This window comes from Trichoplusia ni, chromosome 7 (assembly GCF_003590095.1).
Source record: "Trichoplusia ni isolate ovarian cell line Hi5 chromosome 7, tn1, whole genome shotgun sequence".
Taxonomy (NCBI): domain Eukaryota; kingdom Metazoa; phylum Arthropoda; class Insecta; order Lepidoptera; family Noctuidae; genus Trichoplusia; species Trichoplusia ni.
The window spans coordinates 6,545,212-6,689,390 of NC_039484.1; the positions used below are offsets into that span (position 1 = coordinate 6,545,212).

The window sequence follows — 144,179 nt, forward strand, 5'->3', positions numbered from 1 at the left end:
TAAGCAAGTTTTGTTCCGTAATTCTTTACCAATTTCTTAATTTAATAATTTTGTAAGCAAATCGTTATAACTTTAGACTCTGTCTTCACGGGTGGCCGACTGGTTGAGGACACCACATACGCAATATGCGCGCGATTCGTGGGTTCGATCCTCACGTAAGAAAAATGTTTGAGTGGTTTACTAATGCTTGTCCCAAGTCTGGGTGTCTTTGTGCAAGTGACTTAAACGATTGTGAAACGCCGATAAATTAATTAAAATCCTTAGCTTGACACTACGAGGCTGTGTGTTTTACAATATTAAAACAAGCTGTATTCAGCAATGAAACCTACGTTTTAACTCCGTTATGCTTTGTTAGCGAACCATATAAAATATGATGTGTAAAACTCAACTGTCGCAATAAAATAAATAGTCGTGTTTTAGAATAACAAAGTTATTTTCCCTTTATTTTGTGTGAACAGATTTCAGTTATTGCAGTATCATTGATTTCAGTTTCAAAGTTTCAACCATACATGTAGTGAAAGTATTTCGCTTGACAACTGAAGTTTATTCATCATATCATCATTTATTATTTATCCCTGTTTTCTAGTGTTGTAAATACTGCAGTCATCTTAACTAAATGCTAATAGGAACATTGATTTACTATGTAAGCATTAGAAACAATAACAGCCCACTAATGGTTTGCTCGCACGCTAAGAAAACCACAAAAACAATTTGGGCATCGCGTCGTTAAAATCGAACAAAAATACTTCCAGTATCAGCTTAAATACATACTATAGGCTTGTTTGGTTCAGTACAGATCGTTATGGCTGAGTGAACTCAAACCTGCCTCATTTATTAAAGCTGTTATGTTTCGTGCTAACTCTGTCACATCCTACTACTATTATAAAGGCGAAAGTTTGTAAGTATGGATGTATGGATGTTTGTTACTCTTTCACGTAAAAACTACTGAATGGATTTGAATGAAACTTTACCACAATATAGCTTATACATCAGAATAACACATAGGGTACAATTTTTGAGGTTTCTAATGTGAGGTCGTAAAAAAACACATTTTTTGCGCTTACATTGCAAACGTTGACTGAATCCTACAATATAGATAGAAGGCAGATATAAATTATAACTTATATCTTCTAACCACGCGGACGAAGTCGCGGGCAACAGCTAGTCACGATATACAGCTGCGATAGATAGACATACAAACGTAAGTTTGCACTGTTATTAAACGAATTAATGCCATTAATTTGCGTATTCATTTCACAGCCAAAGTTGTCGCTTATTTTCATTGCGATAGTTAATTAATTAAGTAGATTTGATTTTTTTTCGCCTTGCTAGAGTTCAATACTTGAATGACTTAATTCACGTACTAAACAACATTATTTTAATAATGTTTGATGTTAAGATACGTTGGTATTAACGTAACGAGAGTACTAAGAATGCTTGGCTGTCGTCACCTTGTAGAGTCAATAGTTTCCTTATACGGACGCACAGGTGTCAGATTACCGGACACATTTATCATACAGCTAACACTAGTTTGAATTATTTACTGAGACACGGACCACCAACAATATAATGACACATGTACTTAATTAAGCGCTAGATTTGTAGTTTTAAATAGAGTTTTATGTGTGTTTACGCAACAAGATAAAGAATGGTAGGTCTAAAGTAGAAACAGCTTTAAATGCAAATTTACTCATCTGTGCCAAAAGTAGTAATTTCGATAAACCCAGCAAACAGTAAACAGCAACTTTGTTACACTAATTTATTCAAATGAAGTCCAGAGCTAATTTTTAGGCATACGTATTGTTTACTGAATACCAAGCGAAAAGGCAAGTGTTAAATAGTTTTGTTAAGTTTGCCGTCTGTTGGTAAGCAAACAAAATTTGGCATTGAATGCTAATTGCTATTATTTATTATAGGTTCGCGCGTTCGAAGATCATTAATATTAAACAAAACTTTGACCGAGTTATAAACGACAGCGGATTACAGTTCGCTAGATAAACCAAAGTTTGTCAGAACGATATCTAGCAGACACTTAACTCTTTCATAATTTAAAACTTGATAAACAGCACTTCTCACTGAAGTCTGAGTATCACAGTAGCGGTTTTTCTTATCTCATTCAGCCACAAAGGCAACGGAAAACTTCCCCTTTGTATATCGTACTTTCGTGTAATCCTGAGAACGATCAAACTCAACTTAGTTGAAAACAAATTCAAAGTTGTGCGGGGTCGGGCAATGATGCCGACACTGGTCTTTTACAGCAGTTTGACAAACTATCATATTGCAAACAGTACGCACGAAACCGGTGGCATTCTTTTGATGTTGGCTCTTATTACTGCCTCAACTTGAACTTACAAGTGCTTGGTTTGAACTTCGTTAGGATTACGTTATAGTATCGTATTGTTATTTAGAATATTAGTCATCACAGTATTGTGAAATGCACAAAGATAGTGGTAGCTGTATAATCATTGATACAACCAACCGAACAGGTTGCTCCTATTGGGGAAAGCGAAATGACGCAATCCGCGAAGTATGGGAGTATCTCGCTACCACTACGGCAAGTATCATAATTGAAGTGAACATAAAAGCGCTGATCTTTGATTGAAGATTTCCCATAAAATATCGGTTGGGTGACATATTTCCGCGCTATTTGTGAAAATTATCTATCTAGCTGTCTAGCTATCGGGAGACAGGTGGACGGACAGACAGTCTGTAGTAGGGATTCGTTTTTAAGGGGTACAGAATCAAAATAAGCAAGAATATTAAGAAATAAAAATGATGATATTTAGATTCATAGAAACGTTAAATAAAGAACATAAATCTACTACATCTTAATACAAAATCTACTACCAAGCACAAGTAAGTGTCAGAACTACAGAAGTTACCACATGTAACATAATTTGGCTTAACTAAGATGCGCTAACCGCAGAGATGATCTACGCAGCGACTGCGAAGCCACATGGAACCCCAAGCTAAGACACTAAACCTACCTAATCTGCTATATGCAAACCAGTAACCAACTTCCCTTCCGTGTCAAGCTACCAACAACTTGGGTGGAGATTATTGAAAAGCTTTGGCCTCTCGGTGAAAGGCAATTCTATTCAATGATTGTTGAAAAACAGTTTTAGAACGAAGTCTGGTCTAGCCGTTGATAGTCAATTCTTTTCTGGCGGATCTATGCAGTTAACCTGAGAGCATTTTTTGACTATGGCCGGAACACTTACGAATACGTTGATCCTATGGAACTAGAATTAGAAAAATACAACGAATAATATTAAAAAAGAAACTCAGACTCAGAACTAACATTTGCAGAATCCTATGTGAAGTCATCATCGTCAATTTATTTGTTTATTACACAACAGTACACAATAATACAAGCACAATTAGGTACAAATACGGAGTAATTGATTGTCCATTTTCTGAGATGTTTGTAGTTATCCGGTATCGTTGTGAATCAATACATTAATCACAAAGATGAGCTAACCCTCTGTAATAAATTTATTTTTATTGAGGAAACATCCTTAAGTCGCACATATTCCTCTTATTTTTTTACTTCTCATTGAATCAGAATCAGTTAACAAAGTTTCCTTCAGAAAAAATATAGTTGTTTTTATGTCGATAAAAGGGTTATGTTCTACAATGTAATTTTATTAACAAAAAAGTTAAGACCTATGAAAGTATTTTTCAATGATTATAGCGTTATATTAAAACCACAATACTGGTCTTAAAACGCAGTCCGTGATAAGTTGAAATCTGTCAATTGTGATTGCGGGTGTGACCGAACCGTTAACACTCCGTTAAATCGTTTTATATCGCCACGCGACCAAGTTTATTAAAAAAGGCTGGAAATATAAGAATTAAACTTAAATAATCGAGAAACATAAAGAGAAAATACGTATTACTTCATTAATGGGAAATTTTGCGTTAACCACTGTGTTTTCCATTTAAATAAACGATGCATCGGAATGATTTTTCTGCGTATTTTAAAGATTTATCAAACCGGTTAAAAGTGTATTTCATTATTTTTTAAATGGTGTAGAATTTCGGACACGTCAACTATTAATAAAATAAACGTCGAATAATATTTAAAAATTGCTTTTTTATTTTATTTCACGTAAGCAAAATACACACAATCTGTATATGTTTAAGATACTCAATTTTCACACTCAATCTATAACAGTCAATAAAGTAGAATTCGTTCAGAAGCTGCGATTAAACTTTGTTGCTGCCGTATAAATCTTTCTTTGTAAGAAATATGGGCTAATACACATTAAAACATACATTAAAGGCCTCTAATAGACCGACAAATTGGGTGTGGACCACCGACCAGGGTCGCCATTACGAATCTGACCTCACTGAATCAACAAGCACGCTGTTTGTTTATAGTTTTATATAGTATGTCTACGCTTTAGGTGTGTATTACGAGCGAATTTGATTTCTTAGATTTTTATTTATCTGATTTTTTATAGGAAAACATGTATTATAGGATTTTGTTTCATTTATTAAGTACTTTCTTGTCAAAAATGTTTAGGGACTTAAAACTATATTGGCTTCGACAAACTAATCTGTAGAAGAAATGTGATCACGTTTTGTTGAGAATAAATAAATATTGTTAACAAGATAACTGTATAACTAAACAAAAATATAAAGCACAGATTTCGTTGATGCTTTCGTTGGTGCAAAAAGCACTCGGTACTGAAATTCCGTGTGAGAATAAACTGAAATTAAATTAACAACACCTTAATGACACGGATGTTTAAAATTAAAATGTTTCCGTATTACATGTAAGTTTTGCTTTGTTAATGAGCCTTTATTATGCTATGTTAGCCGCTGAGCAAAGATGGTGACGTCACCATAAACTACAGAGAATTTAGAATACACAATACCACATTACAATTTAAAGCAATTTTGTATGACATTGCGTAGTTGAACGCTGAACGTCTCAACGAGACAATAGTTATACAATGTTTCGTGTGACGTCACAGAATCAATGATGCATAATATTTAGCCAAGAGAACGAGTCTTTCAGAGGTGATGTAAGTTTAAAACAAGCGATGGCCTTCTTAAAATGTAAAGGAGGACGTTTACAAGGTTGTAACGTTCAGACGCCAGGTATGCACGTACTCTCTGTATTTTATTGTTTTACTCTGTGGACCTGTCAGTAAGTCACGTGACTACGTCTTTTTTCTGTCGTTTCGCTTTTGTTCATTCATGTCATTTGCTTCGTTTATCAGCGCCGTCTTAAGTGCTTGGAAGGGGGTCATGATTTTTTGTAGCTTTCATTTGTCAGCAGACACATAAAAAAATACGTGAATGTTAACGGTTTGAACAAATAAACAATTAGTGTTGGAGCTATACTTGAGTTTTTTTAATAATAGCGACATACATACTCAAAGGTTATTAATGACTTTATTGAATTAGTATGTATAAGTGTCTTTTTTTAATTGCAGTTATATGTTAAAATGACCGCAAAAGAGTTGCCTAATGAAATCTTGGGTACGTGATTAAACAGAGTCCAAAAGATTCATAAATAACATTTTTAAAGTCACAAGAATGTTTTAATGGGTATAACAACACATTTAAATCATGATTACTGTGCATTATAATTATCTGACATACGAAATTGTTTTGACGGGACCTCCCGCGCTTTCATGTGAATTCAGATTAATGTTATATTTTTTATGCATATCTGAGTCGTATAATAAGCATGTTTATTATGTAATTACGTTTTTTGCAGATGAATAAGCGATACTTTATGTGAGATTAATTTGTTTTATCTGCATACTTGTTTTTTACATTGTTTTCTAATTAGACTATTAATACCTATTACGTATAGTAGTTCCTTAGTATCTGGGCTTGACTGCAGGCATAGCTAACTCTTAAAGGGCACCACGGCAAAGACAGCTGTGGGCCTAGTTCTGCAGTACAAGTGCTAATAAAAGCGTCAAGTATGAAATCAATAGACGTACAAATGCAACACAAACTACCAAACATCTGTAAACGTTTATATCCCTAACAAAAACCGTCTCACTAAATCAAATGACATTGATATGTCTGTGTCAACAACGCGGTAATTCTCACGTCTCCAAGACTACGAGACAAGATTATGATGACGAATTGCCGTCCGATTATAATCCGCAGATTGTCTATTAATTTATAGTGACAAATGTTCGCGTCTTCAGTTCATAATTTAGGTGGATACCTGAATTGTCTGTGTAGATATAGAAGGCGAAATTTGCGAGGAATTCGTAGATTGTTTCAGCTAAGATTTGTGTGGGACATTCGCTTTCGATTTTACTAACATTTTTTACTAATCCTTGTCGATTAAGTATGTGGCGCCTGTGAATATGACATCACTGTTTCGGAGCATAAAATTTTTGAATCTTATGAATTAAACTCAATCCAGTTTCTACCGACTAAAACTAATTTTGGTAAGTATTGTAGTATGACTAACATTATATACTTGGATATTAAACAAAGACAAAAGAAAAAAAGGTGCCGTCGGAATAAATGAGGTACAAGTTACAAGTCGTCTAGAATAATTAAAAGCGACATAGGACAGACACAGCCATTAACTGCCACTTTTTCGGTTTTGCTAAGCATTTATTTGTCTACGACCCTAATTAGACGAAAGTTGTTTAATTAGCTTGGTCTTAGGTGTTGTTTCTCTATCAAAACTTTTCTATTGCCTCGTCACTTAGCTAACTTTTTAAACGTTTTTTTAGAACCTACCTAACCTGTATTCTCCCTAGAGAGTAGAGTATTTGTTCACAAATAAAGTTCCAGGACGTTTTTATTGCTTGTAAAACTTTGGATATTTTTGTGAGACTATCTATTAGAAAGTAACTTATAATAAAAATTATTAGTTAATTACATGTACTTAACAATATTCCGAAATGATATTGAAATAATGTAGACATTAGCAAAAAATGCGCTGTTGACATAAGAAATATCTTCGTTATCAGTGTGCAGCCAAATGGACAATCTACATCTGCACTACTTAACCTAAAAACTCATATCTTTTACCATAAACTAACCTTTAACTTTAAACAGGTAACAGAAACTAAGTAACTTGTTAAACTTTTGTAATTAAATGATTCAAGTTATAAATACATTGTAATAAGTGCAATACAGCAGAAACGTCAAAATCTTCGGTTTCGTGACAGCTTGTCTCCAGGCCATAAAAATAAAAAGATGTTTAAACACTTATAACAAAATAAAATCAATTAAATACAACTCAAAACTGAGAAAAGATATAATTTACAAAAACTTTCATTAACGAAGACAGGAGATTATTTTTATCCACAAATAGGGCGATAACATGTGTTCGGTGTCGGGAACACCGCGTGGCTTCACTAAAAATACCGGTATCGTACTAACCGACACATCACTACGGTCACAACACTAGCAACACTCACCACATATCAACACCGGATTAATCTTAACTGACTATATATAAATAGAATGCCTTCCCGCCATTACGAAATAAATAAAAAACACACTCCATTCGGTTTTTGAATTTGACAAGACGTGTCAAATGGCCTTGATTCGTTTGCTTATAATTTTGTTAATGGCTATATATTCATTTCATTTTATTTTAATGATCCGTTATCGAACTTTTTAAATATAGGGATGAGTTACATTCGATTTTTAACTCGGTCGTCATCAAGATAAAAAAGGCAATTGGGATTCCCTTTTTTAAATTGATTTATGATATCTAATTACAGGAAATTGAAGAGGTGACAAATGACTCTGAATGATTGTCCCGTACTTTATATTAAATCCAATAATTGGTTACGATAAAACGATTACAGAACGAGGCGTCTTGTAATTAATTGTTATGTTGAGTTACGAGACTTGAAATGTCAGATATATAATACTCAGTATTTCATGCATTGGTAGATAATAATATAATTTCAAGTCATTTGACATTTACTAATGATATGTTAACTGTCTGTGTTATTTGATTTGTAGCCAGTGTTGCCATTATACCCTTTGCGTGTAGTAATTATGACAGGGAAAAATAATTCGCTGATATTGCAACAAGTTTTGCGAAGCAATATAATGAGTAATTACTGGATGGAACTATAAATTAAATCGGAGAACGCCTACAAGTTTTTCTTTACGTAAATTAAGTTTTTTTTATTTCCGCATGTGTCAAGTGTTGCAGTACATTAAACACGAACCCGTTGTCCCTGGACGTTGGTACAAGGGGAGGGTGAAGCTGTCTCATGGTGTCAGCTGGTTAAGGTCCTCACGGTGAATTAGGATCCCATCGGCTTAGTAAAAGCTCACAAACAAATTTTTCCGCATATCGGAAGACCAAAGTAAATGCGGTAAAAAAATAAAATATCCTTCTTGAACGTGAACATAGGTATACAATATGAACCATAGGTAAATATATTTTGAACGACATACAATTGAAATAACAAATTTTGAACTAGATGGAACTGCCTCACCAAGTCCCAAGTTAGTTACGTTCAACAAATGCTAGCAGCGAATTCAATAAAATATAAACTGCAGTTATAATTTAAACGATTGAATGGTCAGTTAAACAAATAGTTTGCTAGTTCCTCGTGTACGGTAAAAGTCAAGCGGTAATTGGGTCGAATAGGGGGTGAAGTTAATTTAGAACTACAGCCAACACATGTATAAGTTAGGAACCAAAGCGTTTGAAAGCATTTGCAAATTTTATGAATTGCTTCAAACATTATTAGTAGTTTATTTCAGTCTTGTTTCCATGTTTATTTACCTTGTTAGGTCAGTTTCGGTATTTCGGTGTAATTAAGAACTTGATTTTGATGAGTTTTATGCTGTTGACATTTGTATTTACGAACAATAACATAATTTGCAGCAGATGTAAAACATCGTGCAGATTTTAGACAGCAGTGTAAGTTTCAGTAGTAGCAGTACCTAGATAATCGAACGTCACGAGAACAACATAGTCAAACGCGAAATACAAATATTCTCGTTTTTTCAATGAAGGCCGTTTTATTGGATTCCTATATTGATACATGTTTTTGATTAAAATCTCAGATTTTGTTGGTATTGAAACTAAATGGAATACTTGTAAGCAAGGTCCACTTCAGTTACCAGGCTTGCTTATTGTTTATAAATAAAAGCAACATTTGCGTCTGACTTTTCTGAGTTATAACATACAATTACGTTAATACACATAATAATAAAGCAAACGTAACATTAAAATTCGGTAAACAATGTTGATACACATCGTAGGCTCGTCCCAAACAATCATCATATGTTTATCTTTATTTTTTGTTTCGTTTTGTCGGAATTTTACCCTCTTATGTTGTCATGGCAGTGCGGGCGAGCGTTTTTGTGTGGCCGTTGAAGTAGCCATAAAACACAGCAATTATCAAAAGTGCAGCGGCGTTCTGACACAAAAACAAATGAAAAAAGTTTTAGGACATTCAGGGACAAACAACCGTGTAGGTATAATATTGTACAAAGTATCCAACTGTGCTTAATGTTTATACTCCAGCTTGTATATGCGAATGAGAGTATCATTAACGTTTTTATTTCTTGATTTACGGCGCTGCTATAGAGATGCGCGTGCCAAGTACTTATTACGATGATTGAAACGCGGTAAATATCTAAGTTTATGTCGCAAGAACTGTAAGCCCGAGAATAACATAGCTTTTCTTAATTGCGTCATAAGTTTCTTGGTTATTTCGATGACAATAATATCTGGTCTAATTTATGGTGAATCGCTGAGCAGTTTATCACTGAGCACAGCTTTCGTCATGTGCTGATGTTCCCACGTAGACAGTTTCTCCCGCATCGTCGGCGTGACAGTTAATTAATAACAAGTTAGAATCTCCGCTCGGCAGACGCAATTCGCGCGTAACACTCTCATTCGTAATGTAAAGTCCCCTTACAGTTGCAGACTTTTGATTGGGACTCCGGGGACACTCGCCGGAATTCGCCGAAGAGGAAACTCGACTATTTGTCGACTGTTTAACGAACGAAATAATTTACTTATGCCTTAATGATAGCCGAGCGATCTGTCAGCGTGTTGAGTTATTGAGACATTTATTATGCTCGGTTGACATTTCAACGTGGCGGGAGAGAATGATATTAACGACGTGTGTACCATTGGACGCTTGTACCGTTTTCTAAACAATAAAACGTGGCCGTCGTCAGCTAATCGATCTCAACAGAGAGCATGAATTGACTGGAACTGACTCAGCGCTGTATAAAGTGGCGATAAATTTACCCGGAGTAACGAGTCTAGCCAGCGGTCCCGAAGTGACAAACGAGAGATTTGCCGGTGGTTTACTACACTAGCTTTAGAAGATTAGTTTACTATGGGTTACTGAGGTGATTTCAGGACGATTTAAATCCTAATTACGCTTAGATGGTAAGCAGTAAACGTGATTTGCGCTCGGCCGTGCCAGTTCAGTAAATGAAATGTGCTTTTGATTGGGAAGTTTTGATTGAGACTGATATTAGACTATTTTGAACTCTCTACACTAACTAAACGAAATACACTTTAGGAATTCACGGCAAGGTTTGTAGAGCTAAGAGAAAGGGTACATTTGTCATTATCTAAGTTTAGGTAGACCGTGCGTTCAACAATACTCTGTATTTACTTACGCAAATTTAGTGGTTGCTGATTAATATCTAGTGAGATAATCTTGAAACAGGGCGGGACAAGTTTGATCAACGACTTAACTTTCCCAATGACACCTCGTAAATTTTGTTAGAAACCTTGTGAATTAAAGTTAAAAGGCTTTATGGCCATGAATAAAACGTGTCGAGGGTACTATTAAGTTTTCCAGTTAACTTCTCATTATGCACAAGTGGGCCAGCATGAATTTTATATGCACCCGTTCTTCATAATTTTATCCCTCAATATTTTCTAGAGCAAATTTTGGTTTTATTAAATTTTTACCTCGAATAGTGCATGAGGTAATATCATTGTCTGATATGGCCTGAAAGGGCTTTTGTTTAACATTCATGTACTGGATATCATAGTATAATACAAATCAAACATATTACACATGACACTTGTTAATATAAGCTACAGATTTGAGATCTTCACTCAATTTCATGAACATACCTATTCACGGTTAGAGCAGAGGCTGTCAAAGCAAATTTCAGATTGCTAGTAACGGCGAGCGTAACATCTGATATTCGTATGAGAACTGGGGCAGATGGCTTAACGGCCACTCTACAGCACGTAAGTAACTTGTTACGTGGAACAGTTATTTATCCGAAACGTTCAACCCGTACTGCGTTCACAGTTTCACATAGCTTGGACGTTGACGCTAGAGCTATCTTTTAATCAAAAGGTCATGAATGTTGAAGCTCAGGTCGTTTCCTGGTAGCGGTCTACTCAATTGTGAATTAAGAAAAAAGTAGTCAGATTAGAGAGTATACATACGTCATCGCCACAAATCCACTGTAGCGACGTAACATGGATTCGACTCCCACGTAGAATAAGCAGCATTTGTGTGATCCACGGGTGCTATCCGAGAGTGAGTTTGGGTGTCTTGTGCGTGTACGAAAAGTAAGTGAACCCATCACGGCAGGATAAAATATCTTACAGCGGCGGTTCATTTTTAAACAAAAAACCTACATTTCGAGTTTTTATATAAATTTAAAAGTCATGTTAATATTTAGCCTACAGTTAAAATAAACGGTATCATTGTGAAGTATATTACAAATGTCATGAAAGAGAATTGTAAAAAAATATTTATCAACCGTTCGGTAGACCATACCGTACAATCAAGCGATTTTATCACAGAAAAATGAAACCCCATAAACCATTGAGTACGCTACACACGTAGTCGGTGCACCGACCGATATCAAATAGAAAGTTAAAGTATCAAAACAATAAAATAGCAGACTTGCTTTATTGTTTGGCGCGTGAATGTACTGAGTAAGCGCTCTCAACTTTTCTAATACTCTGTTCGAAGCGGAATCGAAAACCGAAACTTGACAGAGACAAAGTTTTTAACATCGCATACATCAATCGCAGAGTCCACAAATTTCTCCGCACGCTTCGGATTACACAGCAAACAAATACAAAACAAATAGATCGGGGGACATTCCGACAATCTATCCGATACCGGTGACGCGACGGGCCGGATTGATCCTCACCAATAATATTTTAACTAAAACGGACGAATTTTTGGTGCGGTATGTAAGTTGGCGCGTAATCCCCGACTACCGTTCAGTGACTTCGTAACAAAACTATTTGTGCGGCAAAGCCACTGTCGGTTAAACTACTGTCGGAATGGGAGACGGAATATTAAAGGCATGAACCTCGAGTACATTTAACTGCTGTTTGCGGCTGATTTCACCGAGCTTTGTTTTGGGAAGCGACGCTTTTGATCATCCAAATCTGTGCAAGTTTGGGCTCACCAAGTTGACCCGAAAACTTATTGAATCACGACAAACTTGAAGTTTTGGAATTGTTTGATGAATGTTGGTTATTACGACGAATTTTTACGATATACTTTTGTGTCTGAGACGGTATTAGTCTTTTCAGCAAAACCAAGTAATAAAAAAGGTCTGATGACCGTAATTAAGAAACTGGTAACAATGGTTGCTGTGGGTACTATTACCGTTCCAAGACTGTGGATGCTCCGTGGGGAGGTACGAACTACAAGGGAAATGGCTGTCGCGTGACTAGAACCGCCCGAGCGATAACACTTCTTTAAACTACAAACGTGCCAGTACATTTACCAACACTTCAAGTATTTGGGGGAACGAAATAAAAGTGTTGCGGCGCTTATCTTCCAGTAAGTTCTTAGTCATTTGGAGGAATGGATTGTTTTATTGCTTGGGGCGACGGCTCGCCAACCTAACACGATTTATGCGGTGAAAATGTTGTGTCTACAGAATCGCTTACGATGCCCACATTTAGATGTAAATTTATGTATTGCAATACACTTGCAGCATGTTTTATTTTCAATTTTAAGCAATGTCGGATGCATAAACTGAAAGATATCATATTTTGGATGATACGAAACTTTTTAGTTTCTCTATTTTTCCCATTGTATGTTTTGTTTAATATAATTGTGTTGTTTGTGATTTAAAATTACTTAAGGAAATTAGAATAAATAAAATCCAAACTTAATATTTCCACAATTTACATTAAGGTATTTAAACTGATTATTATTTAACATAATTGTTTTTAAACGTCTTTGAAAGAGATCATCTTAATTTTAATAAATGTAGCTAAAGAGATGTTATCTTAAAGACGATACTCCGAAGCAAATGAAGTGAGAAAATTTCGAAACTTTTGGTTTGAGATAAGATTCCAAAGAGAATTTTAAGTAAACGTTTTCATTGAAAACATTTCAACGAACATTTCTACTTAAACGAGTTGCTAACCCAAAATCCTGAGGATAAAAATAATTTGGATTGAATCGTTTTATTATAAGCTATCATAAACACATATTTTAAGGTCTCTACTAAATCCTTTTTCCGTATGATGTGTGTAAATAAATAATGTATCAATAGTGTTACACTAAAAGTTGAACCAATTTGCAACATCATGAGGTACAGACTTATTTTATTCATTTATTTAAAATTTCAAAATGCATAAATACGATAGCAGTTTCATGAAAAATAAATAATTACACGTGTCTATTGTAATGCCAGCTATTAGCATAAACAGACGGGAACAACACTCAATAGTGGTCAGTGAACATAAATAACAAGATTCGCACCGCAAACTTATAGGGTTGCCTCTCGACGAAAAAAATAATTCCAGCAAAAATATTCTGTTATTAAAAGTAAGTTTTCTCTAAGTCTGTATTGCTAAACCTATTGACTTAATAGCTTAAAGCAGTTTGATGAGACATTTTCGGTTAGAGTCCGTCGCCCGCAAGTCGGCGGACAAGCGCTACATAGTGACAAGAGCTGCCCTGGGAGGGAAGACACGTAGTTACCTCCCCTTCACCACCTCCTCAGCGCACTTCACGAAGTATAATGAGGTGACAGCCTACCACAGGCTGGCTTCCAACGAGGACCGCCGACGAGAGTTTACTGACCGACAATAACAACGAGGTTTTGGAGTAGATTGTCCCTGGTCTTGCTTGCAGTTTTTTAACATCTTTATTTAATAAAAGATTTTAATGGTTTACTAATCCATTTATTTTATTCCGACTATCATTAAATTCTATTCTATTTATATATAAGACTTTAGTAAACAAAAAATTTAAACAAGAGAAGGAGTCCTATAACCATGAATGGGACAAAATGTATGTGATACCTATGATAGTTAAATACTGCCTAAACAATAATATTAAAATGTGCTTCATGCCAGCCCTAACGCTTATTGCCTTTTGTTACCAACACGTGCGCGCTTTGTCTATTTTCTATACTTGGAGTCTTGTTCTTACTAAGATATTTCAAGATATGTTCGAAGATAATATTCTGTTTCGTACTGATCCAATAACGTTTCTGAGCACAACAATCTGGTTGTGTTTAATAGAAAGTTATTTCGTTCAATTTCTATCTAAGAGATGAATTAATCAAGCTTTTATTGTGTCATTATTAAAATTTGCAAGTAATTTTGAGACTGAGACGAGGACTGATTGCTTTTGTTAATCAGTTGATTTAGATCTGAGAATATTGAATAATGTCAATCACGTTGAAAGGTTAAACGGATTTGTGTCTTTAATCTAAACCTTTTTGGCGATGACTGAGACAGACTAAACAATATCTAAGTTTAAACTGTTCATTTTGGCCGGTTTTAAAAACGGATTTAAACAGAATTTCACATTCGTGCACCTTCAAATTGAATTTTAGTTCTAAAATATGTTTGTTTGTATTGATAATCAAGTTTCGAAAGATATTTCTGTCCATTACAAAACAGTTCCAGGAACGCGCGCTGATTGATATAATTATTATATTATATTATCGCCTATGAAACTCATGAATATTGCAATGCGATACTGCAGCTGGGTTGGTTCTCACAATGCTTGAAACTAAATAGATATTTAATCGAAGTTCAATTTTGGATAATATTTTGTAAGCTTATAGAAATGAGATCAAAATAATTTCGTTATAAGCAGCTTTAATGATGCAGGAAACAAGTAACATTAATGTTAAATAATGTTTACCTTACTTAGTCGACAATGCCTTAAAAACATGTCAAACGTAAGATAAATGACACGATGAAATGAAGGTTATTTAGAATTCGTCAGCATTCCTTTTGTACTCGTTGCCCCTAAATATATAAAGCTTTAATAGCTCTGAACCTTCCTTAATAAACGGCGAAAACCTCATGGAATCGGATTTGTGGTTTTAGAGAATTACACTGACAGACCCTTCCGTGTTTAATGATACACGTCCTTTAAGTACTACCAAATATTTGTTTTCGTAGCTTTCCGAGTTTACTTCCACATCGTTAAATTATGTTTATGTTAAACAAGAAACGAGACAAAATAATCTGCGTTAAGTTGTAGACAATGCAAACAGGTGCCACCTCTATTACATTAGGTGTCATGCCACCGCTGCGCTGCAAGAACTTACGTATGCCAGTAGTCACCGAGCAGCTATGTTAATTTAACTACGTACTAGCAAACTTGATGCCTTTATAACAGATAAAATTAGCTTTAATAACAGTTAATATCAATCAAGGCTGTAATAAAAACTTGTGCATAGCATCCAATAAACTTGCGATCGTTCACAAGCGCGCGATTTAAAAATATTTTAATGACGTTTTTATAGACAAGCCGGCAAGGTCCGCAGCAATTATCAAGGTAATACGAAATCATTTGCACGTAAAAGGAACATTGCCGGAGACTGCGCGAATCCTCATAAAGACAAACTTTCAGAATGAACTGCGAAACATCCAAACCTGTTTACAAATGAGATTGTAATTAATTAAATGTCTTTCGAGATGATTTAAATATCTTTCAACTTAAAATGCAGTTAAAAGTTAATTTCTTTCAATAAAAGAAACATGGAGCGCGATTATTTTGTTCGCTTTAATAAGCAAATAAAAGCCGGAGGGAGCAACGGTAGATCTGAGCGGATAATCCTTTTTAAAATAACACTTTTTAACTCGCATTACGGAGTTGAAATTGTTGAAAATAAGTCCTAGGAAGACTTGACTATGAATATTAATTGCTTTAACGATTGCTCTCGTCTTTATTTAGTTAGACTTTTAAGCGAGAAAGTGTTAAATTAAAAACTCATTTTGCATTCTTACCGAAGCTTTCTCTTAACCGTTTTCGTACAATTATTTAAGAACCGAATAGATATCTCAAATCGATTAGTTAAATGTCTTTGTATGTTTGATCATTCATTCTTCACTTTCTTTTATCTTTAAAATTACGAGAAGGGAGTTCAAATTCAATTTGCAAAAGTTTTTCAAATAAAAAAATGCCGAAGTAGAGTTCGCCAGATGGATTGATCCGAGTAAATTGGATAGTTCGCTTATTTCCTCCATGCACTGATTTTATGTTCGGCTTAAATCTTGTTTGTCTTTTATGTAAGAAGCCATGTCGGTCTAAATTCATTTCGTACATACCTATGTAACAGGTTGACCTGATTATGCAGCCGCATTGCAGTGGATCTCAGTGGATTTGGACAACCTCTTATAATATCAGTGTTGTACATAAACCGCCGTCTGTACTGATTGTACATTTTTAATTCTTGAGTTTATAGCACCCGCAGTAGAATCTCGTTTTGTTTTTAACGCGAGTACAGTATAAAAATTACTTTTTCTAGTGAAATTGTTCCTCTGGAGGAGCTAAATAAAAATATTACTTTGGGATATCATAGTAACTTTTGCTTGAGAATAATTACGACTTTACAATACTCAAATGCTGTAATCTCATCACATAATACATATCCGTACTTTAGAGACGAATCTTGATATACAATGGTACGAAGTAATTGCAGTAATCAGGATTGCGAGAGACCTCCATGTGTCAAAGGATAAAGGAGATTTAGTACACTCCCAAACAGATTAAAGGCCTCTATAAAATGTTCATTACTTCTAATTCATTTGAATTACAAATATTTTATCTATAGTCGTTAGTTAAGTTCACTAAATTTGAATAGGTATTGAATTCTCGATGGCAAGTCTATCAAATAAATCAAGCTTTGCGTAAGCGATTCCTTTTTATGGTCTTAAAATAAATGAAATTCTAAAATATGATGATAAATTGGGTTTGAGGTCTTGAGTCTTTTTATGGAACTTACAAAAACATTTTCCGCCTTTGATGCTTAATCTATTATCTATAATTGAATTAATTTAATTACACCGTCAGTGGGTGTATCATTTCAATATAAAGTATCATTTAAAACGTTTCTAAGAAAATATTTCATTTTTAATAAAAAAGCACGATCTCAATCTAGTTATTTGCCAAACCCACATGATACTTTACCTACTATTATGAATTTATGAATCTTGTGTATCGCAGTACCTACCTAGTAAAATAAAGAATTTATCTTTCTCCTAGGCACTTACTAAATCTCTCAGTCTGTGTTATGTTTCATAACATTATATATCCTGTCTTTTTTAATCTTTGAGGCAATAGGTTTTTGTTTTAAGAACCCTACCACAAAATCAAATTTAAAAAAATCAGCCTGGGTATTTTCTTCAACATCTATCGATCCGTCGAAATAACAATAAAAATAATTGTATTTTTTTAGGAATGTTTTCTGCTTGTTTTCATTTTAAATTTAAAACAAAATATTGTTTTAAGACAGAAGTAATTTATGAAAGGACATTCCGTTCGTTTTTTTTTATTAACGGGATAAATGTTTACATTAACTTTGAGCTCCCCTGTATTTAGACATATGGGGCTTCCCGTGGCGCTTTAAAGTCCTACTTAGATACGGAGCATATTAATGACGGATTGACGAAGTTTAAAAGAATAATAGAGCGTATACCTTTACTAAATACGAAATATTATGTTTGTCAATCACGGTAACAAAATAAAACCATACATGAATATAAAACAGGTCACATATTTGTTAACAACATAAAACAAATACCTCTGCCAAATAAAAAGTTATTTAAAGAAAACTGGGCCAATTACAGCTGAATAAAATCCCTATATTGTGGCTAGTAGAGTGGTCAGCTTTTAGTCCTAACAGCACTAATGAAAAGCGAATATGTAAACTAAAACGGGGACTAGAGGTTTTGTTGAAACAGCACCACAATATTCCATATATTGGGTAAATCACGAGTATTCGGAGTCTCGGCCTCACGTTCGAATGCACGGATAACAAAATAAATATTGAGAGAACGCTTTGTAACAATACACAAATATTCCTCGTACAACACTTCTGCCGAGCCGTATCATTCACGTTTTATGAATGAATTAACATTGTTATACATTAATTGACCAAAGCTATGTATTAATTAATGTCAGCTATTAATATTCATTATTTATTGCTACATTTTGAGTTACGGCACAATAAAATATGTTTTAAGATAATTTAATGAAAAATAATGTTAATTGGTCTGTGTTTTTATGAGAATCATTTTTGCTTTTTGATTTTGATTGTCGTTTGTACGTCTTTTATTATTCTTCATGATTTTTATTACAAATGCAATTTTTACTTGCTCGTTTATAAACATTTACTTATTTATGCAGAAATATTCATTATGTGGCACTTCACATAAAATCTAGCATCGTCCAAGGATTCACATTATCATTTTAAATGATAAATTGTATGTTTTGATTTATAGCTATTCTAACAGATTCAAGACGACAAGTACGGTTTAACAATAAACCTATTTACAGAAACTAACTAAACACACATAAAATACGTACAAAAAAAGCACCTAATCCACAAAACACGATCGTATTTTGTCTTCGTTAAATCCTAAGCTACATTTCTAGTTGAAAACGGACCTACAAAGCATTGAAAAGAAAGAGGAATGTTAAAGGAAACCTACGAGTTTGCATGATAAAATGCTTTGTCATAATATTACTGGGGCATCTTACACTGCGCTTGGAAATAGCTCGGGTACTTTACCGTAGAACAAAGGGTACGTAATATGTACTAGGTAATATGTTACTGGTGTGGTATAATACCGAATATATTCCAGGTAGTATTTTGTACTGGGCCCCGATTCTGCTATTTTACAATGGCCGATGAATTAATGACAATTGAATTGAATTTTAAATTATTCCTATTCTCTTAAGTATTTTGTCAATACAATAATTGGAACTTAATTGTATTGACCTTGAGTTTAGCGTCCCACTCTGAATTCCCAATTATTGTGTAGAAAAAACGAAAATTTTGACAATTGACAATTTAGGCCAAATTTCATTCATTCATCGGTCATTTTAAATAGCAGAATTGGGGCCCTGGTAATCGTTTAACGGATGTTTTTTTTTTAAGAACGGCACTGACAAAGATATCGATCTTAGGTATTTATGCCTTTGTCATTGTCAAATGAAAGAAAGAGACAAATTATATATTTTAGATTGTCATTTAGCGATGTATCGTTCTAACGTACGAGTTTTCTAAGCGATGGCTTTGGGGTGCTAATGAGCGTACCCTGTGCGTATTGCGTTTGTTGCTTCACAATAGAGTAAGTGCAAGGGGGGTAAGTTAGGGTTGGAATATACCGTAAAACACACTGTTGGTAAAATGCTTACGTCGTCTGTTTTAGCAATATTTTTTTTTAAATAAAGAAAATTATTTTTTCGTATCATTTTACTAATCTATGATATTATTAATAAAATGCTATTTCTTAATATTATAATGTTGCCAGTGACATGCAAATTAATATGGGAAACCCGTGTTGTTCATTATTTTTCAAATGTATCGATAATAAGTAATTAACGTACTTAATTAACGGTTCAGCGTAAAATGAAAACATAGTTGTGCAAAAAACCCAGAGTTATATCCTGGACAATACCCAGCAGTATTTTAAGTAATTGTTTTTCGTTTTGTATTACGCATTAATAACATTTAACAATTTTAAGTAACAGTAATATAAATCTGTAACATGAAATCCAAGTCAATATAAGTGCACTCGATAATGCATCATCATGTCAGAAAATTTAGAGATTAAAATAATCTTGCTTTAAGTAAATTAACAAGAACATAAACATTCTGTTTATCCGAATATCACAACATCATAAAAGATCATTCTATGATTCTTTGATCACATTTGAGTCCACACTCGTCGTACTGAAGCATCAATTAGTAAACACTTAAAAACGATTTGTGTTAAATTGAGATAAATGAATCTCTTTAAACTTCTTCCTTTTGAAGTTTTACCCTTCATTAGTGCATCACATCCATTACCTACATAACAAGAAATAGCACCTCATAATAAAGTTGTTCAACTTGTAAATTAAACAAACTCCTTAGTGTACTTTGAAAGCCTTTACAAGCCGCAGACTTCATAAATTACTAGAATAAGATTTGTTCTAACTCAATTTGCTGATGAATTAATGTTCTTCATAATTTGACATTATTTACGAGGGAGTTTTAGATAGAAATATATGCGTGAATCGTGAAGTTTTTGATAATGCTTGTAACGAAATTCGTGTTTTAATATTACATTGGAATATTAGAGAAATGCTTTTATTTAGTTTTTAGACTGTTTTCAGCAGTCACCTTTGTAGTCATTCATATGATTTGTCCACATAGCGGCTTATTACCACGCTTTTTAAAAATACGAAAGCCAAAATCTTATTTAGATAAATCGTATAGACATGTATTTAATAAAATCTAAAGCTACAAACTTCGTTAAAAAGTAATGATTTCAGTCCAATTAAGCACTTCTTCAGTCGTTAAAAAACCAAAACATATTTGATTATTCACACAAGCTTACTAAAAATGTTCGTATAAATATTGAAGTTAAAGCAAATGATATACATAGTTAATTACATATTACATTTAGTGTAATTAGTTGGTTCTTCAGAAGTTAATTAGTCTTCATAAACAAGAACGTTGAGTCGCAAATTAGCAGTGCTTCCTTCATATAAAAAATATGAGGTTTTTGTTCGTACATTAAGTATGTAAGTTCTTTAACATTTTTGTAAACTGGATGTATTTTTAAAGTCATCTTTCGCTTTTGAGATGTTCAAAAAATTCTGATAAAAGAGAAAGTATTTTTGATTTAGATTCGATCTATCAGTATTTGAGTTTAATTTGGTCGGAAATTATGTTTGGTTTTTAGGGATAAATAGTAATATTTCCGCTCAATATAATAAACTATAATAATTTTGATTTTGCTTTAAAGATTTATTTAAACAAAAAACACTAGCTTACAATAATAGTAACCGCCTATATTATATGCACATTTATTAATTAATACAGTAGTAATTAATTAACAAAAAACAATCCTGATTCCGTGAAACGTCAATCGGCTGTCAAAACCTGTTTAAAACAATTATTACAAATATATCACGAATTCACGATTGCATAGCAGTATTTTATTGAATGTTTCGCAATGTTGCCTCCAAAATCATTCCAGTTTTATTAAACCTAAACAATAGTTCTAACGATAAAACATTTAATTTAATGTTTTAGTCTAGTATGTATTTATTTTACTGTTTGTATTAAAATAATACGGTGGAAGAACGTGGGTGAAGCTAAGGTCGCCTTAAAATAATGACTGATGATAATGAAGACTGTTTTAGATATCCAAATATATATTTTAGGTCCTATCACAAAGGAGAACTTATCTTATTATGAAGTAGAGAAAGTCTAAGCCTGTGAGCGAATAAAAGGATTTTTACTACTTTAGTAACTAAAAATAGAGGATATCCTAATATAATAATAATGTGGGCACAGGAAACGAGTTCTTTTTCTTAAACCTGTAAATGAAACCTTTGAACCAGGTAAACGAATAATCTTACATAAGTTTGAAACATGCAGTCATCGTTGTACTATGACTTTAAGGCAAAAGTTTATACCAATATAACACGTTTTGTGATTCTGTTTTACCAGCCACCCTAAACTTCAAGTGCGAAGTAACACAAATCTCTCTGTAACATCGCTCGCTCCCTTAAGGGGAAAAGAGCAAGCGTGTAATGTAAAAGAACGTTTATATTGACAGATTAACGTAATAGGCAGTCAAGTGCTTTAAACAGCGTCGCCACTTTCGAATAAGTTGAAGATGGAGGGAAACGTACTTTCTTTAGTAATCAGTCGGGCCGTTACCGAGACGTGACTGCACTATGCTATGAATTAGCTATACCAACTTATAATTTATACACTTATAATTTATACAAACATTGAAGACGTTACTTAATAGTCATATTAAAAACTTAATTAAATTCAGCTATTATTTTTCCAATTTCGGCGATTACAAAAAAGAGAACCTTGACGAAAAAATTGAATATTGAAAAACGAATGTAAGTTAATAAATGAATGTAATTATACTTTTTGATACATTACATAACAAGCCAGAGTTTCCTATCGATTCCACGAAAGTTAAACATGAAAAATATTTTACCAATTTAGTTCAAAATCGTAACGCTTCATGAATTGTTTTGTTTGCGATTTTTTAATAAAAGCTTTGAAAATATCGTCGACCGATGATATTGTAATGAAAATTTTTTGTGATTCGATATCAAAAATTTGAACAACGAGGCTCCAGTTACGATGATTGGTGTCATTAAATCGTTTTCTTTGTTTCCTTGTTTTATTCTCGGAATTAATTGTTAACTGTGATGTTATTACGATTAACACTTTTTTATTACACCATTTGAATAAAATGATAACAACGATTATTTTACCCAGGATACAGCTTCTTCACAATAGTAAAGGATTAGTAAGTTCGGAACATTTCTTGGAAAACCAGACAATTGAAATGTAGCCTATAAAGTCAAAAGCGGAGCCGTTTCAATGAAATGTGTTGTTAATATTTTAAAATGTTGAGTAAGCCCTTTGAGAGCCGAGAGAAAAATATTTCATTGAAAGTTAGAAATTGAAAATTCATACGATTTGTTCGGGAGTCTCGAATACAGCGTGGAAATAAATTGGATATCTGATTTCACGAGTATGTGCAATTGATTTAAAGATTCCGTGATACGTACCAGATATTTACAGCCGACATAAACTCGAAGAAAATGTAATATGAGGAAATGATGAATGCCGATAAAGTCAAACCTTTGTCTATTTTCAAAAGATACGTAGCAAAGGTGTTTACGTTTGTGATTTATCACTGACAGTATCTGTCCACCTATCCCAAAGTAAATAAATTCCACCCCTTCACGGTATTTGCAAAGCAATTTTGTTTATTTAGCGCTCTCCAAAGGGTCAAACGCGTTGATCTCTATGAAAATTAAGTTCTGTTTTAGGATGTAATCATTAAACGGGCATTTTAACACAATTAGTCTTATATTAGACTTAAGAGATTGTTGTCAATGAGTTGTTATTATTGTAAGCTGTATTTTAGGTCCGTTAAGGAATGTGGGTGACCAAGAAGGTAGATAAGAACTAATTGAAAGCGGTTAAGTGTCCAAATCGAGTGCCCTTACAATAAATTCTATCATTTAAATGTCTCTAAGCCCAGTGCTCCTAAACATCTCTTTGTACTTACATGTAGAGGAGACATTACTAAAAGACGTAATAAAATTTAAGCGGACATTATTGTTATTATTTGCATAATTCGGCATTTCGCTTTGCATAACGAGTCGAGACCCATGAATAACGTAGTCATACTCGTACATTCGCGCTGGCTCACTCACCCTAACTTCACTGGAGTCATAATTGTGTACAATATTACAGTTTATTTATCTTAAGATTCCAATTGTAAACAGATTTTTTTATGCAATGATGCGTTGACGGCAGCCCTGATTTAATTTATAACGCTTATTCATCGTCATTTTACAGGATTACAACAAAAAACCAAGCCTTTTTGCAACCTGAACTCAAAGCAAATTCCAAAAAAGTTATTACCAGATGGTCCATGAATAATAAAATCCCATTTTCCACCGGATTGAGCACTGAACAGGACAAAAGATTCGCGGCAAATTGTCCACACGAAACCACGTGCGGCGCGGCCGGGTACCAAACGTCTAACTGCGCGCTCTGGCTGCGCGGTTACCCTTAACGTAGGTACCCTCTTATTAATAACCTACCCGACCTCCTAAACAAAGGAACTCAAATCAATTAGGGTCAAACCGGCAGCCTTACAATTAAGACCGAATCAAACCGTCGCACACAAAATGCACTCGTTCATCGACTACACTTTAGAAAACAATCCAAACTACGCTTGTGCTTCGACACTGGCATATGACGCGGCAAAAGAAGAAAAACGCGCAATATGCGTCGAAACGAGACAGAACTATACGTATTAGCTGCTCGTCAGAGTAAGACAGCATCAGACATTTTGTAAGCTGATAACCAGAGGCAGCGAACAGAGCGAGGGGAACCATATTCTCGCGCGACTCTGCATGAATGTAATGAATTAAAATTCAATGGTAGGTATACAAGCAAGACTTTGTGCGTGAGTGTGAATCGCTTTTAACATAAAAGCTTACTGTATTCGTAATATGTGTGTGATTTACATTCTTTGTGAAATGGCGGGTTTTATACCTTCAATCGGAAACTAATTGGAACATTGATATTTTAATTGGTGATAATGGTATTTTATAATAATGTATACAATTAACAATTCTAGTGTTTAGAATATAGTTCTTAAATCTTAACTGCACATTTCACAATGAACCATGGAGGAAAATATTTTGTAATCTAAGACCAAGTATTATTCAAGGTCTTACAAACCTCATTCAATGAGATAAGGAAACTATAAACCAGGAAAGCTCGTAGGTATATTACAATTTTAAGACTACGTTATACCTATCGATTCAAGGATACATCATCATTAAATACTGGATACTATAAAACATTCACTATACTGTTAAACAAAGCAATCGACTAAAAATATTTCGTTCATTGTGCACTGCTCAGTGTACACGGCGTAAGTAAATTGACCGAAATTTGCGGGTGATTTTACCTACACATCCATGGAAATGCAATCCATCATTGGATCCTCGCGTATCCACGACCGCCACACGCACACAGGGGCGCCAGCGCGCACACTCGCGCACCGCACCTCCTCACGCGAAGGGAAAATCTTCACACACGACACAGATAAACATGTCAACTGCTAGACATTGTTACCCTAAAGTCCTTTCACGTTTTTCACCACAAAATCACCATAATACACTTATAATAACACAAACAGCATAAATTAACACAGAAACACTGGATTATTTTGCAATATCACCCGCGTTCGAGTCACGAAGCCGACGGTTTCGACAAAAATACGAGTAGATATTGTAGTGTCGATTCGGCGACTGTTCTCCCCGCCCTGTTCCAGAGGCGAATGGCGCCGCCATATTGAATCTCGTTACATCGGAGCACACTAGAGCATCTAGCGGTGGATATTGGAACAATACTCACAACTCACGTAAGACTTGTTACTCAAAATTCATTGATTACATCAAACAAAAAATATTTTGCGATGATTGGATGACAGAAGATTAAGTTAACTAATATTTCGGACCTTGTTTGGTTGGTTAAACAAACTTTTAAAGTGTTTATTTGAGCGATAAGTGCGGTTAATCGGCCGCGCAATGCATTTTAGTTTCGTATTCGAGTTTATAGTATCACCTTAAGCCACTAGATAGCGCTGACAAGGTCAAAACAATACCCAATCACGTTTATAATAATATCAATATTCATGTTTATGTGTCAAGTTGGAACATTTTATGGCACGCGCTTTGTTATTCTGAAGGGTTTTATGTAATCGAGGTGCTGAGAGTATGTATTATTTTGTGTCAACATTATTTATTGATTAAATTTATGTAATCTGCGGGTTAAATGTATTAGATTTTGATACGTATTTAGAGCAATTTGGGTATTTAGTTTGTTTTATTGTTTTATCCAAAATCACTTTAGTAAATTGTATTACCATTTGACTGGTAACGACCTCAAATCTTGTAGTTGTTGGTTTAATACCTCATCAATATCAAGAAGGTATGTTAAATCATAGATCTTAGTTATTGTAGCATCGATTGCGGTTGAGCCTCATGCCCGGTATTACGCTCGCGGGTTCACGATGTCTTTTATGTTCCTGGAATGATAGAAGTAGGAATTCTAAGGCATTTAAGTCAAATAAGCTGGCAGAGTTTTTTAATGCATGTAAGAAAAATGTAGGTAGAAGAAACGCATAGATATAATAACAATTCAAGCAAAAGCAGCTAAATCGGTAATACCTAAATCTTACTTTTCATAGGTAAAATCGTATCTTTTAAGTTATTTCAACTTCTTTTTAAACAGAAAACATATTAAAAAGTCCATGTCAGTCATTTGTTAGAAGTTCCCAGAGAACAGAATGTTACGCATACCAACTTGGAACGAAATATATTAAATTGAGCTTAATGGGATTAAAGTTTGAAAACTAAAACTTTCTCTAAATTGCCAAATAGTTTTGCATGGCCACAAAAGTCTTCATTGGCAATAAGCCAGTGCTAATATACAAGTGATTGTGAGTTTAGTCATTAAGGACATGAGGTCGTTCCACCGTGCCTTCTGCGGGCTACTAAAACTTCAGGCTTTGAAACATGGCACTTTGGGCGGTCAGGGATTAGGGATTATAACAATTTATAAACCGCTTATTGACTCTGAGGTGGTTGTTTGTCAATGATTTATTTTTGTAGTCTAATGACGTAGCGGAAACACAAATTCACATTTTGTGTAAATTCTGTAGCTTCGTAACAGAATAAAGGGCGGACAACGGGGCAATAGAGGCTTGTAAATGTGGCTATTCAGCACTTTATGGGATCAGCAATAAGAAACTTAGTATTACTACTACTTATACCTCTTTTACTGCACCGTCCAGCTAAAGATAAACTTTAAAAAGATACATATCAAAAAGGTGTCGTAAACGAATCTCAAAGTTAAATCATTTTGATATAAAACTGTGCAAACGTCAAACGTTTTCACCGCTCAACGCAATAAACATCCCGTCGGTCATGCTTCAACAAAATGCTTTCAAAATATCACTTTTCACCGTAATGTTTACGTACACACTGCTTGTCTCACTCCACATATTGCTTAGACGACAGCCACTTAATCAAACCGACCGACTATGTAGTTTATTTAAACTGTTATTGGATTATGTTTTGCACCGAACTTCGCTTTCAATTTGTTTCAGAATGAACGCGGATTTATTTACTTTTTGTCTGAAAAAGAGTGCATACATAACTAGATTAAGATGATAGATCTGCTTAGCCTTTCTAGTAATAAACCGTCAAACAATTTAGCATTTAGGGAGGCAATAATAGTTTGAAAGAGTAAGTTGATAGTATATATTTTCTTAATGTAAATGAATTTAAAACTACTACAAAGCAATATAAAACTTATAAACCTATTATGTACGAACAACCACATGACTAACTTTTATTCATGAAGTATTTTCATCAAACATCACTTGTTGAGAACCCAAGTATAAACTGTATTAAGCTTGATTTAACCCTCAAACTTGTCCCGAGATTCTTCGATAATTTAAACTAGAAGTATCCGTGATAAAGGTAACAACAAAACTCCTTCCATACTTGATACTTTTTGCTAAGCAAGTACTAATTTATTCCGTGTGCTGTAGCGCCTGTAGCCAAGTTCAGCAACAAATTGTTCTAAGTTTAAACCCGAGCGTCTGGCACTTATCGCGATTTAAATTGTAACACATTTTATAAAACAGTCTTTTTAGGTCGCCGGTAATGGTTTGAATTTATTTTGTCACATCGAATTGTGGATATTTTTGTGGACGTTAATCTAAATATACTTGCTGAGTAATACTGACAACACATTTTTTTCCACGTAATTGTTATTTTCATAATTAAAGATTAGACACTATAATTATAAAGGAGACTGCTTGCGCTTAGTGGGTAGAGGGGACTTGATGATCATGATGACCAAAACATATTGACATTAGAAGAAAATATCAGAAATGAATAATCCTTCCTTCCTTGTCGTTACACTCTTGCCAGAGTGGTCGTGGTCGTCACGTCAGGGGTGGTGGCAAGCTTTACAATCCGGCGCCATTCCTCCCGCACTGCAGTTCGCCTGAAATGAATAATACGTGATTTTTAAAAACACATGGATGACTCATTTCAGAAAACACATAGGTAGGCCGGAATTAATTTATGTAATTAAAAAACATCGATTCACTATACAAATACTGAATTACAAACTGGATCTACTACTTTATTATACAGTAAGATATCTTATCTTCTATCGCTTCGCTTTTAATGCCGATTAAATGAACACTAAGTAAGTTCTCAAGTATTTTATATCTTATCTGCCTCTTCTTGGCGTTAAATTTTAGAAGAAATTGCAGTTGTATTGGAAACATCCGAATGGGAATAGAAACTGAAGGAGCTCATCATATTGTATGCGAATAAATTTGAAACAAGAACGTTTATTTAAATAAAATGTTGTAATATAGAAGTTCTATTACTTACGAAAATAAAAGTCATTCACTTACGAGATTTTTTGGAATATTTAGGTCCCGATTGGAACAGTTTGATTGGCAACTCACGATTAAGGACTCTACTTCCGAAACTAGTCGGGCGCTAACGCTAAATATCATAAATACGCCTGAGCAAAACGTCGTACCTATCCCTACTTCGATACTAATATTATAAATGCGAAAGTAACTCTGTCTGTCTGTTTGTCTATCTGTCTGTCTGTCTGTCTGTCTGTCTGTCTGTCTGTCTGTCTGTTACGCTTTCACTTCTAAACCACTGAACTGATTTTAATGAAATTTTGTACAAATATAGAGTTGACCTTGAGAAAGAACATAGGATGGTTTTTATCCCGGACTTTTGAAGAGTTCTCTTGGAAACGCGATATAACCCACCTCGACGCGGGCGAAGCCGCAGGCGAAAAGGTAGTCAGTAATATGTTTTCTGTCACCGAAACTAAGTGTAACTGTTACATTACAGAGCCAAGTCCCTTCTGGTACCAAAACTGGTACTTTAGTACCTTTGAGACGTAATAATAAGAAAAATTGCGTTACTCTTACTTAAGTGCCACATTTAACTGTTGCCTGATTGGTCATGGACGACCACACGATTCGTCACACTTGTGCGTAATATTATCATAATTAGGAACGAGTTTTATGTTTATTGTGCTTTGAAAAATGTTATATTTACTACCTAGTACCTACTAATTTCAGTCATTTTTATCAGCACGGTTTTCATGATATTTATTCCTCTACGAAAAATCTATTTTCATTTACTAAGATAAGGATAGAAGAATCATGTCTAATTTGAAATCATTTATCTAAATTTACGCTTAATCTTTTAATAAAATTTAAGTTTTTTTTTCTATTTGTTTATGAACGGATACCTCATACCGATATCTCTCTTGTATTCAACACCAAAAGAACTGGGGAATTGTGTTATACTTTTGAACGCTGGTTCAAAAGTATAACACAATAGAAGGTTTTGCATACAAGCATTTTCGAATGAACATTCCAAAGCAGCTGAGTTCGCGGTGTTTGCTTTGGTTATGCTCTATTTTATGTGCTGTTATGTTATTGGTGGCTGTTAGTTACGCACTATTGCCTCTGGAAACCGTATGCACTACATCAGTTAATCCATACCCATGTTGGAACTTTCTTATACTGTGACAATTTGTTTGCTGTTGTTGGCAAAATGAGAATATACGGCAAGAATGGGACATGAAATTACATTGAGAAATTGTTCGTTAGAAGAAAGGGAGAAAGCATTTCTTATTGCTGCGTATTCTAATATATTGGATTAGAAGATATAAGTTATGATTTATACCTGCCCTCTCTTTTCCACATTTTCTATTATATCTTCGCTCCTATTAGTCGCAGCGTGATGGTATATAGCCTAAAACCTTCCTCGATTAATGGTCTATTCAATTCAAAAAGATTTTTTCAATTTGAACCAGAGTAGTTCCTAAGATTAGCGCGTTCAAACAAATAAACTCTTCAGCTTTATATATTAGTATCTATAGACTAGTATAGATTAGTGTAATAAGAGTTTGTATTAATGTTCACATAAACCAAGAAAGTCAAATAAAAGCTACACAAACAATTGTTTTATTTATTATGATAGCCTGAATCACACATTCGGATGTGTAGACACGTGCCAGGGCAATCTCTATTCGCTTTTATCGTCTAAATATTTATCCTGTTCGTTTACGTCGAGTCGCGAGGAGACAATAAGGCTAACAAAACTGACAGCTCCATACCAGCAGTTAGGCGAACAGTTTGTTATTTGAAAGGGAACTCGATATCAATTAGTCGATCCTCTCGTGGCCTGCTAGTATTTGGCGGTACGAAACTCATCTGACTTTCGGCCTGTGTACGACCACTTAAATGGAGTGTAAGGGAATATTGCCATGATCAAAATGTTCCGAAAGCTTGTTCTGCGATGTATTGTTGCACAGATTGGTGCCGGGTCGGTTTGCTATGATATTTTGCTTTGTACCTTTTATAGGTAGGGACATGGCGAAACCGGGAAACATCTCTGTAAAGCTGCTATGGTTTTGGGAAATAAATATGGACCTTGTCATTTCGTAGTTGTCTTTGTAGGTAAAGATTCTAACGGAAGCTAAACCCCATATTAAAAAGGCTTTAAAAAAAAAAAAAACAGAAAGCAGTCATTTGAAATTAGGCAAAACTTAACAAGCCGAAAGTCCTTAGATATACAACGCCTTCATCACAAAGAGCCTCCATTTTATAATATTGATAAAATGATTGTATCTTATGATATTTAATTGATGGTTCATAACTAAATACTCATATTTCAGGACACACATAAGCGTGTGAAGATTAAAATACTTGAGAAGTGATGCAGATGTTCAAGTAAATAATCATAATAAAAAAAACAATGAATACAATAAGTCATAGAAATAAGAACAATACACAAATACTATTGTTCATTAATTCAGTATGTACTACTTTGCGATCTTGAATGAGTTATCATTCTAATATGATAAATGTGAAACTATGTGAGTGTGTTTGTACGTATGATATGATGTTTACCCTTTTGACGCCCAAAAAGATGGATCGATTTCGATAAAATTTACCATAGACACGTAGCTGACACCTTCTATTAGTACATAGGCTTTTATTCGACTTCGTTAAAGGAGTCCGAAATCCATGCAGGCAAAGTCGCTAGAAAAGCTAGTATGTTCCTGAATCCGAGATAAATTTTGATGTATTGCGAGTTCTACCTAAGATGTTAACCAGACCACAATGCTTCTCGTTACTTAAGCTTATTATAACTTAGTGTAACAACATTATTGAGTATAATTTCACTTCTGAAGTACTAGATTTTATGCGTTCAAATTCGTGTTATGTTTCTTTAGTACCTCATTTTGTTTGTGAGATTTAAAACCATATAATATGTAGATACCAATTATTACTGTTTTAAACTTAAGTAGAAGTTGTGATATCTGCCCTCTCTCTTTCCATTATCAATTTTGAGTTCAAATATGTTAGTCTGTAGCAATTTTTCTTTGATTTATTATTTTAATGAAAAACGATGTGTAACAAAGAGTAACAGGATCAAACCAATTTTTTTTTTAATATTTTATGTTATTATTATGTCCAGTATTTTAAAGTAGGTACTTATAAAGAAAAAATAGACCGATCAAGTACGGTTAAGTTGAACAAGCATGAATTCGACAAGCATGTCAAATGTTTGAAGTAACACGGGTCAGGTTGCCTATACCTAGGAACTTAGCAAAAAGTTTAAGAATGGCCTTTCGCCAGTCATAGCGGTGTAAAAACATTGAGGAAGGTTGGTTTGGAAAGCCGCTGCGCCCGCGTCGCCGCGCACACCCACTTCTCGTTGTTAGTTTTATGATAGGATCATGCTATATACTGAAACGATTTATTTGAAAAAAAAAGTAGGAGGAAATAAGTATAAATACAAACAAAACGCCACCTTTGTCTAAACAAGTATTTAAGACCCTTATTTCGAATTTTTTAAGACCTTAAGATAATTGGGCCTGCAATTAGTAGTCAATTCTACCAGTCCAGCGCTTTCATTTGGTACCCATAATAGAAGAGTATTTAGTTCATTTTGTGCCGGACCTACTCTTGGACCGATTTTTATCAGAAAAAAAAACTCCTGTCTAGAATTTCCTTTCAAAATCGGTTTGATTTTGCAGACGGAGAGATACACAGTCAGGGGTTAAAATCAATAACAAACCATTCACAAAAAGAAATACTTACTAAAAACAGTGGAAAACACTTTACTCCAGTTACTCCAGAAGGTCCACATGATTGTGAATATAATTTAAATATGAAGCCATTTTACAATACAGCAAACTTTGAACAACTTAATAATTTTTTAACACGCAATGTTTGTAAGTAACGGCAACCTCAAGTTAACATTAAACAACAAATATTTCCAGTTACATATATACCCACACCATTCATTTAAAAACCTACATCAAACAAGACTAATATCTCCCCTATACGGAACCACTTTCCATCCAAAGTACCCCACTTATTGCGGAATCTTGTACCTTGGGCCATCCATCATGATTCATGCTTCATTGGCCACATTATCGGCGGGCAATTTGCATGCTCGCCCGAGCCGCCGAAATTCGCCGGCTAAATTGGAATCACATCATATTTCATATCATTCGCTGGATCACTTGATAATCCACCTTCCATGTTTTTCGGTAATTGATATTAATCGTTTATTTGTATTTTGTTTTGCGGTTCTTTATTGAAGATTTTTTTCGCAATTTTTGTGAAATGTTTCGTTGGATTTCGTGTTACTTTCTTTGTTTTTGTTTAATGGTTATTTTTGTTGAAATATTCTATTATATTATGTAATATGATGTGCTTAGGGACAGTTGCAGGTTGATTTTAATAAACATATTATTCATATTTATCCAACCACCCACCATTTGCATAGAACTTACTAAAAGAGAAAATACTTCACGCTTTCTTCCAACAACTTACCATAGTATAAATAATATTAAGTTACGATATATGACGACTTTCTATTACGTATTAATATTGTAAAACTTCACTTACGAAGCTACTTAGCGTGTAACGTGTTGATATTAAACCTTAATCTATTTATAAACGTCTGTAATCAAGCGATTACTATTTGACAGATTAGTAACTAGCTTTTCGCCCGCGGCTTCGCCCGCGTCGAGATCGGTTATATGGCGTTTCCAATAGAACTCTTCAAAAGTCTGGGATAAAAACTATCCTATGTTCTTTCTCAAGGTCAACGCTATCTCTGTACCAAATTTCATTGAAATCGGTTCAGTGGTTTAGACGTAAAAGCGTAACAGACAGACAGAGGTATTTTAATAATATTCGTAGGGATTCATGTCACTTTCATTGACGTATGACGTAATTGAAACCGAGTTGTTTATTGTCTGTCATCTACTTGCAGGTGGATCTAAAGTGGTTATGGTCATAAATAAAATCGTGCTATTCCATTACACAATACAGTAATATAAATCAAACTACACGATTATGCCGCTCTAAATAAAATATTTGTTTTATTGCCCAACTTCTAAGTATGCGTGCATTCACCTAATTTAATTACGGAGTTTTGTTCCGAGATTCTCTAATTAATGTGTTATTAAAATACCTTAGACTGGCTATAAATGTTGGTTATAAAATAAGCTTTTAACCCATGATAAAGCATATGGTTCATTCATTTTTCATTTATTAAATATTTAAATAGATTTTTAAGAATCCCTTCTCTGAGACTAAATCTGCAAACAATTCGACTGCTATTTTAACAAAGAATTGTTGAACTTACAGAAGAATATATATATATGTATACATATGTTAATATGTATACATATATATGTTAACAAAAAATCTAAAAAGAATCAAGGCATACGTTGTCTAGATCTGGTTGCCAAATACATAAAAATACAAGGAAAAAAATGCAAACTAATGGTCAGTGATCACGGTAGCTTAGATGGGTAAATGGCTGGTGTACTAAGCCAGTGGTCACAGGTTCGAGTCCAACATGACATTAAAATTATTTACACTAAAAGACATCACTATCACAAATTAAAATCAATAAATCAGAATGCGTTACTAATACAGAAAATTGATTACACAGACTTCCTTATATGACGTTCGTGTGAAAACTAATATGTATTATGGTATGTATAATTTTCTATTTACTGTGAATATCGCGTATAAATCTTAGTCGAACATGCTAATGTCAGATCACGTAACAATGTAACTGGCATGTCTAATTATGTGTAATAATTAATAATGTTTTATTGACTGCATGTCTGTAAGATATATATTCATAAGCGCCGCATAAATCAATATACTGAACATCCTATATAGTATATTGGATACATCGATATAGACAATAATTATAACATTATTATGTGTTCTAATGGGCTATGTCTGTTTGATATGGAAAGAAAAAAGTTTTTGGTTAGATAGATGATAAAAAAATATTGAACTTTTAGTGCTAAAAAAAACAACCTTTATCGTGGGCAAATTGCTGGTACATAAGACTAGATGGGTACTGGGCAAGGACCTCTAATGAAATAAAATAAAACGAACTTTTTATAACCAGCTTGCTTATAACAGTTTCCGTTTGCGATCCACAATTTCATTTAATTTCATCATTATGTGGGTGTAAAAATAAAGTACTGATACCTTTACAATTTCAGCATATTAAAATCTAGCACTAAAACAGGTTTTATTCAGAATTTAAAGAAGAAGAATAGATTATACATACCTAAACACCTTTGAAACCCAAAGGACTCATAGCAATTATTCGATATTCATTGATACTAATTGCAAGATTGTATTTTCCAAGTGCCTCGGGACGTATTGACTGTAATTTCGAAATAATTCGAATCGTTTATCGTGAAACGCGGATGATGTTTTAAGAGGATAAAGCTTTCATTTTGGAAAATGCAATATAATTGTATAAATCCGATAAATGAGAAATAAAGTGTCGGTTGCATTGTGAAGGAGAACTTAATCTGATGAAAATAGTTTAACCGTTGACGCATTTCCTAATTATTTTGTGTATCGCACCAACTAGCCTTTATTTTGGCTGTATCAAGCTGAAAAAGATGGCTGAAGAAAATGTCTTCTGCTGGACACAGACCATCCTCGAAAAAAGAAAGAATATTACCCACACACCACATAAATACAGGATTGGAAATAAATAAATAGTTGCCTTGTACTAAGACCTTGATAAGCATAATGCCTCTTTGTTCGTCCACCGTATCACCTAAACCCAAAAAAAGCACAGTCGTTTAGCCGCGGCATCTCAACAGGAATGCGATAGGCAGCACAATTACTGTTACTGCATTTCTAATGTTGGTGTGAGTCATATTTTTTTAACATTAAAATACACAGCTTCTATTGGAAAATGCATTGCAGGGCGAGTTTTGCTCTTCCGGGACCGATGACCAAATAAAAGTTGATATGACTTCGCAATCTTTAATAATAGAAGTTCCGAAAACAGTTAAGCTCTGTAATTGACCATTTTCACTTTTCCGATAAATAAAATCAGTGTTTTAACACAAATAGTTTTACAACCTATTTTTTCTACAGGTTACTTAATACCGCTGAATAAAACATGCAAAACCTGCTTTGGCAAGTAAGAGGTACATGTATGTCTCAAGTAGAAGTTGCGTAACTTATGTCATTGACTACTTTAATGAGAGATATGTTAAAAAATACGACTGAATATAAATTGAAGAGTTTTTGTATTGCAATACCGCAGGTCTGCAGCCACTTACTGTTGAAATGTTATGATTGGATATTTGCATAACTCTATTATTGGACATAATTGCATTTAATGTTTTTCTTTATGGACAAAAATATAGGTATATTTAAAAAAAAAAAAATATTTATTTGACACAAGTAAACATAATCATAAAATCTTACAAGGAGACCTCCTTTTAAGTAAGTATTTACCTGTGCTAGGAGGCCTCGCTCTTCCTAATTACATCATAAACATTGTGTATCAAATTAATAGTAGATAAAAATTAAACATTACAAATTTAAAAAAAAAACAAAATTAAACTTAAGTCTTACTTATAAAACATTAATAAACAAATTGAGATCAATATGTGCGTGTTGTGTGTGTGTGCGTGTGCGTGTTAGTGTGTGTGTGTGTGTGTGTGTTTGTGCTAGCTCATATACTTGCTGCTTGCAGAAACAGTTCTATATCATCGTAACTTTTAGATTTCAGTAAACCAAAGATTTTTTGCAGTCTCGGGATGTCAAAGAGTATATCTTTAATAATTTATTTATTTTGTTGTATTTTTGTATTTCAAACTATAGATTATTATGTACCTAACGAAAAGCTTATTTTTTAATTTCTTAAATATCATCTAAGAGCTTTCAGTATTAGTGTTTTGTAAGACAAACGAAGCATCAAATACTTTTGCCTAGCATGGTATCGTACTGCCAAAAAATATCATCTTCCAAATGAATCCATAATTTCTTTTACCGGACCGTACAATTTACGTATTGCGTTTAATTTATCCCACACACCACCAGTTAGGAAAAGAAGCCTTGATGAAAAGCTCTATAAACTCTACAAGCTGTCAAGTCGAACGGAGAACAACACTAGACTTCCACAACCGCAATAGCATTTCTTCAACAGGCCGTATTTGGCTTCTTGGTTGTTAAAATAATTATTTACTTAACAATAGTTACAACTACCTAAACCGCACCCAAACCTGTATCATCAAGCGCTGTTTAATCCGCATCACCAATTAGTCCGTCCATTACATCACAGAATGTTGATTAGCGCAACATGCTTTGTATTTCACGCACACTCCGTTGCGTTGCTTACTACGTAATAACTGATGGATACACACGATATCGGCCTGTAATCCCCTGAAGACATGGACAGAATGCACTTTCGTGATATTAGATTGTCTGAACACATATTACGTAGCTATTACAATAGGGAAACGTTACTGCTATTGATGATATCTAGTGATGGGTTTAATGAAACTTGTTAATTTTGTATGAATTTGTGTATTTACTTAAAGTTTATTTATTTTAGATAGGCTACCAAACAGCTGCTCCTTTTTGAAAGAAAATGCCTACAAGCAGCCCCTCGTATTGCCTGCCCATTACCGCTTCCTAAGTGCTGTAGTTGTAAAGATGAAACTTTGCAGCACCCTCTCTACATCCTTAAGTTGGCGGAATTCGGGATCTTGATAATATTATTTTCTAATATATAATTACTCTCTGAAAATATAATACAGAAGCTATACGAACGTTACGGATAACGTATTCATAAATTAATTTACGATAAAATTACGATGCAAATTTCTAATTATGACCCTGTGATACAAATATTTTTGTCCGTAGGAGGAATTCTTGTTATGTATTTAGTTGACCTCAACACACTAGTCATAATTAAAATTGATCAAAAATGGCTACAACATTATTGTGACGTACAAGCGTTGACAATGTCAAACAACTGTCACTTTTCTTTTAACCCGCCATGATTGAGAGTGGGTACTAACGAGGCTTTTATGAACGAAGGCGGGGCTAGTTGCCTTTACCTTTCTGACCAAGTTAATTACGCATACGACTTAATTTCGTGACATTGAATAAAGCGGTTCTTTTATAACCGTGGCCGACATTCATATACATGTTCAGTTACATTTTCTTATGAAATAATAATATTGCTTTATGATTTGTCTTGTAACGGTGGGTGATTCTGTTAACATTTTATGGACGATTTTCTAGTGTAACTTGTAAGTATATTTTTTTAGTGTGTTGATTTATATCCGGGATGTTATATAAATATCTTTTTTTGTATATAAAATGGGAAACTTCTAGGCTCATCATGAAAGTCTGTCTGCTTGCTGCGCTTGATACGGTCGGCGGACTCCAACATATTTGGGAAAATTTTAGGCTTATGATGAAAAGTCTATCTGCCGTATATAACTCAAGGGTTCTGCGATTGGCCAGAAATATAGATTATTATATTCTTCTCTATCTTAATGTGAGTGTGTGTGGAAGAGATACAGCGCACTACGCCGTGTAGTGTGCTATCTCGCTCCACAATGATAACGGTCTTACCATAATGGCATAAAAAGTGTTTATAGGCCCTCAGAGCACTGAACTTACCATTTCACTTATCGAAATAAAAATCTTATCACTTTGTTACTATTTCATTATTACGTAAAGTATCTTATTTCTACCGTTTATGCAGTTGCGAAGTTCTCTTTCCTATACATATATTCATGAAAGTGATTTTCTATTCGAAGCACAGAAATTAAGTGAAAACGTATACTCAAGTTTTAAAGCAGTCACAGTTAAGCGTTACAAACAGGTTCTATATGAAAAGGTTGTTTAAGTATGTGCGGTTAGGTAAGTTTTCATTTTAGTCGGCGAATTCTTGACTTCAATGAAGTTCTCGTTTTACAACTATGAGTATAGTATAAATTGGTAGGAAATCGATTTGTAATCTCAAACATGTAGTCAATACTTTATTTGTTTTTATACAGTGTACATATATATAAATATTGTTCTATGTAGTTATATATATCAACTATTAAATAGTTAAAAACAATTGCGGACCGGTTCAAAAGGAAAGTTTTGTTGAACGTTAATACCTTAAAACTGTTTTTTTCGGTCTTTGTTTTTATTCAGTTCCAGCTAGTCTTTAAAACAGTTGTAGATATATGGACTAATCTCAAAACAGTTACATTAATTAGAAATGAACCCGATTTTTAGAATCATACATACGAGAATGAAATATAGAGAAGTAAACCGCTTGGCGCCAGTAGCTAACATAAATACCCTTTATCAATAACCTTTAATTAAGTATATACCTTTATTTCTTAAAATTACCTCATGCATAGAGAATGCGGTCTATATTTCCTTTGATGTTACATCACAACACCTTAGAGCGGCAAAAGTATTTAGATCATACATTCAACAATTAACTGTATTAGGAACAAATGTAAATACCATACGTTTTAGTTGGTAAGCAACGAGGTGTTTTATTTTAATTGCTACAAACATTTTTAATATTTTAATGGTTGTTTCTTCCAAACAATTATCTTCAAACCAAAAGAGATTAATGAATACCACACTTTCACGATTTTTGTTTAATAAATTCTAGATTTGTTTGGTAGACAATTAGCATTTACACCTACTTCCAATTTGATAATTTACGAGCACATAACCGGGGGAAAATGATGAAAGATGATATCTTTAAGAAAGTAAAACAGAATGCTAAGATGACGTGTTAACGGGTAGATAGAAGAAAAAAAACATGGATCTAGTACCAAATGATTGGTTACCAAATTAGGACTGATAGGAGGACACTGCTTTAATAAGATGCTGCAAGATTCTACACGCGGGAGAACAGCGGTTTTCTTCCACGACCTACGACTCTGCTGCTTAAAGTGAATACCCTTATTCAAATTCAACACTATTTAAGAAAGAATTTAAAATTGAATATGCATAATATGTGTTGCATATGAATAATTGCATACTCTTTAAATAAATCCCGTATGATGTCGGCATTCATATTCAAGCTTCTGATTGGATTGTTTTTGTTAGCTTCGTCGGAAAATTAAAAAGTTGTGCATTTCATTCACGTCGCTTTTCGTTAAATAGGTATGATTTTTATATTGAGTTTATCTTTTTTTGTCATAACAAAGTTGTGCATTTAATTAGAGACAATTAGGGAGATTGCGCAATCTAATTTTTATGATGATATTTTTTTTTCTTTACCTGTCATCAGTTTTCTGTAAGAAAATAAAGAATATATTTGAAAAAGTCATATTGTTTTTTTTTGCAGCAAATAATGACCTGCAACTTACTAATTATAAAAAAAAGTACGTGTATAAGTAAGTGCATATTATGCATGTTAAATAACAGATATAAAGTAACAACTATAAAGTATAAAAATTGATTGATTTCTTATCGTAAAACAGTTGTAACATAATTAATATAACGTAACTACCGCAATTAATAAGGTATCAATAACCGTAAACTGCAATTATCCAATAACTAATTACGAATGCACGAAAACCCCAATTGAGTACGTAATTATTGAGCTTGACGCCTTTGAAATCATAAAAATACGATTAACGATCACTGCACTGAAACGGAAAACGATTTTTCATAGATTACGTAATCGGTTTCCACGCAGTATTTTAATTTCAGTCGAGCAGAAAATTCTTTTAGCACCTGTACAGACTACGCGACATGAGGTGGCTATCTTTAATAAAAATTCAGTGATATATTTACTGTGCTTCGTTACTTATTTAATAGTTTATTTTCAGCTGAAACGTTCAGAATTTTCCGGGATTCGTTTAATTTTTAATACTAAAACCTTTTTCATATTTAAATGGTGTTGTTTTAACTTTTAAGTAAAATCCGATATTGAAAAGTAAAGTTTATTTTAATACGCTGCATGCGAAGCAAATATATTTGTATACTATTTATATTCCTTATTTTCTGGTTATTGAAATGTGCTATTTATAACATCACCCATTATTTGAATTTGTGAGATAAAGTTTATAGAAAAATGCAGAATTATTTTTACACATACTTCTAGCTATAGAGGCTTAGTAATAGTATTATACTAAGTTTGATCTTGTTAATAAGTTAAGTTAGAAGTTTTAGGACTAGTAGAAGTTGACTAAACACACTAATCAGGAAGTTTGGGATTATAACGAGAATAATAAACATGGGTAGATGGATCTACTTAAGGCATGGGTAAACGGCTCAACTATCAAATTATTACTTGGACGGGTTTCGTTTAACTAACTGTGTTTATTATGTTTTTATACATTTATATATAATAAAGAATCCCGCATTAACGACCTTAAACTTGGTGTCGCGATGGGTTTCACAAATATTTAATGCATGTACAAAGGCACAGGGTCAGTACAAGCACTTGTGGATCACATAAATGTTTGTTCTATGCGGGGTTATAGTTTGGTTTGGTTTGGCTTGGTGACTGACACCTTATACAATTATATATATAACTTTTATACAATTATATCCTTGACGACCTCCGTGGTCGAGTGGCGTACGCACCGGTTTCAAGGTGTCGCTAACTCTGAGGTCCCGGGTTCGATCCCCGGTCGGGTCAATGTAAAAAATCACATTTCTACATTGTCTCGGGTCTGGGTGTTTGTGGTACCTTCTTTGTATCTGAATTCCATAACACAAGTGCTTTGGCAACTTACTTTGGGTTCAGAACAATGAATGTGATGTTGTCCGCATTTAAAAAAAAAAAATCCTTCTATGATTCTTACAAATACTTCTTAGTGACATAACCAAGTGAAATTAGGAACCATTCAATGAGGAAACCTTTAGTAAGCTTGTATGTTATCTAATGGTCATTAAAAGTTTACAAGTCATTGTTGTTTTATGAGTCAGTTTATCATATGTTTGGATTATACAGGAAATTATGAAAGTGATTCTAAGTAACGTTATATCGAGATTCGATTTTTTTTAAACACAGAACTTGTATACTATATTATTTTTTAAGTCACTTGCTTTTTTGCTATAATCAATTGAGACCTTTCCTGGGCTTGAACTTGGGTTATCAAATGTAAAGTTGTATAGGTGTGAAGTTTTGAATAAAAAGTCATTGAAATCTTCCAAGACGTTAAATTTTTAGACATTTAAAGAAATAGCGAGATTTTCTACAAAACCTCAAAACAGCAAACCGTTGAGAATCCGTTAAAGGCTTTATTTTCTACACCCGACTTGATTTTCCGACTGCACAAAGTAGGTGTAATATAAACAAAGGGTTAACGATGAAGGCGCTAGCGGACTCCTACCATCACCGCTTAAAAAGAAACGCTTGCACTAGTGGGAACGAGACAGCCCTATTCGCTGTTTATAATGCCGTCTCACTTGTACAATTGCAACTGGACGTGGCATGCCAGCTGAGTCAGTACTCAAGTGGCACCTAGTTACGGAGCGGCCGGGTATCGCCGACACTACCGCATGCCAGAACTTGCCAGTCCTGTACCGATCAGGAAAAAATATCCCGCTATATCCCACCCTTATTTAGATACACTATTGGTATCCCGAGCTTTACACACAGTACACTTTGTACTTTGATTTTTCGCTTATAGGTTTTATTAGTTTTTTTTTTAATTAGATTTGGTTGGATGATTACAAGATTTAAATGTTGCTTTTAGTATTTTTTTTTATATTAAGAGGCTTACAATACAGAAGTGTAGGCTTAGATTTGAATTCCAATAGCCTAATTTATTTAATTGTGAATAGAGTTAGTTTAAGGTTAAGAAATATATTAGTAATTAGAGATATTATTGTAAATGTTATAAAGCGGTCCAGACAGTTGTTTTGGTAATGATTATGCTATTTTACAAGGCTTTATATTAAAATAAACGTTTATTTCTCTACATGGCTCCCACAAAACCATTTAATTTACATGTGCAATAGATAAAACGTTATATCGTGTAGATATTGTTATTACCTCCAGTGTCTTAATAGTACAATTATTTACATATAAACAACTGTGGTTTCAAATAATGGGCCGAAAAGAGGTCCATGCAATCAGGCCATAATTACAGCTACACAATTCATTTGACCATAAAAAGTTTAACTTTAGAAAGACATTAATAAGGTCGTCGTGTTCGTTATAGATGTAATGTTATGGCTGGAGGCAAATCAGTTTTTTTATTTAGCCATCGAGTTATCAAACATGTGAGGAAAATAGCCGACTTGCAGTACGGCATTCCTCGGCAGCCAAGAGCCAAGTCTCGGTCCGCGCTCGGACCGCCAGTCAGTTCGAAAGTAGACACACGGTCGTGTAGACGCCTCCGCGTAACAAACGCACACGCGCGCTTCGTAAAGGTGGAATTCTAAATTCAAATCTGACATACCGTTGTTTTAACTTTTTATTTCTAAAAAAGTGACCAGTGCTGTGTTTTGAATTTTATTAATTGGATTTAAATCGGCCTGTACATCGGACACCTGAATTGGATACCGATTGCTGTATCGATACTTCGGTACATATTGGATTGTTTATTGTGTAAGTACATTATATGATTATGAACGTTAATTGTTTTAAATTATAGTGCTAGATTTAATAACCGGAGTTTTAGATTTCCAAATATAGATTGTAATTTAGTTTCGAGGATATTTAGTTCGCACGCATCCGCTAGTTGTTCTCGTTTTAGAAGTTTTAGAAACTGAATAACTTTGTATTGAAATTATATTTTGTAAGTTGAAATAGATAAAGAATCGCAATATTTTTCTCTTACATCTTATACCTACCAAAATGACAATCAAAGTTGTAAACAGTAGTTATTTAATCACTGATTTCGACACCAGGTAACGTAACAACCAGGAATTGAAATAACAATACTTTTTAAGTTTATTTATTCTGCAGATTGTATTTTATGTAATACGAATCTTAAAAGTTTTATAATAAATTTCGTTTTTGAATTTTTCCCATTAACATTTTCATAAGATCACGGGGTCAAGAGGTTCAAAGATCGGGTTTCAAAAACATTTAACTAAATACAGAATAAAAAAGCTACGAATAATTTGAAAAACTTCAGCAGAACCTAATCTTAAAATTAAATAGTTGTACATTGACTACTAAAGCTAAAAGGGTTTTTTAGGCATAAGTTATTTTTCTGAAAATCTCACAAAGTATAGAATCTCTTCCTTAATACTTCCATCTTTCAATTAAATCCATGAAGTAATTTGATATCATTGTAAACAATAACAAGATCGATTACAAAATAACTGTTGCTACTACACAAATCGATTAGCAACACTCGTATTATTAACAAATCTTGTTCATCACACGCCCAATTTCACATTTGTTTCGGACGGCGGCCGCTCGTTCCGTGTTATATCATAAACATCTTCTAAAAGCAATAAATCCGTCATGCATTTGTTTTTAAGCTTCCTAAACAATCGGAAACGGATCATCCGTTGTTTCTGTATTACAAACTAAATGGGAAAATTAAACACAATCGTTTGAAGAAGCTAAACATTAAACATTTTGAAAGCGATCTTGTTCCTTGAGTTCACTTTGTACCTAATGTAATATATTTTAGAACTTTTACGCAACTCTACACTGATGAGCTACTTGCCCTTAAAGGACATCTGCATTAGTCCAAAAGATATGGTAGTACTAAGCAGGTTCTCAAATGCCTGCTAAAACATTTAAAAGACGAGAACGTGTTTTTGCGCTCACATCCATTTGCACTCAATCGTAAACAATTTCGCTAACATATTCCGAATCATATTAAAACAGCAGATGATTTCGATAATTCCTTAGATCGTAAAGATTTATTCAAACATCGTGTTAGATATTTTCACTCGATCCTCCGTCGATTTGCATCGGAATCGAATATATTTGCGGAGTCGATTTCACGCTGAGACTCCGGATGCCGGACGGCCTAGATGCGGTTTACATACGCAAGTGCGAAAATTTAAATGACACACGAAACGAATTTATGAGTACAGTGTAGTGATAATGTATTATGAGAGTAGACCGAGATAACGTTCGTCTTGACAGAAGATGTTGCTCGTTCTACCTTTATATTTTGTCAAGACGAACACCATCTCAGTCTGCCCGTGACCATGATTGCAAATGTGTCGAAACGTCTGGAACTAAAATCTAAAATAAACCACTATGAATACAAAAAATGTTTTTTATTGAACCATAATTATGACAACTTTAAGATTTGGACAACGTCAACTCAAACAAATGATGTTAGATAGTAAGTGATCTATTAATTCTTCGAATCTTAAATCATGGTTTACAGAGCTCTCACTATAGTTAAATGTTTAGATTTAAGTTACAAGATGAATAAAATGTCAATATCCTACATCAGACAATGGCACGTTAATAGGTATCGCATAGCAGTATCATCACACCCACCGCGTTTAAGCATCCGTTGTTTTAATACATCTCTCAATCATTACACAATGGATCCTCTAGTACAGAATAATAGGCTATGCAATAATCATCAGTTATTGCCAAAGAGGTAGGCATAGCAATTTGGACCTCCTACAGAGCGAAAATCACAAAGGATTGTGAAATCGTGTAGAATCGGATCTTAACGTATTTAAACAAACTAAATAGATGCATTTTATTTAGTAGTAAAGCATATAATAGAGGATTTGAACACGAAATCTAGTAGATACAGGGAAAACCTGTAATAGACCTAGACACCGGACATCAGAATAGGATAATCTGCATCTGCCACCATGATCTCATCCAAGCCTGATAATATAATCAACGCTTGTTCGTCTGTAATATTAAAGTCCAATAGCCGAACCTTGATATAGTAAGTCATTAGCTAGTTCCACTATAGTATATCCACTTTGTTACCACTACCGGAATTTACTTATTTCTTAGAATGGCTATTACAATCGTATCCATAAAGGGTTTGGATTTTAATACCTTATAAATTCCACAGTTTCACATTTTTAACATCAAACGACGAACGGAGCATGCCTTAAAACAAAATGTCGCCATAATGAAACCATCGACACGATTCCTATTGTTTTGATAATACCAGTCCGCTATCACAATGTATTAAGAAACAGTGATTTCTAAACGCAACATGGTTAAAAGTAAGAATAAAAATAAAAATAACAAAACGGAAGTAAAGCATGTTGCCTTTTCCTAATTTATGTCGAAGCCGGCGCTCAATATTTTCACTTTCCTTCTTGTATTCAACCCTCTTCAAAATTCCTGTGTATATTATGTCTTGAACTATCCAGCAGGAAACATTAAAAGAACAGCTAATCTACCTAAATAAAATTAATTGCAAGTAGTTTCACTTACTATAATTGAAAAATAGCTAAAATTATTTGCCCAATTTTAGAGTCAAAACCCAGCTACACTTCAAAAGTATTAAAAACTACTTAAAACCTTCAAATACCCTGATAATCTTGTACATTATAAAATCTGCCTTTGATAAAATAGAAATTCTTGGCTTAGACAATGTAAGGTAAGGAGAATGCTTTGCTGCCAAGACTTCCGGACATACAAGTAACTTCCTCCGATGTTAATGTTCTTGAGATTTATGTGTTTATGTGCATATTAATAATATAAGGTATAAAGAATGTCGTTCTTTTTAAGTACTCAATAAAAATAGAAAAACTTTTAAGTGAGTTATTGATATTCGTTCCAATACATATTTTGTAGAAAGATCCTTATTCGCCTTAGTGATAAAATAGTTCTTTCAAAGCTGTATAAAGAATTGGCTTTTGAACCCATAGATGTCTTACACAGAAACAATAATGTTTTCTCCAACATTTTATCTATACTAATATATAAAGCTGAAGAGTTTGTTTGTTTGTTTGAACGCGCTAATCTCAGGAACTACTGTTCCAAATTGAAAAATTATTTTTGTGTTGAATAGACCATTAATCGAAGAAGGCTTTAGGCTATAAACCATCACGCTGCGACTAATAGGAGCGGAGGTACAAAAGAAAATGTGAAAAAAAAATAGGGCAGGTATAAATCATAACTTATATCTTCTACCCACGGGGACGAAGTCGCGGGCAACAGCTAGTATATAAGATACTAGCTTAAGCTAAAGTTCAAATAAAATATAAATTAATTTATTGAGCCTTACTTAGGTACTGAGCAGCACTTTTCAAACTATTTGATTACATTGGACAGCAGCATACGCCCATTATACATCGTTTCTAAATTGCTTAGTAACAGTAATCTTCAAAAGCCAAGTAATCAACACCTAACTCTTTGTCAGTTTATAACAGCCATTAAAACTCCTGTTATAATATTTATAGAAGCTTCGAGTTGAGCTCTAACACTATTAATAACTAACTGTAATTAAAGAACTTCATAAACATTCATGATGTATTTAACGCATTCCGTAAAGCTGGCCCTGACGTGTTTAACACCTACATTTTATTCTTTGACACTGACTTATATATGAAACTTTATAATGACTTTACTTAGATATTATATTCTAATCTCTTCATAAACTTTAGGATGTATTTTGAGAATACTTTAAATAAAGAACTTCTTTCCAAAAGTGATATGTAGAATGGATCATGATACCTATCATATTATGACTGAACCGTAAACGCAAAAGAGAGGTGTGTAATAAGTTTAACACTATGTCTGTCTGTCCCACCGTGACTCCTAAACCGATACGGATGCGGTCTTTTTGCTTTGGTGGGCGGATTTTTTTAATTTTTAATCTTACCTGTATGTTCGTATTGTAAAAGAAAATGAAAGATTCTCATGAATTAACCGTCTTCTATTTTCCTTATAAAATATTAAGAGAGATCAAATCGCATTTAAAATTTAACTAAAACTCTGGGTCAAATGACAGTTACAAAATAATGAAATTTCAGAAGATATTTTTGTTACGTCACGACACCTCAAAGCAGTTTCAAGCTTGATTTAACATTTTCCTGCAAAGTCATTACGAAGCGGAATTTTGTAAAATGTTTCTTGTAAAAGTGACGAGTATTTATTTAGAAAGGTGTTTTGCATTGTTAAGAACATTTTCGTTACTGCATTCATTTAGTACTGTTTATGTTAATAGCATTTCAGAAGAATAAACAATATAATGTTGTTACCACTAGGTACTGTATGGGAAAGGCTGGATTCTCAGATAAAGGATTAGAGATAACCTTTTTATAGATTCCACACAAAAAACAACACATGCGCACTATACATAAGGCTCCAGCAGCAGAGCAAGTTCTGGGGTCAACCAAATCAAATTGCAATTTTCGCTCCCCGCGCTTCCCGTGCCTTACTCAAAACTTCGTGAACAAGCACAACAAGAAAATATTTCATGTGCTGAATCTATTACCGGTTTGTCTTTGATAACAGATAGACAATGATGTCCTTACGTGTCCAGCCTCTAGCTAGGTGGCATTTCTACAATCGTTAACCTTAACTGACGCTCTGACGAAATGTATGATATTTTGATAATTTTATTTCGTTTTGATAATTCACGAAGGCTTGTCATCTCCATAAATTCGATTTTCTGGTATGCTAGCATTCTCTGTAACTGCACTGATAATGAAAATATCAGGCCATAAGGTTAATATTCAATACTCAATGTCACAAGTCGCGGTGCAATGTGGCAACACGATTTATGACATTCTGATTGCCTTTAATAATATATTCTGCTTAACAATATTAATAAATCAGTGTGCTTCAGAAAACAGTACATAATAAATGAGTAAATGAATTATGAATAACTGAATATTGTTTCCATAAATATATTCAAGCTTAAATTGATTTATAGTAACAAGGTGGGATATATTTTCGAGTTGATTGCTATAATTAATGAATACCGTTTGATTTTAATTATAGTGGTAGCTCACATCTTCGTTTCGAAGGCGTTTCGGCCTGATTACTAAATCTTGATTTATATTGAAACATTCAAAAAGGTGGAGAGTAGTTTTTAAGAGCTCTTTCCAAATGCTGTTATGCGGTTGCATTTTTCATTTCATTTTCATACTTCGACGAAGCAGCCGCTAAATGTTTTAGCCAAGTTATAACTTCTCTCAATACAATTGTGTTATGTTTTAAATAAATTTGATCTCACATCCTATACGATATAGTTCAGTGGCTTACACAGCAAACGCTGACGTATGTTTTTCACATCGAATACGGCGAGCGAACTGTTTTACCCGCCAAATAAGTACAGATGATTACCTAGAAACTTCACGACTACTAGTTAAAGCACCTGACGTAGGCATAATGGCAGCTAATCTGCTGTGCTACATTTAAATAAAGTCGTTTATATTACGGTTCCAGTATAATCGCTGGCCGTAAGTTTTTGTGCGTGACTTTTTTAGCCGACGTGTTCCACCGCGAGTCAATTGTTTTAGATTCTTATCTTGTATATATCTAGTTTAATCGTTATATTTAATAGACTGTTCCACTAGTTGTCGTGTTCGCCGTTTTGAGATATTATACTCGTAGTTCAGTGTATGTTGCTTACTAGTTTATGACATTGTCTAATCAACAGCTTATTTGCCTATCTGACGAGGCAAGTGGTTTATTAGCTTACATTTTCTGTTTCACAATTTTATGTATGAATTCTATTTAAATTACAAAACTGTTAATTTTGATGTACTAATAAGCCGCTAATAATTTTAATTATTCCAACATCAACATAAACCGATATTAATATTGAATATTAAGCGCATAAACATATTAAACATCCGCAACCGAAATAATTAGTTTGTCAATTATCCGTGGTGTGCAAGTTTCAGTGGTATGCCGCAGTATGCTTCGCTAGGAGCAATTTCTAATTAAGTTATGCGGAACGACGGCTCGTGAACGTATGCGATATATCATGAAAACTGGAAGATTGTTCATACATTCTACCGTAACACACGAATATCGTTTTCTTTGACGTGTTAATAGATAAAACCAAATGTTAAGTGTCACGAATATTTGTGTGTATTGTGACTAATTCGAATCGACTGTCGATTTCAGTGAAGGATTTTTTTCCGTAGTTAAACCTTCGCTGAATATCGTGTGGAATTAAATTGATTTGAATATTTTCGGGATATCGTGCAGTTGCGTGCGTTTGTTTGAATCTTATTCCGTCACTTGTTTTGATCTGATTTCCGGATAGTAGAATTATTATTTGAAGCTTCCCTACTTGTGTTAAATTTAAATAATTTATGCTAGCTTTTGCTTGCTACTTCCTTAGCAGGTATTTCCGTTATTGGTGGAAAATGTAGTCTATCCTTTCTTGGAGTTTAAGAGTTTAACCAGACGAACCACTAAAGGTGTGATAAGAACTCTGTGTATGCTAACTTATACGAAGTACATTTCTAAAAAAAACACTGATATGGTGAATGAAACACGCGAAGCAGATAATGGCTTACACGTTTAGCAAGCTAGGCATGTGCGTAAGTACCTATAAATTACGTGTCTTATCTTAATAGACGAACTTTTATTGAGAAAGTATTCGCGATATGATAAGTCATGTTCACTGCTGCAATACTCTTTGTATACGAGATATTAGGAGTAAAAGTAGAAAATGTATCTACGACGAATGATGAGTCTTACACACATAAAAATGAGTAAGAAATTTTAATGCAATATCTTACGACGAATATATTGTATCCAGCTAAAAACTTCACACAATCCTTAAACATTTACCGAATCTGTTATTCATACTGGCTGAAAACAAAACCTATTAACGAAACATTTTACGTCAAACCTCTTTGACTTCCTATTTCATACAACCTATTAACTCTACATCTGTAAGTTTTCCGTACAATGCCTTTCAAACTCATTGGAAAGTTAACTTTATTTGATTTAACATAGAGGTTATAATAGCATGTTTGTCTGAAATTCAAATTGTGTCACAGTTTCGAGTGTTCGAAATACAAAAGCTTTTTGTTCGAAGTTTACGAGTGTTATGTTATGTTAAGAGCGTTACATTTAGCGTTCATTAACTTGGCATGTGGCTGAAAATGATGTCATCACATGGAACAGTGCAATGCAGTGTTCAAATAAAATGCCAGTTTTGTTACTTCATACTAATATTGTGAGAGTCTGGTGAGTTTTTATGAATGTTTAAAGATATTTGTTATTTTGTGGTATATTTATTACTTGTTTGCTTTTAAACTGCGAGTCAAAATTTGTTATTTTTTACATGAGGTTAGTTGACATCCAGATTTTTACCCCAGGGTGTGGAAAACATTTTCGCAGCCTGAAAAAAAAAAGTAAGTGTAGAATAAAGCTCGTTCGGTTGGTTAATAAGACATGTTTTGCCTAAACTAATTATTTGAAATCCATAGTCAGTTTTAGTACGCCTCTCTTTTTAAACGATCAAGCAAAAGTATCTAATGTCGGTTCCGCAAGAGCACTAATGTATTTTGACAGGGTCACGTTTTACTAACATTAAACTTACTTTCACAAAAGTCAAAAAGTTTCACCAAATTTTTAGCCCAAGACTATTGTAAAATATTTCTTCTCTTATCGTTTTCTTCTGGCGGGAAAATTCATTTACGTTCAGTTATCGAAATAAGCATGATTCAGAATTTGTAACATAAACATAATGTCGACATAAACTTGTTGCTTTTAATAGAAAAGCATATAACTTTGTTATAGTTGCCATGCATTACAACATCATTGAAAATAGTTGAAATTGTGAATTTTGCGTTACAATGGATATAGTGTGGGACTTTTTTTACGATAAAACTTTTTTGGTTTTCGACTTATAAATGCGTAATTTTTATTAACACGTAGTTATTCCTTACCTTAAATATCTTTTTGTTGTTACCTCATAGATACACCAAGAGCCCACTAACTTAAAATCTATTGCAGCTTCAAAAGCAAACCGCTGCTCTACACGGCGAAGAGCGATTGTACGAGATTGTTATAGTCCTTAGAAAATCAGTAAAAATAAACTTCGATATATTCAAATTAAAGTTAACATTGCATGCTATAAGAGATATTTAATGATTTCAAAATCAGGAAGTTTATAACTTTATACAGTACTCTGCGATCATTATACGAAGTATAAAAGAATGACACAGGAAGGAATGAGCGACGACCAAGATGCCTGATAAACTCGTCTCGTATATTTACTACGGATAGATTAAATCTGTAAAAAAACTGCATCTTTCTCTGTACCGTTAAGTAAGACGTCTTTGTACTAATCACAATGTTATGCGAAGAAATTAAAGTACAATATTCTACTCATTAAAATATTGGCATTCGCTCACAGATAATTCTATGTTTAACGTCAAGGTATATTCATTTTGACTAATGTCATTTAAAAGCTAAATAAACTTCACTCAATCCTAAATTATACAACGTACACTAAGATCAATAATCTGATTAACAATATCAGTGAGTCATATCTAAAAAATGGAGTCGTTGAACTTATAAACCAGCAAGCAGGGTTAGGCCGACGTTTAACATCGTTCAATGCATTTTATCGAGACCAGCTGTTTCTAATTAAAGGGCAATCTCTACTTACTTGTTATGCAATTTACAAAAACGCAGCCATTTTGAATTTCTTACTGTCAAAATATAACGACAGATTCGAATTTTAAAACAAATAAATTATAGTGCACATAAAATAAAATCGTTGCTCTTTTGTTCGAAATTGGAACACTTTCAAACTTGTTTTCATTCTTTATTGAAAAACAAACGGCCTACTATTCACGAGGTTCACAATAAAAGTTAGTCCAACTTTGTCCAACTGGCCTCTTTGGACGGTCACGAGTTACTTGTAGTTCTGGCACCTGTACAAGTTGTTTCCATTGAATGTGTTTGAATTAGTTTCAGATGAGTACCTTACGATATGAAAGTTTTTCTTGTCATGTTTAGGCGAAATTGTACAACTAATTATATAGAATTTTATGTGAAGTTTAAAATTGAAGTTTTTAAATTTAGTTTTACCAATAGAATATCTACTGTAAACTGACAACATACTGTTTTTTTTGCTTAATACTCAAAAATACATATTTTCATTTACTGAATAGAAAATATAGATTTGTGTCTTTTGCCCAAACAAGGCATGTATCAGACAAAATTCCTTGAGGTTTATCTAGGTTCAAATACTGGCTTGGCTTATCTTTTAGTTATGTACAACCAATACTTAAAATGTAGTGTACGTTACACAACCATGACACACCTCACAATCTCAAACACCAATATATACGCATACTTCGTAGTATTCGTACTAAGCTCTGCATTACAACCGCTAACGTGTCTTGGCGATTGAATGGACAATGTTCTTGGGTCGTTTTCGCCTCATTATACAATAGAAACGAACTGGGCGTTCACTTGACACAAGTCTGACACCGTTAAGGCATTAGTGTCAGGAAGTGCTAAAACGTACAAGTTGTTAACTGCAGCGGCACGCATTGAATATATTAAAACGCAGTAAGTGCAGGAACGAGTATAAAAATGTATTAATAGTACTAAGTTTAAGTTGTGTTTGACGTAACAAATGGGTGAGGAGAGGTGGGTCCAATTAATTCTTAATTTTTATTTTAAATTTTATTTATAATCAATTAGCCATTAAGCCTAAAATCCTTAAAACCTTACATAGATACATAAAAAAAAATGATTTTTTTTTATGTTTTTATAATTTTAATACCATGATTCACATTCAGAGACATGATCTGACTATGGACAATTTACTGTACTTAGTATTAATACACCAAACGTATAATAATAAAGTCGCTCGAACTTTCAACATTAAAATTATTACCATTTAGGAGCACAGCACAGTATAATAACAACAGGTGTTTCAGAAAACCGAATTATTACAATATGTATGCTGTGGACTTGTGGTAGTACGTTTTGCCTTTATTCGTACCGGTATCGGGCCTCTCAGGTGTATTTTTTGTTTGAGATATCCATTACAAGGTTTTTGTTTCATTGATTGCTTTTTAATGAATGTGTTTCTTTTGCCAGTTCCTTTGGTTGCCAGTTTCGTTTTTTTTAATAATCTTTTGCAACTTTAGCTTGGCAAGCAATGAAATTTGTGAATATTTATATTGTATTAAGTGGTAAAACTGTATTAACTGCAGTTTTTTACATAAATATTTATTTGTGACCTATCGCCGCCACACGAGTAAAGGAATTATCTACAAATTGGCTTGGTTGTTCTTATGTATTTGTTGAGTCAGTTACTATCTGCAGAAAACAGTCTTCTAGGTCAAACGCTACCAAAAAAGTTCACATGTCCACGAATAGCGTGCACTTCACATAAACTACTCATACGGTCGTAACAAGGTAGCATTTAAAGGCATTTATCAATTTATCCGTTGCATAACCGTTTCGCCTGTAACTTGCGCCGATCCGGTAAACCGCGTGTCGAATGTCGCCGGCCGACGATTTGTCGTGCATCGCTTGTCAATAAGCACACGTTAAGTCGATGCATTCGGGTGAGAACATAGTAGGAGTGGAAAGCGGAATCTGCTGCAGTTTTATTTCACGGCGATCAAAAGGCTTGTTTAAGGTTTATCTGCTTGAGGCAAAGATATAGAATTATACAAATTTTGAATTTTCTTTCTTGCTTTTTTAACTTCAATGAAGCTTTATACTATTTTTCAAGTGTTTTTTTAAACGGAACCTTCGTGTTTTAGTCCAACAGCTATCAATGTTTGAATGCAACATGATACAGTTCTAAACTACACTTAAATTAAACCAATTCAGTATTTTTCATAATAACACAGGAATGCTATTGAGATCGCTCCCGCTCGCCGCTCCGCTTATACAATGTCCTTACCCTTACAGCCTTGTCGTACTAACCGGAGACACTTTGATTTCACATTGCAAACGTTTTAATCCCTTAATCGTAGATTGAAGCGTTCTGCGGCGTTTGTGGCAGAGTCAATGGCCGCGTGCCTCGCATTCATTACGCGATAACTCGGCTCCAGCTTAATATCTATTAAGCCTTGTAACTTAGGCAAATTTAATCTATTAAATTGTTATCTATTACAGGCTTGAATATGCTTTTAACGAATAACTTGGTTTTGGAAATTTGCGTATAAACTAATTGTTATTGCAGAAAGCTAGCTGTCCTTGTAAACTCCAGTAGAAATATAATTTGTCTAAAAGAGGTCGATTTTGGCCATGGGCCTCTTCGTAACATGTTTTTTATTATTTTCTCCATCTCTCGAAAATACCGAATTGTGTTTACAAATGTTTCTTTCAATATCGCATATCTACCTTATGTCGTACTCACCTAAAGCAAACAAGCAGTAACAGTATCAATCGTGTTACATAAACTTCTCTTCCGTTGCAATTATCTTGCTAAAAAGATAAAACAAAAAATACGATAATAATAGGAAGTTGTTCATTATACTCTGACTACCTTTCAACAAATTCACCAACACCCGCCTCACATTATTTTACAATCAAAACGTTAGGAATAATTTATTCTTTAAAACTGTACACATTTCGAACAACTTTAAATAGGAGATTTGCTAATCATCACTTATTTTTGTGTTTCCTAGTTAAAAAGTTATTTTTTTTTAAAAAGGTTCTAAGTTTTTGTGCTTTCGGAGGCATATACCTAAAGTATATCGATCTCTGGTACAAATCAAAATTTAGCAAACTGTTGAAGAAAACAGTGAACAGAAATATCATCCAATTTGAACTTGAAGTTTTGAACTGACAGTAATTATACAATTTAATTTGTATATTATAATTATTTGATAACCTTGGGTAAATATAACAATGGGTAATAACGTAATAAACCATTTCGTCGTCTTTTCTTCACGTGGGTCAAAAGTTCAACTAAAACGTTCATGAAAATGTGAATGAACTAAGAGGCGATGCGCGTGCGCACCGACCGTCGTGCGAAAGAGATCATTCGCGAGATAACGACCAAGGTCAAATTACTTATTTCTCATAGTAAGTGTTTAAGATGAGATTTTTTAAAGATACTTTAGTATTAAATTTATTTAATTAATTGAATAGTTTAGCGGGAGGTGACAAAATACATTGGAGTCTATGCGAGAATAGGGGGGGGGAGGGGATTTGTAAAAAATTGTGAGCTGATTGTTAAAGAAAACGACATCATGAAATGAAAATAAATATTTAACAATAAATCAGTATTAGTTTAATAACACTTTGATAGGAATTTGCGGAAACAAATATTCAACCTACTTATTCATTTAAGGTAAAATGAATTAATATCATTCAATAGAAGCTTTACCGTAAAATGACTAAAGCGACCTCTATCGCTAAAGGAGTGAGAGGACCTGAGCTCTACATTCACTCCTTTCTTGGATTGACTAGTTTGGTACGTATCGTATTAGTAGTACCTAGTTAGACAAAATGCACAAAAAGAAAAGTATGTTGTCTAAATATTATGTTGTTATACTTGTTACGTTACAAAAAAAAAGTAAGTAGTAAGAGTTGAAAATTCGTAAATACCAATATAGAGTAAATGAGTTTGCCAATTGTGGAAATCAGGAGTTGTATTCAGGCCTAACACTTGCTGGTACTAAATTCCTCTACACTCTTTTTTTGGATGGAATGGATGGGTTGATCGAACCCACCCATGATTCTTCTTTTTTCCGTCGTGTAGCAGGGCTACGGTAATCCTTTCGGACAATCCCGCTAGAAACTTATCTATACTCCATAAGACACACTTAAATAAAGAACCAACAACTTCAATTCCTTACAAAAAAATCTTTGACCTTGTATAAACAAAACAAACAATTTAAGTCACATCAGCAACTTTCCTACAAAGTAACAACACAGATTTAAAAAGCGTCGAGTGTCCGATCAGAAAGCGGAAAGGTTCTATTCGCGTGTGGGTGTCGAACGTGAGGTTATTGCGTCTTCGTACGTGACTGCATGCGCCTGCGCCGGTCTGCTACACTATACGATACTCCCGAGAGAACCGCTATTTAGGTAACGAGGGCGTTATTTGTTTACAATGATGGTGTTATGAGTGTATTACGTAGGTACTTTTTTAAGTACGAATGTCATTTACATTAAAAACGTAATTAAAACTTATATTTCTAAACTTTTAGCGATCCAGTGTCGCGTTTCCGCAACCTTAACGGTCTTGATTTAGAGGCTTTTAATTTAGGGGGTCTACCACGCAAGCGAGATGTTGCTCTATGTCGTCAGTCTTGTCATGTACATCTTTAACAAACAGTGGTGGTATTTCATTTTACAGGCACTTATTTTCAACGTTTTGGCTCAGCTAAACAAAAACACAAGCCAAATATGTCATAGAAAACAAAATAAGACATGAGATGAAAAGCATGTGACACGATAAAGTTACAAGTATCAAGAATGCCGTCTTTTATCTTTAAAATTATGGCTTTTTGAAATGTAGGACGTGCTAAACTAATAACTAAATTGTTTTTGTCTTCACTTGTCACAGAGGTAAGGTTATCTTACTAAAAACGTGACATTTTACTGAGACCTATTTTGCTTTATTACCTCTTACGTATTTGTACCTAATAACATATACAAAGCTAAGTACACTGCCAAGTAACTTAGTAAGTGTTACAAAGTTATATCTGCTTTGTTGTAAATAAGAGCACAGTAAGAGCCCATTGTACAATATAAAAAAGTCCCGCTCTAAGAAATGGACTTTGCATGGGTTTCAGAGTTTTCAGACATTTAAGATATTTCAATGATAAATCAATGTTACGAAAATCCTACATTTTTAATAAAAACACATACATTATGAGTCATATTACGAACTATACTCAGTCTAATAAGGATCGATGACCGGAGCAGACGTGACTGCGTTTCAATAGCCGACACGAGTCGCAATTATCTGTAATCATGAGCTATCTTAATAACAGAGCATCAATCGATCACGATAGCTCACGGTTAACTCTATGTAGCGTAGATTCATCAAAACACCTAAGGGTTGGTGTTTTATTTTGTTTAAAGAAAACGACTCCCGCAGTAAGGAATTTAATCATTGTGTCACACAATCATCGTCGCGCATAGTAGTTTTTGAGTAGTAACCTGTACAACTCGGCTATCTGTGCAGTCAAATATCGTTGACATTCTACGTGTTGTATGGCAAAACATTAAATATTTGTCTTCCTGGAGCTCACTACTTTCTCGTCAAGTTTAACGCTGTTGCAGTTGAGGAAAAAAGACGCCGCTCTAGGCCATGTAATAATCTCGGAGTTCTGCAGCGCTAATACCATAACTTTAAAAGGTGCCGGTAGGCCCTTTCGTGGCGACGTCGTTGGTGGGTCCCTTGTTGCGTTATACGTTGGCTCGCAGCAGCTAAACGCGTGAGACGTAGCATCGCGTTTAGTTAGTAATTCTTTCACCGAGGAGTTGGGTTTCCATCAGGTTTCACCTGCCATACCAAGTAAGAAGGCTCTCTTGTGACTTACTTACACGCACTTTAAGGTTAAAAGTTAGTGATAATAATTTGAACAAAAATAGTCTTCATTAAGATAACATGTGCCACTTTCTTCATCACAATTGCATTTAAATTCAATAATGTTTTGTAAATTTAAACTGTTAACGATTGTCATCTATTAAGTGTGTTATTTAAACACACTTAAATATTATGTAAAGTTAAAAAGAAGGTCACTTATTGTTATCTGAAAAGAAGTTAAAAGTAATCAAATGAGAGTGGTTTTGTAATCTTTTTACCAACCATTGCATTGTATTATTTAAGCAGGTAATGTGTAAATGCATGGCTTGTAAAAATAATAAAGCTAAAAAATAACTACACAGTGTAAGTTATTTAGAATAAATATTATAACCAAAAAAAGCACATACTTACTAGTTACTTTCGCATAACGGAATATCAAATCACAAGCATAAATACCTGTTACTAAGAACAAGAAAAAAATATGTGTAAACCAGCGCCCGTTGTATGTACCGTATATTTATCTAAACATCTGTATAGCCCGAAGCATCTAACTAAAGCTATGTGCTAGGAAGCGTATAACAGTCTATTTACTTCGTCAAAACTAAGACGTAATCGTTTACTTTTAAAATCTTCGAACCGTTAAATAAATTCCGAATGGACAACCGGCTTAACATTCACTTTTTAATTATAAAAAAGGCCGTCAAATCTATCAACAGCCAATGAAATATAACTTAGGTTATTTAAAAACTGAGGAAATAATATCGAACGGTATTAGATAGATAGCGTGACATAAAATTCCTTACGTATTCGCTTATGTTCGCGTTTTATTGTCAAGGTTTCAACCTTGCAACCATTTAATTGTTACTAAAACTAGTAAACATTCGTTTGCAAAATTTTGGTTCTTGAAATTTACGAATTTGTTTGGAGTACAGTGTTTTATATACGAGGAGATTATAATTCGCCAAATATCCGATTCCGTGATTTAGTGACCTGTCTGGGTAATAGCTTATCATCATCATACTAGTCTTTTACCACGTATATTGCGGTAGGCTTCCAGTTTAATTGGATGCATCTTAGTACTATTGTTTTACATAAGCAACAAGATATCCCTTAGTTATACTGATTGTCACACTTTCTAGCATCTCACCCGTTACGACTTCCAAAGAAGATTATTCAAAAGTGCCTTCCGAAACACGGAGGAACTGGTTACGACACAGATGGTGACCCATCCTCGGACCGACCGTATCAAGCGTAACTTAACCTTTGATTGGTCCACTTGTGCTTCGCCACGAGCTCCTCCTCTCTAGATAATTATTTAAAATACACGTATATCTTCACAGCCAAAAGCAAAACCTCTGTTTAGCCAATGAATCCTCATTTTGCAAAGGCAACGTCATCGAGTTTAATTATAATAATTAATATCTCCAACCGATACCAGCGATTAAAAACCGTCACCATATACGGTCTTTGAATGATTTCCGTTGTCCATACCATAAGCTATTACTTTCCAAATACGGATAGCATTGCGCATGACAACCCAACAAAGACGTACTGTTTCCGATAGATTATCTACTAGTACCTAAGTATTAAAACTACTATTGAAGGATTGGACCCACCACTGACGCTCAAAATAATATTTAGAAAAGATTGATTCAGCAGAGACAGCTCATGTATGACAAAAATAACAAAAAGATAACAAAACGAAATGGAACATACCCGTATATTTTCAAATTAAACCAGATTCAATGCGACGTTGACGTTATACTTCATCACATGTTAAAAAGTATTCAAACGAACAGCACAAAATCAAACCATCGATGCCGAAGATATGTGTTCAAAATCCGCAATAGTTTCCGAAACCTAATCTCTCGAACTCGACGCTAGCAACTTCGATTAATGCCTCAACTAAATTCAATATGTCCGATATAGCTCCTCTGTCTATTCACGTCGCTATCAGCAAGGGGTTTGATCTCCCGGCATTTCCCCGACAGTAGCTGTTATTGTTAACGAGACGAGACGATCTTTGTAGTTATGTTTCAAATTCTACGTGGTTTTTGGAAATGTATGAAGGACCATCATTAGAATGTAAGTAAAGCAAAACTGATTGAATACAGTCAAACCCGAGTAAAATGTGCCGAAACTCAAAATTATAACAGTTTATTATGGAGCTTCAAACTACGAATGTATCAAAATCTTTTCAAACCAGCAGCTCTAGCAAAACCAAAAACTACTGTTTTGAGCCAAAAAAATATCATCTCGAGAAGGCGAATTACATAGACAAATGATGAAAACCCAATGATGAAACCTATGCTGCTGAATTAACGAGCTATAGTTAAAACGGCAAGACAAACATAACGGGCCAGTTAGTTTACACAATGGTAAATAAGCCATTACTTTTTACCGACGTTGCAGTGAATGACATAATAATTCGGTAACATCGAGTGATAGTGTCTGAAACAATATGTTGTTATATAAGTAAATTGCTTTAGAGGGTCTGGCCGGAGAGCTTAGTACTTATTCGTTAATGATCAATTTTGATCTGAGGGAGATAGTCGGCAACTTATAATCCAATTTAACTTCGGTAAGGCGTTGGAATTATTTATAACCATTTCATAATGTTTCTAAGCGATAATATGTTTTACAGAATACTGTCCACTGTGTCCCACTACTGGGCAAAGGCTTCCCAAAATTCTTTCCACGATACTCAGTCCTGGGCCAAATGGAACCGACCCATCTTTTATAGTCGGAAAGTTAAGATGGTTAATTATCTTTTAGTTTCTCATATGTTACTAACAGTAGTAATATCGTTTATTTATCAAGAAAGTTTGAAAACGGTATAGCTAGACTTTCTTGAAAACATTTATTCGATTAACGTTTATCAATAATCGAGCCACTTTCTGCTATGAGTAATCGAACACTTTCATATAAAATTCAAGTTTATTTTGATACAACATTAAAATAGACAAAACACAACCGCACTCACATTTACGTCAAAAATGTCCATATAAATGTGTCTTAGGGCAATAAAACTCATTATCACGTTTCAATCAAGATATTTCGTGCTGATACATAAGGCCTTGATACAATAAACAAAAACCAAGTTCTTATGATACGTGACCGTAATGAATAGAAGCCTACCTTCGTATTTTGATCTGTAAGAGCTGTTGTTCCGCTGTGGAAAAGGTACCTTATGATTCGATCTGTCTGGATTGAACATACAAATGATCCATGTCTATCTGTCAACAACAAGCTAATGCTGCCTTTGAAATATCTGTACCTGTGCGTTTTGAAAATGTGATTTCGTAAACCGCTATGAAACAAACAGCAGACTCGTTTCCAGTATAGCTACTGGAAACAGTTCTGCTTTAAGAGTTTGTACAGGAACTAGAGGTATAAAATCTATTTTGTAGCATTTCAAATATGGCCTTGACGTCTTTAAAAGAGTTTAATTTACCACTTTCAACACTTTCCCATGTACCTATAGTCAAACATCGATAGTGAATATGTCGTTTGCCAAATTCCCAGCTATAAAAAAAATTGTTTACATTAAACTAAAAAACTTCACAAAGCATACTCAAGTTTCACAAGTGAAGCCAAGCGTTGAATATAAAGTATAAAGTTATTTATATAGTCGTGTTTAGAGGCTTCCTCTTTCCCTTTCCGAGGTAACGCGGCGGCGAGTATTGCTTACTTAATCAGTTATGAACGCAATCATAATTTATGTCAGAGCTACTTAACAGTACATAAATATCTATGAATAATCGCCTTGACGTGCTCGGGAATGTGAATAGGATTTTGTAAGGATATATTTGAACTAAATTAAGGTACATTAATACTGAATGAGATATTTTGTGGATGAAATGAATATCTAAGCAGCGTTTCAGATTATTTTGTGAAGAATTAAATTTAGCACGTGAAATGTGAATCAAGAACAATAAATTAAGAAGATAAGATGATGCAAAGGAAATCAAATTCATACTGTCATCAAGTTTGGTACAGAGCCTGACTCTCAAATCAGAGGCTCACAATATTAGACGATTAAAAAATTAAAATCTCAATAAAAAGAAACTCGTAAAATAAGTAAAACAAACACCGCTACTAGTTTATTATCTAACAGAAAAACGAAACGCAACAATGCAATTTGAAATTAAGATTCAAATCTAGAGTCATTCACTGGCAATAAATAGATACAGTTACGTTAATATTTTGCAATCGTCAAAAATAAAAATAAACATTTAAATACCTTTTTATTTTGTTCAGGACATTGAAAGTGCGTTGATGGTGTGTCTAATGGAGCAATTTCTCTGCTCGTGTTCATTCATGCCCGATTTTCGATGCTTCGTTCAAGTTCCCTGTTACTATGACTAAGTGCCTCTGTGTGTTTGTGTGTTCAAGTAGATCTAGTTTGTCAGACAAATAAGTTAGGGGTAGCTATGTGTAGGTACAGTAAACATGTAGGCCGCCGACCGCCATTTTCAAACTGATGTTATCCTCGCAAAAAATCGCATAATAAATTTCGCGTGTCTGAATAGCATCAAAATTTTGCGGTTTCAAACAGCGCGATTCGTGAACGCGCATGTCATGTTTAAACTAGGGCTAAATGGCAACATGGTTGTACTGTCCACAGCAAAAGAAGATGATCAAAAGAAATTCAATTCTAATGAACGGGGTTCGAAACAAAACTATCGAAGAATAGAATGCAGGATAGATTTTTTAGAATGAAACGCCAAGGTTGTCGGCGGTGATGGCGGTATCATAAAAATGCTTTAGGTCATTGAGTGTGCAGTTGTGAGTATCAAACGTATGAGTACATTGCGACCTCGCTTCAATGTGAAGAACTGACATCGTCATTGATCATGAGTCTCTTAGGACCGAGTTTGATTGCAAAACTTATATATTATACTAAAATAATATCCTATCCGAGTACAAAGTTTTAAATACAATACTTTCTATTAGTTGTCGATTTTGATTTATATTTCAGCAACGGGTGTATAATCCGAGTAAAGATAATCATTATAATATTATATGTATGAGATGGTTCCCAACTGTTTTATATAACAACTAGCGGAATGTCCTGGTATTTAGCAACATCTAGAGAAAAGAGATAAGAAATATTAATACATTTTTTCAAAAAAAAATTAGCCTAAGTTACTCCTACCTTGCTATCTGCCAATAAAAGTCCCATCAAAATTGGTCCAGCCATTTCAGCTATAAGACGAAAAACCGATTAACCGAACGAACAAACGAAATGCTAGAAAAATTGGTACTGTACTGTATATATAATAATACAATCCAACTTTACATACATGACACGCGTATACGCGTAGAAGGGGTAATCTATGTCTTCAGGTAACACCGCGGGGCGCAATTAATCGAATATATTCACAGGTACCGTAATCGATTTACAAGATGTCTAATCGAGTACCGTGATCTCATCAGATGGCCTTGACTGTTACGATCAGGAGGTCGTGATGTAGTCTCGAGTAATTTGTAAACATAATGCTAAATACTGTTAGCAGGCAAGTTGTTCTCATTTGAGTTAACTTGCTCGTAATTGAATAGTTGGAATGCACCTTCCTTATTTGATTCGGGTACCTTTTGTTGTTCAACTGTTTTTTCTCTTAAGGTCTCTGGGTTTTTAATTGGTAAATTGTGTCAATGGTACGCTAAAGAGAATTCTCTCCAATGAGTTTTTTGTTGCTTACCTGTAAATTTTAATTAAGTGTTAATATGGTGGTGGAATTATTCATGTTTCTAATAACACATTTAATATCTTAAAGTAGATTTACAACAGTTACAGGGATAGGATAAGACGCAAAACTGTTTTATTTATTGTATTCGGCGATACAAATGATAATTTAGAACTGTTGATGATAATCATGATCTTTGTCTAAAATCTTAGAACACTAATTGTTTACATACACAGATTACTCACTACCATTTACTCTCAAGTACCTATAATTCCCAGTTGCTTGTCAATGCTTTGTAACTTCCTTTATTAGGTACCTAACTATAGTTTTGTTATTTCTGTGTGTGATCGAATATGGCAGACAATGGCATTGATACACGAAGCAATTTGTTACTGAGAAGTGTCCGCCCAAATCGCCTCGGTACTTATTTACTTTGTTCTTAAATAAATATGATTCATTCATTTGTTTTGTTGTCATTAGTCCCTGATTGCGAATACATTCATGTAACATTTGTTATTCAAAATTATTTTTGGAAGCGAGATTTACATGTAAATACTTGTTAAAAAAATATATAATATATGAAATTCGTTTATAAGTTCAGTAATTTACGATGTGTTTTAAGATGTAATTTTTTTTATAGATAAATATTATATCTCTGCGCAGGTTCAAAATAACTGAATGTTTCAATTACAACGACGAAAGTTGTTTTCTAATACGGCGGTTCAATTAAATTTAATACTAATCGACTCTCATTCGTATTGCCCTCATTATTTCAACTGCTAAAGGAAACAATTATCTAACAAATTCCTGAACAAACATAAACTTTTCTAAACAGTTAAACGTTTCCTACTGAATCATTCCAGCTATTTCCCCTTTTAATTAAGGCCTACAATTATACCGTATCTTTAGAATGAATTATTTACATTAATTTATTAATTAGGTATTCAACGGATGCGATTCAAATCTAATTGCTTGTATGATGTTCTGATTACGTAATGTTACACGCGGTCAGAAAACATGAAATAATGTGTAACATCATTTCGCAACGACCGAAAATCAACGGTTTAATTAACTAGTTCGAGCAGTCAATTGATCAACATGTTGAGAATGTTAGAGTTGTTATTATTATTGCATTGCGTTGCAAAAACATCTCTCGTGTTTTGTGTTGTGTTACTACTACCTTAATACTACATTGCAGAGATTTCTATGAGTTTCGCCAGTTTAAAACACGCTGTATTATGTGTTTCATTATAATTTATAGTATCTGTTTAGAATTTGAGTGTTCAGCTCAATTTGGAAGCGTGTTTAATTTGATTCAGTGAGGTATAAGCTAAGCTGATAAGCTGATTTGCTTAATATATTTTATTGATGTACGGTAGAAAAACTAATAGATACGTGTTTTAAAAATAAAGTATTAAGTAAAATTAAACAACAGATGATTTCTCTAAACTAAATATGTTCAGTTTTACAGCTATCCTCGACTTGTCTGTTATTTTACTGCATTATCTGTTTTCGATACCCATGTTACAACGATAGTGATTTCTTATGAACAATATCTCAAGAAACAATAACTTGTGTATTGAATAGCAAGATGATTGCTTCATGTCTTGTTGTATAAGAATACAAGAAAAAGCTTAGCGTTTGCTATCGTAATATAAACATATCTTTGACGAATGCTGAAAATTTTATCAGTTCTCAAATTGTTCTAAAGTTTATTTTACACATTTTAAAGGGTTTTCAGGTTATAGTTAAAGTGGTATAATTAGGCAGTTTTTTTTTGTTTGACTAGTAAATAAATACTTATGCAATTGTGCATGTTTAGAAATTAAATGCGCAGATCTGTGTTTAAAATACGATCAGTGGCCGTTTTAGGCACATAAAATAACGTTAATAATAACATCAAATTACAACTAGCTCAAATCGATTAGATTTCAACGAAATTAATTTTTAATCACTTGATTAACACCCAATTAACACGAAATTGAAGTTTTGCTTCATAATTGCACTTCAAGTTCCGTTTGTACTTAATATTGTAATTAATAATATTTGTTTTTGAAGCTTTTACTGTCTTAAACAATTACGATTATAACATTGTTATCGTTTTATATGTTGTAAAGGCATCCATCAAATAAGTTTCCCCTTGCACTTATGAATTTATAAGTAACGACCTTGTTGTCGGCATGAAGTCGGCCTCAAACACATTGAATAGTAATGTGTTTCGTACGAGTTTCCATTCCAATGGGCGATACGACAATTTTGCCACTTTCTACTTTATCATACTTAATTTTATGAGCGATATTTGCATATCTTAGTCAGGACTATTTGATAATGTTTCATTTTGCAGTAATGCATTTTAATGGAATGTTTTATTTGCTCTCACTTTACATACCTGCTGAGATTAATACAAATATAATATCTAATGATATTGCATAAGTATTTAATGCTAGGAATGTGGTTGGATTTAGAATCAGCAGTTTTTATAGTTACAATAATGACTAAAAAGTATTTAAGAAGAGTTCAGATAGCTGTGCGGCACATTTACTGTCTTAATATATCTTAGAACATTTAAACAGAAAACGTTTACTCAGTTGATTGAATAAGAAGCTCATACCTTACAAGTTAAACTGTTATTCAGTTGATCGTTAATTAAAATAACACTTGGTCGACATAGGAAGTAACATAAATGTATAAAATAACAGCAATTAAACCGCATAAAACTGGTTTCGATTGGAAGAGTAATGGAATTGCGTAAACTGTTTGTTTGTAAACATTGCGCGTCCGTCAAAGACAATTGACCTACTTTAATCGAACCTACTTTTGTGAATCACTTTACTGTATAGTATAACGATTTTGAACTCTGTTTGATTTGGAATAAGGAAGCTTAAGGAATGGCAGGTGTTACGAGAAGCTGGGGAAAGTCAATAAAAATAATAATTTGTTTATAGCGTAGATAATGTAAAAGCGAAATATTTTATATAATTCGTATGTAGAGGAAGAAAGAAGTCTTGGGTAGTCTTCGAATGCAAGTCCCTACTTATAAAATAAGAAATGCTTGTTTTAACATCATTTAAGACATTTGCGCACTTGTGACATTTTAATTCTATCAAACCTTGTGTTACATACGCGCAAACTTTCATTACTATTTATTATTAAATTATTTTTCACAGCATTCGAGCTGTTATTACTAAAAACAACTTAATATTATATTATTTAATAACGTTATGTATTATAATTATGTTGATATTGTTCTCTACACTTTTAAAGTTTCTTTAACTCATAATTTGAAAGAACTCGGAAACTTTTTTGTAGTAATTCAATCGGTATGACCTTATTCTATATTTATTAACGTACAAAAAGTAATTACATATACTGTATGTAGTAATAAACACATAGATAATGTTATTAAGTACGTGGTTTGGTGACCTTAGAGTGGCTGAGAGGTTTATGTTTTATGATCAAGTACTTATCTCAATGTGACGTGTTACACTTGATCAATGTTACTTGTGCATTCGTAGTCAGTAGCTTGATAAGTGAAAGGTTTGTTAAGAGTAATGAATTGTAATTGGGTATTGAACTAATATTCAATTGCAATGTTCATCTACAAGGTACGTACTTCTGAGCGTCTTTACAGCACAAATACCGCTCTGCGTATTTCTGACGTTCAATATAAATTTATTAAAATCAATGAACTTTCGTTTGAAATAATTTTAAAATCTTATACTAGCAAACAGGTATGTAATTACATTCAATTTAATTAACTCTAGGTACATTAATAATTTCGTAGATTTATAAACTGATTTTTCGGTAAATCTTTTACATTATTTGCCAAGGCGGGTTACACGTGTTGTTAACAGTTCTTTACAGCACAACTTGAATCCTATATTCAAATATCATAACTTTAACTATAAAAGCCGCAAGCTAAAATTCCACAGAAAAACAGACACTCCTATAAAAAATAACCTGTAAAACATTTGAGTGGTCGCAATCAGCATGTAGCATGAATATTAAACTTTTTGTCTCGCCGTCATCATAATTACTTAGGTACATGTTTCGTACTGATCGCGGCACCAATTAGTGGAACCTTGTGAGTTGGTGGCGTAACAGCAGTACCGAGAATGCGATCATTACTGAATAACTCCCGGCATTTGTTTTATGGATTACTAAATCACTGGTTTGTAAATTATTTGATTACACGGTGGTCGAGTGGTTAAGATCGCCAAAACAAAACCATCGAAAGCGATGTGTCGCAGGATCGATCCCCACAAGGACAAGCTTTTGTGTGTTCCACAACCGCTAGTTGGTCTGAGTGTCTTTGGGCATGTGACTTCAATGTTTGTGAAACCTCTGTAACATAAGGGTTGAATACTTTGATGTTTGTTTTGTAATTATGCTGTATTTTTTCAGAAATGTTTTTAATTCCTACTTAATATTATAAATGCGAAAGTAACTCTGTCTGTCTGTCTGCTACGCTTTCACGCTAAACCACTGAACTGATTTTAATGAAATTTGGTACAGAGATAGTGTCGACCTTGAGAAAGAACATGGGATAGTTTTTATCCCGGATTGAAGAGTTCTCTTGGAATCGCGATATAACTTGGAATTGCAAAAGCTAGTAACTGCCATAATTGTAGAATAATTGTTAGTTAATCGGTACAGATATTTTCAATTCGAAATATTTCTACATTCAAAATATGGATAGAGAATTTCCAGTATTATGCATGCATGCAACTGTATGTGTTTCATTATTCACGAGCTTACTTAACAATAAATCTCCATAATCGGTAACGCATAACAAGTAACAGTTTTCTTAATAATAAGCAGTATAACAGGAAGCCGCGGCTGCCAATACCGCACGCCATCACAACGAAGTATTTTACAAAGAAAACCAACATCTAACAAAACTATAAATGTCGTACATTTTGTGAGAAAAAAAAATCAAAGTAACGAAAATTTGGTTAGAGTTACATAGAGCTCCGCGCCTTAAAGATACTCAATACTCAATATTTTATTGCTTCCGTAATGTAGTTACAGGTGGTAATTTTGGTACAATGAACAATTTTGGAAACCGTAGGGCACCGTATTATGGTAGGACATAACTTGTACATTCGTAAATTTTCTGATACATAATTTTGTAATTAGCGCTAATTTGAATTATGTTCTTACTTAAAACCTGCTTTCAGCAGTTGATAAAATAAAAATAGAAAAATAAAAATGATACTCAGAAATCAACAAACATAATACACTCTTAAAGCTAATTTGACTAACCTAATCACAGAATACACATCAATAAACACCAGACTATCAGTATAAGTCAGTATATACAAATAAACGCCAAGCAAGCGATCCTTCTGAATTATTTATCGGTAGCTCCAACAATTTCCTAGCAAATTGAATGGTGACGTGAAGCGGGTGTCGCGTGACGACTCCGTAACGATGTTGACAAATGCTGTTCCACAACAATCATTGAATAGAGAAATTTATAGACAAATTACCGGCTATTTGGTAAAGTGTTTTACGTAGAAAGTATGGCGGAATTGTTTGTATGTATGTTGGTATCTTTCTTTACCTGTTTGAAGTTATTGGTTTTATAAAGGTATATTTATAATATGTATTAGGCTAAGCTTAAATTGCACAATCTTACTCTTACTCGTGATTAGTCTTGATACAGTCAACAAGACTTCAACATCGCTGAGAAAAGGGTACGCTGATGATGAGTGATTTGTTTATAAGAGGTCTTTTAAATTAATGTTAATGCTCATGTTTCGATACGCATTAAAAAAATGCGTCCAGGGAAGTAATTATACCTATATTTTAGAAAAGATATTCAATACAAAAAAAAACAAATTAAAACATTTTTTTGTGAGCAGCTTTGCAGTTGTATATTATAAGAGAATAAGAAAGCACGTGTAAATTGCAAAATGGAAAGTCACAATTCAATTGATACTCAAATTTATTTTCAAAGCGTCATCATTATTAAGGAACGACGTAATCAATGAAATGTATGGGCATAAGAAAAGTATTGACTGTCAATCTGTACAGTAATGTTCTCACCTACACAAAGCCGATAATTGACAAACTTTACAACACCCGATAGTGTACTAAAAAAGCCAATTCTATAAAACAATGTGGTGACCAAAAAAGTAGGCATTGTGCTCATTCGAAGCCATATTTGCAATCGCTAAGCCATATACGTTTGTCTTTAAGAAACAGAGGAAATGAAATAAATTGATAATCGTATGCATTTGGGATTTGTAATTGGCTGACTAAGGTTTCTTTGTATATTAGAATTATTTTGCCCTCCATGGACTCATTAAAAAAACATGGTACAAACAGTCTATGTTGCAAAAAAAGCCGTAATTTAAGTTAGTCCAATAGTCCTGTCTAACTATATCTGAAAAAGCCGAATTGATTTTTGAAAACATTCCCTCTCACTATCTATTGGATAACAAAGAATTTAATTAGGATGCGAACTCTTAACCGACGTATCTTCAGTACAGAGGGTGACTTTCGTCCTGGTTTAGTTTAAACTAACCTAAAATTCTGCATTCAGGCATTCTACCTTCAATAATCTCCAAACACGACTTTAAGTAATAAAATTATGATTGAGGAAGCGGTACAGCGCTACACAAGACTTAGCGGTCCTTTTTTTTGGTTAGGTTGGGGAATCATCATAAACACCCACTTCCTCGGGGGAGTAAAGCGGACTTCTAGCTCCAATTAAATCCAAAGTTCTACTTAATATAAATATGCTTGTGAGGCAAGACGATGGCATCACGTCACGACCTTGGCTCCATATTTATATCTGCACGTAACACTGTCCCACGAGGCTCACTGGTACGCTGATGGAATCTATGAACATTGATAACGTTTACTCACAACACCTTGGTGTTGGTCATATGTATTTGGTCATGTTATAATAACGGTGTTTTTAGATGTCTTGGTTAAATAGCTAGATTAAAGAGTTGAGTTTGTGTAACAGTTATTTGTAAGTGCTTTACAAACGTGTGGGCTGTTTTGTAATTGTATAGTTAATAATATTTGACGTAAGACGTTGTACTAAGAGAAGAAACGATATTATTTCTCGAAACGATTCTAATTTAATTGACGTTTTTAATTGTTTGTTTTGTCTCTACATTCTGCTTGACAAGGACATGATGACACTTAAAGGATGACATGATACTTTAAATGATTTACAAGACAATACACATTAATTTTATAATACTCATTGATATTCTTGGACGTAAATTAAGACATTGATTCTTTAGTAGGCAAAAGGTTGATCTTGAAAATATTAAATTCAAGTATAATCACATACAATTGCTAATCCAGTACCAATCATAATCATGGTAACCTTAACCTCGACGGATTAATATTCAAATCACATCATACTTCAAATAACTAGTTCTTTATGATTGGATATAAAGGAAAGTTAATAACAACAGTCCAACGTCAATCATTTCAAAATACTGAAGCAATTTCAGCCCAAACAAGTTCAACATAACCTTTGGCTAAATCAAAAGGTCGTATAGTTCACCACACAGTAAGAACAACAAGACTTACGAAAATAATCTTTATTGCTTGGAAATAAAGTTGTCGTGTATCGGTGATACTGCTGTGTGGATTGTACCAAACGGTATTTTCTATAGCCCCGTTATTATTTCCTTCGAAACAGCTTATTATGTATCTCTCGATTGCTATATCGTGTTCCATCCTCGGATGTCGTTTGTTTTTGTGTGTCCTATAACCTATTCGATGAAATATCGTAGTGTTTCAAGTATGGCGTGGGAAAACATTAATGACTGTTTGTAGTGTCGTTAATGGTATCTAAATTGTCTTGTCGGCAAATTTTATTAGTACATTTGTTTAGGATTGTTTCTTGTAAATGGCGGTGACTACTAAACAAATAATTATAATGAAATTTATCCATTTTAAACATTTTAGGTAAACTCAAATACAATAAAATAAGGTGAACAAATAAGAACCTAAAATATTCAACCAGTTTTTTGTCCTTAATTTGAAGAAGGTCACAATACTGAATACTTATTTATTCCGAGGTATTTAAAGGTGTGTCCAAAATAATACAGAACACAACCAGAAAATTTGCCATACCTACACTTAACCTCTTGTATCACCCATAGGGATTGCCATAATCGGAAACCGTTAAATTATGTGAAGTCCTATAAAGTAGGTCAATTGGACCGAACGTTCGGATCGATAGCCGGGCCCTATCCATTACTCAATTAATCATCCTCGTTTTAATCAGATTATTCGTGAAATTTGGTCGCCGATTGACACCTTTAGTTAACTGGGCCGTGATAATACAGTATCCATTTCATCCTAATGTAATTTGACTTTGTTCAGTGATCTGTGCATTTTGGAAGTGATTTTCCACTTCATCCGTTTGAATGAGTGGTTTCAGGTCGGGATCGTAATCTTTCGAATATGAACCGACTAAGAAGTCATTTACATTAATGGTATGAGTCTTGATAAGTTGTTCCGTTTACTTGTTTAACATCGGCTCAGAAAGGAGAGTCTTGTAATTTAAGGTAGGTTTATTTTGTCAGCGAAATGTGAATCAATTTCGCTTCTAATGTGATTAGGAGAAATTTTCATTCTCATAACGTCATAATGTTTATAATAGGCGTTTCAATGTATTTATTTAGCTCACTTAGTTGCAACTTAGACCACTTCATGTTATCTTTGCCACCCGCTATCAGCTAAGTTATGTTGATGCCGACAAAATATATGTTAAAAGCATGTTATTTATGCAAATAGCGAAGGATTTCATTCTAAAGATAGACATTTCGCAATCACTGATGTAGCCCGTTGTAACATAAATATGCATTACGTAAACTTGCTTATCCAACTGGTCTTTGCTTGTTTAGTGCTATTTTGTTTTATCCGTCTAATAAAACATAAATCAAAAGTTAATGTCTTGTAGAAAAGATTATATTAGAGACAAGGAATGCTGTGCTAATATTTGTACTTCATTAAATGTAGCCAAGAGTAACCAAGCAATCTGTGACAATCAACGATGTGTTTAGTTTCATAATAAACATGGAAATATAATACCAGCCACTACTGGGCATCTACCGACAAAGGGAAGGGAACATTGATCAACATGCTAGGTCACTGCGGATTCCAAAATTTATAAAAACCAGTTCTTCTCAAGAGATTTTCAAATTTGTTTTAATCCTAAATTTAGAAATCCGTATGATTCTGTACTTCATTTAGCATTGTACCAACCCATAGATTTATCCGTGCCATCCGTGCCTCTGTTAACGTTCAATATACAGCAAATGAGTTACATAATCAATCAAATAGCCCCCACAAACGTCTACAAACACACCGAAACACTAACGAACATCTCATATATAGGTCCCTTGCGAATGAACATCTTACCATATAAAGTTCAAGACCATAATTATCTGAGATCGACGCGCCTACATTCTTAGCCGACATACGTTGCCATTAAGGGCATGGGCATATTAAATCAGGCGAAGGCAACACTTAAAACTAATTACCACTCCGTTACTTAGTTAATCGTTGCGGTGTACTTGTGAAGGTATTGGTACCGTTTTACGCCATGGAAGTTACTTTATCGAGTTATATTAATCAAATTCTGTAGTGAAACTTTTGACGTTTCGATTTAAGGCGTTAGTGTTAAACAAGTGTTAGTAGTCAAACTAAATCTAAGTACCTACCTATAATGTATTGTAATTATCATTATTTTCTTAATCTCGATTTAAATTGTCCTCTACAAATCATAAGCAAAAGAAGGCTAAAGTTGCGCTAAACTTTAAATGGTATCTCTTCAGTTTAAGAATATTCAGAAAAAAGGCCACTTCTTATGACATAAAAAAACATTAAACAAAAAAAAAAGAAATCCTTCACCCATCCTTAATATCAACACAAGTTCTTTAATTTAAAACCGTTAACACTACAGCTTAGAGCTTACTTCAAGATTCAATGTTGCGTTAGCTTATCTTAACTTTGACATTAATATATCTGCCACCAAATGTTCAACAATATGTGTACATTCTTAGCGACTCGCTCCCATATTTCAATCATGCTAGTATGTGCGCCGTCGGAATGTATGGGAGTGCCGTACACTCACGGACAAATTATATTTACATATTGATGTTGCCATATTATTTACATGATTTGTATCTGGGACTGGCTATTTGATCTTATAGTAAAGTTAATTGCATAGTTTTTAACAAATTTCTCAGTTGTCGTACATTTTTAAGTACCAACTTCACTAGAAATAGGTAGTTGTTGTTTTCATGTGTTCTCTAACTTCAATAATGAGATCAACAAAATTCAAATGGAATTATCTTTTTAGTGTGTTATCCTCTCATATTAACCTATCGCTAATTATGATACCTTGTTCCATTCGATTTCCGTCTTTGATGACCATGCTCCAGAAGTTTTCCGTCAAAAAGAAAACGCTTTTTATTAATAACAACAAATACTTTCAACTCCAAAGATGATCAAGTACAAGAAATAATATTTGTCAACACTAATATGACCAAGATAGACACTAATACCCCATGAAACATAGTTTCGTGCTAGTATATCCATCTAGTAAACTTAGCAACAGAATTGTTTGTAAGTTACATCGTAACATGACAGTGTTGTCGACGACTGTACTGTGTACGGGCGCTAACAACCGCGCTAAGTGTTTACTCACGAACGACCACGATCTGTGTTCTACACGCGAATATGTATGTGAATTATTTGTAACTTAACGGGACAAATGACGTGAGGTAAATGGTTATATTTGGAATAATGAGACGCTATTACAAACATCTATCGAATAAATTCTATCTCATATTTATTTAAATTAGACCTTTCAGGCACTCTGAAAATGATACAGTAATGTGGCTAAGTGCTCAGTTACAAAATTTTATTCCTATGCACACGGCCAGAAAAGTAAGAAAATAGCGTACATTGCGTTTTTCAAAAGAATAAATACTCACAAAAAACTCAGGCTTAGTTATGGCTCACAGGACTCATTTATGTAACGGCAACTATTTGTCGAATATACATGAAAAATAACGACGTATAAAATTGTAAACAAATCAACTCTTCAATTGCTTTCTATTTACTTTTTCCAAATTGATTAATTCAAACCCATACGCGTAATAAATGTCTATTTGTTTCTAAACACAGTTCATTATGTATAATGTCTCAAGTTAGAGGCAGTCACGCGCTCACCGCATACCAATATTTCAAATGTCAAATTTGTTAGTAGTTGCAGAGACCGAAGACCCTGTGAACCTTGGAAGATACAACCTTTATTCGTGTGTAACTCGTTTCATAAAGTCTGTTAGAAGTTATTTTTGACATTAAATATGGTAAATACATATAGTATACTAGTTGTTGCTTGCGGCTTCGCCTGCTTGGATGTCGATTAGAGCTGCAAACACATCACTCTCCTTTTGAGGAAGTTGGATAGCAAATTTTAATTTGTTTATCCAACATTTCAGTGACAAATGTTACAACCCTACAAAATTGCATCGAAATCGATCAAACCGTTCGGGCGTGAAGAGGTAATAAACATATGAAATATAAGCGGGATAGTCTGATTTTAACATTCAAGGCACATCATGTAAAAAACGAACATTGTCACGGATCAATTTGAATCCCAAGGCATGACTAAAACTTGATACTTTCGAACACCAATCACTTTTTAGACCTAAACCATAGAAGCTTCTGATAGAAATTGATTAATTAACGTACTTTATTTGACCTATTTCTTGTCTATTGCAATAAATTATGAAATACTATTTGATTACCTGTTAATATATGTGTATGTTTTATAATTAAAAGTAATGATTCTTGTTACCGTAAACTATAACATATACTTGCATGTTGTTTATATCTCTACATCATTCACGCTTTCGACTTTAGTAATTGGCAAACCGTCTAACAAGAATACCCGTATCCGACACGTCGTATTAGTTTTATACTTCTTTATTATTTTGTAAATAAACTTATTATTATAACGAGCTGATAGATGCGTTTCTGTAAACGAATTTGAAGATACCGCTATCTATCGGATATAACTAATCACTTCTAATTTATTAACGAAATATATACGATCATCAAATAATTTAAATTTGTAAATTAATTGATATAATTGTACCGATCAGAATAGGCCGCTAATCGCAACAGCATTTTCGCTTCTAATTACAATTACAAATTAACGCAATGATAATTAAGTAGATTCAGTCAATTAAGCAGATAATCTAATTTTTAGGTCTTTGTCTAATGCCTAATCGCCTAACCAGTGTAACGATATGCCGTAGACAACTATGAAATTAATATTTTGGAAGCATTGTGATAGTTTTTTCCTATCATTAGCCGTTTGTAACTTTTATTAACTTACGTAGTTTCATACTTACCATAATAATGTACACCAAATTTTGTATTAAAAAAAGCATTTCTAGCTAGAACTACTAGCCAATTCTTTTCAAGTAGAGCGGAGCATTAAAAACATCTAAACTCTTAAACTAGACTATATTCAAGAGATTATTTTATATGAATACTTCAAAAGTATCTACCTACCTGAAAAACGCCAGCATAAAAAGAAATTGATTGATTAAAGTAGTGTTTACGGTGACGTTCAAGTTGTAGGCAGCCTGTCATTATAAGACTAAGCCTTAGTGCTTGTGTGCGGTCAGTCGAGTCCTCATTATACCTACACGACCAGCGATTACACGCCGTTTAAAGCTGCTAACCGTCGCAAGCGCTTTTCTTTTTCACGACAAAAGAGCGGCTTTAGTTGTTGTCCAATTAGTAATATTAATTTATATACAGGGAAGTGGTTTGTCAAACGTTTATGTATTATGTAAGACGATAAAGTAGACATAATATTGTATGTATGTAATGAGCTGTCTTTTAGTAGTATGAGTAATTAAGTCAAACGTAAGGAACGACAAATAGTCTATCTTGTACAAAATTTATGATGTGTGGTTTTTCGGTACTTTTTTATAAGCCTCGAGTATATAGAAAATTTTATGCGGATTTTTAAGCATTTTTTTCTGTAGTTAGGTAATATTATTTAAGTTAAATTAATAAACGAAATTTAATGCACTTACTTCAATGTAACTTTTTCTCAACTTTTATTTTACTTAAAGCAATTGCTTGATAAAGATCGATTCAATGTTTTGGATCCAAGTTAACGATAAGTGCAAAATTGCATAAGAAACACAAATAGGTACTGTTATGTATATTATATGAAGTTATTAAGTAAAATGTGGATATGTGTGCTGTCTTACATAATCTTAAATCACAGAAGTCGGAACATAGCGTCGAAACTAGAGCATATCCATTATGCATTAATAGATTGGAACGCTTTAATACATTTTTTGCTGAAATTAACTTTAAGATTGGATTGCTTCACTTGTTTCGTTTCCGTATAATATTGACTAAGGAGATTACCTAGACTTGTCTTTCATTTATGATAGAAGATAAAATTAATGATCATCGGTTAGTTCTAACGGTATAGATCTCATTAAGTAGGAATTGTAGATAATAAGTGTAGCAATTTTATACTGAAGCGGTTTAAAAGAATGCCAAATGACAACTCTGACTTTTTTGAATCAACCAATATAATAACATTGCAAAGGGCTTGGTCGGCTCCACCCGTGATCAATAGGTCTGTTTTTTCGCAAATAATAAGTCACGTTTCCCGATAAAACACGGATCAAGGTGTTGTTTTTTGTAAATAACATGTAAGTTTTATGTATATAGTATCTTATATAGTGTTTTTTAGCTAGCCCACTGTGTCAAAGCTGGGCAAAGCCCTCTCCCAAATCCTTCCACGATTCTCTGTTATATAGTTTTAAAATGTAAATATTCGTTAAATAGTTAACATTAAACCATTTAATTCTAAAAAAATATATAAAAAATACCTCAAGATTATTAAATCATTTCTTCGTTGGCACGTGGGTTTGTGTTCAGTTAGTTTCCGCTCCGGTGGTGGCTGTTACTCGTCAACATGATCCCATTGTATGGATGTTGCGAGTAGGCGGGTTGGCATTAGAAGGGCCATCTTCCATTAAATAACTGAATGAGTGTCATGTTTTATGTAAGGTTTGGAGTAAATTATGTGATGTTATGTAATTTTGGAGAATTACTGTGTTTTGCGATCCATACCCAAAAGGGTATAACAAAACCTTATTATTGAGAGACCGCTGTGTGTGTCTATCCATCTATTCTTTTTTGTTACCGACAAAATGAAAATAAAGATCAAGGTTTAGCAACGATTGTTACGAAAAATTTGATGAATGACCATTTTTTTGTAATGTTTGTACGAAGCTCTCCGAGTCTAGTGCGCCTCGCACTCGGCCGAGCTTTTTCATTCATGGAGCCATAAAAAAGACCATATGATTGATTTGTGCATATACGGAAGTTATCATAAACGGCATATTCTATCTGTTGATCTAAAAATAGTTGAACCATAAAATATCCTGAAGCATACATCAAAGTAAAGTTTATAGTATTCGGAGTTGGAGCTTTACGATAGCGATTGTAATAAAACTGAGTTATCATAAACTGATATTCTTTAACATACATAATCTGGCCTCTTGGCCTAGTGGCCATGAGCGCGCTATTTTTTGAGCAAAAAAATAAAATAAAATTATAGTGATATGGGCGTTTTAATTTCTAAAAGAATTATTATTTTCTAACATACAACAGAGAGGGCCCTTTGCCATTATGTTAAAGCAAAAACTAAATTAACGTCAACCAATTAACAGTTTTAAATATTAACTTCTAAGTAAATATAATCAGTCAACATAGCGGCAATCGAATTTCAAATTTAATTGCAGTGCAAATAAATATTTCTATAGTGATTATGGGCATGTAAACATGACCCCAGCCTTACGAAAAATGCTTGAAGTAGTCGCTTGATTAAAACCTTTACCTTAATTGTTCTTAGTTTTTTTTATATATTCAACCTATTAGCTTAAATAAGACCTGAATTCTTGTCCCAAAATTAAACAAATAGGTACATTATTCGTCAAATCCTGTAGAATCTATAGAAATTCTTTCCGCCAAACAAGTCGTGTCCAAACTTTATTATGGATTGACTTCACAACAGTTTTGTCCAGCCGTATCCGTCCATTGTGTGTATAATACCTAAATAATATACTTAGTCGGTAAGTTGGTACACGGTTCATTTCCTCCGATTCTTCCTAACTCCACCCACTCTTGGGAGGACGATTACCTCTCTAAAGGTCGTTGATCTTGGCTCTAGAAAGGACGGATACACATAGTTAGGGCCCGTTTACACGGATATCAGTCCGGTTTATTTTCAGTACGTGTTTTGACGTATTTGTTCCTGGTTAACGCATACTTAGAGCGTTAATTACTCTGTTTTAACGGCGGAATAGACTAACTTTTAGGTCGTTTTATAGTTTAACTGATGATTTTTACTACAAAGAAAGTGTGTAGTGCAATTGTGGCGAAATTTTAAAATTTCTTTATAATTTTTGCCACTTTAGGCAAACATAAATTAAAAAAAAAAATATTGAAACATTATCCAAAATTGTTTCCAGTTCACAAAAACTGAAAATAATCATGTTTTTCCTACAGCATGCATCGAAATCGTCTTTAAAAGCCCTAGTTTGTCCAATTCACTTAAAGTTCAAATCGAATAAGTTCTAATAGAATACCATTCACAGCAACGTCAACCATTGTAAAGTATCTATTACAGTCAAATGCGTGATGCCCAGCGCGACTATTTCTGCCACATGTTTTTGCAGCTAAGAATCTGATTATTTTTAATAGCAGAAATAGCCCGTGTAACTTTATTATGGCCTGTCATTGTTGTGATATTGAAACTTTTTTGTGATATCATTTTCATTTTTATTATTTACCTTTCATGAATTTCATGCTGTCTTTGAGAGAAATCGTAGCTTGATAAAAGTTTAATAAATAAATATTATTCTTGAGTTATTGGTAATAGATACTGATTACTTTTAAAATATCTAATAAATAATTGCATAATTAGATATGAGCAACAAATTGCAGTTTTTCTGTAGGTCGGGTAAAACCGCTCCACATACAGTATTTGTTTGACGTTTTTTCGATATTTACATTTATAGCATCATATAATATGCTAATGTTTATACAAGCAATACAATATTCGGGTCAACACTACCGAATATAGTACTCGGACGTGCATTATGCATTTTTGTATAACTTTCTAATGAATCGTGTGTCATCAATCCCATTCCGAGTGTTTGGTGAAAGCGGCCGCGTTGCGTCACAGCACAGTAAACAACAGCTGACTCGACTTGATCGTGTTTTGTTGACGTTACTGCTACATCACTTGATGACGTGGTAGAACTACCACTTATAGTCTGTCCGTTCTCAGAACAATCTTCTGACATTCATAAAATTGTTTTTGCAACGGCCAGCCAAAGTGCTCGTCACTTTTTAGTCAATTTGATGACCTGTCAAAAGTTTCTTCTTAAAACGGACGGAGTATAAACTACTTATCGACGGTTAATTATACGAAAATAACCTTCGCATTTTGCAGACTCTTTCGAAGCTGATATACTGTCATTTGTTTCATTAATGATTCAAGAAGTAATTGGAGATATCTCGATAAATTGACTGTTTGTTAAAATCTGAAAGAAAGTATCGATATTACAACGAAAGATAAACGTTAACAAGAGTACATCAATCTTTACGATCGTTAACTTCGTGTTATTTATACGGCTTTATTTAAAGACGGTATAACTATAATAATTGCACTTACTAGCGTTTCTTATTCGATCAATCATTTGTAACGTAAGTAATAAAGATTTATGCGTTTGTACAGATAGAAAAGTCGCGGGTCCTCCACTTTCAACTTTCTCTGATGCGTCGTGGACCGCGGCCACTCCTATCGTTGCCGGTGAATAGGTACAAACAATGGCCTACGATACTTTACCTATGAACAAGGAATACTTACACTACAAGTCAATTATCTATAATTATCCTTTTGCAGAGTTCAGGGGGTCTAGAGATGCCGCTCTACCCTGTGTATTGTTCTCTCACTCTTTCACAACTATGATAACATTTAAGACGTGGTGATAAACCCAGTGTCGTATTATCGGGCCCACTTTGACCAGGGTCCCAGCACTCAACACAACTGTGGCCAAAGTAGGCATCCTCGAGGCCTCGGGGCCCCTAGATCCGGCCCTGGATAAACCCCCTTTGGAACCTACGTTTGCAGCTGTAAAAGCGTGACATAGCATTACTGCATAAGTTATTTTAATAAACAATAATATCGTTTGGTGTAAGATTAAAACTACATATTAAAAACTTGTTTTGTTGTGCTACTTAAACACTAATAAGAAACTAGTCAGTAGCTCCCAGTTGAGAAAAGGCTAATGTCCTTGTCTCCGTCAATAGAGATCAAATAGATCTCTGTAAACGAAAATTATCATGTCAACTTCACCAACACCGATAGCTGAAAGTGACTTAATAATGTAGTATAAAATACGGCCAACATTTCACTGAACACGTTGACAAGTAACATCCGCTGACAAAGAGCTTTTAAATTAATTTTATACAAATAATCGCTCCATCTGAGTACTTATGATGATTTCATTTTAATTAAAACCTTACGTAATTCATAAATGATTTATTTTTATCGCTGACCCTAATACACCAGTCTTTTATAGACAGTAATTGGCCTTAACTACAAATAAATCTTTAACCAGACAATCATGCATTACACAGATCACCTTAAATGGAAATAGGAGTGTTACATTGCGTTATTTATAAACTAATCACCACACCATCAAATATTCATCCATCAATCACCACCATCAATTGTTTCACCATCTAATAAATCAAAACGAAAACATCTGCATGTATAAATTAAAAAGTAATTTATACAGTTGGTTATACAATGAGATGTTATCTCCTCATGATTATGAAAACAATGGATTTTTGAAATTGTTTATAATTGAAATATTGTCCGTCGTGCGATATGATCAACATTTTTCTTTGAAGTATGTTATAAGCAAGAAGTTGCAATAAGTGAGGATGTGTATTTGGACCAAGGTCTGAAGTAATATCTAATAAATGATATGCTTAGCTGCGGAGTGCTAAGTTATTGCACTAAGATACTAGATTATTTTATGATTTGATGTTTCTATACGATAGGTTTTTTAATGCATCGTTAATATATATTAAAGGAAATTTAATAATTAACTTAATAATAGCCTTATAGGACTAGAAGGGGAAGAAAACAGTATTTTTTTGGCCGTCCACCTTAAAGAGTGAGAGAAAAAGCACTATACGTATACTCAACAGTTCCTTAAAATTGTACTTTTGCTAGCTTATACTTTGTGTGAAAGAATTACCAATGTTCTTAAATCTTAATCAGTAAAAGAAGTGAATGATTCCTTTCTAGTATGAAAGTTGCGAATCAGATATCACTAGGTATGACAGTATAATATGTATCATCAGATTTCGCGTTCACCTTCAATTTCAAGCTGTCAGGTGCCTTGCTTGTTTGCCTTATATTATTGTTGACAGACACACACATTTCCATATTCACATATTTTTTCTCGTAAATATACTGAGGACCTATTTTGGACGACAATTAAGTAACTAATTGTAGGTCTCGACTTAACTTGAAGTAACAACAAATACCGGTCGGTTGGCGTTAAAAAACACCTCATTATCTGTTCCATATTAGCGCTCTTACTTAAGTTATGTGCCAACCGCTCAACGTAGGCAATTAAAGCGATAATTGAGTAACACCTACTTATACCGAACACATTTAATGCTTTCGCCGTAATTTCACTTTTTCTATCCATTTTTACATACGAATTTTAAAGTAATTAGACAGTGTAGAGTAATTTTAAGTTTACACAGTCACGGTCAGTGACCCGCATATGTTTGCTCACACATTAGATAATTGAATAATTGTACGTAAATCTCGTGGGCAGCTAAAACGGCGCTTCCCAACATGAGTTTACAAACTAGTCCCGAACACCGTTATCGAGGTGACCACTTGACCCAGAACATGTAACCTCATTGCTTACCCTGTATTTGTCCTCACAGTACCTTGTCATTAGCAAACGCCTATGATTACCTGTACATCAATTTTCATTAGCTTTGCGATTTCTAATAGTCAGGCGAACTGCGTTAGCGGATCCTCGCTGTAAAGAAACGTGTAATAAACGCGTTTCCAATAACTTAATTGGCGTAGCACACTTGAAACACTTTCGTCAATCTGCACTAAGTAACTATGTACTTAGTCCGCTCCCTCATAAAACTTAAACACCAAACTAACCTGCTTATAAATAAAGAGCCTTTGACTTCAATCTTCAAGAATACTACTTAATTCTTTTATAGATTCTCCTTAGAATTATCAACATATCTCTAAAAAAATACGCGATACACAAAAATGCAATAAAAAAACAGCAGCATATTAAAACTCTTCAGTTACTCAACGTCTGTTAGATGCGCTCGGACTGATCCAATGTTTCGGTCGAAAGTGAAACTGACAGCACAGTGGTTCGCAGCTACAGTCATGTGCGACGTGATCAAAAAAACTTATAATATCTGACGCATTAGGTAAGTGACCAGTCTGGTCAGACGTTTATGCAAGTGTTTGTTTATATTATCTAATATGAACACTTTCAATTGGTTGTTTAAGTAAAGCTTCTTTTAGGTTACGATTTATTTGTGATCCAAGGAACAAAGCGCGAAATAATTCTGTACAATCAAAACAAAAATACTTTTATAAAATTTATGAGTGCTAGATTTTTACGCGGTTATTACACGATAGCATCTTTTAAGTTATCAATAAAACATATATCCCATCGCTACCGTTTAACGGTTTAGTCTTTGTACGGACGGTCTGAAGCCCAACTCTCTATTATGAACAATAGAGAGGGCTTCAGCATGGCAGGGCCCAAGATCCCTGAAAGGAAGTAAAGAAGTATTTAATTTCTCAACATATATAAAATACATTAATTAGTACTGCATCACGCACAAGAATTAAAACAATTAAGAAATAATTCTAACAACTGACACCAACGCCCAATACAGGTGCCGAAATATCGCAAAGGAATCCCCTGAGGCATGACAATTGATAGTGTTGTGAAACTGCGACACTTAACACAAGGGTATCAGTGCAATGCGTGGGCAATAGTGGGCATCTGTCACCCAATGCATATCAATAACTGTCAAGGGTACTTATACGGGCAATCAGCTGTGGTCTAAGTTGTAACTGTATGCCGATTTATTAATTAGTAGAATTTATTGGAGGTTCAAAATGAATTTAAATGGATGGAGGTGTAGTGGTGGTACTTAACTGAAAGGTGTGGATTGCAAATGATAATATAACTGATAATTTAATAATCTGTTTTCTATTTTAAGCTGTTTCTAAGCATCGTTTTTATCACTTAAATCTGTTATATAGCAACAGTTTAATAGTATTTTAATGTTCGGATGCATGATGTTGTCACGTCTTTACCCATAGACAACCAACAGAAAAATCATGAACGCTACAGACAAGGCCTTTTTTTCAACAAACTTCTAGCCAGACAAAATTTTGTTGTCCTCGACTCTGTTCAAAATAATCTTATTGTTTATTCAATTTTGAATACCCGCTTCGTCTTATAACTTCAACAACAGCCGTATTAGGCAACAGTAACACTACGTGCGTATATCGAAACGGTCCGCAACGCTTGGCCGGCATTACATCGCACCGACGTGTAATTACTCATTTACCGTACTTAAACATCATTTGCATCCTAACTTCTAGTCTTTCGAGTCCAGTTTGTAACAAGTTGCAACAACTATGAGCTAGGCTAGGTTATTGCGGGTCTGTGTGCACTTAGCTGTAAATATAATCAAGATAATCTTGTAAGTTGCTTAGTATATTTATGTAAGTTGTGTTTTCTCGAACTATATTATTTATACATAGCACACATGGATAAACTAATTTACAATTTGTACATATAAATAATGTTTTATTTTCTTTAAATAAAAATCTTTACGACACGAAACGTTATAAATCAGTTTGAAGTTAATAAAACAGAGCCTTTCTTTTTTTTCCAAGATAAAGATATGTTTATTTCTACAAACATGGTTAGAAGAATAATATTTGTTTCGTGTAATAAGATAAATTTGTTTTATTATAGAAACGAATACCTATGAACAAAGGTTGAAATACTTTAAAACACATTTTATCGATGTCAATGATTTCAATGCAACATCACTATTTAATGCATTCAATACAGAGATCATTCAAAATAATCTCAGACATTTTCATTGATGATTGTCTATTGTAACAGTCAATGGATAAATATTTGATAACAATACTTGATTTGAAATAATAAACATTCAGATTCATTGTCTTATTCACGCCGGTCGATGAGGCTGTGCTTATGTTATGAGTAGTAAAGTGGTTGTAACTACAAACATGCCGGTAGTAAACGCAGACAATTAACATTGTCTACAAATTCCACCTGGATATTTTCTTTAATGATCTATAAGTGTGTAGTGAAAAATCAAGAGCATCGCAAACATTTTTGTTATTACACTGAAAGGATTTTCTTAAAGCTTGCTTTAATTTTCTATCAGTCATTTAGACTAGAATCCTAGAAGTATAACAAGCAGTAAACTGTTGCAGTTAGGGAAAAAGGACACGGCTCTACGCGTTTTTCTTCCAACACTTTCAGTAATAAAATTGCCTTTGTCTTATAGAATGCATATAGAATGCCAGCCCAATGAATGCCTAGTATGCCTTTGAACATTGTATAAAAAAAAACACGATAAATAATTGGAAAGTATTGTGTCATTCTGAACCAGTTATTCACAACACAGGCAGTGGTAAAAACAATTAATTACAAATAAATAAAATAGAAAATACAGAGAAAATGTACATATGTAGATAATTGAGGAAATACTTAAGGAAGTTCCTTAGGTGAAATCTCTACGTAAGAAAATCACTTACCTATGCCTAATGGCAGCCATGATTGTACATGACATTTTAAATGTAGAATGTCATTCGAACACTTATATATTCTCGTAATATGCTTCTTCTATTTAATTCTAAATTCAAATGTCAACGATTGCGGAAAAGGTTTTCTGGAAATACAAAAAAGTATATACCTAAGAAGAAAAAGTAAAAATCTTAATAATTTTCTTTGCTATCGACAAACCTAAGGACATTGACACTCGATTTGAATGTTTCAAGATTCAAAAGCAGGAAAGCAAGGAATGAGGATATTTACGTAACTCTTAGTACTAAGAGGTAATACACTCGTCATAACAACGTAAATCTATTGCAAATCGGGTTCTTAGAATCATATAAATGTTCAATCGTATTTTATTGCGAAATTAACAAGATGGGTTGAGTATGCGCGACAGGTTCACCTACCACCACGTCTTAAAGTAATATTATTGCCTTTGGGGAAGGGAGAGGCCTCTATACCGTGTAGTGCTCTGTCTCGCTTCCACAAATGGTCCTTTCTTACTTGCAGAAGTGGCAGCTCCTCAGGATATGCTAATTTTAGCGCGCCATCCATACTGAGATCTTGCTTTTAGTTTTATTGGCAAGAGCCACTTAAGAGCCGGTTCAACATTGCTTTGATATTCGCAATACTTTAACAGGTCTTGTTATGGTTTTAGGTTATTTAAGAACAACGTCAAAATTTAATAGATTTTTTTTCTTTAGATTTTATTCTCTCGAAATATGATAATTAACTGCAGCGTTGACTTTAGATGTCATTGCTACGACGTCCGACATAACCTTTGCTTACAAATGACTTTATCTTATTAGTTTAATCTTAAGATTCATCTAAAGGTTCCATTGTTTTGAAAAGATCCTATCTGGTGGAATGGTACTCATTTTGATTTATTTTTATTCATCGGACAAATATATCAGATCCAAGTCATCTAGGATTTAAGTTTTGTAAAACGAGAGGTATCTAATTAACAAATTACGACAAGTAGGATGTATGTTAAGACAAGCTTTCAGATTTGTACTCTTCATGTACATCCGTGAGATTCTCGTTATACGTATTACCCACCTTAACCAAATCTTACCCGTTTAGCTTGCCCTTAAGTTGTCCCTCCATTTGTTCCTGTCTGTAGGCACCTATCTGTAACCGACCACTGCCAACCAGTAGTCTTACTTGTCTCATTTCAGCTTCGAAGCAATGCAACTGTTACGCATTAACCAAAGACCTGAACTCATATTTTAGCTATTGAGAAAGGGACAGCATTACACGGCGTTAAGTAGCGTCTCTTTTCCACAAAGGAAGGAGGGAGATTATCTGTTACGCATTGAAGTTCACGTATTATACTCGACGGCCATAAAATTAGAAAGATACAAATAAAGACTACAGTTTATGGAACTTACACTAAAATAGCATTTAAGTGCGTAGAAATTTATTAGACACGACTGGCTTGCAAGCGCAGTAAGTTTTGTGTCCAGCCATTATTATATGAATGTCATGTTAAAATTAGAACACTGTAGATAACTTAAAACTAGAATAGTCCGTGCTGTATTTACGTAGCTATTATCACTAACTTTTCACTTTCGCTATGGCTGTTGTTAATATTTACCTTTCTCTTATTGAGACTCTGACTCTGAGGTCTCTAATCGACGAGTGACAGTAACTTAATAAGGTAAATTAAAGAGTGGGTAATAGCTTTACAATAGCAAGAAGTCCAAAAATGGACGGATACTCTTAATTTTGATATGTATTTAAATCTTTTATTTACATTTCACAAAGACTAATGTAGGTTACCGTAAAATTGCATATTACAAAACGTTTCATATTTGTGTCACGCTGTCATTTCCACATGAGACATGCATCCTATTTAGAGTGTAATTAATTATTTGCACACAAATGAATACGACATAACAGAGAAACAGTCATAATGAAACAAAATCGTTTCTGGATTGTAACACTCAAAGAGAGAAAGATTTTTAGGTTGTATCTAAGCGGTTATCTCTATTTTGAATTTGAAAATTAAATTATCTTAAAATTACACTATTATTATTAGCGATGTTATTAGTGACAGTGATAGGATATGAATTACAACGAAAAATGCCGCCCAAGGAAATGGACACGGGCCAGCTACTTAAAAAAATAAACCAAAGAAAATTTTAGAACCGAATCATTGTATCAGTCAGTATTAATTCCACGAACACCACAAAGGTGTTAAACTCATACACTTCGGCCTTGATCTTGGTTAAAGTCATACAAAAACAATACACAATGTTACTCCCACGTTTTTGTTAGTCCGTTGTTGGATGTTGGATCATATCGCGTAATGATAAACATCCTCAGAGCTATAGTCTCATCCAATTGATAGCATTTTGTTCATAATTCTAAACCTCTTTGTGTAAGTAATACCTTCACAGTCTATTGTTTTTTTTTAGCTTATGTGCAAATTTGCAATTATCATCATCATCATCAGCCTATCGCAGTCCACTGCTGGACATAGGCCTCTCCAAGTGCACAGTAAGTGCAATTTGCAATTATATTCGGCTACAATTGATATTTTCAATGGTTCTATGGGTAGGACAGTATTCAATTTGATGTAGATAATCTAATGAGTGGAATTTCCTAACTCCAATTCCACCACTGCTGGACATAAGCCTCCCCATTTGCACGCCATCGAGATCTATCTTCGGCTGCTAGAATTCAGCTCCTGCTAGCGATCTTGCGCAGATCATCACTTCACCATGCCTGAGGATGTCCTAACTCTCTTCTCCCTAATTAAACACAATACAATTTTGTTGGCAGAAGAATCACTTTACTTTACTGTTTATTGCATGTTGGCAATAAACACTTACGAATTAAAATAAAAACTAAGTAAAAATGCAATCACACCCCAATAAATGAATCAGAAAATGTTTTATTGGCTAATTCGCTCTCATGCGGAACCGACTTCGCCGAGAAAAGGACTTTCATCTAATAATAGCCCCCATTACGAGAGAAACCGCACCAAGCGATCGTAATGACCACATCGATACCGTTTATTTTATTCGAATAGACATCAAAATCGAATGGTTTTAAATCGATCGCTGATCATTCGATATAATAGTTACGCAGACTCTTATATATTGCTCAAACACAACCAATTTGTGACGAAATGTTGTAATTCTATGCGTAATGTACCAGTAAATCAATTTAAATGAATATTTAATGTAGTAGAAACAATAATAACAATAAAATTGGTCAATTACAACATTAACAACGTTAGATAGAGATTTAAGCCTTTTGAATATGGTCATTACAATGCAAATATGTTAAGTGAATGTGCTAACTTTATACCACTATTGTGTTAACATTATTGTGCTATTAAAGATGTATAAACAATGATGGAAACTCATATGCGATGGGTTTTATTAGAAAAATAATGTTTCCTTTGTAATTTGAAATGAAGTCAAGGTTTAGGAATTTAATTATTTGTTCAATAATGTACTGAGTCCTCTGCGTTATTTCTTAAACTTTAGCTTAGATTTCAATAGACTTTGATGGAAAAAAAAATATATCCTAGTCCCTCATGCAGCTAAAAAATGTCACACTAAACTCAAAAAATAGCCCGTAACAGAGAATAGATTGTTCACACGTTAAGCAAAATAATATATTTCGTCTAATCCTATAATATAAATGAAAATGTCTTGCAAGATATACTAAATCAAATTGAATGCATTTACTACGGGCCCAAAGCTTGGGAACGTCATTGTCTTACAAGCAAGGTGTCCACAATATCTGTTTACTGAACGCCGAGCACAATTCTTGCTAACGACAAACAAAAACACATTAATACTGATATTTCTAAGTATTTACGTTTGCTGCGTTATTGAGTATCCGAAATAACTGACAGTTCAAATAGTTGTACGGATGGAGGTTTTCTATGAAATCCTCTCGTCTTCGCTATTAGCACGAACTTTATCGTCAAAGTATTAATGGCGTTGACTAACACAGTTCTATCTCTCAACTATTTTAAATGATTAGAATTATCAGATTTTCAAAACACAAGTTTTTAGATGTAAGATGCTGATTGCTACTATTAATAATATTGCTGACATAAATTTAGCCCTCTTATTGCATACTGGATGCGTATAGGTTGTAATTAAAGTACAAGTGTTTATCTAGAAAGTTTAAGAACTTCACAATAGCAAGTATTAAGTCGGAAATTAATTAATAGGCTCCTGATCTCCTCTCTCCTCTCCTCTTTTTCATTTCCTCTATGTTGTAGCTGTACACTCCCTAAAGAGTCTTATAAGACTTACAAAATATACAATCAAGGTCCATCATTATCGGATCAAATATTTCAAGTACTGTTACACAATAATCAACCCATTACAGAATTAGATTCTAATCAATTATTCACAGCCTAAATACACGGTAATTCAATAAGTACTTATAAGCAGTACTTCGGTTCATCAGAAATGCGATTTAACGTAACGATCCATGACTAGGTTGTCAAGTTACTTGAGCGACGTGAATTGGCAATTTGAGGTCTATATAAAGCTGTAACGTCTAGAAGATTGCTTTTAGTTCCCACGTCAAGTAAAAAAGTAATTTAATATGACCTAAGTTGATAACTAAGGTGATGCGTTTAACTTTAATTAGAAATGATGTAATGTAATACCAAATTATTTTGTCATCACACAAGTTGGACCAGTGATATCACTTATAATCTTAAAACAATTAAATCCAAAAAGTGAGATATAATTATACAATCAAGTAATCAAAGTCCATCTCTTGTTACAGATTAAGTAGAGAATAATGTTTGCGTACTGAACCGGCAATGGATGCGCTAACGTGGTTATCACTCGGCCTTCAATTCGCGGCGCTATGCTCCATAGTGGGGGCTCTGCTGCTGTACCTGTTGAGGAAGGTCAGGGTCGCTGAGGTGCTGCCCATCGAGAGCGCCAAGACCGTACTCGTCACGTCTGTAGATACGGCGCTCGGATTACAAGTAAGTAACTGTCGTTTTCCTATAATCGTCTCCTGCGGTCCCAAGTAAGCGATACCAGCCTCTATATGTCACAGCCCGGCACAGGCCTCTTCCTTAATTAATTAAAGATACCGCTAACCAACGGTGACGGACAACATAGTGAGCAAACCTGCGTTCTGAATGTTGGAATCTCAAATTGCCAACCTGCAGTGAACTAGTGTAGTGATTAGTGATCGATTCTTAAATCTTGCCTTAAACACTCAAACCATTCCTTATAGGAAGAAATTGACAAACCTGTGGTCAAGATAGAGGCGATGGGCGATAGGGCTAAAGGGGATTAATTATTAGGGTGGTATTATTAGACGGTAGAATAAGGAGAGTCAGAGTCACTAGATTCCACTTGACATAACAGCATGACACCTATGATCATTATCATCTAGTCTGCAATATCCCACAGCTTTGCAAATGCAATGTCGACTCCAGCAAGCACGAAAATATAGGTGTATGAAAGTGATCAATTGATGATATATCCTACTTACAGAACAAATGATTTAATTCAATTGCAAGGGAAGCTATAACTCAAGTGAAAATCTCTTACAATGCAATAGTGGGAGGTTATTGCCAACAGCAATACTTAACAGCTGATTTGTGATTCTAGTAAAATGTTACTGCCAGTTTACAAGCGAGTCGACGCCACCCCACGACTCAAACAAGTAACGATTTTTTTTTTAGTTTAATGACATTAGATACAATTTTTATCCGTATATCTCCCTTTATCAACTTTCAAAGCAGTAACATTAGATAACATAATCTTATCTAAAATCTGAATCATTCAAAATTGAGTAAGTATGAAAGATTGACATTAATTTACGTGTTTTCTCAATAAGTGAGTTAGTAAGTCCTCTGCAAAAGCCACATAGTGTTTACCAGTTTCTACGAAGCACTGCCGCGAATCACCCTAATTTTTGTTATCGATAAGGTGCTGAGCAGACGACAGACTTTTTGTGCGATCGACTCTGTGGCGCTCAAAAACTCTGCATGGCGCGCGTATGCGCGTGTGCATAGGTTCTATTTTCACAGACTAGAAAGTGCGTTAAGAATATTCTGTTGTCTGCGTTGCACCTAATGGTTATCCAAAGGGTCCAAAATAAGACCCTAGTTACGCCTTCATATATAATGTTGTTCCTCAGGTCGCCACGTACTTAAGCAGTCGCGGCTGGCGGGTCATCGCAGGGTGCAGGACGGGAGGCCTCGGCGCCAGGCTGGCAGACTCCTGGCTGCAGGCCCACATCGCCACCACGCCCGAAGACCAGCCTAAACCAAGGCTCGTCACCCTCGAGCTGGACGTGGCTAGAGAAGACTTACTGGAGGAAGCTGCTAGGGCTACAGCACAGCATTTGCCCGCAGGAGAACATGGTATAAACGAAAACAACAATTTAATGCTACTTAATCAATTATGGGGTTTCACATGTCCTAAAGGAATAAGTTATAAGAAAAAATCAAATGATGAAAATGCATTTTATTAGCCAAAAAACTTTTACTCTCTTAAATTAAATTTCACTACGCTTTCCTTACCGGTCCAAAAGACTTTTTAAAAGAAATGCACTGCCCGGGAATCGAACCCGGGTCGCAAGAATGGGAATCTTGCATGATACCACTACACCAGCAGTGCTTATCGAACCTAAGCTAAATACAAGTGGTATATCTAAAAGCACGTGATGTTTTATAATAAGATTTTGAGTTAATTTTCAACGAATTTTTTAGTGAAATACATTAATTTTTAACAAATAGATTTCCGTCGTTTATTGTGATAATGTCTCTGCCTTGTAGCGCCATCTGTTGAAGGAAGAAACAAGTTTGTACTCACATTTCAAAGCATGCCACCGTGTAACGTGATACTCGATTGATGATACTATTTCGCAACTCAGCATATAGATGGCGCTCTTACTAGTGTTGTGACGTCAAGTTCTCAGAACTAAGTTACGGATTTTGTTCTTTGAGTATTCGTCAGGATGCCGCTGTTATTTAATGCTGGATATTTTTTAACATTAGTTCACATCCGTTTAAAGGTTCTTGGTTTTATAATCTAGACAGGCGGTAGCGTAACAAGTTCAATGTGTTCATGGCCAGGACATTTCCCTAATTAATTAATTATATTAGAGAATTACTTTTTTGCGATTTGATTTTTATCTAGGTAACCTACCTGCACTATGTTATATTCAAAAGCTATTTGTGCAAGATCGACGCTTAAAAATATGCTATATTATGTCCGATCTTATACTTTAACGTAAATTACAATCCCAATAAATATTGAATGTCGTTCTTGCTCGCGGGTGTTTCAATTGAATAGAAGTGTCTATTACTGATTATAAAACGATATGTTTGTGTCAGGCATCTGGGCAGTGATCAACACAGCGGGCAGCAGCGGGCGCGGCGGCTCCACCTGCTGGGAGAGCGCGCTGCGTGGCAACGTGCTGGGCGCGCTACGAGTCGCGCGCACCTTCTCACCGCTGCTCGCTGCAGCAGCCGCCGACCATCCACATGCGGGCAGACTGTTTTATATCGGTTAGTTCGATCGATAGTCTCAACCTTTCGCGGTCTACTACCGGTCATGGTCCTATCGATTAAGTATAATAATGTAGTATCTAAGTAGTTATAATGATCTAACTTACCTATGATACAGGAGGTTCCTACTAGATCAGTGATTGTGCATTTCAGCTAAGAGATCTTTCCTTAGTGTATCGGCGGATATTTTTTGATTTGGCGTAATTATTATGTCATTAGAGGGGTGTCACAATTTTCTTATTCGAACTCCGATAGCAATATTATCTTATTGATGTTACAGGATTAACGTCAGACACAGCTTGCGAAAGTCTAGCGCGTTTAGAAGCTGGTGACACGGGTGAGAACAGCGCGGGCGCAGCGGCAGCGCGGTGGGGGGTGTGGGGCGCGGCGCGGGCCCTGCGCGCCGGCCTGCGCGCGCGCCGCCTGCACGTCGTGCTGCTGCACGCGCCAGACCTCGCCGCCGCTGAAATATACGCACCACCCGCACTCTTACAACCGCCCAGCCAACCAGCAAGGTAAACCACCTTTTAACTTGCACTTTTCACTTTTTGTTTTTCCTGATTTCGTTGCTTGCAGGAATTGCATCCTCCCTACGAGTATGTTGCTTCATAACTTACCCAAATTTAGTTTACCACGCTCTGCTTATAGCGAATACTTAATGATACCAATCTACGTATCGACTAGGTAGTAATTAACTGGGAAATGTAAAAGTGTAATCTATAAGAATAACGATTACAATAAATTCACATTTGCTTACTCTTGGGTTTGCTTCAGTTCAAGTGACATGTTAGTTTTGATTTAAACCTTTCATCTTCTTTCCAACAGTCGTCCAGAAACCCCGAGTTCGGAGGTAAGCGCGGCCACCGCGAGCTGCGCAGTCACGATGCCGGGTGAGGCCGCCGAGTACAGCGCCAAGATCTTACCCACCAGCGCACTCAAAGTCTTGGAGGACGCCCTCACAACGCCCTCGCCGAAAGACGCCTACTACTTGAAGGTCAAGCAGGACTCCTGGTTTACCAGAATGCCCTCTTTAAGAGTCGCGCACTGAAGAGACAGTGCCTCACATTTTGTACGCTGCCTAAAGTATGTCACAACCAAGTTATATTCTGATAATCCGCACAGAATGTTTGAACGTTTGCTTAACTAAAGAATATTTTTGAGATAAGATTAAAAGTTGTTTGTGTGTGCTTGTTAAAGTAATAGTTAAGCCTTCGTTATTTTGTTAAGGATACAATCTATGTATTGATGTCAGAGAATATTTCTTGTCTTGATTTTACACGTTCTCACCACGCGGTGAAGGGTCCAAATCTTTGTCACATCGAATAACTAATTTCTAATATTGTTATTTTTATGCTTTAATTGAGTCAGTTTATAATTTTATATTTTATAACGTTAATGAGTCGGCTGATTTAATCACAATTTTATTCATTGGTCTGTAAACGTTTACCTAAGTATATAATCGTAGATATCTTCTAAGTTTCGACCCGTTAATCCCAGATATATCGAGTTGTGGGATGGCGGACGATGGCGCTACTGCGGTGCTTTACATAACGATATTTCTAAGAGTAATATTCCATGTTTTATTTTGGGATAGTGCCTTACCTACACGGTGACTGAAAATCTTTGATTGGCAATGCAATCTATCAAGGATTGTTTGGTTTCTGGGATTTGTACATAAGTTTCAAGCTCACGTGCCAATTTGGAAACTTTCGTGTTATTGAAAGTGAAAACTGTATATTATACACTAATCGTATAGATCGTTGAAACCAGTGTTATAAGGGAACTGGTTTCATATATTTCTCTAGTGTTTGTACGATTTTCTGAATCGTTTGTTTTTATGTCGTCACTTGCGTGTTAAGCGATATGAGTTATAATCATGTAAATAATGTTTGTGTTGTATAATAAACATTTTGTCTATAAAAATGTATTTTTAATTATTCCCCTTTTAAATAGTTTTACTTTTCTAACCTGCAGGTCAGTGTAGGTAGGTACTTTGTCACTGTGGTGAAGTAGTCAACAGCCTCGGACACCACGGCCTATCATGCAGCCGTAGTGCAGGTCGCATGGCTCGTCACGCGAATATTCATGACATTATCCGTCGAGCTCTTGTTGCCGTCGGCGTACCTCAGTACCTGCTGTATTAGAACCTAATGGTTTATTACGCGATGACGGCAAGAGATCGGACGGTATGTCTTTGTTCCCTTGGAAGATGGGTAGGCCTTTAGTGTGGGCCGCCACTTGTGTCGATACTCTTGCGCCATCTCACCTTCCCGGCTCTTCGAGCTGCGCTGGCTCTGCTGCCGCAGCTGCTGAAAACCTTAAACGGCGCAAATATGGTAATCTAGTTGGTAGTTACTTCTTTGAGCCGTTTGGGGTTGAAACTTTTGGGCCGTGGGGGCCGAGTGCCAAAACGCTTTTTAAAGACCTAGCAAAGCGTCTCGTTGACACTTCTCGTGACCCAAAAGCTGGCTTTTACCTCGCTCAGAGGATTAGCATTGCCATTCAACGTGGCAATGCTGCCAGCCTTTTGGGCACACTCCCAGCCGGCAGCGATGCCGATGAATTTTTTGATGCATTGATTTAATTATTGTTTATGTTTTTTTTTGTATATAGCCAATGATTGTACTGTAAATATTTAACTCTGTAAAATTGAAAATATTTGCTCTTATATATATAGATAATAATAAAAGGTACTTTGTTAAACTCTTAAATACTGTATGATTCTAAAGAGAATCTTGACTAGTCATAAAAGGGTAAAAAAAAGTGGAAAACGGTGCTGATTTCATTAAAATAAAGAGACATTTCCGTAATATACTGACATCTATATTTAACTTCAAATCGAATCAGTAACGGGTTTTATGACATACCAGCATTAAAAGGTTATTAGCATGGGCAGGATATACATTGACAATATATTTATTGCACAATAAATCCACAATCAGGTTCTTTCACTTTTAAATTATCAAACGTCAGCCAAACGTTATAATTATTTACACAAGCAATAATTCCTCCTTTAGCAGTCAACGGTTGGTTTTCAATGTTGCCGGTGCACGTCCAGTATTGAGGCTTTCTGTTGCCAGTTCTCTGCCATCTGGCAGCTGTGCTTACTGCAAAGCCCATGCTGTCCGTCTTATTGTTTATGTAGTACACTTGCTCAGGATATTTTATTGATATAGAGTTGATGTTACGTAGGCTAAAAAGGTAAAATATCATTAAGACATCGACAAATTGTCTTGGCTTTGTTAGTAATTTGTCCCTACCCTGTATAACTATTTTGCTGTGACAGTGCTACACCGGTGTTGAACGGGGGTTACTAGTTGTGATATTAAGGTCCCTAATTCCCTAACTCAAAAAAGAATTAGAAGGTTCGAGAACAATGAAAGTCTGGTTCCGGTTTTGGAGTTTATTTACTCCAAAATCTGCCTTGGTAACCGTCTTGGTAACCGATGAGTTAAGACGTATCTCTCGTTTAGGCTGCATAGAAATATTTTCATATATCCTATGACCTTTTTTTCCGGATAGCAAATCATCAAATTACTCCTTCCGCTTTGGGTTGAACGAAAGGGAGGGTCAGACTTCTACTGACTAAAACCAACCCACGTTCGTTACTCTGCCGTTTGTGTACCGGGGCCGCGGTAACTCTTTCGGAAAATCCCGCTGCCCCGGCAGGATTTTTCAATGATCTAAGACTATAAAGTTTAACAGACCTGTATTTTTTATCACATATAATATTCGTATGTTCAGCATGACCGTACACGTCCATCACAATGTGCTTAGTTTTGGCGAAGCTCTTGTAGAGGCAGCGCGAGTCGCCGGGACTGCGAGCCAACATCAATCCCCGTAATGATTTGCCTCTAGTCACAAAGTGCAGCAGTTTGGCTTTCTTCCTGCAAAAGAATAAATGGAATTTGGTAAGTTTTGTTTCGTTTTGTTTTCTGTTTTGCTTTTTCCGTAAGTCTTGTGCGGAATAAGTACCGTGGTATAACTAACAGGAGTTTAACACAGTTGTCAAAGAGAGTGAAGTACTCAATAAAGTACGCTGTGAGGCTTCCACAACTGCAAGGGTATCACTTACTACGCCCCCAGGCCGACAGAGAGTGAAAGATTGCTCCGTTTCAAAAATACTTACACAGTAGTCTTTGACATCTTGCTAGGGTCACTTCCAGGGCCTACCAGATTCTCCCACTCGGGGAGGTAATTCTTCATCTTCTCCGGAATAAACATTCTCTTGATGGCCGGCTCTGTCTGCTTGATAGCTATCGCCATATTATTCAGGGTTATCAGGTCCATCGATAAACACATGAGAATGTGACCGTTTTTAATTTCTGTCGAAGGAAACGTTGGGCCGGCCTCTTGAAAGAAGATTGTTAGGTTTAGAGATGATGTGTCACAGGTATGTAGATGAAGTTATAATGTAGCTTAAAAGGGGAAAAACAACAGAAAACCATTCAACTGAGTTTTCTCTCTGAATCGTATTTCTAAATGTTTCTTTTCGATAGCTTAAATTGACGAATAATTTCCTGACCTTTACAGGATTTCAGAAAGTCTGTTATTGAATGCAAGTGGCAAGAAATACAAACTTGTTAAGTCCGGAAAGCCGGGCACGGTGTGTCCTACCCATACGCCTCCCATCTCGTTTGCCATCATGATGCCCAGCGAAGCCGAGCCTTTGAACTCCCCGGAGGCTTGCTGTTCATTGTAAACCAATAGCGCCATGTACTGGGTGTAGTCTGACTGTAACATGAAGAAAATACGTTAAGTTGCGTTATGAGATTATCGCGTGATGACTAATTCACGGTGATGAGATAGAGATTCATGGCTGGTGAAGGGATTTGCCCAGTATTGGGATATTAGGAAAAAATAAATACTGATCATTCAGCTAATGCTGGAAATGTTAGTTTTGGAAGTGGAGAGTTAGCACGAGACGGTATCGACGGTACGAGACCTTATCGATTACTTTGACAAGTAATTGACTGCTGTACGGGCCAGAGAGACCATCACTCTCTGTTAACAGACGTATGTGGGTGAGAAATGTCTAGGTTACGTTGAGGGACGAAAAACCAAATGAAACCATTTATCTTAACAAACAAGGAGCGAATATAACATATTCCTTTAAATTCTACGGGCATTTAAAGTGAAATCATTTAAGACTTACATTATACATAGGCATCAGTGTGTGTCGTAGCATGGAGTTTGAAAAGATGTGCTTCTTGGAGGGCGTCCATCGTCCAGCGACCTCTGGCGTGATGTATGAGAAGTTTATCCCGGAATCCAACTTTGGGCCCACATTACTTGGCGGTTTGTACATATACCACCTAAGTGTCAAAATCGTTTACTCTTTAGTGGGTAATTTTATAAGAAGTCATCATAAAAATACCTATCAAGTGCGACTTCCATTTGCAATGACTCGGCAATCATTGCAAATGACCCTCTATACTGACCCTCAGCGTCGGCATTCCGTACAAAAAAAAGAAAAAGCATAAATTTTTACAAAAAAAGGTCTGCCATAAAATTACCCTCGATTGTAATATTGAGTATTTGTTGTCATGGCGAACAAAACCAACCATCAGCGGCAACAGAAATACAACAACTATTTTTTAACTGTCTAGCTCATCACCTGGTACAGCCTGGAGACAGAAGAATACAGCCAGCATAGCTAGCTAGCGTAGCAGCATAGTAATAGGTTTCTGTTTTTTCACTTTTCGAACAGAACTCTTCGACTAACCTTGAGGCGAATAAGGCATCCAGTACTTACTTATCCAAGTTCCAATTTTTTACACTAAGCTTTTGTTCGGTAACTCTGGGGGTCCCAAGAAGTACGATCAAGTCTTTCAGCTACTCTTCCAACACTACTCGAAAACTACGAGACACCGAGGAACAATACTACTTAGGAAGTATGAAAGACTACTTAAGAAATCTTCTTTTATCTTTACGAAAAAGTTTAATGAAATGCATTAAACATAGTTGGTTAAAAAGATAGCCATGCGTAATAATAGTATTTAAATAAAAATGGTTCACCAGTCCACAGGATCATTTGAGTTGTCTCTGCAGTGTATATTTAGATATTCCCATCCTTTCGCCAGTAGCAAACCATATAAGCAGTGTGGTACCGTCAGTAAAAATACAAATAACAACATTATTTCACTCTAAAATAACAAATATGGGAACTTGTACTACATTTTTATCGATTCATTTTAAATTGAAATATTTATTGGGCAGTAAACGTAATTTGAAGTTAAGGTGCAAAGCGTAAATGGAAAATAAATAAAAGGCACCGTTCTTAGTCTTGTTTTATTACAAAATACTACTAACTTATTATTCAGCCATAAACTTTACGAAAAAAAGAATGAGGTTTTTGACAAATATTCACAAAATGAAGAAGGAAAAGTTCTAAAGAACAACTTTGATTTTTTCAACAAGCTTTCTTAATATTACATTGATCATAATTATAAATTACAATAATATGTTTTTTTTTTTATAAATAAATCCTATTCTAACTCATAAAAAACAGCGTGTTTAAACAGTCTCTGATAATATTAAAAGACAGCTTTAGAACAAAGAAACGAAAACATTGAAAAAAATAGTTTATCACACAATATACGACCTTCGCTGACCAAATTTCGTTTTTGAATTTCAAATGGTACAAATACTGTATTAAGAACATGATCCAAGCCAGTCTAAACACGCTGTTTAATGATTCATTATAGTTATCTATATCTATCATAACACAATCGTATCCTATGATCACAGATCATAACACACACCTTTTGTACTAAAACTATAATTTATTAGCCGTTTCTATTACAAAACAAGTTTTATGCAAGATTTGTAGAAATGCAAAAATATAGTTAGCTTGGTCCAAACTCTTGCCACTTTTAATGATAAACCTAATTTATTTTTAATATTAAATAACCAGAAAATTAGTACGATAACGATTATTCGATTCATTCGCCGACTAAGCATTCATACATCTTATTGGACCATTAATAAATCAATTTCGTCAGACTATCTAAGATTTATTTGGGTTACATAGAGGTATTTTGCACAGCCTATCAAAATTAAATGTTGAATAATCTCCTGTTACGACATTAAATTAGTTAAGAGCATATCCACCAAAGCTAAAAAGTCCCAGATCTAAAACTAAAATTACTTACACTAAATGTGTCCTTAAAATATTTTTATGCCCATTACCCCTTAAAGCAGGAGTGTGGCCGGTGTGAGAGAGAGACTCAGTCACTCGCTTCGACAACAGCAATAGTGCTGCTCAAAAGGAATAGCAAGAACCTCTTATTTATAGGTAAAAATCCCTTTGACATAAATAATAATTTATCTGTTATCACTACTGTTAATTGTTATTTTTTGAGTATGGCAATCCTACAATTACAGTTACCAGCCAATAAATTGAACCAGTCGATGCAATTAGTCTTATGTAGGTATTTTGATACCAGTCGATATTTTGTATCATTTAGACATGCTATTATTCTTTGAAGACTTACTTCATTGAATTACCAAGTGATGAAGGCATGTAACAAGCACATATTTAACGAGGATTAGGTTAGTTACACGTCTGTACTGATTCTATAAGATGAGCGAAGTTTCCCCAAAGTATAGGTCCTGAAGTACACACTGTGCCACCACCGCGCGACTCTTGAGGTAACTGAAACGAAGCAAAATTCAATATTATTGATTTTTTCTTTCAAATAAGTTACAGTGCTAGGTAGTTTTAAAATGGTAGAGCCTATCCAGTTTGCTGTTTAGATAATTTTTGCTTTGGGACATCAAGAAAAGCGCAAATTCCTTTAATTAATTGGCCATTGTAAATAGCAGGTTCGGGGCCCAGGCGTAAAACGACACGTTATTAATATTGGCCATCACAGCAGTAGAGAAAATGGGTTCATCAGTTTAGTAGTGTTGAGTTTGTAAATGTTGTGTGTCAACTTACCGCTCTATTAATATCTCCGACGCAAACCCAGTAGTCCGCGACTTTCGTATCCTGACTATTGTGCATCTTGTGTGCAACGGCCACAGCCCATTTCGAATGATCGTTGTGTGACGTAAACGACATCTTTGCTATAGGAAACTTAAGCCGCTCTATATTTCTTACTCTGAAAGAAAAATGTCATTTTAGAACTTGTCCTAAAATTCCGCTAATAAAAATAAAGCGGAAGTATAGGTTGGATACGTAGATCAATTATTGAATGATGCAAAGGTTTACTACTTCGATAAATACGACTCGCGATTCCGCTGCCGCGACAGCTCATGATTAAGGACCCGGTTATCTGAAACTAGTGCGGCAAACCCTTGATAATTACTTCACGATAGTCATTATTAAAATACACATAGATCAAGTTACGACGATTGTAGGTCAGGCTTTCAGATATGGAAACTTATTGGATTGAATATCAAATATTCCAGGATAAAAGGACATTCTCAAATAATCAGTCAAAGATTTGAGTAACGAACAAGCAACCGGAAACATAGCTTCAATAATAGCTATGAAGTACTTTAAAAGTGTTTATCAAAGCAGTCATCGTTAGTTTATTTAGACAGGTTTTCCGTCTTAACAGGAAGGGGAGAAAAACACAATAAACATGCCTTACTAAGACTTCTGTCTTCCGAGTTAAATAGAAAACAACCGGAATTTCGTTTCGTTTCAATGACGCATAGGTATTGTTATCAAAAGAATTCGAACATTTGCAGTGCTTGTCTAAAAATGGTATGATATGATATGATATAATCTTCACATCACAGTTTGGGTGTAAACAGAGAAAACAGCATAAAATTGTATTAGCAACAGCAATATTTGAAAAGGGAAATTAAAAAAGTTTTAATTGCCAGAATCTAATAAAATTAGGTCACCCTAAAATAATTACTTCTTATTAGCTAGATGCCTATATTTTGGTTAGTAAAGTCATGAGAAATAGAAGCGTTTTTCTGAACATAAATTCTCCAAACCCCCTTACAATTTGATAAAATTAAAAGTTAAACTTACTGGAAGTTTCTACTGCACTCTGAATCCAATGTTCCTGGACCATTAGTCCATGATTCCACAAGGAGGTCTGATTGTAACACTTCAGCTACCAGGCCACTGTACAAATCATCATTGAACATGGCACTCTTCGCGAACGAAAGGAACTTGCGGCCGACCAATGTTTCGAAACTCTCTATGTGGTACCTGAAATTCAAAAGGAAATTCTTGTTACAATTCGCCTTTACATCATCTATCATCACAGTTCTATTTTCGGGCAGAGCCTGCGTGAGCCTACTGTTACTCTAGCTTAAACAGAAGAAAGGGCAAAGTGGCTAGGGATGTTTTTGTCGGTGGCAGTCCGACATATACGCCGAGCTCTCGACTTAGGTTGAAGCACAGTAGATATATAGCCGTTGAAATCATTAGTGTTTCTCTCACAGTACTAGATTAAAGATAAAATTAAACCCAGGCACATTAGGATGGCATTGCTTTATTGCAGTTGAGTTGCACCTCTCGTTGCAGTATTAGATCAGCTCAAAAATTGATCGTTGTTATTAAACATACATGCATTTGCATTAAACTGGCAAGTTAAATACAAACAAAGTTCCTAACGCTTTATGTAAGCCTATTGTGTGTACCAACGTTGAATAATGCGTTAAGCCTTAAAGGGCTCTTTAAAAACAATTGAATACTTTGAATATCTATAAACAATGGCGTTACTCCTACAAACAATCTTAGATATTTGAATGATCATGGTAAGCAATTTGGAAATGTTTTGTTTATTATTGAAGACTTTTTGCGGTATTTCTCTATACTTAATAGCTTCATTGTTTTAAGATATTTGTTTACGAGTTACTTATTCCTACTTCTAAGCCTATTGTTATTTATACAACATGCCACTACATACTCGTAATTTTTTCTGTATCTTTTTAGGGGTTTGAAACTGAATTTTCAGCTTTAAAAGTGTTTTCAAAAATTTATTAATATATTTTTTTAAATATTATTTTCGATCATCCCCATCAGTTTTTGTATCTCAAAGACACACAGTCGAACATTAACCTTTTTTTCTAAATACCACATGATTTTTTTCTGGTTTTTTATATCAAATATTGAATAACTTATTAAAACTTGAAAACGTTACACTTTTCCTCACGTGTCACGATTTATTATTTATAAACAAATGAAATCGGTTTAAAACATTTCATCGTTATTCATAATACGATTATGATATCAGTATGCAAAAGACTTTGTTTATAATTGTTCTTAAATTAAGAATTGTCCTGACTCAGTTGTGAGGCAATGTTTGTAAACTACTCTTTAAGTTGCGTTATATGATATGATGGAAATGCTATAATAGGATCTTGGCATCCCATGTTTATTGATGTCATGTCATCGATGCCTTTACTGGATTCTTAGATAGGCATCCCATCAAATTTGTTTCATTTTTATATATGTAAAACCTAGCTAAAACGTCAGATTTCATTTACACAAACAATCAATCAATCCCACTACAGGGCAATGTCTACTTCTTTCTTTCACTTCTCTCCCTCTATCACTATTTTGGGCCTATTTCTACCCAAAAACATCACATCCTCACTGCCAATTTTTCTTAACTCCATCGGGAGGAATCTTTTATTTACCGGTACCCAATTTTTTCATTCATATCTAGTTATTGGTAAGAACTCACCAGGGTGAAGCATCAATCGTCTTATTCCGGACAACATCGACTAAGTTCGGCAGTTCATTGTCAAACTCCTGAGGTATATGCGAGTAGACCAGTAGTGGCTCGTTGTACTTCAGCTGTGTAGCTATCTGATTTAAGGTGGATGTCTGAACTGAGACGCAGAGGAATGACTGGCCATACTTCATGCCAGTTGAGGGGTAGTCGTATCCACTGACGTTTAAGCCGTTCATCACTGAAAAAGAAGAGTTGGTATGTTTTATTTAAAGTCCAAAAACGGTAATCAGGGGAATAAAGCTGGAGTCAGGCAGAGCATGCACAAACTATGTCGCGACTACAGGTAAAACGGGAATTGTACGTGATTGGTATTATTCGGTTCAATACCATTTATTTCCACATCATTTACCGATAGCATGATGTGAATACTCACTTTCGTTAACCTTGAATTCAATGCTAAGGCTAAAAATCAAACAATCGGGCAGGATGTCTTTTAAAAAATATTATTCAGTTGTTTGGAATTAGCTTTCGAAAACAAGGAATAGACTATTGGGAAATTGTCTTAGGCTTGTGTAGGATAAACAAAAATATTTTTCATATGTGATTCATATTGAATTTAATGAGTACTGTTTTTTATGAGATTATTGTTTAGCAGATCAGAAATACTGTTATTTTAAGAAGCGAATTCCGAGAAAGTGAAGAACACTATTTTGATTGCTAAATTATTGAACGATCTTTGCATTTTAAAGGAAATGTCTAAGGAAATCGTATTATATTTCATGTCAGTTTTAGAGGCGGGATGCTTTCATACATTTGTCATAACAGGGATACATACAAAATCAAAATAAAATGTGCTGTAAAGTGCTTTTATATCCAGGGATAAATACAAAATCAAAATGTGCTGTAAATGACTTTTGTAAGCCAGGGCCAAAGTATAATGTTCACTTACGATCTGGTATAGGCGGGAACCGTGGTACAGAATGCACCAACCACAGAGAGGTGAACTTGTCTCCCAATATAACGCCCTTCGTATGTCCGCTCTCGACGCGAGTCTTCATAAACTTGGAGTGCATCTTACACATCTCAGCGAGATCGTAGTCGTCATAGTACTTGTCTCCAAGCTTGAACTTCTTGTATTTTTTAATACCCGCCTGCTTCATCTGACCTGGAATTTAATTTCAGCATGTATCCAAGACAGAATATTATATAAATTTCTGGTAGGGGCTCATATTGCCTACTGATTCGAAATAATGTGTCTAATTAAAATATCTGATCTTTTGACGTTATGATTATGAGCGCGAGGCAGCTAGACACGAAGTTAGGGCAACTTCTTTCTTCTTCAATAAGAGCTTACTTTAAGAGGTGGAGACAAAAGGAGACGTTCCTCAGTAAACCATAAGGGCAAAAATAATTTCCATACCTCTTTTACTTTTGGAGTACATATCAGCGACATTTTGAAGGATGTCCGGCTGGTGCTCCGTGGCTGGAGGTTGATCATTGTAGATCAAAGAAATTATGTTTCTATCCTGAAAGATACGTTATCACTATTACACTTTGGCTTGCGGCAAACTTAGAAGCTCCTGATGGAGCAAAAGTATTTGTCTAACTGTTACGCTTTTGCCGCTTAACTATTTATCCGATTTTATATGTTTTTGTATGGTTAAAGCTTGAATTCCAAGAAAAACCATAAGCTTATTTTCCTTCAAGGCTTTTACTTCAATTTAATTTACAAGCCACAAGAGATATTTGGAGAAAGATGAACATAAAAAAGTGTATTTTAATAGGCTTACCTGATACAACGGTGATAACGTCTTCCCAACCATTGACCGTGGATCGCTGATAGCCAGGTCTGACATTATCCATCCTCCCCTTAGCTTAGATGGAGTTAGATGCATGTATGCAACCCCTCGACGAACCAGTGGATTCAAATGATTTTTCTCCCGAGGTAATTTGTATACGTAAAACCTGCAATTTGGGAAGTTCCATTTTCATTCTCATTAATTTCTTCGATGAACTCTAAATTGTCACTATTTTTTTTAATATCATATATATAAAATGTCAACTACGTATGTTATTTTCCCTGAAACAACCCCACGACCACAACACAACACAGTTGTTATCTTAATCAACTAGGCCACTAATGACGTCAAAAATGTACCAAAATAGCAAATCAATGTACACAATTTAAGGTCGAGAAAGAAAACCTTATCTTTAAAATATACCAGAACTTTTGTAAACCTTACATTTTATACTTATACCTAAAATTATTTTCCAATCCCTCAGAAGGAATTAATGAATACAGCAATAAACCATGGATAAGCAAATCCAACAGCTTATTAAATAACGATTTATAAATCAATTTAAATCTAATAGTTTTAAAATTAATCTTTAACTGGGTAACTATTACTAGTGATAAATAACTAGGAGTAAGTTATCACTAGTATAGTGTTAGTGTACTTATGAGTTTATCACCATTACTTTTCTCTATTTTCCTAATGATAGTAGTTTATTTCACGCTTTGTTTCATTATGAGTAAGCACAATGTTTCAACTAAACATCGGAGGCTTCAGCTTTAATTTCTGCCCTCGACCTACTTAGAGCTATTTAACTACGTTGCCCTATAAGTATGGCATTTGATCTAGGTATCAACTGCGTTCTTTATCAACACCTTTTGTGAATGAACAGATTTTTAAACACGATAAACGTGTTTGATGACATAACCAAAACATGTATTTTAGACAGACAGACAAGACAGAGTCAAACTTAATCTCGCAATAGTGTTTTCCAATTATTCTACCTTTTTATTGTACTAAGTTAAAACTTACAGTTGAAAATTAACATCTAAAAGCGTTATAATCTAAAAAGTGAAGAGGTTTTAAGTTATTGGTAAACAAATTTCACATAATAAATCATAGCATATTCGTATCCTAGTATATTAATCTTAGCAAATATTTGTTTAAACAAAAATCTATAAGACAAATTACTGTTGTTTAGTATATCTCTTTTGTAAGTAACTTAGATTAGACAATAAGCAACTGTGTTAAATATAATATTAACGCTAATGTAGACAGAAAAAAAGGTTTTTGACTATCACAATCAAACTTTACAAAACACTTTAAAAACTGTCTATCTTGGCTATGGCTAATTATAAGAAAAAACTAAATCGTGTCTCGAAAAATATTCCAACATTTAAGCACGGTGGGAACTCAATGTACACACCTGTGAGACCCGTGCCCAACTATGGGAAATCTATAGACTATTATTTTTTTAACATTCCAATCTACACCAGAATTCCAAAAAAAAATTGTGTGTTTAGCATGAATCACATCATCAAAGGGCGAAGTAGTATTTGTATTAGTTTAAGCGTTGGGTTGCAGATACGGTCATAATCCCATATTTATTCCAAATATTTCCTTATTATGTATTTTAAAATAACTATAACGAGCTCTTCATATCAAGTTAAAGCAGGAAATACTAAACCACAAACAAACAAAGGACCGCAAGACAAAAACATTAGTATAACTAGTATTTAAATATAAATACTAACCAGTCCACGGGCTCGCCCTTCTCATTCCTACATTGCGGAGTCAAGCCCGTACAGTCAGTCACAAAAATGGAAAACACCACAAAAATAATATAATAACACATCGCGACGCGTGTTTGTACCGCGGTTACTGAAAACGAAGTAACAGGAGACCCAGGAAGTTAGCGTTGCTGGTGTGTTTATGATGTCATTCAACACGATAGCATCACTACCGGTTATGTATCAAACAATAGTTCTATTTACACAACATTCCAATATAGTTCCCTTCGAATATTACGCACGGTTGTCGCAACACGAATGATTTCATACAATTACATGCAGCTGTCTAACCCTTACAACACAAAGGAATGAAGGTACAATTTAATCGTGTAATCCATATTATGCAGTATGACCCTTATTACAAAACGCGTAAGAGTCATAACAGCGAGAACAAACTGCACTTGAAGACAACCAATTGGGTGATCTCACTGACGATTGGTCCTGTTTACATCATAAGCGCACGCGCAATATCAAAACGCGGTTCATTCAAAACGTAACGGTTTAATAAAATAAAATTAACAAATTTTTATAAAATGTTATATTTTTGTGATTTTGATAACAATATAAAAATAAATACCTCTCTTAAATATGTATATGGAAGACTTATTGATAATTGCATAGATTTGACATTATAAAAATAAATGCGTTGACATTCGCTTACGTCTATAAAAGTATAAAAATAACAAGTTTTATTACATTTACTGTTGTGTGGGCATGGATACGGCGGCCTTTGTGTGTGATACGTCACTCTGTCTCCAGAAAGACACAACGGTTTTCAGTTCAGTGAAGAAGTCAATTCCTTGTTTGCCGCAGAAGTGGTTGGTGCCGAGGAAACTGCCTCGGGAGCCGGTGAACGAGAACATGGACAAGGGAACAGGGATGGGCACGTTCACACCGACTTGACCGACATCGATTTCGTTGGCGAACTTGCGGGCTGTAGCCCCGTTAGTCGTGAAGATGGCGGTTCCGTTACCGTAGGGGTTGGAGTTGATCATTTTGATGGCATCGTCTAATGTGTCGACGAAGAGGCAGATAAGTACGGGTCCAAAGATTTCCTCCTTGTAGCACTCCATATTGGTACTGACGTCAGTAAGGATGGTGGGGCCGACGAAGTTGCCCTTCTCAAAGCCAGGGACCTTGACGCCGCGACCGTCGAGAACCAATTTGGCGCCTTCCTTAACACCTAAGAAATAAATACGAAATTAGTTTTTGTTTAGAAAAAAAAAAACAACAAAAAAGATTGGGTGATTGCCCATTTTTGTTACTTGTAAAGGCTTTAACAACAATAAGTTTTTACCTGATTCAACGAGCCTCAAGATCCTTTCTTTGGCCTTGATGGAGATAACGGGTCCTACATCGGTGGCGGGGATGTGACCAGCATTAACCTTCAACGCTTGCGCACGGGCAACTAAGTCTGGGATCCATTCCTTAGCTTCGCCTATGAAACAGAACGAAATATAATTAGCATAATATTATCATATTTTATACATTGATATTAAATTTTACAAGCTATGTACATGTGAGTATTCATGATAAATGTCAGTAAAATTTACGAAAGAACTCTTCATTACATAGATGGTCACCAATCTGGGGACCGACCGCGTCAAACGTAGCTGAACCGGCGATCATCTTAATAAATTAAAAAATAATTATGTGTGGTTATTAAAATTAAAATTAAAACATTACAATCATTTTTTTTAAGTCAGTTAACGTATAACGTTTATAGCTATAAACGTTATAAATGAATCCTTACCAACAAACACAGCAGTACTGAGCGCCATGCAGCGCTGGCCGGCGGCCCCGAAGGCGGCGCCCGCGAGCTGGTTGAGGGTGTGCTCCTTGTTGGCGTCCGGCATTATCACGCCGTGGTTCTTAGCGCCCATGTTGCTCTGGACTCGCTTACCTGATGTACAAATTATTATTAAATTAGGGGTTTATAAAGTAGTTTAAAATCAAAATCATTTATCAAGATGGTAGTAGAGTATTTTAATAAATGATTTTCATTTTAAAGTGGCTTTTCTTGGGGGACTAACTTATATCAAACCGTTTCGCTTTCATTGCTCATAATATGTACAAGTCTTGAATTGAATGATTATATTATATTTGCATATCTTGTGTTTTTGTTCGTTTATTTTTGTTTTAAATGATGCATAGACGCATCAAGCTCTAACATTACAACTTTTCCATCAGTTATAACCAAATTTTGAAGTTTTTGTTGACGAGATATTTTGTAAATCATACTCAAAAACAGTACTTAAAATATAGGCGGCAGTCTATTTAAACATGTCATGTATATCTAAAACATTATATAAAACTGCAATTTAACTTTATACTGGTTGTTTATCTTGTCTTCTATTATCTATGATTAAATATTTTTCTGCAGTGAGTTCCCTGTCATTACACCACATAAAATGACAAAGCTAGTTTTTTTTATCATGTATCATCATTTTTGGCAGTTTAGTGAAAAAAACAGATGCACACAAAAAGATTGGCACAAATTTGACATGAATGATATCGTAGCTACATGCGGTACAATTGAAGGTAGACTTAGCTTGACTTTGATTCAAATTTTACCAAGTTATTGAAAAATGAAAAATCTTTTATTGCTAGAAATTTTTACATTATTGTTTATGTCTTAGATCCTACACTAGGATTCCCTGTGTTGTAGGACCTAGGCTCTGCAATCCGTTCACAAAAACTTAATTCTAGAATTTAAAACCTAAAACTAGAACAATCAACATAATTTGAGTGTATGTGTGTGTGCGTGTGCGTGTGTGTGTGCGTGTGCGTGTGTGTGTGTGTGTGTGTGAGTGTGTGTGTGTGTGTGATGTGGAGTGTGTGCTGTTGTTGAGTCTTTATGTGTGTGTATGCATGCGTGTCTGCTGCATCACCTACTCTAGAATTTTAACAAATTCTTCCGTATGTATGTCTAATATATATTTGTGTACATACCAGCGGCTGAGGCCCTAGTGTAGATGTGTTTCCCGGCGGCGTCCCCGCCCACAAACGAGACCGCCTTGATGTCGGGCTCGTCGCACAGGAAGTTCACCGCGTCGTGGGTTCCGTGGATCACCTGAATGTACATCAATATTAACATGCTGGTTATCGTTTGTGAACAATCAACAAGAAGTCAGCCATATCTGCACCAAATCTACTCACGCCGAATGATGATCCCTATGACAGTTCGTAAGCGCTTAACATTGTACCTTTAGAGATCCATTAAAAATTCAAAAAAATCATAATTGTGTACATTTGTAAATTATAAAAATGAATATTAAGAAATTATTGCGTATTGTTCGGAAATAATGGAAAAAACTCAATTCAAATATAAATTGGACGTTCTGCAAAAGTTACGTCGTCAAGCTGTTATCAACTAAGAAGGGACACATCGATAAACAAAATATCGATAATTGCTTGGAAATTTTTAAGAAATGCTTTGAGTTTGTATTTTATTTATTTAATATAATTTTTTTTCCATGAAACTGGCAATTATGAATTGTTTAAAATTCAATTCAAAAAGAATTATAAACTCTTTAAATTATGCAATTTGAATAAAAAATTAAGTATAGTAAAATAAAATATAATAAGGCTGTTACTTTTTTTATCTAGTGTTTTATGTCCTTCAATGCGCGTAATCGTTTTTTCAAAATAAATATTTCTTATTATGTTAAATGACCTGGCTGAATGACTTGACATTTGCCCAAAAAAATAGTACTTTATCGAAATTGTTTGATGATTATTATATCTGCATGCCAACTAGGCAGAATGTACACCGTTTATTTATTTGCTTTATTATTATGTTATTTCGATCCTATTGGTATGCACCTACATTCATAACAAATAAAGTTCTATTCTATTCTATTTTACAACCAGCTAAAACGAATACTACTCACATTGACGATGCCAGGGGGCGCTCCAGCTTCGTTAAGGAGTTCCATCATCATGACGGTCGCGCCGGGGTCCTGTTCCGAAGGCTTGATGATGGCTGTGTTGCCTGTAGCTATCGCAGTGGGGAACATCCACAGAGGAATCATCACGGGGAAGTTGAAGGCGGCCACTCCTGCGACAATGAAATACAATTTCGTTTTTTAATGAATTGAAGATTTTTTTGTATTTTTAGGATGTTATAGTTTCGTCGTACGGCCTGGATGAGGCTAGCACAGGACCGTAGACATTGGCCCGAGAAAGGGATGGCCTATGCCCAGCAGTTGCCTCCCACTTCCTTTATACTCATAAAGGCTGTGGATGATGATAGTTTCGTAACTATCGTCATCCTCATATGTGGGTAATGTGTGTGTCCCTCGTAACCATTTCGTAAGTGCTCCGATTGTGGACACTGACAGTATTATTCTTTTCGCCAGCCATCTGTGACCCACTGCTGGGCAAATACCTTCCCTAAAATCCTTCCAAAATTCTAGTGGGCCACTTGGAAATAGCCAACGCGTTATGCGTTTAGATCATTTCGTCTAGGGGAAACGACATAAAACTAAGTATTGTATTTAAGTTGTGCGTTCTTTGTTGCAGCTAAGAATGCCAATAATGAGAAGTCCAACATCTAAACTTCTTCCATGTAACTTTTTTGGGACACATTTGAAACTTTACAGGATTCACATTTTTCTATGGATTAAATTAATGGGGGTGTCAATTCGACAATTAGTAAAAATACTTTAATCATTATGTACCTCATATCACTGATATACAACAAAATGGAAATTAGATATCACATTATCAGATATAAAATAACAGATTTTTGTCAGAACTTTTAAAATGAAACAAACAACTGTTACTAAAATGACAAGTTTCTAACAAATACGTTATAAAATAATAATAATAACAAATATGACGTGAAAATATCTTCAAAACAAATTTAAGGCAACAGGTCATTTTGATTAAGCACTATAGATAATTGCTCGAATGTGGTCTCATAACGACCTTGATAGAAGCACCTTAAAGTCATAGCAATAAGGTTCAATTTTCAATAACAGCGTACAGTTCACAATGCAATCATACCATACATTACACAATTGTTTATCTCGTAAATGATATTGATAATATTTATTGTTGACTTGTATTCCCTGCTCATTTATAATCATCCTACGTGATTACATTTTAATCTTGAATTAATTATATCACGTTATTAAAAATAGGTGGGTTTGGCGATTTCTATATCGCAACTGCTTTAAAATGAGCCCATAGCATTTATATGATTGAATGACTGATTCCGTCCGTGGATATCGATAATTGTGGCAAATGATCATTTTTAACTTTGTAATCGATAATTGATCTTGCTTTGACGGCGTAACTGATGATGAACTAACTATTCTTGATGCTGTCACGGCATTATCCTGACAGTCGTGTCTCGAGATATATCCTCGCGTAGGTCAAGCATGTGTGATCGACGAATGGTTATTCTAAGCTTGGGAGTCTTTGTGAGTGTGTCTCGAATGTGAGAGGAACACCCGCGACACAAGGCTCAAATTCCTGACTTGACCTGACGAGAGTTGACTGGCATTTAATGGGTTCAAAAACCAGTACTAAACGACTAACCTCCTACAACACCCAAGGGCACTTTGTAGCTGTGTGTGTCCATGTCCTTGGCTATGTTCTGGATGCAGTCTCCTAGCTGGAGGGTTGTTATGCTGCAACTGTTCTCTACGGACTCTGGAATAAAAGAACAAGAATTTGTATAATTTAAAAGCTAAGTTACTATTCTACTCTCTACTTCTAAACGTAACTCAATATACTTGAGTATCTCATAAATAGAATGGGGATAAAAAATCGAAAATAGGTCTATTTCTCATCCTTTTTGCGTCATCCAATGGTTACTGGCAGAGAATGCCTTTTACATTTAAATCCGCTATTTATTATTATAAGTAACATGAAAAAGTAAATCGAACTTTAAACATATCATTATACAAGACTTTTTCTTTTACGTCTTTCAATGTCATTTAGTATGAGATATACTTACGGATGCCTCTAAGAACGTCGCCTTCAGCATCAGCCAGGGTCTTGCCCTGCTCCTCCGTGATCTTGGCGGCCAGTTTGCTCTGGTTGTCTCTTAGTAGACGGGCGAACCTAGAACATTAATTCAGACATGAGCTTACGAACTGCCATCGAAGGAAGGGGCAAAAAAAAATCTCAAAATCCATTACGGATAAAAAATATGTCTAGTACGAGAAGTTTAAGCTTAATCTTTGGATGATTTTCTGACAGTTGAATTTTATAACTGCTTACAAACAAGTTACTGTCTTGAGCTTCCAAAACTTCTTCATAAGCTAACATTTCACCTTTGGATACTAAGTTTTTATTCACGCCTTACCTGAACAACAGTTGTTGTCTGGTCATGATGGTGCTTTGGCTCCATGATTTGTAAGCGTTCTTCGCTGACTCCAAGGCGGCATTTAACTCATCCTTTGTGGCTTCTGGTACTCTACAAAAGGAACGATAACGAATTAGAAGGACTATAATATTTTGGAAAATACTTCTTTGAAAAGTTAGCAGCAGTTGTTCATGTTATTTCGTTTTCTTCTTGGTTTGAAGACAAAGCACACTATAATTGACCGCTGTTAATCGAATTTTTACGGTTTTGGCAACGTCACAATTTGTGTACAGATAGGGATGTTAAAGTACATACACTCAGAGTATGGAGGCGATTCCATTTGACTTTTATATGTGGTAGAAAAATGGTACCGTAATAACTAATTTGGAAGTCAATCAAAGCCCAAATCACAGAAATAAGTTTGGGTCATTACAAAAACAATCATCATCCAGTTACGGCTTTGAACTTGTTATATAACAACCAACGCAATATAACTCAATAATATTAATATCTACGTAACTGGCCCGCGAAGGCAAAGACAAGAGATTACAACGAAAAAAAACTGTGTTATCAGTAATTATGTATTTGACCAGATTTAGCGAACGTGATAATGACATTAAAGTAGGTACGATTTGATTTGAGGTGTGTCGCTATGTCGCGATAGGAAAACCTACGATTCGCAAGCCTATCTACGTTTTAATACATATCTACTCAGAATTAAAAAAAACCTTTGATTCGTTTTTTAAAGGGCTGAACTTAGAAATGTAAATACGTTTTGTTCCCGTTTCTAACTAATAATCTTATTTAGAAACAGCAACATACATGGCAAGCATATTTGGCAATGGGGGCTCGCTTTGTCACTACAGTTTTTATCTTCATATTTTAAATATTGTTATTTTGAAAATATAAAAGTACTTATAAGTACTTTCATTATATATCTGTTGGATTATATATCTGTTGGAATTAATGCTTAATTTACAGTCAGTCAACATCCCTTTAATAAACAGTAAAACTATTTTATTAAATTTTACTAGAATTTAGAACTGCAATAAGGCTCATTTCTTTAGAAAATGATATCAGAAATATGAATAGATCAAGGTTCAATTTGCAGGTACAAACAAGTGTTTATTTGTCTTGCATTATGATAAGCAATAACTTGCTTATTGCCAATGCCATCTTTTCTGAAACAACAGTATTGTATTGCCAGATATGAACCGTGTCACTTTATTCATTGTTTTATACTTACCACTTTCTTCGGTAGCAAGAAATATAAAAAAAAAACTGTTAGTTGGTTGTGTTTTTATGTTTTATACATATTTTTGGAGGACTTTACCCTACTTTATTGCTATACTTGTCATATTTAAGCTAACACAATAAATTATTTAGATAATAATTACAATGTTTGTTAAACCATTAAGATTTAAACACAAACAACAGACTTTAAAGTAGTGTAAAGATTTAAATAGATATACGCGTTCATTAAAACACAACTTAACTTAAAACAATCTAACAACGACATCTGTCGCAGTTTTATGTTAAAAATTCAACGACGTGACAAAATAGTATAAGTCATCTTAATCAATTCAATGATTTAAAATTGATTTACATTTCAGTACTTGGCCGTGAGCTAGATATACCAGTGCTTCTTGATTTTATTGCTTACCATACCAATTACTGCGCGCGACAGTTGCAATTTTGAAGCCCGCATAGCAGAATCATTTGAGATAGTCACACATATGCGTGTTCCAAATTTTTGTGACAAGAATTTTGAATGAAGGGTTATATTCTTTACCGTAAGAAAAAAATAGAGCTTTAACTGATTGTCCTCTTTCATAGAAAAAATATGAAATAGTCGGTTTTCCTCCAAAGTCATATTAAATGAATAAAACACTTTACCTGCCAATAACTTCGTTTGTAGCAGGGTTTGTGAGCTCAATCCAGTTGTTGGTTTTGGACTCCACATACTGTCCATCAATGAACAGCTTCGTTGTGGGGGCTGCGCTGCTATATCTCCTACGGAGAACCAGCTGTGACTATAACAAAAAAAAAATATATTAGACTAAGGGGCAAAGGTCTTTAAACATAATTTTTTCAGAATAATTCTTATTTCATTCTATAATCTAGATGACTTGAGTGAGTAGTAAAAAATAAGCTATCACATTTATAATGTGCATATGAGTGTGATTCGGCAATTACTTCTATACAAATAATACATTGCAAGATAACTGAGTTTGACACGATTAACTAACTGATATTTGAACAATCAACTAAACAACAACTAAAATAGACTTTATCAAAAGTGAATGTAGAACTGTGCAGTTGATATTTTACATGCAGTGGGTAGTAAAAATACTGCAAATTAAATTGTAAAGTCTGTTACATGAAATATGTGTTCAATTTATCTACTAGCTGATCCGGAACTTTATCCTGCCTGGTTGATGTGTGAATCAAAACTATCCAAGGCCAACAAAAATCATTCAAATCAGACCAACCATTTTCTAAAAGTTTAGTGACACACATAGAATTATATTTATAATGATGACAATTAAGCTATTAAATAATGAACCACAGTGTCATTAATATGATGGTGGTCTTATCATTTTTAATTCATAGGGGAGACATGTTTCTTTCCGATATGTTTGTGCTTATGGTTGGTGCATGGTGTGATAATATTAATATGATACACTTTGGTGCACTTTACACTTTTCTATGGATCTTGAGCTTACCAATTCTATTTTAAAGGAGATTTACGTCAATCTATTTTGTATAGGCAATTCAAGAAATGACTTGGTCTTCTTGTACTGTTAACTGTAATGAAGAAATAAAAAAACAGCTTTTTACTTTTCATACTTCTGTAAGAAGCTTGTATTAAAAACCTATCTGTGGGTAGTTGTTCAAACTGGAAGACATTTTAACAAACACTTTTTTATGCTACCTACATACACAACTCAATTCATGCAATATTTATAAAATTTAACATAACAATATATAAATATTACAAACAAATCTTCACCAGATCTACATGACTACAAGGGTGTTGCGTAAACTCAATGAATTTTTAAATTTTAATAGTGAATAAAAGAAACAGAACATCAACATTCAACTGCGCAACTGCCTATCGGTATCACTTATAAATAATGTAGCAAGTTTAAATACCAAATTACATGAATGTATAAACCTTCTTTGTTTGTCTATAAAACAGCTACTATACTGCCAGTAAAAAGAAAAATCTTTTTTTTTTAATTTTGGTGTCAGATTCTTATATGAGATTTGTTTATTTTTAAAGATTTCTAAAAAGAAAGCCTGTGCACATTAGACTACTTGACCTGCCCACTTCATCTTTCAACAATTTATTCCAAATGTTTGAAAGAGATTATAAACATCTTTATGATTGAAATAGAAACTCATATAAGTATTATAAATATACTTATTATTTGGCATATACTACTTGATTAAATATTTATACAGTTCATCAAATACATATAACAAATATCCAATATGATAACATGGGTTTTAATATTGCATGAAATTAATCCATAAAATCATGAACTTTATATAAATAGTGACCATAAACTGCAACAACATTTTTATCGAATACTGGGGCTGTAATGCCTTTCCCATAATTTATTAACCAGTTCGAGTGGTTTTCGTTAAATATTTATAAGCTCATAGCGTGACTACGCACAACGTGCGGCATGTAGCTTACATATTGAATTAAAAATAGCCCTTAATAACGACAAAATAATCTAGATTTTGCAAAAATCGAAAAATTACTTACTTCTGTTTTAATTAATTTCAGCATTGAAGAAGCCATGGTGAATATTGTAATGAGTCTTTAAGTAAATCAGCCAGATCCGTGAACGTCCCTCTGGCGTGAAGAGGGCAACGCCGACTGATTAAAATACATATATCTAACCTTGAGTGCGTTGATAAACTTGAATTAAATTTGTCGTCATGCAAAGTAGTTTTGTTTTGTTTTCGGCTTTCTTATATTGACAGTGACAGTGACGTTCTTGACTTAAGTTTTACTTTCCTTTTCACTTGGATTTTAAAGTTAAAAAATATCATTAACCATAGCCAAAACCTTTTTAACTGATTGTTTCTAAACATCGTCAAAAATATTATGAACTAAAATAGATGTACATTTTGTTTCATTTTATCTTAAATGGTTTTTCTACTGTGGCGACATTTTATTTCACTGCTTTAATGTTGGTTAACATAGTAATTAACAGAGGGCGTTACAAGGTACATTATTTTAAAATAGTGTCTTCAAATATTATATTTTCGAAAATATTGCGATTAAGACAAAAAATATTTTGGTATATTCTAGGTTCATAATTATTAATTATACTTACACACATAGATATTTTAACGATTATCGTACACACAAGAGGAAAAAACCTATCTATAATAATATTATTCTAACAGAGATCGTGACATGTTAAGACATGTTACACTATTTTTGTTATATTACCGCTCGTTTTGCATCCGGTGGGGTTGTCAGGGTTTTACAAAGACCCCGTTGATTGCTGGTTTGAGCACAGCGAACCACTGTGTTGATAAGCCAGCACTTGATCAAACAGAGACATAGTAACTCTACTGTATGAGGTATTTATGATATTAAGTATATTTTCCATGTAAAATAGGTACTTAAGCAATTAACACAAGAACACATTGAATAGGTAAGTAAATTATAAGAAGCTATTATGTTTTTATACAAACATGTAGGTTATGCTGTTATAATTGTTAATGTTTTAAAGAAGTCCACCCATATACAATGTTAAACTACCGGCACCTAAGGTCAACCCCAAGTTCATCAAACAATATTACATTATATTTATTTATTTAACAATTCATGTACATGGAAAATTCACATAAATATGGGATATGACAATACATGTACAAAGGTACTGCTTATTTCTATAAGAAATCGCTTCCCAGACCTGCGAAAGTAGGTCATACTCGGATACTACATACAAGGTGGAGGGTTATACTTGGTCTGACGTAGCTGCCAAACTCTACTACTAAAGAAGTGCTGTTCCAGATTACTTATTTTATTTATCCTCTAGGTTTTGGCAAAAATTCCTTCCAATCCAACTTGTCCCTCGCTCCTTACCTTCAATTACAAAGATAGGCTGTCCAGTTGTGCTGCCACGGCGTCCGGGGAGTCAACACTAAGCGCTTAAATGAAATTAAAATATTGGCGCTTTACTAAGTACTTCTAAGTAGAGATCCAGGGGTTCATAAATCTACAGACTTGTCGTCAGTTACTCCTTTATCATCCCATTCGGTGTCAAACATCAAGAATCTTTGTCTAAACTTCTTCTTGAACGAACTTTGATCAACATGTGTACTGATATTTCCAAAAAAGAGTTTGTGGACTTTAGTAGATAACCATATAGATATAAATCTGTTTAAATATTTCTGTCGCATCATTAAATTTGATTCCAAGTATGGATATCGCAAATAAAATCGGTCAGACACTATTTAATGAATTTCAGTTATCTTGAATTTTGTTTTCATTTATTATGTTGAAAAAACAGAAGCTTATCAATACGGAACATGTACCTAAATACTTATAAATGTTGTATGACAAACCTACATTTTGATTGCAGGGGGTGTAGAAGAGTAAACTGCTCCTTTTAAAATAATGCTTTTTGCAGGTTTAAAAGTATGCTATGCAAGATAAGGTACTTAACATATGCAAAGTAATAGTAAAACCACCTTTCTAATTAAACCTTCGTCCTAGCACCCCTACCTGTTTACTTACTAAACGTTCTGAAGTTGGAAATTGTATGTGAAGATAATAGGAAAGAAACTTCTACTGAAATATGAGGAAGGAATTCTTATTATGAAAATAAGTTTATATCTGCCTGCCTAGGTAGAGGCTAAAAGATCATTGAGTGCAACACGGAGGCGCACGTAGGTAGCCTGATAAGAGGGTCATTGACCGGCCTATCGGTCATACACACAACGACTCACCGTAGCGAATGAGTCTACACACACAAATGTACACCGCATGTGAAATGACTGATTGAAATGCGGATGAAAATTTAATATCGTAAAACAGTTTCCATTCTTAGCTTATGGCCGTGATAAAATAACAACGACGTCCTCGGATTCCGAATAAAAACTCATTAGAAACGTATGGAGCTGCGTAGCGTGTATGATTCACTTTTAACAACGCACAAAAGAGACAAAGAAATTACATTTTTAACACAAAAGGGTAACAGACTTTATGAATAGAATGGACGTTTTAGACTCTTTTTGTCTTACCTATCATTTAAAATAGAAAATGAATATACTTTCGTGAAGCAGACCTATTTTAAGGCAAACAACAATACAGCATTACGTTAAACCAAAGCTTGCCTCAGAACGAATTAAACAAACCTTTTGGGCAACCCTTCTTTTGAACTCTGGGTATTAGCGCTGACTGACAAACGAACAATCGGATGATAGTTTAAACAAAAACGAGATCTTTTAAAACGTTCCAATACTTCCACAACTAGAGACGTATTGCATACGATTTGATCTTAAATTTCTGTAACATGGGCTAATGTACGTACATTGTACGTACGTGTGTAAATCTAACAATCAGCGGTGCTGTTGCGCCGCATTTGTAACGCTACTTCAACTGAACATAAACTATTTTACTCATTTTATTATTTCACGGATGTAAATCAATTTAGACGCAAGACATATTAAAAATGTTTACGAGCACTGCCTATATGGCTGTTCTGATGGTTTACTTGCTCACTTTGTCGTATGTAGCTAAGCCTCATACATCATTTTTCTATTGTATTCAATACGAACTAATCAGCAACATCTGTTACATGTACCTAATGGTAATAAACAATTATGCTGTACAGTTTTAAAAAAGGAAGTCCAAATAAACATCCTTACATATTTTCTTATTAAATCTATTGTCAAAGACGTCAAACTTCTACAATTAAAAAAAAAACCCTATTTCGTGAATACCAATACTTATTCGTAAATGAGCTAATCACGTGGTTTTAAATAGGTGTGACTTATTATTATTAGAACAACAGAAACACAAGCGTGTTAGTGCGGTCGGGAAACCCGTACGATATCAACTATTTGTTCAATTAAAATATATTTTCATTAAGTTCATGACGGTAAACTTAGTTCGTATTCTACGTATGTGTTGTAAATAGAAGTTACAGCTATGCACATATTTCTCGATAAGGGAATCAATGCTTTAATTACTTTATGCGCTTATATTGCGCAAGTACTGTAATTGCGATAAACAACACACAATACTCAATAAATATGACAATGTTTATGAATTATCACATAAACATGTACCTACGTTGTTCATAGAGTTGTCTGCTGTGATAGATGTATAGTCTCTAAATATTACGCCGAACACGACTTGTGCAATACTATTTACACATGAACATTCCATACAAAAAGTATTCCTGTTAATATTTCGCTTAAATATGGCAACATCGTTTGTACAGTAATTTCGGATATATAGCACTTTGAAATATCATTGAACAACGTAGTAAAAGAGGTTAGTCAAATTTAAGTTATTTCCACAAATCATTGAATAATAAACACTTAGCAAAAAAATACATCTATTCTCAGCTACAATAAGTGGCCATTAAACATCAGTAGACAGAACGTAGCCAACATAGTTTCAAACTTGTTACGTTCGTCACAACAAGAAACTAAAACAATTATTTGTTGCCATATTAAAATAATGATTTGCTCGACGACATTGTTCACGCCGTCTCCTGTAGGATGAAGCTGGGTCACGGAGATAACCCCGCGACTTGTCTGGAATAACGTACTTACGTATGCAGACTCGCGATTGATCGCGATTATCATGCAAATATTTCGCGGTACACACTTAGTGTTGTAAATAAGATAACACGTCGAATGTATGTATCACCATACTTGTTTTGATGTTAAAAGTTTATTTTTAAGTATAACGTCAGTATCTTTAATGTTTTCGCGCGTTTTTGTGCTGCATAATGTTTGGTTTTGCGTTTAATTGGTTTTATGCTGTTTTGAGTTGAGGCAAAATCCTTATAAACGCTGAAAACTTACACTAGACTGATTTAACTAAAGGTAAAAAGCAACTTGACATTTTGATTTATGGATTATAAACGTATGTTTTTTATTTGAATTTATTTACATTTTACTTGTCAATTTGACATACCTGCTTAATTATGTGCTTATATTTAGGTACAGTCTTCATATTGTATCCACAGTTACCTACGTCGGAATCTGCTGTTATTATCACTGAGTCTGCCATTTGACCCCGAGCAAAACTGGGACTCGCACCGTCATCCTTTTGTTCTGCCCGTTGAAAGACTAAGCATGGATATCGTTGTAAATATGTAGTGTGTCGAGGCACCAATGCATAGTACTCAAACGGTTATCTACCCGTTGTATAAGCTTGCTATTAATTATAACCAAAATAGGTAAGTAGCTATTAAATGCAACATTTACCTTTCACAATACGGTAGAATAACCGACCTATTTTTTTAAACAGTTCGTTCAAAGTTCAGTACATGACGTATTTACGTATTGAACGTATTTTAATTGTCATCAATTTTGTAATTTTATACAAGGTTGACTGTTCGCGACCGAAATGTTTAGGGATCAATGAGATTATTTCCTTTCCCTTTGTCTATTTTTACTCGACAAGAAAGTAGTTTAATCTTTTTGGGGTTCATCGTTATATCTTTGTACGTTTCTTTGTTTCACGATAACTCCTTAATTCCTTACTCCTTTTCTATCTATGGACTACGTATCAATGGAGATAATATGCTTAGAAGCTAACTGGTAAATTCTGTACCTCAGAGGTAAACAATAGTAACTCCATTTACCTTTAATGTCACATAATATTGTATGCCTCTGAGGTACAGAATTGAAAATGAGCAAAGCTGATTTCTTTTGCAGGAAATTATTTCTTACCTGTTTCAGTCCAAAGTTTCATTAACAAGAAAATATTATTTTCTTCTAAATTTATCTCTTTCTTCAGTTATTTAAAATAACTGAAAACAAAGGGATGAATGACCTTTAAAACAGTCAAGGCAACTCGCTTTGTTATTTATGTTGTTATTATGTTAAATATAGCGTCAAAACAAAAGATTATTTTACGCAATTTACTGTCATTAATTAAATTGCAAAAAGACGTATTGGGAGAGAAATTGGAAAACATGAATATAATTTCTAAAATGACGTAAAACACGAAATCTTTATCCTAGTTATAATGAGGTATTGTTTATAATTCGCGCTTGTTTTGTATCTATAGAAATGGTGGTCTTATGATAACGTATCGTCTTATTACTTGACTGATACGAGGAGCGTGTTTTAGACAGGTGTTATCAATGTTGACAACGAAATATGCGTTAAATGAAACATTAAAAGTACGAGTAGATGTGTTGCTTTATGCGTTTATAGTCTTTGGATCTCAATCTAATGTTTTTATCATATTTTTATTTTCATATTTTTCATAGTATTATCTTTTTAGGGTTCTGTACCGAAAGGGTAAAAACGGAACTGCCTTATTAAGGCTTCCGCTGTCGGTCCGTCTGTCTGTCTGTTCGTCCGTTTGTCACTAGACTCTTCAGCTCATAAATCGTGATAGCTAAGTAGTAGAAAATTTTAATGATGTTGATTGTTGACGCTATAACATCAAAATGAAATACTAAAAATAAAGATTGAGATGCAGCAAAGGTTGTTACAGTCGGAACAACGAAAAGTTTCTAATTAATTGCATTTCATCGTAATTTGTAGTTAGTAATATCAATATTTTGCCACTCGAAACTTCTGTGAGTTTATAAACATGTTTATAGGTAGGTAGTTTACACAACTGTCTATTTTTCATACTGTTGTCCATGATAAAAAGAACTGTGAAATAATTTGGTATGTGTTACGTCGGAAAATTTTATTTGTAGTCTTCGTTTTCGAGTTTTCCATGGATTTGCACTTTTAGATCTTATTCATGTGATGCCTGTAATTCATTTACTAGAAATCTAGAAGAGTTATTTTAATAGATTGTGATGAAAGATCATAATCTTTTTACATAGTTCTACTGTGCGTGTGTATGTCACTGAACTCCTGAACGGCTCGACGGATACGAATGTAATTTTTTAAAGCGTTTGGTAAATCAGCCCCGCAGAATGAAATTTGCCAGATCAGCTTACAATATTATAAGTCCAAGGTTCGTAAGTATTTTAGCAACGCTCATATGTCAAAGTTTGGTGTAGAAGACGTGGCTAAACCCTTTTCTAACACTACTTTATACAGCGATAACCAAACTGCGATCAGGCAAAGCAGCAAAAAAGACTAGTATTTTATGACCACTTTTTTATCTGTTTTATTAAATTTTTATCTTGCTTAACGACTTTTAGAGACAGTATATTATTTCTTGAGGAAAAGTTCGTCAAAAATGCAAAAGTTGATCAAAAGATGGTGTTGCCCTATTAAAACTACTTGACATTCTTTATCATAACTACTATGTAATTAATAGCATTTAATAATTAAATATCCTTTTATAATAGACAATAACTCGGAAGGAATAAACTTTGTAAAGAATAATATTTTCCGTAATCTTATTTATTGTTTGGCAATCAGCTGTTATAATAAGTACTTACAAATGGCTCTATTTAAAAATATTATTATCAAAAGATTCAATGAACTCTGATAAGGTTTATTCACTTTGAGATACCTGGCGGGTTTTAGTGTATTTTAAATATATCATAAATACCTTTTATGTTAAATAAATTATGACTACGACGAAAAAATATATGCAATTAATTATGACTCGACAAGTAACTGCAAGGTGCCAGTATCATTAATTAGCTGAAACGTTTAAAACGATTCCATTTTCAATTTCCAAAAGCACGCAAATATGTTTGTTATTTGGTAGATGTAGAGTTTATCAATCGTGCATAGTAGATAGTAAGAGTATAACAATAATAACTATAATATAAACCTGAAGCTTTATTAGGTAAGGGGCACTTAAAAAGTAATCACGTACCAGCTTCCCAAAAAATATCTAAATACTTTTAATGATAGTATGTATGTAATATGGAAAATCACTCAGTAAAATGCGGAATAGCTCATCCAGTCGGCTTCTAATACTTCCGTATGATAGCAACATTAAATTAACATGGAAACGTCACAATATACAGAAGTTATCCCACAAAGCGATCTCGTAATTGGCGTGCGCAAACGCATATCGGCGCACAATCTAAACGCAATAGCGTTCTCTATTTGAGAGCTAGGTCAACGGACGGCGTATCGCTCATTTAGCTATAAACAAAGTTTATCGAACGCACACGCATAACACAATGGCAGAGTACGACATTAAATTCACCTACAGTAACCACACAAGGTAGTTTCAGCGCTTAGACCTACCTCACTCACTCCATGTTTTTAACTAATAAAGTATTTACTTAAAGATTTTATAACACTTTTTTTCTTAATTAAACCTCCCCCTGTACGCACCAAACGTCTGTCTTTTGCTAAATTCAGCCACGTGCACTCCCATTGAAGCTTAGTTTATCATAAATTCTAATAAAAAAAACTGCTAGATTTGGGAATAATTTTTGTGCCGGTTGCTCAAAAGCAAGATGGCCGCCAAACCTGAAATTTGACAGATGATGTAAAAAAAGCAAAAACAATTTATTTACAAATCTTGTTTGAATAATAATTGATTTTTATATAGGTAGCGATGTTTCCACTGTTTTAGGAGATAATAAACAAAGATTACGACACCATTCCCCTTTCTCTCGCGTCCCGGCGACTCGTGTAAGATAAGCTACTGTAGCATCCGGCACCAACAAGCAAGTATCAACAAACTAACCTCACTCAACCTTTTATCTCCAAAACTTTTTAAATAACAAAGTTGTTTATTACTAGACATTTTAAAAGTTTGTAAGTTTGGCAGTGGGACGTATATAGGCATATATGATATTAGTATCAAAAGCAATTTGGAATTCTGAAAGCTGATTGGAAGGAGGAAGTAGAGAAAAAGAGAATTGTAATACCTGATACCAAATTTTTGCCATTTCTGTTGCTGAAAACGATAAATAAGATATCTACAATCTTTCACACGGGTATATGGAAGTGACATGTGACGTACAAAAACTAAGTGACATTTATACACCATTTGTTGTTTTGCTATGCAGCTTCAAAAGGGCATAACGTTCTTAGTATTAAACTTCAACTATCCCCAGTTTACAGATGCTCCTCCTGAATTAAAATAAGCCAATTAACAAAAATTCAAAACATCACAATAATTAAAAGAGGAAATAAATAAGAAAAGTGTCGTGAACCAGGGCTCTAACACTGTGGCAAATAATTCATTACAAAGTTAATACATAAATGGTAAAACAAATGGCGAGCACTTGTGTAAATATCCGTATTGTCCTCATTTTATTTCCCGCCTGCCTGATCTACTTGAACAACTCGCTACTGCAATTAATGGCATACAGATGGTGTCATAACTAAAATTATACCTATTTTTAAAAAGTAAATGTCCATGTAATGTTCCAAAACTTGTCATACCGGGTTTATTAAATGAATACCTAAGCTTAAAACTTTTTAAGACATTTCGAAAACCGGTAAACTGGCGCCGTTTAGTTAAATTTAGATTCTGATGTCGGTGAATGGGTCCCAAAATCGAAACATTATCGGAAGATCCGCAAATACCCATATTATTTGCGAATTTTATCAGCACAGTCATTGTTGCCAATTCAAAAGTTAATTCCAAAAGAGTTTTATCACATTCGGTATCTAAATTGTTGCGTAGTTAATGACCAGTCAAAACAAATAAAAAAAGATTAACATTTTATAAACACAACCTCATTTGAATGTTTTCTTCTTTGTTCGATTAGGCGTCTGTCATAATAAAATCGAGATAGTGTGGTAATAAAAATAAGTTATCAATAACGGGAGGTCAAAGTTTGCAGGATATGATCTAGACATCTCTGATCATCCTTTGACAAACGATAGTTGTTGCCACCAGATATTTTTATAACAAATAAGATATATTTCAATTAATTGAGGTCAGTCTTTAGTAATAAATTATAATTGTATTTATGATAACCATATTCTCATTAGCCTAGCCTTTTACCAGTTATATTGGGGTCGGCTTCTAGTGTAATCGGATGCAGCTTTTTAACAGGGTTTACAAGGAGTGTCTGCCATTCTGACCTCATCAACCAAGTTGTAACCGGGCAATACGATACCCCTTAGTTAAGCTGGTTGTCAGACTTTCTAGTTTCTTACATTCGTAACGACTGTCAAAGCTGGAACCCAAACCTAAAGTGCCCTACGAACACACAGATTAACTCGTATATTACTTGGACCGACCGTATCTAGCTTAGTTTTACTTGTGATCGAACAACTTGTGCTGTCTTAGCTTAGCCACGGGCTTTTCATTTATGATAGCAAATGTAGGCAACGATAAAGTTATTCAAGACACCAACAACAACCAACAGCAATATTGGTCCAATTGCTTCTCCGTAATCACGTACATCGTTTTACCAATTGCTTGTCTAAAAACATTGTTCATTGGAGACCTGCACGACTCTACATTAAATATCTTAGACAGTAAAAATTTTGGTGACACGTCACTCCTTTAGAAGCTACATCAGTGACGCGACATTCAAATGCATATGTGTGGGTAGTTTATAAGCAACCTACCACAGTTGACAATTGTCTATTTGGTTGAATCAAAGGGTCTCCATATTTGCATACGGAAATGAAGTGACACAGGTGTTTGTCTGTTTAGTTACTGCATTCCATTTCCTAATGTTGCGATGTTTGCTTCGAGTAAACATTCACATTTTATTATGTCATCCCGTTGTGAGGTTCTTCAGGCATCTGAACAACAATGTTGCTTTTAATTACTTTTAACATATGATACGACTGATACGAGAATAATCTTATTTGTACGGTGTGACAAACCTTTGTGTTCACGTAACAAAGGGTACCTAAGTTATTTTACTTCTTTTGTCTTTTTTTCTTCGAAATTTATTAAATACAATAGGAGACTACTTAAATTTCAAAATATTAATTTGAAAACGTCTTCTTTCCTTTTTAAAATCGCTGAGTGTTTCTTTGACAACCTGCCAGATGCAGACGAAATCACTATTATTTTTCAAGCTGAAAAAAGTAGTCAACAGACAAGTCCAAAATACATAAAAAACTGCTATACAGACATGAGGTGATGGATTGTGATTATGACGTATCATGATTAGATCAAAACACTTTCGATCTTCATTAACTGCATGCATAATTAATTATTAATTATAATTAATCTTTGACCTAAGACTGTGGGTATCACTGAAATTGCAGATAAATTGTTTTAATTTCATAATATTATTGTGTAAATGCTGTTGCAATTACTACGTAATTGTATAAATTAGGTATTGCATGTTTACTTGTTCGGTTTATATCTTGGTTGCGCGTGCGCATGAAACGATGCGGAACCGCTGCAAATCTATTGTGTCATGTTTAACGGAAAAAAAGTATTAAGATCAAGCATCATGGAATGGAAATTAAGACTATTTGGTGACTAGGGTAACCGCTTTGATCTGGTATTGCTTCCAACCTTTTCTTCTACATCCTTCTCTTATCATGGTGATGCAGGATGCCTTTTTTACCCGGAAATATCGCCATTGATTTTCTAAGCCGGGGAAAGCTAAGAAGTATCAGTATTATATACATCTGAGTGCTTTTCAGCTTCCCTTGTACCACGAACTTGATAGAAACTACCATAATCACAGGCTGCTAAAGAAAAATGCAGGATCTATGTTTATTTTACCGACGCGACACGTTGAGGATGACCTTTGGTTTGAATGTCTAAATTTTCAATCTTTTAATGTTACTTAAGTTCAACTGAAGTAACTCTACTTACTCCAACTCTACCGGCCTCTTTTCCCTGATTTATACTCATTTTCCGACTTTCAGTAATGTTTTTTTCTTTCGCAAATTATCTGGCATGTAGTTGACCCATCTCATTTTTTTCTCCTTCTCCTATAAACATGCATAAATAAATTGTTACCTACTACAAATGCCTCTATAATTTATTAATGCAATTTAAAATAATTGTGTCACTGTTGACTCACTTTTCATAATAATAAATTAAAGTTTAAACCTACATATTAACCGAGAAAGATTACCGAGGAATAATAAGCTTGAAATAACCATGTTAATTGGCGGGAATAGGCATTGAGCCCATTTGAGCAACGTGATTATATTTATCAGCTGCAACAAACTCAAATACGACTATCACAGAAAGTCCAAATAAGTACTTTTATTCGTATGTACGCAATTATTTAATAATATTTGAATAACGACATATAACGTCATCGTTACTCTGAGAGCGTCATAAGACTGATGCAATCCGTAAAAACGAATTGCTCCTTCATGTACCTACCGCGTCATTTCGAACTCAGCCCCGTGAAATGTAAAACGTCATTGCATTTAATTGATATTTGAGTACAGTGTCAAAAATGAACTACAGTAATAAGGTTGCAGGGTTCTGACGAGACAGAACGACAATCAAGTAATTTTGGGTATCTACGCGCTTAGCTTCTTCGCTCAGATTTGATTATAGCGGGAAATACCTTACTCTCCTATAATGCAGATAAAAGTGGCCTTTGTGTAAATCCTAGGTGTCAGCTACCTATATACGAAAGTTCATTGAAATCGGTTTAGCCGTTTGAGTGTGAAGAAGTAGCAAACATAGACAGTCATGCTGACGTAGCTTCGCATTTATAAAAGTTTGATTAATGTATACCTGCAGAAAGGGAGCGAACCATTCCTACTTCAGACATGATATTGCAAGAAGAGTAGAGGTCTCGTCTCTCGATGATAGAAATCAAGACTTTCCAATAGAAAGAAGACTTGTCCAAAAGTTTAATTTATACGTCTTCTAGAGTTGTTTATTTTCCCATCAGCGGAGGGAATCTGTCTGCCATAGCCCTTATATTGTAACTATCTGAAAATATCTTTAAAAATTATGTCACAAATTACCTACTAATGTAAGATTACAATAATCGCAAGATACTAACTACGTTATTAGTAAAATAATATATCTGATAAGGCGTTATGTGGGTTACCTACTGCCGCCAACGATAAACCGACAAACTGGCGATAATATAACTTTTATTACTGCGATTTAGTTATTTGTATGTATTTAGAATTTAAATAGAAACATAAACCTCTGTAAGTGTATGTTTTAGTATGGTGAATTAGAGTTGATCGTGCTATTTGTTTAACAATAAATACAGTCGAGTTTTGGTTTTAATTTTCGAAGCATTTATAAGGAGAAGTAGGATCTTTAAAACGAGAGTTCTCAACAAAAAGCGAAGGGCAGATATTGATTCCGAAAAAATAATAAAAATTAACAATTAAAACTAACAAAGAAGAAAAACGAACACTTACAACTGACTTTCTTTTTAATAATCTACAAAAATCTGTACTGTCCCGCTACTAGAAGTGAAAAATCTAAGACATGAGACTTATACAAACGAAATGTGATTTCAGCACAATTAAAGATTTTTACACTTGTTGGGGTCGATTCTTGACTCAGTCAGGGGACCTATTACCAAGTCTAGAAGTTGCATTGGAGCTGCAGTTGGAGGAAGAAAGAAAGAGCTCTACATGGCGTCGAGCGGCATCTCTGCAATATTCTTTAAGGAGTGAAGGTAGGCCTTCAAATAAACGGCTATACAGTGTTTAAAATAAAGGCCGCGATTGTTTTACATAAAGTGTTGTTTTACATCTTGATAGTTACTTGCTCTACAGACCCTAATCACGTTAGCATTACCCAACTTTGTTGAGATAGGCCCAAATGATAAGTTCTAATGCATCGAGGCCCGAGGGAGGCACGTTTTGAAAGCCTCTTCTTTTTTATAGTATGTAAACTTGACAGTCCAATACTGTTAGAAAAAAGGGATGTTTTCCTTCGTGGTGATATCGTACCGATGGTAGAGAGAAACCGATAAATCAATATTTAACAATCTGATGGCAATATTTTTTCATAATCCAAACTTGAATTTGGTAAGTTAGCACTTAGGTAGGTATAGGTGCAAGAGAATATGCAGAAAATACATATACAGTAAAATAAAATAATTATAATTATCCACATACCTGAGAACTTATTCTTACAAATGGCACCCGAATATAGGAACTGTGTAGAACACGGCAAAACTTTGTAATGACAGAGTATTCCTATATTCGAATTTGCATTATCGACAACTTGAAAACGAGATCAAAACAAATAAAATGTTATCTCAATAAATCCGACGTGTTATTGATTTACACACAGGCTCTCCCCATTTCCTACATTCACATAATCATGATAAAAAGCAAATAAATTTTCCTCATTCGCGCGTACATTGTGGAATTCCGTCAAGCGAATATTTACTTCCATTTCATGGTTTCTTTCTAAAATCACATACATAACTATGTCGTCACACCAATCGAATAACGTTTCTGCATAACTACAACAATTATCTCAAAACGTGAAGGAGTAAAACTTATATAAAAAACTGAGAAATATGTATTGCGTAGTTATAATGAATGAATCATAATGCCAATATAATATCTCGACCTTTCCTCATTACGAACCCACGTACAAGCCTTATTTACTATGATTCACATTAATATAACCCTAGAAAGATAGTCTGCGTAAAATTGACGCATGCATTCTTGAAATATTGCTCTCTCTTTCTAAATAGCGCGAATCCGTCGCTGTGCGTTTAGGACATCTCAGTCGCCGCTTGGAGCTCCCGTGAGGCGTGCTTGTCAATGCGGTAAGTGTCACTGATTTTGAACTATAACGACCGCGTGAGTCAAAATGACGCATGATTATCTTTTACGTGACTTTTAAGATTTAACTCATACGATAATTATATTGTTATTTCATGTTCTACTTACGTGATAACTTATTATATATATATTTTCTTGTTATAGATATCGTGACTAATATATAATAAAATGGGTAGTTCTTTAGACGATGAGCATATCCTCTCTGCTCTTCTGCAAAGCGATGACGAGCTTGTTGGTGAGGATTCTGACAGTGAAATATCAGATCACGTAAGTGAAGATGACGTCCAGAGCGATACAGAAGAAGCGTTTATAGATGAGGTACATGAAGTGCAGCCAACGTCAAGCGGTAGTGAAATATTAGACGAACAAAATGTTATTGAACAACCAGGTTCTTCATTGGCTTCTAACAAAATCTTGACCTTGCCACAGAGGACTATTAGAGGTAAGAATAAACATTGTTGGTCAACTTCAAAGTCCACGAGGCGTAGCCGAGTCTCTGCACTGAACATTGTCAGATCTCAAAGAGGTCCGACGCGTATGTGCCGCAATATATATGACCCACTTTTATGCTTCAAACTATTTTTTACTGATGAGATAATTTCGGAAATTGTAAAATGGACAAATGCTGAGATATCATTGAAACGTCGGGAATCTATGACAGGTGCTACATTTCGTGACACGAATGAAGATGAAATCTATGCTTTCTTTGGTATTCTGGTAATGACAGCAGTGAGAAAAGATAACCACATGTCCACAGATGACCTCTTTGATCGATCTTTGTCAATGGTGTACGTCTCTGTAATGAGTCGTGATCGTTTTGATTTTTTGATACGATGTCTTAGAATGGATGACAAAAGTATACGGCCCACACTTCGAGAAAACGATGTATTTACTCCTGTTAGAAAAATATGGGATCTCTTTATCCATCAGTGCATACAAAATTACACTCCAGGGGCTCATTTGACCATAGATGAACAGTTACTTGGTTTTAGAGGACGGTGTCCGTTTAGGATGTATATCCCAAACAAGCCAAGTAAGTATGGAATAAAAATCCTCATGATGTGTGACAGTGGTACAAAGTATATGATAAATGGAATGCCTTATTTGGGAAGAGGAACACAGACCAACGGAGTACCACTCGGTGAATACTACGTGAAGGAGTTATCAAAGCCTGTGCACGGTAGTTGTCGTAATATTACGTGTGACAATTGGTTCACCTCAATCCCTTTGGCAAAAAACTTACTACAAGAACCGTATAAGTTAACCATTGTGGGAACCGTGCGATCAAACAAACGCGAGATACCGGAAGTACTGAAAAACAGTCGCTCCAGGCCAGTGGGAACATCGATGTTTTGTTTTGACGGACCCCTTACTCTCGTCTCATATAAACCGAAGCCAGCTAAGATGGTATACTTATTATCATCTTGTGATGAGGATGCTTCTATCAACGAAAGTACCGGTAAACCGCAAATGGTTATGTATTATAATCAAACTAAAGGCGGAGTGGACACGCTAGACCAAATGTGTTCTGTGATGACCTGCAGTAGGAAGACGAATAGGTGGCCTATGGCATTATTGTACGGAATGATAAACATTGCCTGCATAAATTCTTTTATTATATACAGCCATAATGTCAGTAGCAAGGGAGAAAAGGTTCAAAGTCGCAAAAAATTTATGAGAAACCTTTACATGAGCCTGACGTCATCGTTTATGCGTAAGCGTTTAGAAGCTCCTACTTTGAAGAGATATTTGCGCGATAATATCTCTAATATTTTGCCAAATGAAGTGCCTGGTACATCAGATGACAGTACTGAAGAGCCAGTAACGAAAAAACGTACTTACTGTACTTACTGCCCCTCTAAAATAAGGCGAAAGCAAATGCATCGTGCAAAAAATGCAAAAAAGTTATTTGTCGAGAGCATAATATTGATATGTGCCAAAGTTGTTTCTGACTGACTAATAAGTATAATTTGTTTCTATTATGTATAAGTTAAGCTAATTACTTATTTTATAATACAACATGACTGTTTTTAAAGTACAAAATAAGTTTATTTTTGTAAAAGAGAGAATGTTTAAAAGTTTTGTTACTTTATAGAAGAAATTTTGAGTTTTTGTTTTTTTTTAATAAATAAATAAACATAAATAAATAGTTTGTTGAATTTATTATTAGTATGTAAGTGTAAATATAATAAAACTTAATATCTATTCAAATTAATAAATAAACCTCGATATACAGACCGATAAAACACATGCGTCAATTTTACGCATGATTATCTTTAACGTACGTCACAATATGATTATCTTTCTAGGGTTAAGAAACCATAGCGTCTTTAACAAATCACTTGGTCATTATTTATTTTAAAATGTCATTGATGAGTTTTGATGAAATTGCGATTTCATCATCCAATTTTTGTTGACATTTAAGATAACTCGGTATTATGATCAATGTTAAGAATAGAAAAAAAAACACTTAAAATAGACACTTGTCTTTTGCCTACCTGTGGGGTACGCCGGCTAATTAAAAAACGCTTTTACTGTGGCCTTGTGGTTCTATACATGGACTTGTATTCACAAGGTGCAGGTTCGATACCAACGCAGGCAAAGTACCAATGAGACTTTTTCATAGCCTAACGGTTTCATCAAACCTGGATTCCCAAAACTGGAATTTGAAATCGCCAACCCGCAGTGAGCTAGCCTGGTAATCAATGTTCAATCCTTCGGGTAGTATGAGATAAGGCCTGTGCCCAGTGATGGTACGTATACGTAAGTTAGTATTATTATACTGCTTAGTGATTCAAAAACCCATAAATGAACTAACAGTTTAACGGTTTTAAACGGAAAGTTCCAGTAAGTAGCTAGAATATTGATCAAGTCAAAACCATTGTCTATCAAATAATAATAGACAATGGATCAACAACCTGTCAACTTAAGTATGATTATGATATTCGTCGCAATTATCACACGCACCTAGCACCATCGAGAATTCTACAGATTCATTATGGAAAAAATTATACAAAATACAATATGATAGGCATATAAACAGCGAACAATAAAACATTCAATACTTCCAAGTATCGAATAACGTTGGTGTAAGTGTCACAATGTTTTATGATAAAAATATGATGTATTATGAATGACAAATAGTTTTACACAAGCGGTGGCAGGTCGCTATGTAAGTATACGTGATGTACGGTGGTTGCGTGAGGACAAGCATCAGATGTGTGTCTGTTAGATGGACTGGTCACGGCCTGTGGGTTAGCAAGGTGTGATGAAATAATTGACAATCTAGATGCTGTCAGTGCTTACTTGAATTCATGATTAACGCGCGCAAAGATTTGATGCTCGTAAATATATATTTTAGGAACTTATAGATGATCTACCTTCCCTAGAAGAGAAGAGAGTAATTATTTTAGTAGAAGCTTACTACCTTTCTCAGTAAAAGTCAGGTGTTGTTGCGTCTTTATACTTTTATTTCCGTCAAATAAAACGTAAATAGATACGTGTGAAGAAAAAAGAAGTAATCACTGTTGACATTACAAAATTAATTGCTTTTTAAATAAAGTAACTGCAAAAACTACATATAAATATGAAAATTTTATTCAATGACTTTGTCCCCAGTGCTTAAACAGTTTTATTATTCTAGCAGATTGAAACTATCAAGTAAAATGATAGTGGAATGTAAATAAAAATAAATGAAGAGAAATTATTAATGGAAGTAAAGCCTGGAGCTTGATTTTAATTCATAGTTTAACAATGCTACCTTTATAGTGCTGACGGTACATTTAGGGCCGACGACCACGCACTTACTACGACTAAAAATAAAAATATGTACTATAATTGAGAGTACGGGACCACACTTATGGGCTGCCGTTGAACCTTTGTCGTCTGGTCCAGACTAACCAGATGTGACTGATATCTATCTACAACGGCACATTGCCATCAGAATTCCAGACTTCGTTATTGATGCCGATTATCTAAAGGGACAATATTTAGCTTTTATAATTAATTTATATTTGCATTTCATTATTCAAAAATTACGTTTATTTTATTTTTTTATACACTGGACTCTATATACTCAGAAATCGTGTATATGGAGAGCAAAAGGATGATTTTGTAAGCTGTTAAAAAAGCTGTCATCGTACACTCTAGAAAATTCTCCGTACTGAGTTAGTTAACACACTTGAATCTCAATCTCAACAGCAAAAAATATCTGTAGATATTGCAAATGTTTTATTTTGCTAGATAGGATACCTTTAGCATCCAATTGCAACTACTAGAAACTTGTTGAGTAAGGATTGGTCAACCGAATGAACGAAGAAAATGACAAGTACACCTAATGATCCTACGGTAATTACTAAGGCATAGGCCCTAACTATTTTATGAGTCAAATGACGTAAAAAGCTGAACGAATAAAAAGTAATGGAGAATACAGAGGTCATTCTACTGCAGTTGTGTAGTGAGATCGTAATGAACAATTGTGAGCTGAGTCAGTGGCCAGTGGCCAAGATATGAGTAAGAGGCAGCCACACAGACTGGCCGGTGCAGCGGTGCAGCGGCGGGTTGCGGGTTGCGGTCGCGGCCCGCAGAACTGGTTCAATCCATTAAATTTTTATTTTTAGTAATGAACCTACCCGAGCTCGCCGAGGGAGAAGGAAAAAAGGTCTATTTAATACTCGCTCGGTAATAAATGTATTGTTTATTGGTCCAACTTTACTTTGAACTTGTTAAAAGACAGATATAGCCGCAGCTAAGAAATTTAATTGCTTTTAACGATACGTAATGGATTTTAATTCTCATTAATGCACAGATATGTGAATATTATATAAATTACATTCGTTATAATTAAAAATTGTTATCCAATGTCGGTTCATACGTGTAGTATTTTACAATTACTTGCAATCACGTTGCAATAAAGGAGAGTCGAATGCAAACTGGTCGACTTCCATGTCACGATTAATAATAACATCATTTTCAGATAGGAGATAAATTTAAACATGAAATTAATTTCGTTACATGATCCCTCGTAAAGATAAATAATTGTTGTTTGGTTATCGAACGGATAAAAATATCAATCGGCCAATGAGAACATTTAATTCCACATTATAAAACTTTGCATTGTTAGTTACATTCAATATACAAGTCGTGATAGCTTCACAATTATTATGTTCGAACATTTATTATAGCAAGCGTGGTAAACAGGAAAATAATAAAGTGTTCATTTAATGTTAATTTTCATTCCATGCAACAGCAGCTGTGATCAATTTGCCGTACATAACTCCAGGGACAATTTGTGTTCAAGGGCTCTACATACAGACAGCAAAAAAGGTTATCAAATTAAAAAAAAAATCAAGCGGCGGATTTATTTTTTGTTAACATATCTACATTGTTTCTATCTCACTCGTTGCTTCCAGATAAAAAAACTATGTATGTAGGTCAATAATACGAATATATTTATAGTGATAAATAAGATAAAGCGTTTGAAACGTTCATTACAATTGATAATGTGAAACCATTATATTTTAATTTACATAACATTTGGAACAATGTTATGGTACTGTGGGTTATAGTTCAAACATGAATTTAAATGTGAAGCCAGACGAATGCTGTGGCTGTAGGTATTGGAGAGTTTTTGGCGAGACAAATGCCGTATTGTATCTGGTTAGCGAGCATACAAAGTTTATTGACTGAGAACTGACATTTGTGAACAACTTTATGATATTCTCGACTACCGGTTAAAGGCATAAAATTATAAAAATAAATATCAATATTCTTGCAGATTTTCCAACATAAAACCTTTTTCCAATAATGACTTTGGAACTCCTTCGTTTTTACTGGCCGTACCTATTTGGAATATGAAGTGTGAAAAGTAATATTATTTGAGGAACATTCTATATTTACTAAGACACCTGTTCCCTGTGGTTTTAGACAATGCTAAAGCGAAAGTTTTCAATTATGGCTTCCTTGAAAACGTTCAAAAATGGGCAAACTGAATGTTAAGTATTTTACCCTATTTTTTCCCGAGAATAGCAAACAAGGGGTATTATGAATGACATTATAACAAAAACACGGAAATTGAGTTGACTTTGAAAGACAAGTGACCTTGTTCTCTATAGGGAGTTTCCACTTTTATCATTTCATCCCTACATCCCAGTTTTACATACTTAATCTAGTATTAACTACCTTTACCTACTCCATTCTCAAGCTCAGACAAGGAAAGAGCATGAACAACACCTTATAGAAAACATATTTTATTAGTATGTATTAGTTTTAAGATAAATGGAAGTCACATCAGCATTGTTTTCCTACATTCAGCTAAATCTTTGGTGTTATCAGTAGCTGCATTCTCAAATTCTATTGTTTGAGGTAGACACTGTTGTGGGGTCAATGCCACATCTATATTCAATCGCTGTCTCGTCAGATTATAAGTCATGACTTCTGTTTTTTCTGTACCTACTGATAAACTGATATGAACCATGTTGTAAAACCACGACCAGCAAAAAGTACTATTCAACTTCAACCAATTTTGTTTCTTATTTAATTTTCTATTTGGCTGATTACGGTGAGTTAACTGGGGCCTTGCCACTATCGCTTGAAACGAAATCTATGGATTTGTGTGAACGGGACAGCGCTATACACAGTATAGAGCAGCCTCTCTCTTTCACAACTTCGAGAGTTTTGCTTTTATTCATGGTACTAGGTCTGTGGAGTTCCTTCGCGGTATTGGTAATGTATTTACTTTTTACCTAGAGGTGTTGAAGTCCAATTACTTGCGGTTACAAACATTTTGTTGCGTTTTTCTACGCAGGTGTCTACATAGTTCATTATAAAGCAAGTAACATTAAACTTAAGTCATCTTTATTCCGCAATTCAACGTTCATAATGGACTTAGATTATTGCTAGCTTATAAATATCTTAAATGTTCAAGTATGACATCCCTCACGTACTTAGATATCTACTTACAATGACTATAATTAGTCGATATCAATCAAGATTTAGAATAAATGACGTGATAACATGGATTCTTGTTTTGACTCTAGCAATTTGCTTTTGTTATAATCAACAAAACCTTGTCTTGTACAGTGAAACATGAATTTTAAAACTATTTTTTTTATTTCTCTTGATGGAATATCTATGTCAAATTCCACAAAAAGACCAGATTTCCATTATCTCATGTAGTGCGAATTTGATGTTCTGTTCCAGAAGTGAAGTAAGTACATTAAAGTTAACGTTTATGGTTCGTTAGCAATGATGGTAAATCGTCCAATCAGACGCAAATGACAAACAATGACCTGAATGTAGTGAATATGCTTAGCTATATCATCTGAAGATGGAGAGGCATTTCATATCATAACGATATCACCTTGTAACTCATTGCAAACTCAAAAAAGAACAAAAATGTCTTAATACAAACAGCTGCAAAACAAATGACGACTCAATCTTGCGAATTGGTGACTACATGTCTGCGTATTACTGGATCAATGTACGATTATGGCGCGGGTTTTCCAAGAAATGTATATCTATACTTGGCAGCGCTTCATACTCAAACAGACTTCAAATATTTCGCTTACATTATATTAAGCAATGAACTTCCTCATTTCGATTTTAGTTACATATTAAACTGACAGCGGGTCAAGTAACAGCTGACTGGAGAATGATAATTACCGGTCTCAAATGAGAGACACGTGTAAGTAAGCATTTAGTAACTAACTGAGAGTTTTCTCGCATCAACACACTGAATCATGCACTATTCACTCGTAATAGTCGTTATGTTAACATCGGCCCGACCAGACGTGTAATGCGTTCTCCACTTATCGGGCCGGCTACGTAAATGATCATGCAACCACTCATTGCCGGCTAATTGTTGCTTAACAGTTGTGATCTAACATCGATGACGTTTGAGCTCCGTACCACCCTCTTCGAATGCCGTTGATTGTGTATGGCTGTAATATGATGTTGATAAGATTTTACGCGCGCTTTTTGGCACGTATGAAAATGACATTTATGTTTCTTGGGTAAGGTATAAGAAAAAGCCTGTCTCGATGCAATGTTTGGTGTGTTAAGAGAAGCGACCTTTAATTGAATCTAATGTTTCAGTAGTTGACTTTTTACAGTACCTTTTGATTTGAAATCTATCATCATAACTATAAAAAAATATGAACTTAAGTAAAAAAGGACATTCTGTCGTCATTACCAATCAGATATGAACCTATCTGTCATGGATATTGGGTTGTTAGCTTTATCACTCCTGAAAAGTATGGAGGAAAGTGGCCGCGATCGCGATCATCCTCTATGCCTATCATCATCAGTGGCCTCTAACATCTATGACAGATGATTGAAACAGCATCCGTGTTAATTTTTATGACTTTGGCACTTGCGCTGATGGATAACAAGGCCTATACGGGAGCGACAACGCCAGTCGCAATGTCTGCAGACAAATTGCGTTCCCCGTGACGTTGGAGGTTGTGCCATTCGTTTTTGACGTAGGACGCCACATAGTATGTCTTTACGGTAGTAAGAGTAATTCAATTTCTCTTATCCATAATTTTACCTGTACGATGAGATATAATAACTATTGGCCAATAATAGTTGGGGAATTTGGAGTGCACCTGTATTTGCTGATACACACTTGCGTAAACAATAATAACTAAGTGTTTGCACGCAGTTGGCTAGACTATAGAACACATCTCCGTGACCGAAATTTGATCACCAAAATTCTGTTTGTCTAGACATGATCTAGAAATACATTTGGATCATAGTACATAGACAGTAATATACCTACTCGTATTAATTATTGGACGAGTATTTAACACACATTTCCTTCTCTTTTATGTAGTAATGGACAACATTATAGAAGCTTCGCTTATAAGAAAATTTCTGCTCCTTTTGAAATAAACAAAATGCTGGTTCTCTTAGCGAGGAGCTTCTTCCTTTCAGTTATTGATATGTTACTGCGAGTGAATGCCTTCTTTATTTTTTTTTCTCAGTACTGTCAATACTTTTCATGCCAGATTTTTAAGAACAAAAATGGTTTAAGGTATCAAAAGCAATAATTTAGGTGTGTTAGTCAACGTATTACGTAAAATCTAAGAACACTCGCGCATAATTCCACTTTTATACAAAAAAATAACTAAATTAAAATGGGTAAATCCGTTCGGAAGCTATGATGACACATGCAGACAAACAGACACCTTAAACTTATAAAATCCCTCTTTTTGCGTCGGTTGTTAAATAACGAACTGAATGTAAGAAGGATAAATATTGAAGACTAAACCGTGTCTTTGGCAATGTTTTTTATTAAAATCAGCAGTAATATTCAGACAAAGTCACAAGTCATCACAGTATCATGATTATTTATGATAGGTACGGAAAATTCAGTGGAATACTGGCTGGCGACCTATTTATCAGCCAATGAAAATTCTTTATCAGTCACTCACTATCACAATTTAAACGATATTTTATCTTACATATCGTCTGATGTTCACATTTTGGGACCACTTATGAATCGACACAATCTTATACCTATACAAAATTTAGGTAGATATATAATTATGACTCATTCATATTTCACAACAAATCTTAATACAAAAATTCAAAAAGTTTTTATTTCAAGTTTAAATGGAGCTAATTGCGCCTAATATCAAACTTGGCTTTACAGGCGTTATCACTTGGAAATGTCAAAGACTTACTAATAATAATCCTATTAATATATTGAACGCGAAAGTTTGTACGTGTGGATGTGTTTGTTCCTCTTTCACGCAAAAACCACTGAACAGATTTAGGCGAAACTTGGTACGCAGATAGTTTATAACGTGGATTAACATATAGGTAGGCTTTATCCCGATTATATGTTACCCAGGGATCATTTTCGATTTGTAGAAGGCGTCACGCTTGCAACAGTTTTTACATAAAACTTATATACAAAACGCAGGAAAATGAAGGTGTTTTAACATTTTTAACGAGTTTTATCAAAACTAATTCGGGATATCCGCAAACCTCTTGTTTCTTATCGCTGTAACAGCTGCCATTATCAAAATCGAAGTTGACTGTTATAATAAACGTAACGAGGGAAACGGTTGCGGTATTACATATCTATGTAAAGTAGAGCAATAGCAAAGTTTGCACAATTATTGCTGGTTGAATCATAACTTGTATTAGACTACTCAGGTTTAGATATACCTTTATTTTGAACCGAAATAAAGACACTAGTAACTAAATAAAGTAGTGGTTCTCTGCGGCGATAAGAGACATTGGGAGGGAAGTACGTCCAGAAGACTGGAATAAGCTAATGATGATGATAATGAAATTGGGAATTTAACAATAAGTAATTATGTATTGTTATATCCTCAACGTTCACGAATATCGCCACACTTTTGCAAGACAAGTAATATCACTTCGGGTGACATCATCACACGCAGTACGAGGTGTTGTAAAATCACGGGTTATCGCTAAATAGCAATACGCTACCCACACACGACATCGATTTATAAATTTATACACAACCGCAATCACAGCAACAGAAACTTCAAAACATAAGGAAGTGGTATTTAAGGTAGGAGCATGTGTCACTATTAGGAGATGACGATCAACTTTATCATCGAAAATTTTCAGATTTAAAACGAAAGTACAATTGTATACACATCTTTGGATACTTGCATACCAGAGTTAAACCACTCAGCAGGTTCTTAAATACTTTTCATAATTGAAAGACGACTAAGAGCAACAATAATCAGAAAACGAATATTTTCGACACTGGTACCAGGACTACGGGAACTATGTATAAAACAATGTACACTTCCTAACTAGTCGTGTAGACTTAGCATAGCATCTTATCAACCATAAATGGGTATTTTGCTGGGAGAGGAGGGCATTTCATTGGAGAGCACTTCCATCTACCTTTTTATGTTCCGTAATCACAATAGTATAGGTACTCTTCTCTAGGCTACGCTAAAGCTTCGAATGCTTTGACCTTACATAATTATTGTACCACAGTGTTGATTACATCATATTACAATGCAATGCAAGTATTAAACTGTCTTTGTCTTAATTAATTTAAGCGACTGTTGGTTATAATAGCACAAAACAGATCCTTAACGATAGTTTGGTATTATTTCCCTATGTTGCCAACAATTTGGGCTGATGGTCTAGCGGTTAGTAACCCTGTCAGCTACACGGTCGTACGTTCGATTCCGACCCAGGAAAATGTTTGTGTGATGTGCATTATCATTTTTTGTGTCTGGGTATAATAAATGTATAAAATGTACGTTTTTTAAGATCTACAAGTAGCAGTTGGCTATGATGATACAAGCTTACCTTAATTTGACGCTAGATGGCGTTGTGTGCAAGTTGTGTAATATTATTATTATGATGACAGAAGTTGGTATAATTGTATTTGGGTCTATTGTGTTTATAGATTATCTTCATTTGGTAAGTAATAATAATTCTCTTTCAGACAGAAAGTGGTATGGTGTTATAATTATGCACTCCTTAGCTTTCCTACACATTTTCTATAACTATTGAATGTATGAAGCCTAGACTTGGTCTTTAATACATAGTTAATTTTAATCAGGAAATGTTTTTATTTGTTTTTACGAACGTTTGAAGTGTTTAGAGTAAAAATATCTCATTTTCATATTTGCTTTGTTTCGATCACCTAACAGGGCTATTTTCATTAAAAAAATTATAATGTGTTTATGTATAACCTTTTGTTTCTTTCCAAACACATCCTTCTTAGTAATTGTATGACTAATTAATTGTTACACATTACTGTCGGTAGGTAGGCTACAATCTAGGATTTCCTTGCCAATGTTATGTCTAGGAAGTCTGAGTTGTTTTTCTAAATGTGTCAATGGACTAACGATACTAGGAAATAAGTTTGTTATTCTTGCACCGCACCCTGTTTTGCAATTTGTTAGTTACGCAGCTAGTACCCGGTACCCAGTAATACCTGTTAGTAAGCCTTATTGTTACATAAACTCGTAAATTCCTTATATTACCTACCAATCTAACGACCACAGTTGTTACTGAACTATATAAAATGACTTTCGAGAACTTCGAAGCGTTTTGGGTGAAAAAGTTCGCATTTGGAATGAATCCAAAAGAAGAAATTCCCACGGGTGGTTGCGAAAAAGTAAAAATATTTTTGTTTGCGTATTTATATTGGCGAGTTTAAAAAGCTTTACCGTTCTGAAAATACTATCTTTAAGTCGGCGAATGTAAACAAAACAAAGCTGAGTGCATCAACTTCATGAACTGTAGTAGAATAGGTAGTGCGTGAGTGTGAGTGCGTGTGAGTGCTCGCAGAGGTGAGTGCCTGAGTTACGTAAAGCGAGCGATACGTAGCGTATCTTTACGAGCCTTTGTCTCGACTCCTGCCAACCGTATTGCTCGAGTATACTTGCTCACAAAATATTCAATTAACGAAAACGTATGAACACGTTTGCTTTCTTTTGTGCATTTTTATTGGGCTACGTACATTAAGCGTGATAATTTGCTGGAATTAACAGCATTGCCACAATAGGGGTTTCGATCAAATACACTTCAATACGGAGCTTTTGACGTGTAATCGGATTAAAACCTGCTTAGTCACCGCTTCGTTTTAACCATGTACAAAAATTCGTACGCTAACGATTATTGAGCAAAAAACCTATAGTCTAGCAAACATTTCGTACCTAATATTTTGAAAAGCTTTTGGTTTTTATAGAGTTAATATAGACCAACACAAATGAGTAAAGTTCATACCCTTACACTTTGATTCCCAGGCTGACATAGTAATGGATTCGCAGCACATCAGAGCTTAGTACAACTCCAAG

At 34.5% G+C, this 144,179-nt stretch overlaps 4 protein-coding genes and 1 non-coding gene across 5 annotated transcripts in view; 1 reads left to right on the forward strand and 4 right to left on the reverse strand.

Moving 5' to 3' along the window:
• The window catches only part of LOC113495895, a 230,190-nt gene extending 205,270 nt beyond the window's left edge, over positions 1-24,920 (reverse strand). Inside the window, exon 1 of the mRNA XM_026874895.1 lies at positions 23,869-24,920. The gene's annotated coding sequence lies outside the window, so the exon portion shown is untranslated. The remainder of the gene's footprint in view (positions 1-23,868) is intronic.
• Positions 24,921-42,492: 17,572 nt separating this feature from the next.
• Positions 42,493-94,915, forward strand: LOC113496235. The gene is made up of 6 exons (XM_026875399.1): positions 42,493-42,989; positions 90,242-90,449; positions 91,619-91,844; positions 92,820-92,993; positions 93,274-93,508; positions 93,819-94,915. Exons 2-6 carry the CDS (start codon positions 90,279-90,281, stop codon positions 94,039-94,041), a joined length of 1,029 nt encoding a protein of 342 aa, XP_026731200.1. The 5' UTR covers positions 42,493-42,989; positions 90,242-90,278; the 3' UTR covers positions 94,042-94,915.
• On the reverse strand, positions 92,030-92,100 carry Trnag-ccc. The gene has a single exon. It is a non-coding gene; the product is annotated as a tRNA-Gly (tRNA).
• An 882-nt stretch (positions 94,916-95,797) lies between the features above and the next one.
• On the reverse strand, positions 95,798-107,662 carry LOC113496237. The gene is made up of 13 exons (XM_026875402.1): positions 107,190-107,662; positions 105,433-105,607; positions 105,063-105,168; positions 104,592-104,807; positions 103,652-103,880; positions 101,986-102,168; positions 100,936-101,098; positions 100,559-100,650; positions 98,149-98,308; positions 97,574-97,727; positions 97,123-97,345; positions 96,701-96,880; positions 95,798-96,186 (listed from the first exon to the last, which is right to left on the reverse strand). The coding sequence occupies exons 1-13, from the start codon at positions 107,288-107,290 to the stop codon at positions 95,910-95,912; spliced, it is 2,259 nt and encodes a 752-aa protein (XP_026731203.1). The 5' UTR covers positions 107,291-107,662; the 3' UTR covers positions 95,798-95,909.
• Positions 107,663-107,748: 86 nt separating this feature from the next.
• On the reverse strand, positions 107,749-117,464 carry LOC113496236 (probable methylmalonate-semialdehyde dehydrogenase [acylating], mitochondrial). Its single transcript, XM_026875400.1, has 10 exons — positions 117,323-117,464; positions 115,441-115,577; positions 113,545-113,655; positions 113,194-113,300; positions 112,773-112,886; positions 111,119-111,285; positions 110,178-110,298; positions 108,979-109,128; positions 108,523-108,663; positions 107,749-108,408 (listed from the first exon to the last, which is right to left on the reverse strand). The coding sequence occupies exons 1-10, from the start codon at positions 117,356-117,358 to the stop codon at positions 107,924-107,926; spliced, it is 1,569 nt and encodes a 522-aa protein (XP_026731201.1). The 5' UTR covers positions 117,359-117,464; the 3' UTR covers positions 107,749-107,923.
• Positions 117,465-144,179: the final 26,715 nt, after the last annotated feature.

Excerpts from the sequence above, each read along its gene's own strand:
- LOC113496235 (XM_026875399.1), top strand. The coding sequence starts at position 90,279 with ATGGATGCGCTAACGTGGTTATCACTCGGCCTTCAATTCGCGGCGCTA. Across the intron at positions 92,994-93,273 it reads GGGCAGACTGTTTTATATCG|GATTAACGTCAGACACAGCT; the intron begins GTTAGTTCGATC and ends TTGATGTTACAG. Across the intron at positions 93,509-93,818 it reads CCGCCCAGCCAACCAGCAAG|TCGTCCAGAAACCCCGAGTT; the intron begins GTAAACCACCTT and ends TCTTTCCAACAG.
- LOC113496237 (XM_026875402.1), bottom strand. The coding sequence starts at position 107,290 with ATGTGTTATTATATTATTTTTGTGGTGTTTTCCATTTTTGTGACTGAC. Across the intron at positions 104,808-105,062 it reads GTACTCCAAAAGTAAAAGAG|GTCAGATGAAGCAGGCGGGT; the intron begins GTATGGAAATTA and ends ATTAAATTCCAG. Across the intron at positions 97,346-97,573 it reads CGGCTTTCCGGACTTAACAA|AGGCCGGCCCAACGTTTCCT; the intron begins GTTTGTATTTCT and ends TCTTCTTTCAAG.
- LOC113496236 (XM_026875400.1), bottom strand. The coding sequence starts at position 117,358 with ATGGCTTCTTCAATGCTGAAATTAATTAAAACAGAA. Across the intron at positions 113,656-115,440 it reads ACAAACGAAGTTATTGGCAG|AGTACCAGAAGCCACAAAGG; the intron begins GTAAAGTGTTTT and ends TTCCTTTTGTAG. Across the intron at positions 108,664-108,978 it reads CAGTACTGCTGTGTTTGTTG|GCGAAGCTAAGGAATGGATC; the intron begins GTAAGGATTCAT and ends TCTGTTTCATAG.